The sequence below is a fragment of the Falco biarmicus genome, chromosome 2 (genome assembly GCF_023638135.1).
Source record: "Falco biarmicus isolate bFalBia1 chromosome 2, bFalBia1.pri, whole genome shotgun sequence".
NCBI lineage: Eukaryota > Metazoa > Chordata > Aves > Falconiformes > Falconidae > Falco > Falco biarmicus.
The window spans coordinates 107,489,469-107,633,647 of NC_079289.1; the positions used below are offsets into that span (position 1 = coordinate 107,489,469).

Below are 144,179 nucleotides of genomic sequence, written 5' to 3' on the forward strand. Positions count from 1 at the left end.
AAAATAATTTTGTTCAAAATTAAAATCCCTACCATGTCTGTGCCTTGTTTGAAAGGAAACTAAAAAAGGTGGGGTTTTTAAGAGGAAAAAAAAATCTAACACTGAAACAGTCTGTTCTTGACTTATTTTAGATGTATACTTAAATAAACACCCCCAAAACCAAAAATGGAAATGTTGTTAATATGAAAATAAAATTTCCATTTTCTTTAGTGTCGATTTTAAATTTGGGGAAGGGGCTTATTCTGACTTGAAACCAAGCCAGATTCTGAAAACAGATATAAAATGACATTCCTACTTGTGACGTGACTTTCCATTTGCATTTGTAGACACAAGGTATATTTTTTAGCTCTTATTTGCTACACTAATCCTGTTGACTTCACTTGAAAAGAATGGCATGCTTCCCACTAACTTTATTAGTGACAGGATTGGGCCTTGATGCAATACCTCATGTCACAGCAGCAAAACTTGTTGCCAATAGACTGTCTCAAGGGAGGAGATTTCCAGTAACTGCTCCCTGAGAACTATTCTAAAAATGCATCTTTTTTTCTGTCCAGCCATCGGGATAATGATATACTCGATCCCTAAAGAGAGGGGCACTGCCTGAGCTGCATTGATGGCACCAGAGGTCCCTGCTGGCTTGTTCACTAAACAGAACTGGCAACTGACTCTGAAGATAAAAGTTCTTGACATTTTTCCAAGCTGGTGGAATGGAGCTGAGTGACACTTAGAAATAAATAGAGGAGGGAATAGTATGATATTGCATGGCAGACAAGCTTTCATGAAAGACTTTCATGGGGGAGATGTGGGATGTAGTGTTCCAGGCTTGAGTCTAGGGGATTTGTTGACAGTTGGATAATGTGCGTGTTTGCTACCACTAGTATGAAATGTAGAGGAAAACAAAGGGAAAAATTCCAAATTAATTCTTTGCTCCCATTTAAATGGTTAAAACCAAAATACAATGATGTATCTCTTTCTTCCCTATAATTGACTCTCTACAAATTGCCAATCTCTTTGGAAATCTGTTAGAAGAATGTTCTCTCCTGACAAGGAAATGTACTTCATGCAAAACATTTGTCATTTGTCTGTTATTATAATTCACGATCTTATCCTTCATTCTCTCACTTGTTTAAGCAAACAGTAATAGTACTTTTAACCTGAGTCTTCAAAGGTAAAAATATTGTGAAGAGGTCCCCATTCTTTTTCTTCTTGTCTCTGATCTCAGACAAAGCCTTTGAACATCAAAGTGGCTCAAAATTTGGGGCGAGTTCTTAAGGATCAGGTTACTAGAAAGAAATTCATTGAATGTCCATGTTCATATTCAACATAGACCAGAACAAATATTAATATTCAAGAAGAGTTTAATTTAATCACAACAATTAAAGCAAGTTGCTGCTTAATCTTTTTTGCCCAGTACAACGAAGCTCACTCGTTCCATTGTATTGCCATGAAAAATCCTTGACTTCTGTCAGTCAGAAATTGCTTGAAAAAAATTCTAACCTAGGAACTATAAAGCAATTAGAAATGTAAAATAAATTCCTTAAACAAAGAATGTTGCCATTTTAATTATAGTATCATACTGTCATGTAAAAGGTTAAAACTTAAAAAAATGAATCTTGTACCCTCAATCTATTACCTCTAACCAATTCTTATTTTCACATTAATTTTTGCAGGTTGTCATTTAAATTAAATACTTTTCAACTCTGTCAGTTTATCTCTATGTGTATTCTCACTACAGCAGTCACTAGAGCAGAAGTAGTTTAATCTTTGGTATAATCCCTGTAGGACCATATTCTTAGCTACAACTTTAGGGGTTCTACAGATGATCTTTTTCTTTTAAACAGCGGCACTCCTTTGTGGGGCAACTCTTGCCCTTGTAAGGACTGTCTATAAACAAGATAGTTTTACAGTCTGTTCTGAAATCTCCTTCATTGTCAGTGGCTAGGTAGTCATAAATCCTCCCTTTCTCTGTTACCTTCTAATTTCTGTGTTCTCAGGAAAGGTTCTAATAACATTATTCTGATAGGTTTAATTTCTAGTTGTTTAAAAGCCAGATCCTGGGGACAAAACTCTTATAATTTTTTTTTTTTTTTTTTTTTCCTTTTTCTTGTCACTGATAAGAATGTATCTAACATAAATGATAAAACATGTTGCTCCTAAAGCTAGATCCCTCCTCAGATCATCGCAAGCATGCATGATACATTCTGAGTGTGCAAACAAACCTGAGTGACCACAAGAATCAGTAATAAACTGTCCAGCAGAAACACATGCCATCAGTAAGGCCAGTAAGGTGGGCTAATGACTCTGCCACATGACTACTTCTGACTTAGGTTATGGTTATGTTTGGTTATGGAGAATTTTCACTGACTTCAGTAGTATCAGAGAATTGCAGAATCATTTAGGTTGGAGAAGACCTTTAAGATCATCGACTCCAACCACAGAATCATAGAATTATTTAGGTTGGAAAAGACCTTTAAGATCATCAAGTCCAATGATAGAATCATTAGCACCACTCAAGAAGTAAGGTACTTGTATGAGTAAGGTTGCCTGAAAAAAAACAGGCTGCTGCTGTTTGTTTGCCAGAGTGGTCTTTGGGTTTTTTATTTACTTATTTATTAGCTAATAGTAAAGAGTGCTTAGTCCAAGTTCTTAAAAATGACTACAAGAACCATGATAAAATTAAACAGTTCCTTAATCCATGGAGCTGACAGACAAAACACCTTCACTAGCCAGAACTCCTCAGAAAACAATGCAAATCTGGTGCAGCTTGTGGCATACTCAGACCATGGCCAGGAACAGCAGCCCAGGCTGCCTGGCCAGCCCCAGTCCTCTGACCAACCTGATGGAAGGGTGATCCTGCATGAGGGTTTCCTTCAGAAGAAAATCAGAGCTGGCAAAGAAATAGTGCCTATACCTAGGTTTCATTTCAATACGTAGGATACAACCATAGTGCACAAGCACCTGGATTCAGGAGCTGAAAAGCGCTTCTGAATCTGCCGGTCGAGATACACCAACTCTATCTGAAAAAAAATACAGGGTATGAGCAGAAAGCCATTACCCAGTGTCCACGCAATAGCTTTAAGAACACCAGTAGAGGCTACATGGGTTTACAGCTTATTTTTTTTGAAGTCAGTGATAAAGCCTCCATTAACTTAACTTGGTAGGATCAGCCCCCTGGCAAATATCTCTCAATAATAAGTCAAAGTTCATCAAAAAACTTCGTAGGGCAAGAGCAGCAATAGCTTAAACAGATTTTGTGGTGTATTAGTACCCACTGTGAAAGAACAGCAGGTATGAAACATGCATTAGTCTGTACAATATCTTCCCCTGGAAACAGAACTTGCTATACAAGATGAAATTTGATAATTGGTCTCATTGGCGGATCAACAAGCTGGGCATTAAAATAATCTAGTCTAGGGAACATAAAAGCATGAATGAGCAATAAGCAAAGCACATTTATTTCAGCTAATAATAGGAAGCCTTAATCTTTTGACTGCAATTCTGAAAGAAGAGCTTGCAATCAAAAACCACATAAGGTTTTTAACCAATGAACCTGGGTTGAATTTTAAAGATGGGTTAGAAGTTCAAGTGGGTTTGGGTTGATGGCAAGAGCCATCCATGAACAGCTCCATTTTGTCTGATTTTAACTGAAGAAAATTGATGCTCGTAGAGGCTTTTATAGTCACCAGCTCGTCAATATGGTAATAGCATAGTTTGAAATTGCTGGTTTGGTTGACAAATAGATCTGTGCTTGTCGGCATAGAAATGAAACCCAGCATCATGCCAATGAACAACCCTGTGCACAGGCAGCTACGGACTGCTGAGTAAGAACGGGGCCAAAATGGAACCCTACAGAGCACAAGAAATAAATGCTTAGGAGAAGGACACAAATTACCCTTGAAAATATAATGCAGGTAACTATTGGATAAATACGATTTAAGCCAATTTAGAACTGTGCCAAACAGGAAGATAAAGTTCCTCAGGCGTTCAAGAAGAACATTAAGATCTAGCAAAATGAGAGTAGCTGGGAATGAGAACCTGTCTTTAGGAGAAGGTTATGTCTCATTGCTGTCTTGGTGAAAATTTTAAATAGTAAAAACCCCACTCAAAATACAGAATTTGATTCCATACTCACTGAAGCCAGTGTCAAATTTTTATGTATTTTGGAGATGCTGGATTATGGGGGTGTAAAATAAGACAGTAATTCACAGAGGGGTTTTATGCTTTGTGTTGTGTATCAACATGGCTCTCTTGTCAATATAATAAACAGAATTTATGCATGGTGTTGCACTTCTTGCTTTCTTCTGGATTCCAGCGACTAAATAATGTTTATTGTTACTTTTTTTTATTTAACCCCAGAAGAGACAAGAAAAAGACAATTCATCATAATAATTGGGTGAAACGTTCTGAAAATCTGATTTTTATCCATTTTTAAGAATTTGAGAAAACATCAACAGGTTACTTTTTATCTTCTGGTTTATGGATTTTCTTTCTACCAGAAGCATTCTAGCAGGATCAGAAAATGTTGATGAAAACATTCACTGATATTTCAACTCTCAGTAAAGACACAGGGGAAAGAAGGAATGAAACCCTGTAAGCAAGAGAGCAGCTGTATAATAGGAGGAAAGGTTCAATGTCCTCCTCTTTCGCATGCTCCAGACCATGCAATTTACCCCCCATTTTTTAAAACAAGGAAATTTACTTTTTTTTTTTTTTTATGTGAAGGTGGGAACTGAGAAAAAGCTGATGAGTCATAGAAAGCAGAATTACATGTCTTGATGTCATGATTTACACTGTGTTTTACTCAGAAATCCAAGTACAGCTTATGACTGGAATTGCAGTAGATCTCTGATACTGGGAAAGAGAATTTCAGTAGACAATGGTTATTCATAACACAGTAAATTGTTTCTGCCTTTTTTTTTTTTATTTATAGAAAGGAAATGAACAAAGTCTATTTACAATTAAAGAAATCTCTCTGGAAAACACATGGAACTATTTTTTTCAAAAAGCCAAGAGTTCATCTGAACTGTTGCTTCATTTATTGGCTTTCTTTAAGCATCCATATGAGGAACATCAATCAGATATCATGAGTAGAAAATAACAAGTAACTAGTACATACAGTGGCTTGGGAGAGGTGAAGAAATGTTTATGGATTTAACTAATTTATATTGTGTTGACCTGGGAAATTTAACTGCTTATTAATTATTTGTTAATTAATTGTGAATAGTGATCACCTTTTCAAGAGCTTAAATCTGCTCTAGACAAACACACAGACAATTTTTTTTTCAAATACATTTTTTCAAGTAACATTTTTTGTACATTTCTGTAGGTAGACAATACTCCTGGCCAGTAAAATATTTAAGTTATTAGGGATAGTTGTGTGAGTCCTTACCCTTCTATTAAGAAAGTTGGTAATAGTGAGGAAGAACTGACGTAGCAACAGTTTTAGCATCATTTACATTAAAGAAGGGATTTTAGGGAATGGAACAGTTTTAAATAGAGTTTGTCAGAAAAACATGGATCCATTTATATTTTGTATGAGATGAGAGCATTCTGCTTAACCAAAATAACAAAACTCGACAAAAAAGTAGGCACAGCATCAGGTTAGACACAATTCAATATGAAAACATTTGAAATATTTATTTTCCCTGCTGCTTGACCATCTGATTCCTCAGATGGGGGAGGAAGCGAGAAGCAGGAATCCCTAGGAGTACAAACTTCTCCGCCCTCTGTAAGAGGGGCTTCCAAGTTCAGGCTTCTTGAAGTATTTTATTAATACAACAACATTAAGGTCCTGGCTTTCCAAATGAATTAATACAATGAGCAATAATGATAATAATATTGGAGGGCTTAAAATGTTGCTTCTCAGCCCAAATAAACATGAAACAAAACTTTCAAGCTATTCACAAAATGTAATTATTTTTCTCCACTCAAGCATTTACTTTAAAAAAGTTGTTTCAGGCATTGTAATGCAGAAAAATGGATACTGTTCAAGTGATGTAAGCCAGAGATTCTCCGTGCTAAGTCATCAAAACGCAGAATGAATTTTCTTCTCCACAGAAAACACTTTCATTCTTTTTTTATTATATTAGACAAGAAAAAAAGGACACAATTATTTTAAAGAAACAGATTATACTATCTGCTGTTTGGATATGGAAGTATCTCCACATTCTTAATCCTTGCTTTTCAAAGCAAGAGTAATCTTGGCTAGGCAGTTCTCTAAAATTCATGTAAAAAGTGGCAAGAAATTTCCCAGCTCTACGAGAGGATGTAGCTGATGTGAACTTAACCGTTGCTATCTGGTTTATGGTGAGCTGAATCGCTCCTATGCCTCTGCCAGCTTTATGTCACGGGTAAAATACTGGCATGGTGATCAACAGCATCAGAGCTGGATCTGTTGTATATCTAACATTTAGCGAAGCTAATGTCTCCTAATAAACCCTAGATATTTCTATGCTAATAAAAATATGCAAAGATATATAGGTGGATCCGTTATAAAAGCACAGCTAGTACGATTCTGGTTAACTAAATACAATCAAGCAGAAACTTATCTAAGCTTACATGGCCAAGTGATTTGAGTTGCTTAAGTTTTTTTGATACACAGTTTAAGTGGAATTTGCCATTAGGCATCTGTAGGTAAACAGAAGCAGTAATCACTTGTGACTAGATCTGTGATGTTAGGTAAGTAAGCACCGATTTTTTTTGAGAATATTAAATCCTCAGAACTGGGACCAAGTTTTCCAGTCACCTTTTAGGCACCCAGCCATAGCTGCCAGATTTTTTTTCAGAATTTCTCAGTTGATACTTTTCTGAGGGCTTTCATGAGTGGTGTTAGGGAATGGTGAATAGTAGTTCATGTCCTTTCTCTTTCCATCATGTTTTTGTGCATTTTTGAAAATTGTTAAGTGTAGTATTTTTCAAAATAGTATTTTTTCTTTTCATTATAAAACAAGAAAATCATAAAGATCTTCAGTACTTTTGAATTGCAGTAATCTTCAGAGGTTGACCTCTTTCCTTCACCTCTCCTTTCAACTCTCACAATGAAAAAAATAAAGAAAACAATCAGCAACTTAGACAAAAAAACCCACATTATAGACAAATAGAAAATATGTTACTCTGGCTTTTAAAATACTGATATTGTATTATTTCATCAACAAAACATTCATTCTTCTGAGGCATGAGGTATGAGGACTGAGTTGGCTAAAGTAAGGTACCTCCATGCCATATTAGAGATTTGATATTTACACTCTGGTGTAACTGAAATCAGATAAAATAAATCGGGACTTGTTTTTTTTCCTTTTATTTGTTGTTAAATAAAATATTGTATTATTTATTAATTTTCTTATAAAAGGAGAAAAAGAATAAAGACATGAAAACTTTGACTTAATGTAACTCAAGTAACTGTTCCAAGTTAGTGGATGGATAGAACCATAGCTTAAGTGTATTAAAATAACTTGTATTTTATATTACTGGTTTTCCATCAAAGGTTGTCTTCATAAGCTGATATGTGGGGAGGTAAATATATTTAACAAAAATACGTGAGATACACAGTTCAGCTTAACGCAGCAGTTTCATTTACTTGAGTAAGAGCACTTAAAAGCATTTGTACTGATGAATATTATTGCAATTTTCATATGTAATTAAAGTGTTTGAATATTTTAAAACATTTGCCCAGTACCTCTATTATTTTGAAGGGCAAACACCAGTTGCTTTAGCTTTGTTTTTTTAGCCGCTTCCCATCGGTCCTTTCCAGAACTTAATTCATTTGCAGTTTGGTATGGGCTGCCAGATCACCATATGCATAATTTGTACATACTGTTCATTTTATTTTAGAGCATACCATTTCAACAACATGGCTTGTGTCTTCATGAGATCCACGACAAAGGGTTATCCAGTTTCCATGTTAGCCAGCCAGAAAAACGGGGCTGTGAAACAATAGTTACTGAGAGTAACTTCTGAACTCAAGAGTGTGAGAGAGGGCACAATTCTTCAGTCCTTGTTCAATCTGTTATTGCTTATACAGGAAACATCTTTGTCAAAGAAAAGAGGAAAATACAAAGTCTGAAAGGAATATGCATGTTCTGAACAGTTTCAACTACGTGCGTACAACCTTCTCAAATGCTGTCTTTTCATCGCTGTTGACCCACAAGTGGCAACAGTGTTTTCACAGTGTTTTACCTGCTCTACCAGTACTTTCTCATGTCAATTTGCAAGTAGTGACTCCAGGCTCATTATTTTCTGGACATGCCTTCACACTACCAGGAACGTGACTCATCAGAGCAATGTTTGCAGAAGTACATTTTTCATGTTTGTTTGTGTGAGTGGGATGAAACTGCACAAAATTCACAAGTACAGGATGTGTTCTTGTGACTGAAAACACCAGTATTTTATTCTGGTAAAATAATTAATGTGTTCCTATTGACTTAGCATACACCCCTTTGATTCTTCCATGAAAGGTGTTACAGGGGCTGAAAGTAATGTTCATTTCCTGCCACCAAATGTAAGACTCAAAGTGTTACTTCCTGTCGATGGTCAAAAAATGCGCACCCCCACCCCAGAGATGCATATGGGAAAGTGAGCCTCACCCTAGCTCATGCCTCAGAACAGATACAGTGTGCTAGAGGCATGGGCAAAACTCACCAGATGCTGCAAGCATATGATTCCTCCATGAGAGTTTATATGGTACAGCTGTCTTTAAATGTTTTTGTAATTGAAAAGACTGTAGCATCTGGTCCTTCGCTTATTACTCTTAGATCAAATACTCACAATCTGAAGCCTACTTTTAAATAATGCAGGAAAAAAAAAAAAAAAAAACCAAAACAAAAACTTGAGGCGCTAAGGGTACATTTCTTTCCGATGACCTGCTTCAAAATGCTTGTACAAATATAAGTAAACTGTGTAATACAAAAAAAAAAAAAAAAAAAAAAAAAAAAAAAAGGCAGCAGAAATCAGCTCCGGTGGGGAATGTGTTATGTAAGCATAAAAATACCTTTATCATTTTATATGTAGGTGGATAAAGTAACAAGCGGTATGTACTCTTGATACCTTTCATTTATATAAAAAGTATATTAACCTTCCCTTTACATGTGACTGAGTAATTCAGCTCCACCTCCAACAGTTGCAGACTTGCTACTGTCATGAACAAACCAGGATACGCTCTATGGCACACCCCGCAGAAACGCTTGCCCTGGACCTGTTTTCCCTCTGATAACACTTGCAGTGTTCCCATTGATTTCAGTTAGTCCTAGATGCTGCTCCTGAAGAAAGGCAGACTTTTCCACTTTCCTACTTCAGATTTATGGAAGAACACCGTTACATGATTATCATTTATTTAGGCAAACCTCCTTTGAAGTCAATTATTGAATAAATAATATCGATTCTTTTTTTAATGTTATTATTTATTTTGTGTGCCTACATAAATTTTGGGATACTAGGTGATTTAATCCTCTGTGAGGGCACCTTCGAAATAGTAGGTAATCTGACATATTACATGAATTGAACTAGGCTGAGTCAAGGATGGAATTTCATTAGTTGTCTATGTAAGGCTGACAAACTCTTTTAGCAGAAGATTTAGTCTGGAAATGAATTTCTGTAAAGCTAGCTAGCTTCTTGACCACATCCTAAGCCTTTCATACCATGACTGGATGCCATAAAGCAAGGCCTTAATTATTTTGATTGAAAAAGGTGGTTTCAGAGCTGTTAGTTTTTTGAGAGGCTGAGACAGCCTTAAAGGAAAATCAAAACATGAGCAACTGTTGTTCTCCCAAGCTCTTCAAAGCACTTTATGTGTAGCATTAAAAAGGGGAATCGTGTAATATCATTTTCACTATCTTTTTGAAAATAATACGTGTCTTGTTACCACATGGCACAGACCTACATGTTTTTACTTCAGCAAGACAAAGACAGAGTTTGTCACTGGAACTGTAGCTTTGTTCATAATTTTTAAATGCATTATTGTAATCATCACAGTGGTCAAAGAAAAAGTTGGGCTACATCAACCATTATTTAACCTTTTTTGGAATGGTCACACAGATTAATTCTGTACTTCAAGAATGTCAGAACCACAATTATATTTTGATTTTGATAGAATTCCTACTAGGTCAAACCCATACTTTTCTGTTGAGATTTCCAGTCAGCAGTTTAGAAGAACATGCGCATGTGTATTAATATGTTTTTTTATGAGTACAAAAACAAATGGTTCATCGATATTACCAAAGTACGGTACCAACAGCTCTCCACTAAACGCTTGCAATTCTGGGAATGACTTCTCTACAAATGTGGTTTTTCTCTTCCAAGACTGATCCAAAGGCAGATTATGTTTTCCTGTCATAACTGGCCTTCCATTTACAGGCACCTTATAGCGATGAACTCCCCTTGACGAAAAAAAAATGAAAAAAGCTCCCCTTTTGCAACGTCTATAACGAAGTGCAGGTACGGGTACCACCCACAGCTGGTAGGTTGACAGGTACATTGGTAGAGGCTCATCTTTTATGTTTGGAGAGTGAGAGCATGTTCAGGTTTGGTTGCAGACTGCATGGGAAGAACCAGCAAATACACATCAATACTTTCATGGTTCTTGAGAGACTGATTTCACTGTATGCTGGATTTTTTCCTTTACTTGTACAAAGCATTTTGAATATTGTTTGAATTCTTATAGTTTAAGTACATATGAGCAAAAGGCACAATTCAGTGAGTATTAAGCATTGGAAATGACCTGCTAAATCCATACATTATATTATTTAATACAGTCTCAGTTGATTGTATCATACTGAAACTTGTGTCCTCAGGCAACTATGTGTTACCTAACAACAATCGTTTCAACAAATATTCCAAACATGCATTTCTTCTGTTGCTTGTCCAAGACTCCTCATTTTGTAGGTCTCTCATCTACACAATATACTCCCTAAGGTTAAGCATGAAAGAGGTCTCTACTACAGACACCCTTGATTGAAATAGCAGCTAAATTGCTGCAGTAATGAGAAAATTTCCTTTTCCCTAGATAATTCATCTGCGTGGCATTGAGAAATTTTTGAGATAAAGATTCTTCATGAAATAAAAAATTTAAAGATAATTTCTTTACAATCAGAATTTGCTAATGAGCCTACTAAGGAAATGAAAAGCAAGACTTGCTGTTTTAATGGATATATGATCATGCTATATTATGAGATTTACGCTTTCAAAAGAAGAGACGGTTGCCTAAACACTGTGACACGCAGTAGCTTTAGAGAATGCTGCTGTGTTTCTGGAAGAAAGTGGTTAAAAACACACGATGATGAAGTTAACCTACATCTTTCATTGGCTTAAAAAAATAGGTCAAGTAATACATTACTAGCGCTGCTGTAAGCCTGTACACAATCTGTACATTCCAAAGTGAAAGCGGTTTTGCTTAACATTCCTACATCTACTTTCATTCATGGTATCTCCAGGTTAAAATATCTGGCTTTTCACAAATGTGACTCCCTTTTGGTTTTTTTTAAGTGGAAATGCCTGCATTCTTTAATGCTATTAGTCTTTTACCAAAAAAAGGTGCTTGAATACACCATTCATAATTATTTTACCTGAATTTTAGAACTAAAATGTTGGCCTATATTAATACAGATACTATCACGCCATTTAGAAGGGCCTTGGAAACACATTTGCTTCGCTTTTCTCAGTCTTTTAACTTCTGGAAGTCTCACGAAGCGTTCCGTGTGGCATTTGGCAAACACCAAATGCCGAGATAATTTGTTGGCACAGGGGCACACAGAAGATGTGACCAAGGTCACACAGGGCCCGGGCAGCCTGGCCTGCGCGGCCGCGCTCGGGCCTGGCCGCGGGTGCTCTGCCTCGGCGGGATGAGGGCTGAGCGACGGCTGGGCGCGTCAGGCGGCTCCTGCGAGCAGGGGCGCCACCGACCAAAAATGGAGGGCTGGCTCTTCTTGGGAGCCCTACCCAAGGCTGGGGTTTCTCCCAAATAGGATTTATTACCCCGTGGGCAAGCAGCATGGCTTTGGGGAGCTGTTTTGCCCTCACTCTCGAACTGCTTCCGCGGAAAGGGGGGGGGGCAGATCGTGATCCTGGGGTCTCTCCCCCCCACAAGGGTCCGTCCCCTCCCCGCGCCGCCCGACCGGGGGGCTGAGGCCGCGGGGTGTCGAGATGCCGGCAGCCGTGAGGACAGGGCCGGGGGGGGGGTGTTGGCAGGGGCCGCCCGGCCCCCCGGGAGCAGCCGCAGGTGCCGGGGCGGCCGCTACCCTCCCCCGGCGGCGCCGCCGTACGCTGTCGGCCGCCGCTGCTCGGCTCTTCCAAAAAATACCAACAACAAAAAAAAAGTTTCCAGCGCGTGTTTTGCGGGGAAAAGGCTGAAAATACAAGCTCTGAAGCGACGAGAAATGGTAACCACTGGAGGAGCCCCCCCCCGCTATTCTGAGAGCGAACAGAAGGAAGAAGGGAGAAAAAAAAAAGGTGTTATTTTTAAGCCACCGCTGTTTTCATTAAATACGGGTCCTCCGGTGCTATCGCTCGTAAGTTTGTTTCCCGGGGGCTCTGCGCCTTCAGTTAGATTAATTAGAGAGGGCAGGAGGCGACGCGAGTTGCGTACGTGCGACGCGTTTAGCGGCAGCCCGGCCCGCAGGCTGCTCCCCCGGGCGGGGTGCGGGGGGTGCGGGGCTGCCCTCCCCCCGCCCGCCCCTCCGCCCGCCCGGGGTTAGAAAAGGGTTAAGAAACTTGGCTGGAGAGATGAATGGCGCGGTGCGGGGAGGGGCCGGGCTGCGCCGCGGCGGGCGAGGTGGAAGGCGGGGAGGATCGCGGCTGCGGGTTAGGCTTTGAAAGTCAGCCTCACAGGCATTGCAGCAGAGCCCCGAGCCGCGGAGGGGCGCGGAGAGGAGCGCAGCGGAGCTCGCCGTGTATGTGCGCGGGGACGGGCGGATGGGCGCGGGGATGGGAGGGGGGCGGGGGCGGCGCGTCCTGCCCTCCAGCCGGGGCACCCGCCCGCCCAGCTCGGCGTGAGGAGCCGCCGCTGCCCGGACCTGCGCGTCGGGACCGGCCGCCGGAGCCCTCGCCGCTGGGCCGGGGCGGCACGCGTGGCCGCCCGCTGCCTGCGCGGGGGCCGCCGCCGGAGCCTCTCCCGGAGGCGAGGCCGGCCGGCGGGCACCAGGCAGCCCGCCCGGGAGGAGCCGCCGCCGCGGCGGGGGGGGGGTGCGCGGGCCCGCTGCGGGGTGAGTGCGGCGCTCGCCCGCCGGCGGCCGCGCTGGCTGGCGGGGGAAATGGCCGAGCGGGGCGGGCCGGGGCCGCGCTGCCGGGCGGGGAGGCGGCGGCGGGGAACAATGCCGGGGTGAGCCCGGCGCGAGGGTGGCCGCGGCGGCGGGGGCCGTTTCCGGTGGCGGCCGCCCCTCCGGCACCCCCCGCCCCCGGTGCCAGCCGAAAGTTTGTCTGGCCGGGGTGGGTTTGGGGGAGCTGGAGGGACGGAAAAGTTACTCGTCGCTACCCCCGAGACCCGCCACTGTTCTCCCCAGCGCTGGCCGCGAGCCTCGGAGCCCGTTTCGGAGGGACACCCTCCTCCTCCTCCCGGTGTGTGCGCCCGTGAATTATTTAAAGCGCCGCAAGCTCGGTGCGCAGCGGCTGCGGCGGCCGGGGAGGCGCCGGGGGTGCGGGGAGACCCGGCCCCGCCGGCCGCGGCCTCGCTCGCCTCCCGCCGCCCGGCCGCCTCCACAGCAGCTGCGGGCAAGGCCACGCTTCCCTCGCCTCGCCCCCCCGCCGCCCGCCGCGCCCGCCCCACCTCCACCTGCCCGCCGGCAGCCGCCTGCCTCCCCGTTGCCTCTCGGCGGTAGCGCGCCGCTCGGCTCCCTGCTTCCCCCAAAGATGCCTTCTCATCGCTTCGGGTTCCTCAGGGACGTCGCTGTTGCCTTTCTAGACTAAAGGTTACTTTTCCAGACGTGTTTTTGTGTCCCTGAAGCCCGTTAAAGGTGATCCCCCACCCTTTCTCCCTGCGGAGCGTGCTGATGGTGGCTGTGCTTTGTAAGGGGCAGCTGGCGATGAAGTTGGAAGGCAGCGAGACCCAAAGAAACGGCGTGTGGGCAAAATGAGGGGCAGCCTGGTGTAACATGCGAGCAGCCTTGCGCCACCGCTGCCCCCTTCTCTTCCCTCCGTGTTGTGGATCCTGGCGGTCGGTTAGGTTTTTAATTTCAGGAAGAATTCGGCTGAAATGCTTGACACGTGTTGAAGATGTTGAAAAAAATGGTGGGATTTCTGGCTCTGGGATTCTGGTGGTGTTAGGAAAGCTGAAGTGGAAGTTGTCCCCTTCTGCCTCATCTCTCTGGAATCTGGAGACTGTATTATTCCTTGTTTTATTTTGAGGGGACCTGCCTGCAGTGTCTAACAGCTCACAGGCTGATTAGAATTTAACTGAGTCATGGCACTATAAATGTTCAGAGATACTGTAAAGCTTTATTTAACAAAGAGTGCGAATCCAGCCTACGAAGACCCGTGGGGAAGAAGCAGTCGCTTGTGGAAAGGGGGTGGTGTATCCCTGAGCGAGCGGTAGAAAACATCTTTCTTTCATATCGAAACGCGATTTACTGCTTCTAGGGCTGACTGAACACACTAAAAAGTGACATGGCAAGATGCCGTGTGACAAAAGCTTTCTGAGCTGAGCATATCTTGTGGTTAAAAGTCTGATTTAATGGCATCTGCGTAATTGTCGCTATACGGGCAGCAAAAGTTGACATCTCGGAGGGCAAAAGTTATCGTCTGGAGTGATGTTCAGGCAGTTTTGGGGCTTCTGCTGTCTGGGACAACTGTCCTCACAAACTTGTGGTCGAGAAGTTGGACTTATGTTATCGATGGTCTCTCAAGATAGCGTTGACGTTGACTCCAAAGCAAGACAGTGAGTTTGTCATGAGTGAAATGAGTACGTAAGGGCATGCGTTTCCCGTGGAGTGGGATGGGAGAGGTAAGGAGTAGTGATTGCGTGTTTCAGGTAGGGGTGAAATCTGACCTCCTGTTGGACCTGCCTACGGTTCTGAGCTACCCAGTGAGCAAGAGCTGTCAGTCGTTTTCAGGTTTCCATAGACCATGCATGCACAGAATACAGGATGCTGTGAAATGCCAAACTGTACTGGATGGATTTTTATTTTTTTTCTCCCCTCTGTTAGTCTTGTGGTAGAAAATTGCCAGATGAAAACATGCCCTTCCTCTCTGCTGCCTGTGCTTGTTTCTTTTTCGAAAGTGAAAGACATGCTAACCAAAATTTATTATACCCATAAAAACTATGTTGATGAAGAAGTAAAAGTGAACTAATATTTTTATATTGTAAACTTAAATGGGTGACTTCAGCACTGGCTGTATCACCAGCAGTGTTTGATAGCTGTGTTTGGGGCGAATCTGTTCTGTAAAAGGCGTCAAGGAGAATTTTTTTTCTCTTTTTTTCTTTTTTTCTGAAGTGATTCACTAAAGGTTATAAAACTCAAACATGAATTAACTTTACGGTGATCATATTTGCCTGTAGGTTTTACTTAATGTGGGATTGGTTTAAAAGAATTGACAAAGGTTTGCTTGCTTAAAGCTTATTTTGTCTTTTCAGGGCTAACTTTATTTTTCTGGCTTTGAACATTGGCAGAAGGTTTCTGTAATACCAACTGTATTATTGTTAGCAGTAAGAGCACTGTTAATTTTACCAGTGACAGTGTGGGACATAACTATATTAAAAGATCAACTATGTTTTGCGTTGTGCCGAGCACATGTATAAACTTGCCCAAGGCAAAGCCAGGGAGTTGCATTTCCCACAGTCAGCTGTCTTGCTCAAGGGTTGTGCTTGAAACCTCCTTGCAGGGCTATCGGAGAAGGCACAAGGGCTGTAAAATTTTGTTAATTTTTAGAACAGCTTTTCAGGATTTGCCTGAACCTCAAAACCCAAATGGTTTGCGTTTTTTTTCCTGTATGTGAAGGTATGGGGAGTGGAGGGGGTCCAGAAGGGGGACTGGGGAGAGCGTGGGGTTTCCAGAAGGGGGACTGGGGAGAGCGTGGGGTTTCCAGCTGGGCACCTGGCAGGGGGGGCACAAGCCCCTTTGCTAGTGGGGCTTTGGTGGCCGAGCTGCCACGTGTGGGGGGTCCTTGAGGCAGGGGGGCCTGAGCTCAGCCTGGCTGATCTTCCACCTGCTGGGTGACACGTGCTGAGCGATGGGCTGGGTGACAGAGCAATAGGTGGGATAAATAGGATACCTATCCTACGGATTAAAAAAGGATAAATACCCTTTTGGGACAAGAAGTGCAAATCTTGAAGTATAAATCATTACTGCTCAGCGGGGGTTTAATGACAAGCAAGTGGAAAGATAATGTAGGTAGGGAATGAAGCCTGAGCAGAAGGAAAAGGTATGAAAGAGTATGCGCAAATGTACAAAAAAGATTTAAAAAAAAGCCTGTAAACTTGAAAGTCTGCCTAAGCAGCCTGAAACTAAAGACAAAAAGGTTAATGGTAACAGCACTTGTGGTTTGCTCTTTCTTCCTGCCAGCAGGCCAAAACGATAAGAACAGTCACCGTCTGCGCTGTGCTGGCCGGCCTGTGGCAGGCCTGGGGAAAGTTACGGGGAGAGTATTTAAAAGGCTTTTGGCATTGCTTTTGGATATTGCGGCCTTAGGGATTTACTAGTTGCATTTGAAAATACCGGATCAGTAAATAGCGCGCTGTGGTGGGCAGGCAGGACTTCGGGTGGACAGCTGTGATCGCGTAAAAACTTCCTGGGAGTTCTCCGTTGGGAAGATCTGCCTCAGAAGAAGCAGGCAGAGGGATTCTTTCAGTAAAGATGAATGCCTGTGCTTTAGTGTTTCTGGATTATTTATTTCAAATACTTAGAAGTGTTAACGGACCTATTTAGCACTTGAAAGAATTAATTTGGTAATTTATTTGGCTGTCTGTTGCAGGTCACTTGGCTTGATGGTTGAAGAAGGAGAATAGGAACTAAGACTCATGTAAATAAATATTCATGTGCAGAAAGGGGAAGGAGCAGTTGCTAGCCATCTTACGTTGGGTCAGACCCCTCCTGGCACAGTCTTCTCTTACTGAAATTGTTACTGGAGCTCACTGCTCCTGTTTAATTGCCTGTCTTGAGAGAAACTCTCTTTTCATACCACTTATTTCTAAATAGCAGGTCTTTAGCAGAGGAAAACCGATTTTGCTTATAGACAAAATCAGATTAAAAGCAGACGCTACAGACCTTCTATTAGTCACTGGTTTAAGAGGTTGAATTTAGTGTAGGAAAGAATCTCAGTGTTGGGGAAGACTTCTGATGGACTGCTCTTCCCCCTTGCGAAAAAGTAAGTTGAGGGAGTCATCATGAGAGGTCAGGCACTAGATGTAACATGTTCCAGTCTTGACCTAAACTATTACTTGAAAACAAACAAGGGAGTATTTGATTTGCCCCAAGAAGCACTTTAATGAATTCTGTGTAGAAACGTGCCTAAGCAGTACGTCTCGCTCGCAGAACAGTATTTTTGTTCTTCGTGGTGCTAGGCTGATTATGCTGCTCCAGTGCTGACTTTTTCACAGCAAACTAAAAGTCGTGGCTACGAGTTTTCTCCTTCTCTGTGCCGCACCCCACTATGAAAATGGAGTGGGGAAGGAAATTGGAAAGGCTTTTTCAGTGATACAGAAGGCAGGGCTTACCTCAGAGGTAGAAAGAAATGATCGTTCTTGGCCCAGGAGATTGGTCTGTTGGTATTGTTCATGGCATCACCTATCCCACTTTCAGCAATTTATAATACGAAACAAATCAACATTTAGAAAAAAATCTATAAGGTGTGCAAAACAAGTGATCCAGATCTGATGTTTCTGGGAATAAAGTAGTATTCTGGAAAAGCTTTTAAAAATTCTTCTATTATTTTTGAAACATCATTGAAGAAATATGGCATTTCCCCCAAAAATAACAAATTCTTTTGTTCTCTTTTCTCTGAACTGTTACAAGCCTTTTGTAGTCACTTGGAACAATGCAAAAAAGACTGTTTAATGGTGACCTAAAGGAAATCTTGCCTATACAGTGAACCTTGATAGGAATACAATGTGGGGTGGTGGTGTTTGGTGTGTCCATTCCCTCTCCTTGTGCCCCCCCACCCCCCTGGTAGAAAGTGTTTTGTCTGCATCTATTATATAGAACAGAAATACTGAAATCAATTTTTTCTCAAATTAGGGTGGATTGAAAAGGTGTATATATATATATTTTTTTTTTTTTTTTCCTGAGTGCTACTTCCTTCTGCAGGAAGGGGGGTCCTCTTGTCCCATTTCTCCTTTGGTCACAAAAGATTCCACATCCAGCTTATTTGCCCTTTCAGTGAAACAGGGTTGGGAAGGCTTTGAACTATGTTTATTACCACCTTTGTCACTGTACCCATCATTTCTCATTATTTTGACCGCAGTGGTAGCTTTGGATTTATCCCCAGCCTGGAATCCAAATGTTGAGGATTGGCTACTGTTCTGTGATGCAAACTGATTATTTTTTTTTTTTCTTCCTTCCCCGACGAATGTAGGGGAAGGATTTGAAATTGTATATGCAGGTAGTATTTCAGGGTATTTACTTACTTTTCAACTTAATTGGATACATTACTTTTGTTGGGGTTTTATGCTGGCAGTAGTCCAGCATGATTCTGTTATTTCATGTACCTGACAGCTTTGAATAGGTCTTTTTTTGGATGATGACCTGTCTGTTGACACCTGTATTGGTTTTTTTCTTTTCTTTTTTTTCTTCTTTTTTTCCCCAGGGAGCACACTGCAGAGTTAGATGTTTTCTCTAAGCTGGCTTTAACCCAAGTGGTTTTGCAGAAGGGGGAACTGCTGAGAGCCCCCACTGCCCCTCTCCCCTTTGCATACTCTCTTTGGGGTCCTCTCTGCTAGAGAAATTCTGTGTTTAAAAAGCTTTTGTATGTCGTGGGTTTTGTGAGAACAAGCTTAAAGGTGTGGAAAAGAAAGGAGCTCTTCCTCTGCCAGGTAAGGGGAGGGGAAAGTTCAGCCAGACAGGGGAGAAAGTCTGTGTTGTGAGTGTGTGTTTTGTTTGTTTGTTTTTTAGTATTTTATTGTTATGTTTGACTCTTTATGCGTGATAAACTTGCTGCTTGGGTGGTAACTGACTGACAGAAAATTTAATATAATCTTTAATAATGACGCTAGTCACAAGAACAAGGCTGAAATAATACAAATCATGGTGATCTAGGCTAGCTGTAAGTTTGCATCTTTTAGCAAAAGTTGATTTAGGAATAACAGAGAAGTGCTGAGTAGAATTTTTATGGTGATGCTTGTGGTGGGTAACGTACTCTAACTATAGTATTATATACTATTTAATCCCTAAATATCTTAAGAGCAAATATTATAATTTCTACTGGTTTAGTTTTTTCTAACTAATTTTGTGGTGTTCAGCATTACATTCACCAGTTATACTATGCTCTCTTACTTGTGTGTTTATATATTTAAATTAATAGGGGCTCTTTACAAAATAAGATTTTGACATTCATTAAGTGGAAGTATCAGTAATTTCTAAATAGGAAGGAAGGCTTTTGTATGACAGCTGTTTTTTGAATGATAGGAAGCAAAAGAAGACTATGGCTTTGAATCAGTTGAACATGGATTTTGTTCTTGCAGAAATACTGTCCACTTAGTACAAGTCTAGACAACACAATTTGCTTTCTGCTTGTTTTACTGATGGTTCTGTTCAGAAGCTTTTGATTTCTGAAGTTGAGAGTTAGATCTTTCATCTGAAATAAAAATGTTGTTTGCAGATCTTGCTAGCTAAAACAAAGTCTTGCTTTACAACAGCAATTAAGAGAGTAGGTAGAGAGACAATGGATAGGAAAAATTGGTACGTGGACTTTCATAGGGCGATTTCTGCTGTTCTTTTCAGATCAAACATGGAATTGTTGAGGAAGAAAATTAATGCATCCTTGGACTCCTGAAGGAAGAGCTTTCCTGATGGGACCACTTTCAAGGTAAATAATTTGTTGGGGTTATTTACCTTGTCTGTTTGGTTTGGGGTTTCTTCTTCATATTGCCAAATCTGTCAGACAACTGTCTGCTATGTGTAAGTCTTCTAGGATTGTAATATGGTTTAAGTGATAAATTTTCAAGTTAATCCCTCTATTTTGCTGTAAGACTTTTCTTTATTTATTTAGTGTATGCTGATTAAAGAGAAATAATTATTTCAGTAGCGTTTGAACTTTTTGTATGGAATTCACTGGTAAGTCATGAAGATTTAGCCTACTTGTTTGGGAGGTGGCTGCTAAATAGAGAAGAACTTGATTTACATGTAATTTCAGAGTGAAAGAGAAGATTAAATAAAACTTACTGTTACCATTTCTCTCTCTTTTTTTTTTTTTTTTTTTTTTTTTAAATAAAACAGATCCAAATTGAGCTTCTGTGGCAAGGGACTGTCACAGTGAAATCATTACTAGATATTACATTACAATGGCTTGTAGACATTTAGCACCGCTGTCATTTTGTTTGGATCTGCTCCCTTGGTTCCCATTTCCTAAATCCTATTTTTCTTTGATACTGGGGAATAATTCCCTGAGTGTTGTCCAGTGATTGCTTATGTATATGCACTTTGCTTTGTGAGTAATTTCATTCACTTGAGTAGCCCCACTGTACTCGGTGGGCCTAGATGCATGCCTAAGAACTTGAGAATGCTGATGAGCATAAAGAATACAATTTGGGCGTGTAATGGTTGACAAGCAGTTGTTGTTTTGTTTCTGGTCTCTCTTAGGACTCATTTGCATTGCCTCCAGTGGCAACGTTTGAGCATTAGTAGGGAAGGTCCAGAAGCTGTAAGCAGTCATACCAAATCCCAGCCTGCAAAACTTCTCACATATTAGTTCTAATGACACAGATTGCAGATGCAAGGATGTATTTTTCTTTTTTTTTATTAATCCATGTGTTGCTTGACTGCATGTGGCTGTAGCATTGGTCTGTGTACTGCTGTTTGAGCATCTCTGGTACAGTAGAATATGGCAAAGTAAAATCATTAGGAAATACATGCACTTTTTAAATTGAGGAGCTTTGCATTTATCCAATCAGTGTTTTGGAAGCAAAGGGAAATCAAGATGAGGGATTCATTCCTCGGGTCCCTCCTAATGTTTCCTATTTGAGTCCTCAGAAAAAGATGGCATTGCTGTAGTGCTGCTTAGTTGTCTGAGCAATTGTATTTACAGGAAGATTAATTGTATTACTTGCTGGTCTCAGAATCAGTAAGATATACACTTTGGAATTAAAACATTATTAATTAATCAGCTATTTAAAACTTGAGAATTGTGCTCAGGAGCAGATGGTCACTTATACAGCCTTAACTGAACTTCATAGGCATTTGCTTTTGTGGCAGTCAGGGTTTTTTAAGTCCTTCACATCTTCAAAAATAAAGTGATTCAAAGCTTTGTTTTAAGATTGTCACCTCTGTTTAAAAGCAGTTCTACTTAGAGTTGCGGAAGTGTAAACTGTAAATAAGGGTCTTACACCAGACATTGAGCTGGTCAGTTAGGTGGTTAAGCTAAAGATTTGAGAAAATTTGTTTGTCTATACGTGGTTGGCAACCCTGACACAGTTTGCATAGGTTTTTCCGTTGCTAACCAACATTATAGAGCAGTTACGTGCTATGTCTTGATTTTTTTTGTCGGGGAGGGAACAGATTTGTTTATTGGTTGTAAGAACTAATTGTAAATACCTGTGTTGGTATACACATTTGCTTTGCATACCACTGTGAATAGCTTTAGGGTGAAGTGCAGTAGAGTTCTGTCTTGATCAGAGGTTTGGTTTTGTCACTGGAATTAGATTTCTTGTTTTAAGTCGCACTTCTGGACCATTAAGATGGTCTTTATCTAAAAGAGTACTGCTTTGCAAATAACTGTTGATCTTGATCATACTGTGTAACCTTTGTAAAGTAAGAGACACAAGAGGGGAAGGCAGTCATGCCAAGTTGAGCTTCCATCAAGGGAAAAGTCTGTAGCAGTAAGATAAAATTGATAAATTATGCTCTCTTCACTGTTCAGGTCTGAGAAACTTCAAAAGATGCAACTCATGAGAAGATACACTTACTATTAGTTTTTAATTCTCAGCTGCGATTGTCTTGTCAAAGAACAAGGTTGTGACTCAGCGTGAGCCAGGTTGGCTGAGGCAGCCTTTAATTGAGGAGGAATTGGACACTGTAAACCAATTATGCCTTATTTTTAATGATAGGTTTGAGAGAACAGCAAATGACTGTTGTATGATCTTGGCTGATAATACGTGCTTTTCTTGTTGGATAAAAACCTGAAAGCCTGAGGATATGAAGTTGCAAACTGAAGTTTCACTCCCTTCTCCCCCCTTCCCCATCCCTTCTTTTCTCCTCTGAAGAGGAAAAAGTAGGCTATGCAAGTGGAAGAAACCCCACTTTTTTTTTTTTTTTTTTTTTTTTTCCCTGTGAAACTGCTTGGCTTTTGGATGTATTTTGTCTTTGGGGACCAACTTAGTGCTTCCATTTTGTTAGCCTAAGAAGCTTGGTAAAGAGATTGCAGTGTAGAGAAATGTCCCTCATTCTTTCTGTAGCTTGGCATTTAATATTTTACAGCAAACTTAAGTTTAACATATTTGAACTTGTACTAGATAGGGTTAATAGGCTAGAACAAAAGGTCAAAGCATAAGGCATTAGGCTTAATTAAGGGAGAGCAGGAGTGGCGGGAGTATGTGACAGTTAAATGGGTTTCCCACAGACTAATGTCTGTTACAGTGCAACCATGCCTCAACTTAAGTGGGTTATTTTGTGCAAAGGGCAGCAGTGATTAGCAGTTTGACATGCCAGACATTTCTGGCCAATCCCATCTGTTTTGGAGGTTAAAAAGCATACCTTTATGAGCTGATAGATTGATTTGTGTGCCCGTCTTGTACAGATTAGAAGTCCAAGGCCGATGCTGTAAATGCCAGTTACAGAATATTGTACTTTCTTAGTTGCTCTTTGTTTAAACTGTCAGCTGTGTTGTAATGGGGCTAACAGCTATAAAAGTGACCGTGCAACATGAAGAACGTGGCAGGGCTGCTGCGGCAAGTGTTTTGAACCAGAAAGGTCTGGGAGGAACACTTCCTCCTTCATCAGGTTTGTTTTGAACTTGAGCCTGTAGGCTTTGGTCATTTTGCAGTGCTTTGCTTGGAAAGGGAATCTAGCTTAATGTGCTCCTGCGTAAGGCTCTTGCCTCTTCTTTACAGCAGTTGCTGTTCATGTGCTTGTCTGGAGGTTACCTGCCTTGGCACGAGCAGTTTTCCAGTTTGGGGCATGGTTGGCTAAAGGAGAATGTCAGTATTTCAAAGGTTTCCGTATTTATCTTGACTTCATTACGCTCTCTGCGTTGTTCCCGCTCCGCTGCTGAACTGAGATGATACCTATGCGTTTTGTTGGTTTTTTCCTTGGTAGCTGTTACTCTCTGGATAGTTTTTCTGATTGTATCATGAGGTTGCCTTATAAGTCTAAAATAAAATAGGTAGCACAATTAAGTCTTGACTGTGTTTCTCGTCATCTTTATGACTTTGTAAAGTCAAAGCTACATTACTATTAATATAAGACTATTAATAAATCGTTGATGCAATAAAACTGTTTTTGATAATGTTCAAGGTTCATACATAGTTGAAGGTGATTATCCTATTTTAAAATCAAGTAGAGGTCAGACTGTATTGTAAGATAACTGACTGTGGCCCAAATGATATGTGATAGCTTCAAGACCAATGATGGTCTTCCTTGCTTTTTAAATACATACATGATTTTGAGTTAAATTGTTAACTATAAATGTACTTTGTGGTAACATACAGATTACTTCCTTTTGTATTTCCTGAAAAGCAGTGAGATATGTGCTCACTTAAAAGTAACGCTTAAAGCTCTCATTTTTGAAAGACATTAAGTTTTCCCTGTGTTCCCTCTCTCCTCCATTCAAGCAGTGACACTTGTAGCTAAATATAACTGAGAAATAAAATGGCATGAAATTAACATTCGGCGCCTTGCATTTAACATTCCTACCTTAACTTTTTAAATTACTTATGTCTAAAATTTCTTGGTTTTTCTCCTTGCAAACATGATTATCTTTTCCTTGCTCTGTTTAAAAGAAAATAAAAAAAAACTGAAGATAGTAATGAATTGATATTCATACTATAAAGTCTGTTCCATGTACCTTAGCTGTACTTCTGCTCTAACGGCTGTGGCCTGTTCCTGAAGAGATTTACTAATTTGTGATTTATGAGTAAATTCTCTTCACCTTATCTAGCTCTGTAAGAGCCACCTTAGTTTTTTCTTTTGTTCTTGTGAAAGTCTCTTCCTTTTACTTCTGTTTGAAATGCTTAGAAATATTTTCGGTGTCCTTTAGGATGAGCAAGGCAACATCATTATCTTGCAGTTTATTTAGTAACATGGAGCTGAAATGGGCATATGCAGCATCATGTTCTCTATGGAATAATATCTATTTAAATGATTTGGATCTAATACATATTTACATGAAAAAACATCTTGCCCTTCTCTGTGGGGAGAGAAGGTGAACAAGCATAAATTTTATAATACTCATTGCTTCTGTTGCACTAAATCATACTTAAATTGCAGGAGGCTGTTGGCTTGAGAGTTGTGGAAAAAGTGCTTGGCTAGTAAAGTGAGGGTGCGGGGAGATTTATCTAGTTTAATACTAAGAAAATGTTGTCAGCTGTAGTGCATTGATGTGGGATTGCCTAAGTCCAAAAGCTGTACTTTAGATTTTTGTATATGCATATCTGTAATATTTTTGTGGTTATAATACACAAAATATAATCCTGAAACGATCCATTAGTGCAGTGTGCATGCATGCTTTATTTTGGCTAATTTGATTACTATTGATCATACCTGAGCCATTATCTAATATCTTGGGAATGGGATGGACACTGCGTCTGCTTTTCTGCTGTTTCAGGGCAGAACGTACTTAATGAAGCCTCTTGCAACAGTCATTGTCAACATCTTTGTAATTGCTGCTTGAGTGTAACTAGCATTTCCTGCTCCGAGCATGGCACAGACAATGGCATAATGAAGGTTTTCAGGTAGCATGATGAAGATTGTACTTGGGACTAAACGCAGGATGTTTTCTCCTCTTATCTTAAGGATATAGTCTAGTCTTGTTGATGACAGTGGAAGTCTGGGCAGTGACTTTTTTATTAGGCTTGGGCTTCTCTCCTAGTCTGCGCAATTCATGAAGTACAGCGCTGTAGAGTCAGTATGGTGGTTTCTCTTCTACTGTTCCACTTTCCTCATTGGATAAATCTCAGCAAAACTCTGCAGTTCAGTATTACTGAATGTAACAGCACTGTACCAAATATTCTGTAGTTGTCAGTGTTATCGGCTGCATTTTTAAAACGTATCTCTCCTTTTGTATTGTGCCTTTCAGTCAGAATATAAAATGTTTGCATAGGATATTCATACAGCTTGATTGGCCATTAGGCATTAAAACCCATTCTAAAGTGTCCAATGTTTTCAACTTTGAGTAGCCTTCAGAAAAAGAAAGGATGCAGTTGGTCTTCGGTGTTCCATGTAAATGATGAAAAGGTGAGCAGTGGGCTGGTGTACCTGACCCTTTGTAAACTGGGTAGAAAGGATGCCTCATCATGCTTCTGTGAACGGGCCGACTATGGATTTCTCCTTATTTTAGATTTCCATACTCTCTGACCTTGTAGTTGTTGACTTTGGTCTGGAACAATTTCAAAGTCATGTAAATGAATGTAATTAAGGTATTGCTTATCATCTTGGAGAGTTCACAGAGATGCTTATTGGCTAGAAAGGTTTGTTTACTTAATATGGAAGGTTAATATAAGGTTAAATTTTACTGTGTAAAATGGCTTCATAATGTTTTTATTTAGCAGCTGAAGAAAATAGTGTTTGAAAAGGCAAATAATAGTTTTATTTGACCTCCATGTGTTTCCTGTAGCTTGCATTATTGGGAAACTGTATCTTCATTGCATAGTCTTATTACAGTTTTCCTTTCTCTCCTTTCTAGGAAGGGAACCTCTCAGAACTATTTGTAGGCCTTTGTGAAGGAAAGGAGCTACATTAAGGAAGGAAGTGCAGAAATAATTAACAGTAATTGCTATAAGTAGTCCATCCACTTCCACTTAAGTCTTTTGTTCTCTCTCCCTCTTTTTGCCAGAATGGGATTCATGCTTTGTTCTTTGGTGTTTCTTTTGTCTTTATGCCCACTGCTGCCGAAATAAGGTGAAAAAGCAGCCTGAAACAGGGAAGAGCATCAAGCTACTGGCTTCTGCCTTCATTTCTCAGGCAGTAGAAAGAACAGGGCCAAGCCTACCATTTTCTAGTCTGTAGCCCTCAGCTTTGTTGGAATATAGTTACTTATGGAAAAAATTGCTTGCCTGAGTGTTGGGTTTTTTTCCGTTCACTCTGGAGATTTTGTAGTCATCAAAAAGGTGAGTACATGAGAAGCATCATGCAAAAAATGAAAGCAAACCAACCAACTTATTTCTTACACCTTTTTCATCTCCTGCTTGTGGCCATTTTTCTAGAAATGCAGCTCCCAGCCGGAGAAGCAGACATCCCCGGTGGGTGATGGTGTCCAATTCTGCCAGTCTTGTACTGGGCTGAGTTTGGTGGGGAAGAACAAAGCTATGTGAAAATTGGAAACAACTCCTAATGCACAGCACTTTCTGGAATCATTTGGGCAACAAGAGCTGCTGGCTGTGTTGGCGTTGGTTTGCAGAGTACTTGCTTCTGCCATTTTTCTTCATGTAACAAGTGGTACATGGATGGGCTCCTCACTGTTCGAGGTAGCTAACTTCTTTCTGCTTACTATAATTTTATGTGCTAAATTAAGCAACAATGAGAATATCCTTTAAAGGCTGAGTAATTGAATGAATAGCCTTATCTGAATATTTCTAGCTTGTGGAGATACCCAAGAGCAGGGGTCCTCAAACTTTTTAACCAGGGGGCCGGCGCGCGGGTGAAGTGGCAGGCAGTCATCTGCGGCTGCTTGGTTTCCCCCCCAGCCCCTGGCGGCGGGGGGGCGGGGGGGGGTTCTGTAAATACCGGCGGCTGGATTGAGGACCCTGGGGGGCTGTATCCAGCCCGCGGGGTGTAGTTTGAGGACCCCTGCCCAAGAGCATCATTCCCTCCCATTTTTGGAAGAACTGAAGGCTTCAGGTTCTAGTCTCTGCTTCCTAAATGTGCAGCTAGGGCAATAGCTTGATTTTTTTTTTTTTTTTTTTTTCCTTGAATTCATAACAATCATTACTTGAAGTAATCTAAAGGTGCTTCTAGATGAGAGATAAACAAAATCTCTCATGGATGAGATATGAGAAGGAATGTAAGAAGCTAAACTTCAAAACTAGAATGTAATGATCTAAAAGTGGTGGGGAGGAGGAATGCCACAGCTAAGTGTGAAATCTTTCACCTTTGAAATTGGAAGAAATGGTGCTGTTGACTTCAGTAAAGCCAATAATTTCATCTGAACTCCAAGATGCTATGTTGAAGTCTGTGAAATTCACTCCCTGATAATGGAGATGTTGTGTATGGTTATGGGGTGGAAAGGCAAAACGAGCTGAACAGTGTTCTTTATCTGTTACTTCAGGCTGTAATTATGGGAAAAAAGGGAAGAATCTATGCGCTTCTGCCATTTACTTTTTCTTTGCTAACATACTAAGAGCAAGTCTGCTTCAGACTGCTCAACAGTGGCCCCATAAAAGTGCAAAACTTCTTGAAGAAAAATTTCCTCTTGCTGCTGGAGGTCAAGATGATATCTCAAGAATCAGTCCTGATCCTCTCAACTTACTGGTGTTTAATTCTCTGCTACCTTAAGTTTTATCCCATTTCAAAACAAATGCAAAAGGAACATTTAATAAACCGTGCTGATAGCATTTTGTAACCTCTTTGCACTCCTCCACGTTGGTTTAACTGTCAAGATGAAAAGATAACAAGGTTGTGCAGAACCGCATATACTGTTTACTGAACTCTGGCTTGTCTTTGGAGTGCAGCACCAAACATGAAAGTTTGATCGTTCCTTTTGGATACAGCTCTTCAACAGAGCGGTCTTGAGTGCTTGCTCACAAGTGTGGGTTTTTTTTTTTTTGTTAAAGCTAGTTTTTCATATGCCTATGGCTATCTCAGCACGAATATAGCCAAACTGGTTTTTGATCTGAAATGCATAAAAGGCCGTTTTCCCAAACTTTATCTTTTGGACCTCAAATATTATCATTAGTCATTTTCTAGTATGAATCCCCTAAATGGGAAAAGGGTCTGTTCAGTGTGTCCTTCAGGCTTTCCAGGCAATTTGACTTTTGCATTATCCTGCTTTGGTTTTGTTTTCAAAGTATTCTAATGCGCAGTAGGAGAGATGAACAGTATTTGGACACAACTTTTGGGGTAATGCTGGGTATTTTGGGTTACAGTGCTCTACGGTTCCTCTAGCTCTGGTCTTCAGAGCCTCATCTATGCAAATACCAGTTGTGTTTTGTTTCTGCAAAACTGAACTTTAGCAATAAAGCAAGTCTTAAAATATTTGTGCTGATGATCACGCTATTTCTGTGTCTCTTACCTTCTGACTTTGTTGTTATTTTTTGAGGAAAACTGCACATGCTTCACAAGATACCAGGAGCACAGGAAACAATCAAATTTCCACTCTTGCAGCCTTTTGGGGATAACGTAGGCCATTGCTGTTCTGCTACTTAAGTACATTTGGAGTCTTCAGAGATCAGTTACTCTTTTGGATAACAGATTGTATGAATTTAACATATAAACATGCTCGTCTCCTTTTCCTGTCCTCCTTAAAGGTCACTGTACAGGAGGGAAAGTTGAGTCATGGGCTATAAACACATGTAGATCTGCTATCTCGTCTAATTCTTGTTAGCTTATTGCTTGGTGCTGTGGCAGGTGCACTTTGTCAGGTTTGTCCGTGGTGGTGCTACTGTCTCTCGTGACCTGCTCCGTTCCTCTGCAGAAAGTCCCTTCCCTGTAGCGGGATGGCGTAAGTCAGGGTGCGTTGTCTCCTCACCTGCTGCCCTTCCTTGCTGAGTAAAGAAAGTTGCTTGGAAATGCATCTGTTCCATGTGTATCATACAGCTTATTTCTGTGGAAAACCTACTTTATTTAAACTTGCCCATGTCACGTGGAGATCATCTGCAGGATTCAGAGAACACTGACAAGATGCCCTGGACTGTAGAAATAGCAATGATTGTTTAAATAATTCAGAAAAGTAATATAGTATACTGAAATCCTCCTGAATATTGCAGTTACTGTGCTTCAGTATCAAAACTGTATGTAGGAGAAAGACTATTGGAAAGGTGTGTGACAGCGGGTATATTGGAGCTGGGGATACTGGGAACATCAGATACTCTTAAAACTGGGACGGATCTAATGGAGGTGTCCATTTTTCAGTTCCTGAACACATGTCATGCTGTCCTGGGGATTAAACACGTAATGTGGGGGTGGCTTGTTGGGTGTTGGGGGTTTGGGGGTTGTGGGTTTTTCTGGTTGGTTGTTTTTTTTTTTTTTTTAAATCCTAATTTAGATTATGTATTTTAGACCTCTATCAAAAGACCTCATACATTCTTGTGTGGAAGAATTAGGGCAGAGGGCCACCTTATGACATAATTGAAATTATAGTGATGAAATGCACTTGTAGAAACTAAAAAAAAAAAAAAAGAAGGAAAAAAAAAAAGGAGTAGTGATAGAAGTCCTGGGGAGGGTAGGCTGTGATTATTTGATGTGCTTTCGTATCTTTCAGATGACCGAGGGCCTTACTCCTGGGTAGTACAGGTCTCACTCACATGGATCAAATGTGAAATTTCTAAATGTGTCACTTCTAAAAACCATTTCTGCAAAAATGATGCTTAGAGGCTTCTCATTGAAGAGTACAAATAATGCAATGCTCTTCAGCTATATTAAATAAAAATGAGATGGAGAAACAAACACATGCTTACTTTTCAGCCTGCATAAACAGTCTTGCTAATTAAGATAAGGGCAAATATCCCTATGATTTTCTCTTGATTTAATCAGTAGACTAACTAAAAAAAAAAAAAAGTGTAAATATAAACATAATTCATAAACTCACTTTTCTGAGTTTTTCACTCCCTCATACGTGCACTAGTGACTAATGGTGTGTTCCAGCATTATTTCTGTATTTGTTATTTACAAGTGAGTCGCTTAAGATTGTGGAAATAACTGGTGATTATTAAAATGAGATCACAGAGGAGAAGGAGAAGGTATATTATCTTCTGTATGCTTTTATTAGCTCTCTTTCATTACCTTGAGTGTGCTATTTAAATAGTTTTTGAATATTGTTCATGTGTAATGTGTGCATAAAACATTTCCTTCTGGAAATGCATAAGTTGTTTATGTTTGAGTTGTTTGGTGACCATTGTACAACCAGGAGCCCATGGATTTGACCAGCACTGAATATTTTGATACTCTGTGGGCATAGCTTCCTCTCAGTTTACAAGTACTGTTTGCCATGCCTTGGGACTACATGTGTAAGTGATATAAGTCTGAACTAATGTCAGCTACATTTTTGAAGTTAGTTGAGGACCGTGGTTTAAAATTGACATCTTCTATTTAAATATTTTTGTCTTGGAGGCTCCAAGTATACTGGAAAGCATTTTTTTACTAAAAAACAAGTAATAAAATCAGTATTTCTGTGCCCGAGTGATAATACCCATGCCCCCTGCCCTCCATGTGTGAGATAAATTTGGTAATATATGTTTTAATATATTCCATGGCAATCATTGCATTCAATGGCGTTGTCTGTGGGCATGCTCATGGAACTAACTGGTGAGAAGCAAATCTATGAAGAGAATTTTGGCCTGTAGAGGAGAAGATACCTAAGCTGTCCTAGTCCAAAGGCAGAGCCCAGTATTTTTATCTGAGTGCAAAAGGAGAGTGTGGATGGATACGCTGGAGAATGAATGAGTTTGGTCTAGCAGTGGGCATTCTTTAGAGGTTTGGTTTTTGTTTTTGTGTGTTTGTTGGTTTTTTGTTTGGTTGTTTTTTGTTTTTTGTTTTTTTTTTTTTTAAAGATAGCATCCTTAGTTTCTGGAAAAGCCTGGTAAGGTGATACACGTAAGAATACAATAGAGATGTAAAGACTTACTAGTCCTAAATACTTGGAAATTGGAAGACATTATTACTTGTGTGACTGGAAATACCACTAGTTGAATTGAGGATATTGCCACAATTTGGCAGCTTAAATTCTGTGTGACTTGTTTGATTCTCTGTCTCTGTGGGTGAGAGGGGTAAGTCTTAATGAAAAAAATCTGTTACTTAAGGATGTGCAGATGATGGAAAACTTGAATAATCCCTTTGGGCTAGGTTGAGTATCCTTTAATTTTACTTCTTGTTTAAACAGTGTAGAGGGAAGAGCAACCATGTGGAGGGGAAGAGCGATAGCAGAGGGCAACTTGCTGCATGAAGCACGCTATCAGTGGGAGTGTGTGCAAGGCTTCAGGGGCACCTGGAGGCTGATTCGGGGGGAAGAAGAGGAGCAGGCAGGAGCACTGTAGCTTATGAATCCTGTCAGTGCCCTTCTGAACATGGGGTTTGCTCTGATTCCTGAGACTACAGACTGCTAGAAACCAGTGGGAAAGTGTGCCGCTCTGTGCATCTGAGAGCACCGCTGGAAGAAAGTTGTTTAACTCTGGTGTAGTGGAGAAGGTAAAAAATAGGGTGTTCCAGCTTGCTATATGCACTGACATCATTACGTAGGACTTGCAGAGTCTGTTCTGCACGGACACAACACCCACACTCCCCCGTTCTTGGTACTTTGTTGATATGATCATTGCCTTAATAGCTTTAAAGCATGTTTTTATAAAATATGTTTTATATTGTGTGGGAACTGCTCTGAGCCTGGCAGCGAGTCTAGGGCATGAATTCTCACAAGTGGAAAAGGAGCAAAATGTGATGTCGAACAAAAATTTATATGTAGTAGTTCTAGGCAGCAAAAGGAAGAAATGGTTCCATGCTCTATCTCCCAGCTCTGGGGAAAGGCTTTAATGTCCATCAGTGGCCTCTTAAGTTTTGGTCCACAGATACTGCTGATGTAAAGTAGCTCGCTAAATCCCCACACACCCACCCTTTAATCACGATTACAGGTTTGTTGGTGGTGGGTTGTGTTTTTTTTTTTTCTGTTTGCAAGTGGAATGTGAAGAGCTGGCCTAGTCTAAAGCAACTTACTCCTTAAATACTTCCCAGTGTCACCACTGGCTGGCTGAAGTCTTTCTTTCCTTTAAAAAGACATGTGTGCTATATAGAGACCCTTCTAAACAGAACTATATAAACAGCTTTGGTTAGAATTGGCACATTTGTGGGCTGTATCAAGGGTAGCCAAAGCTATAGAAGTTGAATTTTATCTAGCTAATAAAAAACTGGCAGAAGGTTTAGTTAGGTATTTATACTATAAAGGCTGTGGTGGGTTTATTCTGTTACAGAGATACTGGCTACTTTATGAATGAAGGCAGGTTTGCTTATTTGTATATATTTTTGGTTTTTTTCTGTAGAAGTTTGGGAACAGTGCTGTTTTTCTTCTTTTAAGCCTTGCAGCATTTAATTACATGGCTTTGGCACCTGCTGTAACAGAAGGTACATACACATACAGCATGCATGCTGTAGGAGGTTATGGGTCTTGGCCTGTAAGTGCTGTGCCTTGTTCCTGGGTGACTCCTTCCCGTTCTGTTTTTTCAGCTCTTAGTGGGGAAAGGGTGGGATGCAAAACTGTGGCGGGCTGACTTCCATGTCCTTGCTGCCTCTGGTGGTGGAACAGACAGGCTCAACAGGGATGTCTGGGCAGAGAGAGGGTAAAAAGTGTCCAGGCTCAAGTTTAAAAATTAATCTAGGAAGGACATTCTAAAAATAGATTAGACTGTGTGAACATACACCTGTGCAAAAGAGAAAGTAAAAGGTTTTGGTCCTAAAAGAGGCTTTTTAAAGGGGTAGCTGTAGGCATCTCTTGCAACACATCACATTGCATATTCATGATTCTTAAAAATATTTATTACTGTTACGAGGGAAACCTGTCTCTGCTTTCATTGCTTCTTGCTCTTGTAAGCTTTGAGACTGAGTGTAAGAGCATCAGGCTGAAGTGGAACACACCCAAATTCAGGGTAAATAGCCCTACTGCCAGCGGAAAGTGAGCTCTATATTTAGAGGTAAAGGCTGAATTTTTGACCAAACACTTGTTTTAATATGCTAACTAACATTTATTTTAGTTGTTCCTGTTAATATCTGTATTGCGGTAAATGTGCCTTTTCCAAGGAGGAGAGTCAGTCCCGTAACCATACTGTGCCCCAATTCCCAGGGGAGCTCAGCATGAAAATGGGTGAAACTGTAAGTTCTCCTGCAAGTTGGTGGTTTGGTTATTGTAGTTTCCTTTTGCTGGAATGTGTAGATTATACATATCAAAGGAAAAAGTGTCTTTTTTTTTTTTTTCCCCCCGCCCTGCCCCAGTCTGTGCTTTTTATTTCGTATGCTAATGATTGTTTTGTAATACAGGAACATAGAAATTGTAGGTGGAAGTAGCACTCCACTGTGTTTTGGAGCATAAAAACACGTGCAGGCACTGAAACAGAGTAAGAATGGGACTGCTAAAATTTTACAGGTGTGGGACTAAAATGTAGGGACTTACATGGGACTGAGCATCCAGAAGTGGCATCTGTGGCAAAAGTATACTCCATCCAGAGCCCTGTAGGCTTATGCCAGCGTTCCCGGCTGGATGTTTGGTCTAGTGCTGACAGAACACCTGGTTGTAGTTGCATGGAAGCATTATTTAACAGTAGAATATAATAGAATATAAGAAAAGACACTTGCATAAAACTAGCAAGAACGGCAGCATCTTGATGGCAGTGCACTCAGTTGAGGACAAAACTAAGACCAGGTAAGACAACAGATAACCCTCTCACCAGACATAGTCTTCATTCAGAAACAAATAGAGTAAGTATCCTGATTTTGTTTTTTCTCTTTTTTTCTGTTCTTTTGCTAAACTTGGAGATTAGAAGGCAACAGGAACCTGCCCAGTGCTTTAGTCTGAGGAATTGAAGTACTCCTCTTGCTTGACCTTGTAATGCAGAGGCAAATACTCTGTTACCTATGTGGCTAATGCAGCTGGGATTCAACATTGTTATCAGTGGGGGTTGTCTAGCCTCTGCTAATCAATTTTCATTTTAAACCTGTGTCAAATAATGTGAGATTTTGCTTGCACAGAAGGATGATGTTGTGTATGTGATGGAAAGCTTGGGCATATTCACTTAATTAGCTATGGAAGTGCCAGTGAATCCTTATCTGTAAAGACCAAGTGCTCAGATGGATGTTACAGCTCAGTTTCACTGAGCAGGGAAGTCCTACCCCTGGCCCATCAGTCCTGCCACTTCACTGGAACAGGCATAGACAGCAGTATTACCCTGGTGGGGGCATTTTAAGGAGGTGCACCTATTTGTCCTGTTACGAATACAAATGTCTGAGCTGTCTTCGTTACCTGAGCCAGCTTACTGTGCGATCAGGAAATAGAGTGCTGTCACTAATCAAAGAGTTGGGGCAGGGGGAGGATATGTAGGGAAAGGCTTGCACCAGGGCACAAGTGAAAGTAAAGGAAAGTGGGGTACTGGAAGTGATGATTTCTTTTATTTTTTTCTTTTATTGCTTGCCCCACCTCCCCCGCCCCACCCCACCCCCAGTGGGCTCACCTGAGCCTATAGGCAAACGATGAAGAACAGCAGCAAGAGATAGATAAATAAAATGTGAATTACATATATTAGGTGAATCTCTGAACAAGACAAAAGAGTGTTTCCTTCCAAGAGACTATCAGTGTTGGAAGCGTTCTGTTTTTTTGTCATGTTGTTCCCCGCCCTCACCTTTTATTTTGTCCTTATTTTCCAATTTTATTTATTTTTAACACTTCTCCAAAGTAAAGAAAAAAAAGAGATAAATTCAAGTACAGGTGTTTTTGAGTCAGGCTTATGAGGTGTTAACTTCTAGTTTTGCTAAAGGAAATTTTATTAAATGAGAAGTCTGACTCATATGTGTTAACGTTTTTTCATTACAACATGTAGCTCTGTACTATGGTTAGTAAGTGACTGTTCCAGCCTGGTATTATATGAAATGGCACATATTACCACAGTAACTTTTGAATGCATTGGATAGTCTAAACAACAAGAACAAACCCCACAAAAATTACCAAAAAAAATAAAATTGGATTTATGAAGACCACTCATTTCATGTAAGTTTTGTAACAGCAGGTGAAGAGGCCAGGCCTTAAATTACTTAGACGTTTGTTTACAGGATAAAGTGGAACAAACTTCTGAAATTCCAATTCCAACTAACAAGTCAGTCTGTAATCCAAAAGTACTCTGCAGGCAGAACTAGTAGCCATCCATGAAAACGTTAGTATAAGATAGATAAGATTAGATAAGAAACATCTAATTCCGTAAGCTCGGGTTCATGAGACATTCCTGACTTGGAAACAAGGAAAAACGTTCTTAGCGAGTAAACAAAATGGAAATACACTTTTTAGTTTACCACTTTATAGGTTTTTTCTTTAAAAGACGGTAACTTTTTTCTAATATTAGTGTTAAAGTATTAAAATTTATTTAATAGCTTAGAAAACATACACTGTTTTAACTAATATTCTTGGGGAGGTGGGGCAAAAGCAAGCAGTGTCTGTTTTTCAGTTAATAGTGTTCTATATAGGAATTAATTCTGTACTTGTTACATTTGTCTAGAAATGCTGATGGCACGTTCATTGAAAAGAGCTTTGAAAGACCAGCTTCTCTGCTGCTGAAAAACAAGCATTTTGTTTTTTAATACCCTAACGTTTTATTAACAACTCATTGTAACTCTTCTGAATCAAAATGAGATGAATATCCCTTAAATGCTCTCCTCCTGTTTTGTGTATGTGTACGCTGTAGAATTGTCACTAGCAGCAGTAGGAGAGAGATGAGGGTCGAGGGCTCTAGGGTGCCGTTGCACTGAACTGATAAATCTGTGAGCAGGAATGGGCGCGTCCAGAGAGGTGTGTCGCAAAGGGACGTAGATGTGGGGTTGCGTAGCTGCGGTTTCAGCATCACATTGAAGAGCCCCTTTCCGCCTTTCTCCTTTTTAGCCATCTGAAGGACCCCTGGACAGTCCTGGTGTCAGGGTTCTCTGCTTGATGCAGACGGGCAGTTCCAGGCTGTGCAAAAGCAGAGTGAAACCTTGGCCTGTTCCCCTATAGACGGTTGGAGTGTAGCTGGCAGCAACATGGAACGGGACTGAGCAAAGAACACTGCAAAGATCTGCAGTTCTGCGGGCTTTTTTCCTTTAAGACAGGAATTGGACTTGCTGAGTGGTATTCTTGGTTCCTGCCATCAATCTTTTATCCGTGCAGCTGTTGTCTGCGCTAGGAATTTGTGTACGTGCTACCTGTTCGATATGCAGTGTTCCAGAGCTTTGCTCGGGAGGCTGTAGGAGACCTATCACAAAGTATTGATGTCCTTGTACGAATGAAAGAGCAGAAAAGGCACAATTGCTTATTTCCAAATTAAAAAAAGCCTCTTGAAGAACATTAATAGGTTATCAACACTGTTGACTGCAAATGTGGATGTAAAATCATAGAATATCTTGAGCTGGAAGGGACAAATAAAGCTCATTCAGTCCAACTCTGCTCCTCACAGAACTACCTAAAACTAAACTGTATGACTAACAGTGTTGTCCAGATGCTCCTTGTGACAGGCTCGCTGCTGGGACCGCTTCCCTGGAGAGCCAGTTCCAGTGGCCGACCACCCTCTCAGTGAAGAGCCAAAGTCTGGTGTCAAAGAAAAACCTTTTCTTAATGTCTTGATGGGTAAGGGAAAGATGTGCTCTAGTTCATAAGCCCTGGGGGATTCATCCGGGTTTCTCCCACTGATACAGGCAGATTGTGGTGATTGATTCCTCTTGGCCTATGTTGAGAAATACCATGTACTACTTACTACAAATACTTTCAGGGTTAGTTTTGGCTGTTGCTGTATTTGAACGTTTTATGCCTTACCTGGGTCTGCAACAGTATGCACTGTATAGAACAGAAAAACAAAATTAAGGCATTCTTTTTTAGAGTTTTGTTTGGGCTTTTTTGGATGGATGAGGGGGTCGTGTTTTTGTGGGGTTTGGTTTGGGGTTTTTTTCGGTTTGCGCAGCGTTGGTTTTCGGTGTTTCTGGTTATTTTTTTTGTTTGGGTTTTTTTGTTTGTTTGTTTGGTTTTTTTTTTTTTTTTTTTTAAGGCACTGGCTAGCTTTTTAGAAGATCCTTGACACAATTTTGCATTTGGTCCAGGATTGTTATTCAGAACATTTGGACAAAGTGTTAGGTATCTTTATGGGCTAAAGAGCTTGTGTTTTTTTGGGGGAAAGTCTTTTTGTGTTCTCATTGGGCAAACCAAGCTGTCAGTGGTCCAGAGTACTGCATATGCTGTTAATTGCCAAACAGTTGACCGATAAATTACTTCTTCCAAATATTGTTCCTGCTTTGAAAGTCTATTTGGACACCTGTATTGCTAAATTTTTGAATAAAATAATACAAATATTGTTGGAATTGCTATAGACTTTTGGTTTTCCAGCTGTGTTTGGGTCTACATAGCTATCAGTTTGTATGCTAAATACCAGCTTAGGGTCTGTTGCTTGAGCTATTCTATTGCAGCACTGTAAAGAAGTTTTATAACAGTACGAATGGGCACTTAACTTATATTTGGTTTGCAAGGAACTTAAAAAAGTACAGTCAGACTCTAATATAGCTATCTATAATAAAATTATTTTTTCTGGCACTTGGACATTTAAAAAGCATTAAGATTCAGCAGTGCTTAAATGCAAAGGAAAATATTGATTACAATTTGGAAACCTGCTACGAGTTATGGAGTACAACTATATATTTTCATCTTTTACTCTTTAAAAATTAATCTGTTCCTTTTATGTCAGTTGTATAAAAGGCCATGTTATTTAAGTTCTGTGGATAAGTAAGGTGAGCCACTGGTTGTTTTCAGTTTCAGCTGTAGCTTTGGAAATACATGGATTGCAAGCGCTTGTGGAGTTGCCTCTTCTTTACATGAACTCTATGTACCTTAACATTTTCTTCATCTACTGTAAGATATACTTTGTAAATAATTGGAAAAATATGTAGAAGGAGATACCCTTCAACATGAGCAGTGGTTCCAGAATCTGACCTTTGCATCGGCCATGATGGTAACTCCAGGACTGAAGATGTGTATTTGAATGCTCTCTCTCTCTCGTTTGCATTAGTAAGGTGCATTCTCAAAATTACTACTGATCCTAATCAATCATCTTCCCCTAAAAAAATAAATAAATAAATTGTGGGAGGTTGTTGGTATCAGGTGAATATTTGAGGTTTTGAAATCCTTTAGTCTGGTCTTTGCCTCATCAACAGTGATAGCTTTGACTACTTTGTTACTGTGTGGTGTGTGTCTGTCCATCCCCTCCCAAAAACTCGTAGATGTTTCTTTGTGACTCTTCCTGGAGTGCTGATCCATCTTGCTACCACTTTCGCTGTCTCCAGATTCTTCTTCAGCACCGTTACCTACTTTGCCTTCAAAAAAAAAAAAAAATCACTGTTCAGTCACTTTCATTTCATATGGTAGTCCAACAGAATTTTTTTTTAATTTTCTGTCTTTTGTAAACAGAAAATTCAAAAGTGCCATCCTTTTCTTTGGGAGTGTTTTTCTTGTTTGGTAGTCTGTTTCTTGTTTTTTTGGTGGGTGTTTTTTGTGGTGGTGGTGTGGGTTGGTTTTTTTTTTTTTTTTTTGGTTTGTTTTTTTTAAATTTTAAATTCTGTTTTCAGCCAACACTTTCACACGTGGTGGTGTACAGCACTTGTTGGCTTCTCTGGATAACTGAGAATCACCCCAGTCTTGTGCTCTCGCCAATAAGAAAACAACTCAGTTTTCCAGATCCTCTTTCCTTTCCTGTTGGACATTGCACATGCTTTGCCTTCAGAGTATGTAGACATAAAAGTGGCAGGAAACAGAGGTAAAGCACTAAAGGCAGGTGGCATGAGTTTGCTAGTAATTGAAGTGTTTCATCTGTCCCTTTATATAAGCGTGTTGTAATTTGCTGGTTTTTCTGAGGTGATGTATAGGGAGCAGCCTCCCAGCCTTCTGCACCAGGACGCAGAAGAGCGTACCTAGGGGGGTTCCGTGTCATGCAGGCAGTCGCTGCCATTGCGACCTCCCCGCGAGGCTGCAGGCTAGCCGGCTCTTGAGGCTGCGCTTGGTCGGTGCTGTGAAGCTGCAGTTTGAGAAGTAGGCAGCTCCCTACGCAGAGAGGGCATGGGTGGTAAGAACATGCTTGGGCAGTTCTTCAACAGCTGTGTTGGCTTCCTTTTGGCTTCTGGGTACGATTCAAGGTTTCTGCCTTGATTGCTTTTCAGTCTAATGTGACTTGAGCTCTGGCTGAGAGGTTGCCTCCTTTTTTTGATCCAACATAGCAATTAATGTCAACGGGGATACTTGACCTAGATCATCCTGGGTTTTAATGTCAAGTAGCCATTGGCAGGAAGTTCTTTGAGAAGGACTTTTGACTGTGGAATGCACTCCCAACCTGGTCTGGTGGGGCTGGCTTGCTGAGTGGGCTTAGTGCCAGGCGTATCCCATTTCTTTGCCTGTGGAGATGAGGAATTGTTTGGTGCTTCTGTTCTCCTTCGCCCCTGAAGAAAGACAGGTTAATGTGGGTTTATAATCACTACACTAAGATTTTCCATTTGAGCCGTATGGGAAGGCAAGTGAAGTGTGTTTCAGAGAAAAAACAGCATACATGCCTTTATACATAAAAGGGCTTTTTCCCTGAGAGAATTTAATTGAACATTTTGCATGAAATGAAAGCAAAAGACGTTTCCTCACACAGACCAGTTTGAAAGTACAGCAAGTTAAATTTAGGTAAGTGCTATTTTCTTTCAGCTTTGTGGAAGACTCTGCAGTTCACTGCCAGACACAGAAGGCTTCCTTCTTGCTGGAAAGGAGATCTGTCAAACCATTAAACCCATCACCAAGTTCTTCAAGCTTAAAGTACCCTCCCCAAGCCTCACAGCTGAATAGACTGTGATAAGGCTTGCTCTAACCCTCCAAAAGGTGTTTGATGCTTTTTTCCTAGCCATGCCATTTGTCATGAGGTTGGTCGGTTCCGTGAAGAAAGATGTTCAGGAGCAAAACGAACTTTTGAGAAGGAAGGCTTTTGTCTGGAGTGCTACGTGACAACTGCCCACTGAAGCTGGAGCGAACTGTCGGAATATAAATACAGTCATAGCTTTGGCCTGGAAAAACTCTGTGCTCTAGCAGCTACTGTGAGATGTCTGAACGCTTACTGGCAAATGCCCAACAGCTAACCAAGACAACTGTGGCTGTAGAAGGATACGAAGGAGGAAGAGGGGGGATAAATTTGATCTAAACCCCAAAACTTTAGTTCAGGGAGATGGGACCCATTTCTAACGATACAGCTACATCATGCCTCTTCTTGCTTAGTTGAGAGACTGCCTGGTCCTACAGCTTGCATGTCTGCTTTGGGCAGGGTAGAGAAAGTCTAACCACCTCCCTTTCCTGAACATGTTTTAGCACTTTTCCAGTCAGTCTGGCTTCTGGAGAGCTTTGGGACCACAGTTTAAGAGACGAAAGGAGAGAAATTAAAGAGGCTAGAAAAAAGGAAAAAAAGTTGCTTGTTTCTGGAAAAGGTTAGGGATAAAACAGAAGTAGAATTAGGGAACTTAAGAATATTCATAATTTTAGTTCTTTACTATCTAATAAAAATAGGGACTCTGTAAGGAAAAATAAGAGGTAACATGATAAACCTGATCAGGTGGCTTGATTCAAAGTCAACTGAAGAGTCCCTGGTTTCAGCGGATTTTGGGTCATGCTTTTTTTTTTTTCTTTAAGTGCAGAACAAAAGAAAAAAGGCTTAAGAAATGAAAACTTAAAGGAAATAAACTAGAAGAAAATATATGGGTCACACCTGAAGGGAAGGATCTTTTGGTAAGTGTTTTTTGAAGACTGGTAGCGAAGAGAGGAAGTTTCTATGCTAATGAGAAAAGTTACTACCTGGAGTGAGGCAATTCTTGTGACATCTGAGGGGAAAAGTACTGAAGGAGTAAGTGGAAGCTGCTGAGCTGAGTATGTTGAAGTAAACATGCTAACTGGTGTTTGTAACTAAAAGCAGTGATGTGGAGCACTGGTGTTACCCACTAGCAGGCATCCACTTTGCTGAGTGGGAAACTCTTGAACTTACATGATTGGTATGAACTTACATGGATGGAGGATGAAGATGGTGCTAGGACAGACATAGCATGGGATCTATCTCATCTGAGGTATTGATGTCTACCTTTTGAAAGTGGGGGGGAAGAGCCTGTATATATTCAGCAAAGAGATATAGGAACCCTGTAGAACTCTTAGCAGGCAGGGTATAGACACAAACGCTTTTAGGGTGTGATTCATTTGACCTCCTTTAGACATGTGCTATAGGATGAGTTCAGTAGAGGAGTGTAGTAGTTCTTACGGGCTCTAAAGGGAGACTAACATGACTTGTTCAGATACAGACACCTATACTGTAAAACATCTTTATTTGATCAAGTGAATTCTGGCTTAGCGTCCCCATCTAAGAATGGAAAGATAAGGGCACTCTGTTACTATGGCTTATGGTTAAGTGTTAGATTCCCCCCATCCTAGTTGAGTAAAGACACAACACCTTTTTGAAATGGAAGGTGGCATTCCAGGGCCTCCTGAGATCTGCCCAGACAGGGCTAACAATTCATGCTGAAGCGTTGCAAAGGCATCGCCCTAGTGCCATCTGTTTATGGGCAGCAGAAGCAAACCTGTTGTGACTCCTTGATCCTCTTATGTCAGTGTACATGGATGCCAATGGTGGAATTTTGTACAAGGCTCCTGGATCCTGCAGCATCACTGGCAAGATGTGAGCACGTGTGTGGTTTACCCAGCTCTGAAGCAGGAAGCACCTTCAAAGAGCTGGAAGTAGTAGCCTGTTGAATTGCCTCTGTCGAGCAGTGATTGATTTACAGGTGAGCGTGCATAGATGTGACAAGTGGTCAGATGGTGAGCTCCACAGGGACACTATTACTGGAGAGCAGAGGGTACGTTCTGGTGACAGGCTTGGTGCTTACCTGTAAATCACCTAGCACGTGTTTGGTGGGCCATGGAAAGTAAATGATTTATTGAAGCTGGTTCCTGGGTGAAACTGGAGTGTGGTGCTGTATTATTAAATAGGGCCACATAAACCATAAGAACTTACGTTTTGTTATTACCAAAAGTCAGTAATCTTAATCTGTTGTTTGGACTATAAGTAATGTGCAGAAGTCACGATTCTTTCACTTGTTTCTATCACATCCATACAAATCTGTTTTTATTACTTCAGGGCTTTGAGATTTTTGTTTATGCTGCAGAACTCCTAAATAAATAAATAAGTATGTGTATCTTTATTTTATTTGCAAACTCCATTGAAATTTTTTCCTGCGCTTTATTTGGAATACCAGCATGTTATGTGGTGGCTGCAGTATTCTTTCCTTGGGTATGCAGTATAATTGATATCTCTGGAACTGAAGTTAAAAAAACCCAAACAAACAAAAAAACCAAAACCCGAAGAACTTCAGTATTCTGTTATTGTGAAATGTGTTCAATGTAAATTTTTCAGGAATTTTTGATATGAAAGTCAAAAAAATCCAGTTTTGATTTAAGTTTTATTAAAATTGAAGGCACTGGACTAATCCTTTCTTAAGAAGAGGAGAGGTGACAAATTTAGTGTTATGACTATTACGAAATACTGTATTAAAGGAGTTTTAAAAGGTAGCCTTGTTGAGTGTCTTTATTGCAAAAAAACCCAAAACCCAAGAAACAGATCATTCTCATTATTACACCTATTTTCTTAAAGTACTCATTGTCTCTGTGCAGGCTTATTTTATAATGTATGCATCTGGTAATGAAAATAATAATTAAATTCTTTCACAATGAAACTGTGATTGGGGGGAGGGTGGGGGCGGAGGAAGCTCAAATAATACTAGCAGCTGGATTCATACCCAGTAAAGATAGCTAATTGACTAGTAAGGCTGATTCTTCACGTAACGTATTTTGAAGCGGTGTTCTCTTTTTCTAATTGGCACTCTGTATTTGGAAATGCACCACTTCTTTCTCCCCCAATTATTCTTCCCTTAATTTTCTTTTTCCCCCTTTCCTGCTTTCCCCCCTTGCCCCTGGCCTGTCTTCTCTCCATCCTCATATACGCGCTCTGACCTTCATCCATTGAGGAATTGCTCTTGTACTGGGGCTGTGAGTGACGCAGGCACTCACTTGGAAGTGTTGGAAGAAGATGCTATTGAGGAGGTTGGAGGGGTCTGAGGGAAGGTGCCTTTGTTGGCCCAGAACATGCCTGGAGTGATGAGCCATGCTGTGTGACCAAGCCCAAATAAAGTCTCTCAATCCTGGGAAAGACAAGGATGTAATCTAGAGCTGAGTAGCAAAACCAGACTGATGGACTGATGTGGATTAAAATACAGCTATTTGGGTGTCCGCATGCTGATTGAAATGCAGGCAATGATGCAACAGTTGTGTTGCAACATGGTGACTAAAAGTATTGGGATTAAATCTGATTTACCTTTTTAGTTTTTAATCTCCTTGCTTTTAATTTTGTTATTGCTTATTTTATTTGGGATGTTGTGCTTTCTTCGTGTGTTTTGTCGGATTTTTCTGAAACCTCGTCTTTTCTTTTAAATATTTTTTTTTTTTTGGCCTTCGTTTATACTACTTGGCCCAACAGTGTCCCTAAGCGCTGTCTACGCTCCTGCATATCCTCTGCATCTCGTCCAAGGTATATTCAAACAGGTCTACTCTTGAGTAAGGTCTTGAATATTACAGGAACAGCATCAAATGTTTTGAGAGCTTAGGACAAACTTCTGACAGTGCCCAGGCTCAGCACAGCCCTGGAGATCTCTACTCATGTCGCCTTGCAGGCACAGATTAAAGCTGAAATATTCTCACAGCCTTGGACTGTGTAATGATTCCCTGTGTGCAACAGAGGGAAGGAAGATGAGGTGGGAAAGACATCAGACCTGGCTGGGTACACGGGTTTCAGCTTGGGGCAGCTGTAGCATCTTTTCAGGATGCCTTTCAGTCATATCTGAAGCTTGGGGTTCCCTGAGTCCATATAAAAAGTGATTTTCGGGAAGGCTGGTCCAATTCATACATGAGTGCTGCACATTTGGTATGGTGTCAGTTTTCCCTTTTTGAGATTAATCATTGTAGCATTTTAATAAAATGGATGTACAGCCTACTTTTTTAATGAAGGCAAATGGCGTACAATATTAAAGACCTAAAAGATGCACTAAAATGATGGCATGTAATATTACAAGACTTACCTTGCATGAACAAAAGGCAAAGTGACTGTTTTTGAAGTTGCTGTTCCATCATTAACTTGGAAAGTAATTTTGGGCTTTCTGGAACTCATTTAAACTTTCTGCTTCAGTCACCACCTGTAGTAGTTTATGCCACCACCCTTAGCATTAAGTACTTGCTGCAGGACCTATCTATTTACTTGTATTTTCAATCGGTTGCTTTATGTAATGTTGAAAACCTCTGAGTCACCCCAAAATATTTTCTTTCCTGATGAGAAATCAACCTGATCCTTTAACCTCTTCATTACAAATGTCTGAGGCCATTTATCACTTTCTTCTTTTGTAGTCGACATCTCTATCCTTATTTGGATCAAAAATGAGAATCAACAATTTTTCTTTTCTTTGCCTGCAACAGCTGTATCCTTCACATTTTTATTACTTTTTTTTTTTAGTGTAGATTATTTAAAATATACTCCCTCTCATACCTTCTCCCAGAGCAAACTTTTCCAGAAACTGGGGGGGCGACAGGGATGGAGCAGGAGACATGGAACTTGGTGATGAAAAGCCAAGTGTGGTGTGGCAAAATTGGAGTTTCATCAGAGGATTTGCAACTATGTATGCCCATTGCAAAAGCTTTGTTGGGCAAGATAGAATGTGATGGAAAACAAACTCTGGAGTTTGGTTTCTGCTTTTCTCTTTGGCTGTTCCAGGAGAAGAGGGTTACAAAAGCAGAAACCAGGTGCTCAGCTGTGCTGGTAGCTGCTCTGGAGGGGTGGACCAGCAGACCTCATGTCTGACCTCTTGCCTGCCAGCCTCTGTGGGAAGCAGCTTCCATCATCTGGCGTAGCTTCCCTCGCCAGGGAACAACCCCTCCCTTCTCCAGGGAACAGCGGTGTTCAGCCTCCTGCCCTCCCTGGCTCTGTCACAGACATCACACAGGGCAACAGGAGTGCTCTGGCTGAAGGACGTCACTGTTAGAAATAACTAAAAACTTCTGCATCTTTCTCCATGTAAAGCCATCATACATGCATCAAGCTTTGCACTGCTGAGAACTTTTTTTCTTAAAATGAGTCTTATTTTGAGAGTGTGCAGTAGGAGACTGCCTGCTTAGTGGTTTTCTGTACATGCACGAAACTAACGGTTATGATGTGTTACATCTGACTAAAGGAAAAAAATCTCTTATGGGGACATGATCAAGTTCAGTATTACTTGTTAAAACTTCTGAACTGTGTTTAAAGAGAGCATGGGGATGCTTTGTCCTATCTACTTTTTTTTTTGGCAACAAATAGGAGAGCGTAAATGCCATGGGCAGCTTGTAAAAGAGCTCACCCATTTCTGCCATGTGGTGATAGACCCAGAAACCAGAGCTCAAACCCATGTCCAGGTTTGTATTGTGCTTTTAGTGAACTTCTGAAAACTACTACTTAGAAACTGAAGCCTTAACTGCTATAGTGGAGAAGCTCAACCCTAAGTACAGAAGGAAACTAGTCAGAGGTTTTGGCCCTTTCCTGCCATTTTTCTTGTATGTGGTCTATATAACGTGTGTAACATAACTGGTGTTTCTGTGTTGGTAAATGACAGTGTGACATGTATAAGTCATGTTAGTGGTTGTAAGAAAGTGTGACTTTAGAAGCCATTTAAATTGAAAGCATTTTATTAGATTTAGTTCCTGTTTCAAACAGCTCAGAAGTGGAAAGTTGTTTTTGGATTAAACAATTTTGTATGTGTTGTTTACCATTATGAAAGACTAGTAAATCCTGTTTCCATGTGGGATGGTAAATTTTTGAGTAATCATTCAAGTTAATTTTAAGTATACCTTTTGGTTGGGTGTTTAGGGGGTTTGTTTTTTTTTTTTTTTTTGTTTTGTTTTGTTTCCCCTACGCCACTGATACTCAGCTTTCTAGAATGAATTATGTTCTTGTGGGACATCTCATACAGTTCATCCCAAAAAAACCCTATTGGAAAGGGGTTGTTTTATTTTTTTAAAATAACAGAATACATTCTAGTAGCTTTGTTGCAAAACCATATACCAGTGTGCCTTCATGGTTCTTGAAACAATGCTTTTTCTCATTCATTTGCATTCCTTGATTTTACTATCTACCTAAGAAATGGGAAGTTCTTTGTATTTCTGAGGATGGTTGGCTGGTGTCTGTGAAATGTATTTTTTTTTTTTTTCACTTTTGTTAGGCGTCATCATTCATCTGCTCTTGAGTTTGTGGACTCAGTTTTGCAAGTTTTGTGTTTGTACTGTCATCCATCTGTCATACACACACATCTCATGACTAATAGTCCTGTGATTAGATTTCTTCTGCTTAGGTTCAATCACTATTGTCCTTGTACTTACCAATCTACGTGCTTGTTTATAAGGTTCAGTAAAATAGAGAGTATGATTCCATAGGCAAAATGATTTTCCTTATATTTATTTTTGGAACCTCCTGCTGATAAATGGAAAAAGCTGTGCCTAGAAGCTTACCTGATTGTTACTAGAAATTCTAACCCTTACATTTCAGAAAAGTTTGTTAATAAGGCACAGAATAACTCAGTCCTGTTACTCGTATTTGATGACAAAGAAACATCTGCTTGAAGAGCTTACAGTGACCCAGTTTAAATAGTCTGGACTGTCTAAAACCAGTTCTATGGTATCAGGGTGGATTTTTTTTTCCTTTCTCGTTTTGAAAGAATCAAAGATAAATGTCTCTCACATTAAGGAGATGAGCTATAATAAAACATGTATGGATAATGTGGCAGCAGTCCAAGAGCATTAGTATGCATGCCCTGATCGAGTTGTGGTGGCAGCTAGCAATCACTCTCAATTTACAGTTAAATGTTACTCGGTGAGCATGGAGAACCTTCCTCAGTGAACTGTGCATGTTTTGGAAGGAAGAAACTCATCCCGGTTTCAAGGCATTTGTTGCCTGGATTGGTGTGAAACCTGTTGATTTGGAGAACTAGTGCCCAACCTCTCCAGGAGAGGGTCTGGGCTGCAGAAGACTGGGGATGCAGCATGTATGTGTTGTAACAGGAACATATGGGTAATATGCAGTCTTGCTGACACAGGACTAGTCATACTACAGACACGGAGCAAAATTTCTGTCTGTTAACACGCGTATGACAGTTATGTGAGCACCATCACTCCTGGATAATTTTGGTTTTTTGATAGAGAGGAGGCTGCAGGTTTTTATGAAACATAGCGATGGGAAATCAGGTGTGAGAGAATTCCCCTGGCCCTTGCCAGCTTCCTTCCTATATCTAATTAGTTATTGGGGAGGACAGCAAGGAGTGGGGGGCTGGGCAGGTAAATCATTACAGTGGATTGGATATGGCCAGCAAGTTGCAGCTGGGGCATTATGGTTTGGATTGCCAAAAAAAAAAAAAAAAAAAAAAAAGAAGAAAAGTTTTATATGAGTTCCTGACTCTGCTTGCCTTGAAAGACACGTAAATGAGGCGTTGGTGGTTATGTTTAAAGACCAGGTTCTTTTTCTGTTCTTGAGTAGAGGCTTTTGGAGGATCTTAGTAGTTTCTTTTCCATTATTATCTATTTATTCCCTTTGCTTAGGGCGGGAGTAATCTTTACTGCTTCTCTGCATTATTACATGCTGCTTGCAAGTGTTCAGGCTTTTACTTTATTATCCTTCGGAGACTCTTTCACGGAGAAATGAACCTTGATGTTGGGTGGTAGTGAGCATGAATATTCCAGAGCCAAACTGCGCCTGCTGTGGAAAACCTCATACATAAGAAGAGAATTAAGGGAAGGAAATTTTCCACAAGGTTCTTTGCACAGGTATTTCTCATCTGTTCTTTACATTCTGATGGTGAATGCAACAGAGCAGAGAAGGCTGCTTCATGGGCATGGGAGATCCTTTCGATAATGTTGGGATACACGACGTGGAACCATCTGTGTAGGTCAACTCTCCGTACAGTTGTGTGATCTGTCAGTTATCTTACGCTTTTGGGTGGGTGCTATAATGTTAATTTTGCTCTTGTGACCAAATAAATTGGGTCCTTTTATTTTTTTCAGTGGTCAATGCTTTGTTGATTGGTGATGCTTTAATTGATGCTTGTTAATGATCATATGCAGAACACTGGGAGGAGGAAGGGTTTAAGGTTTTATGTCATTTCTCTCCCTAATATGGCGGATACATTATGCACTGAAAGTTGAAACACCTGTAGAAGGACATCTGATATTTATGTATACAACTTTTATAAAGGATGTAAATTATATTTAGAGTAGCAACCAAAACATTCCACCTCCTTTATCTTTTTGAAATTGCTACTCGGTTTGCTTTTTCCCAATATTGCATTTCTGCTTATCTGCGCTTTCTCAGTAGTCGTTCACTTGTACAGCAGGGAAGGTGAAATAATGGAATAATGTTATTTTTCATGATTATGGATGTTATATACATTTCTAGTAGCTGAAATCATTTTTTGTGATGTTAATGTAAGTTTGGAAAGCTGAAGAAGTTAATTGTAAGTTGCTTTTTGGTTTTGTTTGAGGAAAATAATGGTTCTCAAGGTATTTTAATTTAGCAAATCTGTGGTTTTATGTAGATTTATGCCTTCTGAAGAATGCATTTCATGTCTGTGTTTGGCGCACACACACATGCTGTTAGTCATCCATAAATGAAAGTAAGTGAAAAGTGCAAAGGTTTTGTAAATGTTTTGAAATCTTAGGATGCATTTATAAAACTTGTGAAAGCTTCATATTTCTGATTCTCTAAATCAATCAACCTGAAGAGTGGTGGTGGGGATATTTGTACTACTGCTAAATCATCAAGAATTAGACAAACTTGAACGGACCGTTTCACACTTTGAGAAACTGGAGTTATGTTTTGTGGTGTGCACTAATTACAAACTTAATGTGTCTTCTGAAAAAGCAGAACAATTTTAGTGTGCTCCATATTTTCCTAACCCAGGAGTTTGGCAAGATCTGCTGTAGCTTAAAAAATGGTTATGGGTATGGAGGTGTTGTACATTCATTTTATAAAAGCAGTGTGTTTGGGCTGAGAGTTTGTTTACTACAAGAGAAATGAGAGGCTTTGTTTCTAAAAGGGTCTATCTAACCTTTCATAGAAAGGGAAGAGAATGGTTCAGGATAATTGCTTAAGAACTTTTATTTCCCTTGGTTTTTGGTTTTTTTTTTTTTTTTTTTTTTTTTTTTTTTTAAATTTAAAAGCATTGCTTCTTCTGATGACTTGGCCCATACCTAGGCTTACAGCCCTGGCTTTGACTAGGAACAGGATAAATCTCATTTGCTCTTACTAAAGTTTCTGTTGACTTTAATGGAGATGTAATACCGCTTCCGAGTTACATGGTAGGAGATATGAGGTCTAAAACTTCCAAAGGTACTAGAGATTCATAAACATTTGGATTTCTAAGGTTGAAAAAAGAAAGGGGAGCCTAATATGTTGCAAACTAGGATATACAGCAGTAAAGTGGAAATCCCTGGCTTGAGTATAAGGCAAAGCACCTGCAATCCTAAAGAATGCTGTGAAGTGAAATAACAAAACAGTAAGAGAATGCATGTGGTAGGTGGGTTTCTGACACTCTTGCTGGCTGAAGAACAGGAGGGGTTTGAGTCACTGTATGATCTAGCAATTAGTATCACTGAAGATAAACCAAAGCGTGTTTGGGAGGAGGAAATGCAGTTGGCAACTGAGGACCCAAACAGCCTTGATAACCGGGAATCACTGCTGACTACTGTTGGCTGCAGCTATTTTGTTGGACACATGGCAAGGCTATTACAGTGTGATCATTGCTGGAACCGTGCAAATGTAATTCATGCTTCTCTTGGGCATATCTGGTTGTCAGCTTCTTACTCTCTTCTCAAAATGGCCTGGGGTACCAGGATAAGGTATGCATGTCTAACACAAGTGCACACGTGGAAATAAAGTGCATGTATACAAAAGATGCTTGCCTGCTAGACACTTCCAGTTTTTCACTTTCCATAACTAGCTATATTTTCTGTAATCAGTATTGCTGTGTAATGATACCTGAGATTTCCAAAGACAATAGAAAGTACTCTTTTAAGTACTCTAAACAAGAGTATTTGAAGGTGAATATTGGCAAAGTAATATTTCTGTGATGATACAGAGACCAATGTATTTGTTTAAAAAAAACCAAAAAAGTGTTGATTTTTTGTTTTGCCCAGGCTTGTGATATTTCTTCAGCAATCAAATGCTGACAAAATATTATTAATAATTAATACAGCACAATAAAAGGTGTAAAATCAGTGCTTACTTTTGCCTCCTCAATCCCACATCCTTAATTATAAGGATTAAGTGATACAGAAGCCTAAGGAGGTTGGTTGGGGTAATAAAAGAGAGGAATACGGAATCTTCTTTAACTTTACAAAACATAATATAAACCAACCTGTGGATTTTTTTTTAATATTGCAAATTATTGTTGAATGTAATTAGCTCCCCACCACACCCCCCTTTTAAGTACAAATGTGGAAGAGATTGTGTCTGGCAGAGCAGGGGAAGGAGCTCAAGGACCTGACTATGCTGGATGTCTTCAAAGGCTAAGAGTGCGAGCTGTGGCTTAGACTTGGAGATTGCTGGAGTTGAAACTGATTTTTATTTTTGTTACATCATGTTTATACCTTCCAGATATGGGTAGCTGCAGAGATTGAAGGCTAAATTAGAGCCATGGTAATAAAGGTAACCATGTAGAATTATTAAGAGACAACTGATTAAGGCAGCTTTAAAGGATGTTTTTCACCATGTAAAGATGTTTCCAGACATTACTTCGCTCTGAAATGCACTTTAAAAAATTCTCTCTTCTGCAGACAGCCAAAAAGCTGTGCTTGTGAATGTTAAAAATGACCTTGAGCAGAAGAACTCAAAGGTTGTTGGTGGCTTTGTACTGAATAAAATAAACTGGCACAGCAATGAGAAAAACCTGCAGTAAGGTTCAGGGCCCTGATTCAGCAAAACACACTTAATCTTAAACCTGGATACAGCCCTTTTTCTTCTGCGAATGCTCATGTAATTTGTGATCAGGACACAAGTTAAATAGTAGAATAAACTGTACTCATGAGTGTATGTAATATGAAGTGTTGATAATGTCCTTAGATGGGTATCTTAGATGCCTGAAGCAGGAAATGACCCCCTCTCCCCCCCAAAAAAAAGAAGAGTGCTGCTATCTGTGCAAGTAGTCAGCCTTGCTTTTTGGAGGTGCATCTTGTGGAGAGGTGTCCCCAGCTTTGGAAGTTACCCCTTTCGACAAAATATTTGCAGAGGATTGTTGCTGTGAGTGTTCAAGAGTTGTTGGGAGACCTAAATTAAACATCTGGTTTTACTAGCGAAGTGTAGAAGATGCCTGGGTATTAACTGAGATCTCGGTAGAATAAGGTTATTTCCTTTCTAACTGTAAAAACACTGATAATCTATTAAGCCTTCTTCTTGCCCCTCTCCCCCATGGAGAAGAAACACTGTATTTGATCGTTTACCTACATTATTCACTACTTCTTGCCCTTTAACTGTTACTATTAAGCAGCAATTATAATACACTACTTATATTAGTATAAGAAACCAGTATTTCATACTAGTATAAGTAGTATATTACATGCTAGTATAAGACCGCTAGCTATATTAAGTATACTTGAAACTACTACGCTAATAATAAGGCCTCTCTGCCTTTTCTTTACTTCTAATTTCTGTGACTTTAGTTTAGATGGGTAGAATTCGTACAGACAATTAAGCAGATGCACCTAATGTTTCATAATAGTATTTTCATTTTGGTGTGGTTTTCTGTATAACCATTCTAAGATTTATCTGTGCTAATGCTTTAGCTGTTATTTCAGTACTTAGTTTGTATCTGGTGATGCTTTCTTTTTCATGAAAACACGCTTTTACTATATTAGTGCTAATACATTCGTCTATTAGCACTATGAAGAGCAATTTATCAAATTTTCTCTTTAGTCAAGTACCCCCCTTACCTAATTTGCACTTAAAAAAATTGTCGTTGCTTTACGCTATAGCTAGCTCATAAATAGTGTAACAGAACTTAATAATAATGAGAAGCATAATTTACAGCTCATCTCTGTAGGAAAGTCCCATGTGTGGTTCTAGACCAAGGGCTGCTTTGGATGCTGCTGGGAAGTAAGGTCAGCAACATTGGGTGATGTGGGCACAGGACAGTTTTTCAGCTGTTCCTCGTTAGTACCAGTACTGATGGGAGTATCCATGTTTACTCCCAAGAGAATGTTTAGTCAATAGTGTTTTTGCTTTAACAGGTACGGTTTTATTTAATAATGGGGTCTAGGTGGGAAGAGAATACATTAAATTCCACCATCTCGCTCCTCTTTTTTTTTTTTTTTTATTTCCCTGTGCAGAAGTGCGCTGTGTATGAAATAACTGCTTTATGCTTAAAGAACATTAACATTGTATGGTCAGAATCAGCAGTAAGAAAATGGCAGAAATAAGGTTGTGCAGACAGACAGTCTGTGCTTGTGTTGTAAAATGCTGGTCCTGTCTTACAGGGCTCACACGTGCTTGCGTGAGCACGTCTGTGCAGGGAGCCAAGTGGGAGCGCTGCTTCTGTGCGCTTGCTGGCCATGAGAAATGGTAGCTGCAAAGACCGTTTCTATCAGATGGTTAGAAATGAATGACTGGCTGACGTAACAGATGTGACACAGTGGCTGTATTTTGAGCGTATGGGACGCAGGTTGCTGCTCTAGGTTCCAAGTCATGGCTAGGTGCTGCAGAACTGCCCTCCCTGCTTCTGCCTGACATTCTTAGGACAGCCTGATTTGGAAAGTTTTCGCTGGACTGTTGTGACTCTGGAAGAAAGCTGCTAATTTGTGTTTTTGGCTTTTGGCTTCTACTTTTGGCAGGCCCACGCGATGTGTCCCATACTTGGCAGCAATGACTACCTGGCTTGAAAGCTTTTGTTGTGTCTTTAAATCTCCCTGCTCAGCTGCAACATTGCAATATGAGTTCTTTGTTTTTGTTTTTGGAGTTTTCACAACACTTGATGTTTGGAAAACCCACAGTATATTTTTGTCACATTAGATGTTGGATAAACTTAAGAAACCGCGGATGTGGCATCATGGTCAGCTGTGCATACTGTGAAAATACTTCTCAGTATTTTCTGCTAGGCTAACATGTTACAATGTGAACTTCTTAAACTGGTCTCTCCTAATCCCTCTTCCTGGTAACTCTGGGGTGAACTCAAGAGTGTTTTCTAGGAAACACAGTGTAGGACCCAGTACTGCAAAATTGTGTAATAGGCTAAATGACCAAACTTTTTTTTATTTAAACCACAGTTGGCGGCCTATGTGGTGTCCTGTCATTCAAAGGCCACAAAAAGGCCACATTTATGCAGAGATCAATGAACTCACATGTGTGGATCTGCTCAATCTCCATTTGCCAGAGGCCCTGAGGTGGTGGTGATGGCACACGAGGTTGTGCCACCTCCAGCCTCCCACTGCCCTACAGCTGCAGAGCAGAGGCCAGCCAGGTCCCTAGGGCAGAGCAAGCCTTGAGACCTCTCTGAGTAACCCCAGGGATTGTTCTGACATCCCGGTGCTGCAGGAATGCTGTGGCCCTCTGTCCAAGCATAACAAATATTTTGTAAACCTTGGTGAGTCTTTGGAAAAGCAGCTCTGTGGTGTGAGTTCCTCCTCTGCTAATACAGAAGGCACCATCAGTATTACTGAAAACTTAACAAAATTTTTAAAGCCTCCTAAGAAGGAGGGTATTTTGGGAGAAGAGCCATGGTTCTTGGGAGTGAGGAGTGAATCTGTTGTAGTCGGAGGTGAAGGGTAGTGTTATAGCAATTGTGACATAACTGCCAAAGCCGTGTCCTTCTCCAGTAAACTTAAATGTGTGCTGTTCGTGTCTAATAGACTATAGTACTTAAAAAAATGACTGCACAAAACCAGACTAAACAAGCCCTCAGTGCTCAACCAGAGAAGAATCACAACACCCTCTGCTGGTATGAGTGGCTGCTTCTTCCCCTTCTCCTCAAGGACTTGCCTGGCGGATATCCTAGAAATAGTAAAGACAGTTCCGAAGTGCAATGCTGGCTGCTGTTGATTAAGCTAAGGTTATTTTAACCCATTTGGTGGTATTTTTTTTTTTTTCTGGAATTCTGGTAGTTTAATCGGACCAGTAACATGACCACTAAAACCGATAAGGAGATGGTGGCGATGGTTTTTCTCCACTCTCACGCGTGGGAATCCATGATACTTTCTAACTGAGTGTACCGAAGGCTGCTCCTGGCTGGCAAACTTAGTGGAGCTGGAGGTTCTGTGCACAAATAAGTTTCTGAAGAAAGTGGCCGTCCCTTTGATGCACTGATAGTTGCATTCTATTAATGCTGCCAAATCCATTGGGTAAACTTGTGGTTTCATAGAGTAACCATGTGTTCTAGGGCCTTTCCTAGAGGTTGTCTCTACGTGCTTGCTCAAGTTTTTAGAAAGCCTCTGTGCCACTTGTCAGATGATGAGCAGTCAAAAGCAGCCAGGCTGGGCGATGAATTTATTTATTTGTTTTTCGCCAGTGCGTACAGTCATGCTCTCAAACTCTTTGGTAGGCCTGTTGCATATTAATATCCCTTCCTCTACTTCCTTCTTGGCTCAGGATGACTGAGAAGGAAATCACAGGTTAAGACGAGGAGTGGACACTTTTTAATTTCTTCTCATAAAACGTGCCCGATGCCTGCCAGAGCAGCCCTGTGCATGTTCCTGACCTTCCTCCTCCTCTTACCTGTCTTGGCTTCACACACAACATGCCGTGGTAGGTGCTACCGCTTTCACTCGGAAAAATGATCTTCACCCGGGGTATCTGTGGAGGGTTTGGGAGCATGGGGCGCCGCCAGGCACCCCTCTGTCCCACCGCAGCCCTGCGGGCGCAGGGGTGTCACTGCAGTGCTCACAGCCAGCCGGACACCACCTGGGTGCAGGACAGGGATGGGGATGGCGGCGTGGAGAGCTGGCTGAGTGTTCGGTATTAATAACAGCACCGTTCCTGGTAGATGATCGCTTACATAATTGCGTTATGAAAGAATGAACCGTGCTCCTCTCTGTGGCTTATTAAAGTATCCCCTGAGCGCTGCGATGCACTGCCTCCTGCATGGGAAGGGTTAAGAGGAGACAACATCCTGTCAAAGACCTTGTTTTTAATTTTGCCTCTCACACTGGCACAGATCCGGCTAAGAGCAGCCCAGATTAGTTCGGAAAACCTTTGAAGAGATTTAAGATGTCCTTCAGCCAGTTTGAAGGTTTTTGTCTTGCAAATCCAGTACAAGGGCGCCTGCAGGCATCTCGACCCTTGCTGTGCTGCTGATGCAGCTCAAGGTCACGCTAACCCGCCCTGTGACATTCAACAACACACACACACAAAAATTATGCGGTGAAACTGCTTCAGCATTCAGCCAACCAACAACTTCCTCAGCTCCTCACTAAAGGAAGAAGTGTATTTTTTTCTTTTCGTCGTGGGTTTTTTTTTTTTTTTTTTTTTTTTTGGCTTCGTAGATTTTTGCTGCAGGAAATAATCCAGGATTTCTGGTGTGTGTGATGACAAGGTCATTTCTTAATTAGAACACATGTAAAGAACAAAGCTAAATGGCTTCAAAACAGCTTTGTAGTTGATGGAGAGGATTTAAATTATTTAAAGAGATAGTCACCCAAGTATGATGGAAACTGAATTCTAAACACATTAACTCTTTCAGTACTCTACGGTTTCCATATGCTACTCCAAAGAAAATATCAAACTTGATGAGCATTATTGCAACTGCTGTTAAATGAACATTTTAATGTCTGTTTATAGTTAGGGTTGTATTATGCTTTCCCTTATCAGAGTTGTGAAACCAAGAGTATTACTATTTCTTTTTTTTTGAACAGTGAAATATTCTGCGCTGGCTAGAGATCAAGACATAGCCACAGGAAATTGCTTCTTGGAGATCAGTGACTGAATTTCCACCACATTTCATATTTTGGTGACTGTATTAGCATAAATATGTGTGTATGTGTGAGTACATGTATGAATTACGGTGCAAGTATAGAGGTACTATTTCAGAACTGCTGCTGGGAGAAATCTGGACAACTGTCCTCAGTACTCAATGTGGTTGCAAGGCATAAATAAGAATATAAAGAAGGTGGATTTCAGATTAGGGAATGGGGAACAAAAGGAGAGAATTGACAAGATAAATGGCAACTTTGCTTAGTTTGAAATGATTGCGAGCTGGCTGGAAAGAGGAGATGGTGTCTTGGAATGTGAATTTATTCCTCAGATTTGTTTGTTTCTTAGACTCAGAGCACCTAAATATTAAAGGCATTGGTGCATCTCTTACCCGTGGTCTGAGGTGGTTGTATGTTAATTATCCATCCTTTTAATCTTATCCTTTTTTTTGGTGTTTGTTTTGGCTTTTTTTTCCTCCTTACTTGGTTTTCTAGACTCCTTGGTCTGTAAATGCCTGGGGGCTGGTGAGGTGCCTCACCCTTGGGCTTTGGTCACTCCTGCTGTGGGGTCCAGCCTGGCCTGCTGGAGAAGCCAGATTTACCGGGATCTGTGGGATGTGCCCTGTGATTCCAGCACACAGTAACTTTCCAGGTTGGATGCTTAAGAAAATAGTGAGGAGCAAAAAAATATTTGGAAATTGTTTACCAAGGGGAAAAAAGGCCAAAAATAGCGCACTGAACAGAAACTTTACTGGCAAACTTAGGGCTCTGTATGCCCGGAGATAGTACTGCATGATGCATCAGAGAACTGAAATGCGGAGAATTAAGTCTTCCCCCTCTAATCAAAAGTCTAGCACTTACATGGGATTTAAGTTTTCAAGTGTAAATGACGTAAAATTTACTGAGAGTTTATCACATTGTTGTTTTTGCTCTTGTTTTGTTCGTTGGTTTTTTGTTGGGTTTTTTTTTTTCCTGGGGTAAATCTTGTTCAGCTGGAACATGAGGCCAGCAAATGCCAAATGTCAGGCTGAAATGGAGTATGCTAACTAAGAGGGAGATTGTGCTGGCCCGGAGGACTCCTTCTAAGAAGGAAACTGCATTTGCCAGCATAAAGAGGGAAGATCATGCGCTACAACTTCTTTCTTCTTTGGGTTGCTGCTTTTCCTTTCCCTGCACTATCTGGCTTGGATGAGGCTTGTGAGAAGAAAACGGTGGAGTGAAACAGGCTCCATGCAAGAAAGATGGATAGGATGAAACTGATGTGCTCTGTGAAATCTGTATGTTCCTGCCCTTGCCTGGGGTGTGCTGTGCCCTTAATATTATGGGAGACCTAAGCTCACCTGCTAGTAATTTCTAATTTACTGTCCTAATTCATCGATTTGTTATCACTAATTGTACTTCATTTACTTCTGTGTAGTTTCCAGTACCTAAAGGGTTGAAAGGTTGCTGTAATTGGCACCCGCAGCTGCTCTTTCTTTTGACAGGGGATAATTTTGCAGCCTATGCTTTGTGTGACAGCTGCCTAATTGGGCATTCTCCCCTTGTAGCAAGCCTGCCTCCTCCAGCCTCCCTGCTGACAAATGGTGGTGGATTATAGATGAGGACACGCTGACCCGTTCGACCTTGCTGAGACAGCGGGGAGGGGCCTCCTGCTACTTGAGGGAAGCTTTGGGTCATTTAAAGGACAAGGTCATGAGCCAGGTGGGGAAATGACATGATATCACATGACAATAGCCCGATGACACGGTCAGTATGTCAAGGACAAACTCATCAGTATTGATTAATGCTGCTTTTTCCTGGTGTCTGTGCAAAGCCACTGGTATTTCAAAAATATTTTGCTAATTTATTCTAAGTAAAGTGCCAAACGTTATTTTTGGGGTTATTTTGGGGAGAATTTGTACAGTGTTTTCTTCTCGGTACAGATCACGTGCAAAAGCGGTGGTGTTAAAACCCCACCGATGATAATTTATAGGGTTCATCTCGATGTTTTTGGAAAATGTACATCTGCATGTACTGTAAGGAAAATGCCATGAAGGTGCATGACAGAGCAGAACTTAAGGAGGAGGAAAAATCCCTGCTTTTCAAATTCAGAATTTCACAATTCATTCCTACTTGAAATGCACGTGTGTGAACCCTTATGAAAACACATGTATCCACATGTGTGCGGCTGCCTGGAATGTGGGAAAAGTGCTTAAATAAAGACAACTGAGAAGAAAAGTTGAATCTAAATTGAATGTTTAAAGAAAAAGTCTTGTATTAGCTCAAGGGCAATACAGTTAAGATAATGCCATGCCTATTTCAAGAACTAATACAGTATCCAGCGATGCCAGGCAATAAAAACCTGCTAAGTGGGTTTTTGAAAATGTTTTGAATACAAGTGACAATATTTTGAGAGCATCTTCATGTTGCATTTCTATGCTAATAAACTTCAAGGTAAATGAACAGCTTGTTTGACATTTGCTATGTTAGACAATAATAAAATGCTTTCTTCTGTAATTAGACTTGATAGATTGATTATGTTAAGAGGTAAAGATAAATGTAATCAAAAAGAAAACTCTTTCAAAGGGAGTTATTGCCTGTTTTTGAACTTTAATGCTGTCGTTCCTGTTTAGTCGATGCCTAATGGTGCATCTTGCACGCGTGCATGTGTGCGTATGTGTGCAGGTACACACATGTGTGTACAGACACATGCACACCCCTACAGACACACGCCGAGTTTCTGAAACAGCCTGTGAAGCCGGGAGAGGAGTGTTCACCTAGGAGCACGGTTCCCATTTCTGTGAGATCTGATTTGTTGTTGGAAGCTGTTGTGTCTGAACATCGTCAGTTCACCAGGATATAATTTTACTCCCCTGAGGTAAAAAACCGTCAGTGGGAAAGTGTGATAAATTAGTTCACTCAAGTAGATGCGCGTGCGTGTGTACGTGTTTAATTCTGACCTTGCTGTGCATGTGTTTAGCTGCTCTCAGTGCCCGAGTCAAGCCTGGTGGAGGTTTAATCCTGTGCCCTTGTACACATATACTTGATTAGTAGTTGTGGTTATCTCAGCAGAAGACATTCTGCCCTCCTCCTTGTATTGGTCGGGACCTGGGCATTGGGGAGTCAAGTCGAAGGAGAAAGAAAAGAGATTTTGCATTAGTATTCTATGAAAGCCTTACTGTCTGCAGAACAAATTGATTGCTACAGTGTACCTGTGCTTGGCACCACTGCTGTGAAAGAAAGGTATGGTTGTAATCTGTTTTATTGTATTACATATTGTGACACTCCAAGAATGTTTTAACATTCGGCTCTTCTATGGCACATGCTAGAAGTCTATAAAGAAAAATGTGTGAATGAATGAAAAGTATGCGAGGCTGCCGTATCGGCAGCTTTGTTTACTACAACGAACTAAGTAGCCCCTGCTAATGAGACAAATTTATGTGCCAATGGCAACGTAAGGAGATGGATAACTGAATTCTCTGTATTGTATTCACTTGCTCCCATCTGTGTCAGTAGTTGTTAAGTACCTACACAGATAAAATTCTAATTAACGTTTTAAAGGGGGGTTTGTTTAGCTTTTAGCAAGATGATAAATGTGAAATATACTTGAACATGGATGTGTTTGCCTTTTTAAATGGAAGTGTGGTTTTTTCCCCTAAATCTGCTGCACTGGGTTCTGCATGAATGGGGAGGGGGGAGGGGGGGGATGTATGAAAATATGAAAATCTTACATGTGGTGCTATGGTAAACAGAACAAGAACAAAGCTGAGGAAAAAGCCTTACAGGATTTGAGCCTTCATCTTTCCCCCCAAATAATGTGTAAATATGCACCCGTATTTTCATGAGGAAGCTGGTGCTCTTCATTTCCTTAACTCAGTTGCAGACTTTACACAGTTGATTCTCTGGTTTTATAGGTGCTCCGCTAATGCGAGCTGTGTGTTTGGGAAGTATGAAGCACTCCATTAATAAAACTCGGGCTGTTTCACAGAGAGCTGTGCATAGTGCTTCGTTCTTGGCATCACTGAAGTTGTGTTGGTGATTATTTGGATGTTTGCTTGTGGTCAGTCTAAAACATCTGAAGTATCTGCTCTTGTCATGCAGACATTCCTGACTAATTAAGTTTAGGACAGGTGGCAGACTCCTCCTGGGCATTTAAACCTGCATGTAAACCTAATCTAATAACTTGATGAGAAAATGAAAATCCATCTTTCCTGGTGTGTTATCACCATGCGCAAGCCACAGAGGTATTTGTGAAATCCTCTCTCTACTCTTTGTCGTGGCAGGTGACAAGGGAGTGAGTTGCTTTAAGGAAATGGGGGACTCGGAAAATGCTGAGGAGCAGTCATGCACTATAATAGTTACTTCTGTCATATGGCCTTGCCGACTTAAGATTAACACTTTATAGATGTGCAGTATATTTATATGAGTGTACCCTTGAGCTTACATTTTACACCTTGCAAAGAGTGTGAATGCAGCCTTATGCATGCAAGTCGCTGATCTTCGAGATCCTGTGACAGTTAAGAAAATTTCAAAGAACCTTGGATAGGGAAGCTCTGTGATGTGACTACTCAAATATTGATTAATTACAACTAAGGAGTCAAAACTTAATTATTCAAAGGAATTATTTTGTGAGTGAGCTATTCTTACCCTGGATATATATATTTATTTTTTTTTAAATAGAAACAAGTGTTGTAATGATAAGAGTCGGTAAAAACAGTTGTACAGTTTACACAGCAGATCACAAGATGAAGGGAATTCACAGTGTTTAACAAGATTTTGGAAGTTAACTGCAGTAATATGGCAGAAATGGTTAAATGTTATCTTAGATTCTGTACTGACTTCTTGTAGATTTTAACCGGTTAGTGGCAGGCAGTTAGAGTTCTGAAGAAGGTGCTAGGTAAATACAGGGCAATACTGCATTTCAATGCAATTAACTTTTGTTCATAAATAATTCAACCTATGACTTTAAATAAATGCTTAGAGGAAAAGAAAATGACATGATTAAATCCAAGTCCTTGAAAACATTTTACCAGTCAAGATTGCTGTGACTGCTTTGAGACTTTCTATAATTCCTCTTTTGAGTAGAGCAAGTTCTGGGAGTTGTGGGGGGGTTCGTTTGTTTGTTTGTTTGTTTGTTTTGTCAATTATTAGTGTCTCAGTACAGAAACGAGGTAGACTCTTTAGAGTGTAGTTAAAAGAGGAGTGATGAGTATGTTTTCTTTGATATCTCCATTTTCCTAGTGCCATGGAATATATCAGCTTGGGTAGCATGTGATTTTTCTCTTTGGTTTTGTTTTGTTTTTTAATGAGCAATAGAAGAATGTTTTGCAGAATTGAAACTTTTACTGCCACCTTATTGAATGAGCATGCCTGATAACACTAAAATCTTGATGAGAATTTTGGAATATAACTTGGCCTGAAGTGGACTGATATATTGGAGTGGTGGGTGGGGTGGGGAGGGGAACAAAACCAAAAGCCCAACGAAATCAAATTGATCAGGTTTTAAAAAACATTTTGACTTCACGCTGAAGGTATGCAGTTGATTCCAGCATTGGTTAACTGTATAACATTGCCTTTTCTCTGGAAATAATTAAGTTTTAAGTAAGCATTGGTGCTTGAGCGTATCATAAGTTTGGGCAGATTTTAGAGGCAAATTCCAGCTTAGGTCCGTTTTTGAAAGATAGCTGTGCCCTGCTTGAGACTGTGAAATGCCTGTTCGCCATCGCCACCCCCATTCCTGCTGTTCCCATGCTTTACCATAGTAAAGAAAAGAGGAAGCTGAGGTGTTGCGTAATTTCTTCTAAGTAAATAGATTTTCCGTGCAGATACTGAAGGTAGCCTTAACTCTGCCAGTGCTGTAGCTACCAGATTCCCGCTAATGCTAACGGCACTTTTGTAATTAATGGCCTTGTGTACTGAACTGAGACTGCTTCGAAACCTCTGGAGGGAATTATTTGGCTATTGTGTTGGTAAACTTTCCCTGGAAATTAGAAGTGTTGCTGATAACTCTGTTGGGGTGATGGGGGAGGATTTTACAAGGCCTTGATGAAATAATACTTGGCATCTTTTTCTTGATCACTGGACAAAGCATCTGCAGCAGCAGTGTGGGATTGAATGATTGAAATGAAGCTGTTAGTAAAAATGTGATCAATCTTACTTGAGGGGGTGAGCGTGGTAGGATAAGAAAGTGGAAATCTGCATCTAAGGTTTTGTGTGTTTTTAAGATGTAAAACTGTAGAAAGAATTGGGACCTGGTCTTGGTTCTAGCGTGATTGCCTATTGCCATTGTGGTAAATGACCTAGAGTAGACAAGATGAATACATCTTTGTCTAATCTTTTCTCTGGAAGCCATTTGAAAAACCTGGGGCATGTTAAAAGTTCCAAACACCTTTTTTTCCTTTACTTGGATCTTCGCTTCTGGAACTTCAACAAGAAGTGTCACTGACTATTAGCAGTTGGAAAGTTTGTGATACTTCCCCTCCTCGCAGACTTAGATGTTTTGTAAAGCCAGTGGCAGCCACTTTGATCTGTTTTCTCTCACTTTGACAAAGGGCATGTGTGGCAGGTATCTGCAGGTGCTACAAGTGGACAAGTATAGGGAGTAGATTATTTATTGAGGTTGGTCAATTTGGAAACTTGCAGTTTCTGAAGTTGGAATTTGAGTTTGTGGGAACTGAACAGGGAAAATGCTAATGCTGGTTATTAAGGGATGAATATTCTTCCTATGCTTTTTGGCTCTGTTTAAATGGGAGGCAACCTTGTTTCTGTAGTCTTTAGTTCTAGTTACTGGTGCAACTTGCAGAGGATGCTCAGTCAGGCTTGCTGTAATTTGGCATTCCAGAGCCTGGGCATCATGGAGCAGTTCAGCACATGCAGACGAAGCTGCCCGTCTGAATTCACTTGCTGCTGAAGCTTCAGCCACCTTTCCTTCATCACTCTGCTTCTGGGATGGACCTCTGGAGTGTTTATACATTGGTGTGCGTATGGATGAACACAGCCCCTGTTCTAGCCCACCCGAGTGATCCAGTGCTGTGAATGTATTGCAGCTGAATCGGACTAGTAAAAAGCAGATTTTGACAGCTTTCTAAAGCAAGGAAATAAAAATGGACCTGTTTGAGAAGGAAGTGCTTAGACATGTATACACGCTTATGTGTACTTCACTATGAAAGATCCTTGCTTCAGGATAAAAAGGACTTTATTGTTCTTGGTTAGGAAAGGTGCTGAAAGTGGTCAGTGGATTGGAAGACCTGCTGCTACAAAACTACCTGCTAATGATGTGCAATGGTCCTTCCAGTCACCTACATAGGGCTTGCCTGGCTCGTGAGGACTGTTTTAGCATGTCAGATCTCTGAGAAATAGGAAAAGTTGGTGGAATTACGGTTTTGATCATTCATCTTTTCAGCTCAGTACTGATACGGTGATTTTCTTGGAGAGAAAGTTGTTTGAGCAGGTGTAGGGGAAAACCTACATTGACTGTACTTGACTGACACACATTTCCTCTTAAGCGTGATGGCAGTGCTGGTAATTTTTCTTATTTTGGAAAATAAAGGCATTTACTGTGGTGTCCTATTCCTTCAGTAAGTCCCATTGTTTCCTCAAGTTTGGTGTACTCAACTGTTGCTCTGCTTCACTAGTAGAAACAAACAAACAAGCCACCAAACAACAACAGAACCCCCCCACCCCCAAACTGTAGAGACAGAATGTCTTGTAATTAAAGGGCCAAAATGAGATTCAGAAAATCTTTCTTCCTTGGCTGTGAAAATGGACTTTATGTGACTGTGGGCAACTTGCTTAATCTTCCCCTGTGCTTGCTGTTCTTCATGTGTAAAGTGGGAGTATTCCAAAGGACTGCTGTGATAACGTTCACTGATGTTTGTAAAGCATTCTGTTTTGTTCAGAGGTGGAATAACTTTTTTTTTTTTGTGGTGCCTGGTAGCCTCCAATGTGGTTTAGATCCGCACAGCGCATGTAATGAGAGGTCCTGGTGAACAACAAAGGAGTGAAATTACTGTGATCAGTCTGTAAAGAGCAGCAACCATCTAACACCAGATATTTAGATGTCAGATTGAAATAGGTCTTTGGTAACTGAAATGCCTTTTACTTGTCATTAGTTTGTGAGTGGGGGCTTTTATGGTATTGAATTCTCTAGTTCACTCAAATCCAAAATAGTTTGGGATTTTCTTTTCTAGATTCCTGTAGAAGATGGATAGTCTATGAAAATCCCTTCTATAGTTAGTAGTGTTGCCTACTGTCTGCCGCTTGGTTGTGGAGTATATCACTTTTTTTTTTAATTACGGAGTTTTTAAATGATGGTTGTATATTGCATTGAAAAAAAATTGGATGCTTGGTCAACATCAGACAATTTCATCTTCTCAGCTTCTCTATCTGTGACTATCACTTTAACAAAGAAAATAATTTCATGGAAGGGTAGTTCAGATACATGTTTGGTGTAATTTGCAAGTGTGGACTCTTGCACATAGTTACAGCTGACAGAGTACAGTCAACGGAGGAAAAAGTCTCTTATCAACAGTTCTCTGCTCCTGAGAGCATTTCTTCTGTTCTCCATGATTTATGAGGTCACAATGTCAAGGGTTTTTTGTAGCATTTAGCTGGTCATGATGGAGTGCAAACCAATCTGAAATTAAAAATGGCTGGATGAGCTTTACTATGCAAAAATTAAACTAGTAATCAAATTTGCCAATCGAACAAAGAGGCTGTTTAACAAGAGGGGTTTTAGTGATAGTACCTAGAGTGGCAAAGGTTTTTGCTTACATATCCCTATCAAATAGTTTGGGGTTTTTGGATGTGCATTAGGAAAACTGTCATAAATACTATCACCTTTCTCATGATTGATATCTGTGAGGAGCGTGGATCATGCTTGCTCTGGGAAAATACCCATTTGCTTTAAAATAAAGTAATTAAAGGTGAATACAAGAATTTATGGAAAACACGAGAAAGGTGCTTTCAGTAATATGTTATGTTCAGATGTATTAGCAAAAAGGAGGCTGTTACTCCATGTGCTTTAGTCAGTCATGTCTTACTGGGTAGCTGACAAAAATAATTTACATTCAGTGCACACTTTGCTTCTTATATGTAGAAGTGAATTACAGGAATAGTTTCATCTACTAATTTTCATTTTGGAATCTTACTCCCATCCCCGATAGAAGTGGAGCTTTTAGTCTGAATGGTGCATAGGGAGTAAGTTAGGATTTTCCTCCCTCCCTCCCTCCCTTCCTCCCTCCCTCCCACCCCTTTCTCAACAACAGATTACAGAGTCAAGATGTTTTAGATCTTCCAGTCCTCCCTCTTGTTTCGTTGGTCAAGATCACAGTAAAAGTAATGTAACCCTCTGAAGATTCTGACTTGCCATCCATATGCATTGTAACATGATGTTTATTGCAGTTCAGTGGAAATACTTCCTACAGTGGTAGAGAAACACAGCTGATGTTTTAGGAACCATGCTGCCTAGAATTTCATCTCTGGCTTTGTATGTGAATGAAGCAAATTGCTTTTGTATCCTTCTACAGTGTGCAGTATCCTACATCACCTTGTTTGTGCCCTTCTTTTTCTTACTCTTTGGGACTTCACACTTGTGAGACAGTGTCCCAGGCAGCTTGTATAGCTTCACTGTCTTCACCTGCCATTGATGCTTTTCTTCCTTACGCTGACTTTTATCCTACAGCCCTTCCTTTCTGCTTAGTTATCCCTGTATCTTTATTGTAGTTTGTAAGCACTTTGGGGTTGTAGTCTGAATTTACGGGAATATAAAATATTTTACAATACTAATTATGCCATGCAGTGTTTCCCTGCAAATGTCAAGCTCAGACAGACTTTCTGTCATAAACCTGGCAGCATATAAAGAAGACAAGTGGAATTTGCATCCCAGTAGGTTATTCTTGGTAAGCCAAACTGTTCACCTTCAGAAGTGCTACAAGCAAGCTCTGGGTTGCATGATTTACTAGAGAGGTACCAAAGGGGCTGTGGGAGGAAGGGTTAAGTTTGACTTGCAATAAAACTGAAATCAGAGGTAGACACAGTAAATCAAATCCCTCTGATTTGAGGAGTAGGAGGAGAAATTATGTTCAAAAAAAAGTGAAGAACTTGCAGAATTAAGCCTGCTGTTTGGACGCAGAAGGTTATTTTGTTGTGGCAGCTGAGGCACAGAAAGCTTCCTTTGTTCCGTTGAAGGAGGTTTGGGTTTATGTTTAACCAGTCCCTCAGACAGGTACTTTCTCTGCCTTCACCTTCCTTCTCAAAAGCTTCCTTGTTCGTGTCATCTTTGGCACTGTTTGCTGTCATGATTATAAATAAATAAATAAATACAATGTTGTCACTGAAAAGAAGTTTCCCTAGGAGCAGTATTTCCTTTCCTTCTCTGGTCTTTCTTCCATCTGTGCCTTCTGAAGTGAAAATGGATTGCATTGGGGTAGGGATGTTGTTATTGTTCCAGCCAGGGAAGGGAAAGAGCCATCACTAGATTTTTAATTGCAGCAGCTCAGGATTCGGGGAGTCCTTTGATGCAGTATTTTAGCCCTTCTACATTATATTTTGGCCCTTCCTGTACCCTTTTTTCCATATAATTAGTCTTTGTGTTCTGCTAATCTTTTAGTCTGTATCACTCTTTCCTTCCCCTCCAGTCATATGTACTAAAAGAAAGGTGTCAGGTGAAAACTATTGTTACAGCAACATGTATCATTACATTGCAAAAACAATAAATGCCTTTTTTTTTTTTTTTTTTTTCTTTTGTAAGAGAGGAAAACATACATATTCTGGAGGCCAGTGTTGCTTTGGGGCTTCATTTAATTGTTGTCCAGTTGAACTTGTATTACGTATGTACTCAGCATCTCACAGGTGCTTTATATAGTTCATATAGACCGTGATGAGGGAAAGGGAACAAACAGTACAGTGTGAATCGGGGAGGAAAGGCAGGCAGCATACATCACTTGTGTTTTGGCTTGTGGTTTTGCAGGAGGTATTTTGGTGGATTTGGATTAATTTTTGCTATGGTGATTTACTGTTGGTGGAGAGGAAGAAATAGCCTCCAGAGTGTAGATGATCTTCGCCTGGGGAGCCGTGCAGGAGCATAATGGAATTTCCTGTGTGTGAGGTGCCCGAGTATTACAATAAAAATGAGTGTTTGTGGAAACAAAAGGGTAAGGAAGAAGGACACAATAAGTGGTTAGGCTATGTGGGTAGAAATGAAAGAGTTATTAATGACTGTAGAACTCAGATGAGAAATTTTAAACTTAATCTAGAGCAAGCAAAAAACAATTGAAAACTTGAAGTAAAGGGTTATGTGGTTAGAGTGTCTTGAGGGGAAGGATTACAGCTGTGTTTTGTGTAGTGTGGAAGGGTCGTTGGATGTTGGTAATGTTACAGAAGTGTGGGTTGTAGGCAGGGAACTGAAAGTCTAAGTGAGAGTAACTTAAGGATAAGAGTGGGAAAAGATGAATACGGTTTTAGAAAAGCAGGATGCAGTGTCAAGTGTTTGTTGTTCATTTTGTTTTGCTTAGTTTTTTGAAGTTATCATGGGTAAATGGGTAGCAGGGGTGTCAGAATAAAGATAATCCCCTGATGACAACTTTATCTTTTTTTGTTTGTTTTTTTGTTTGACAAAGCTGATAGTATTAACTGGGCAAGGAGAACTATACCCTTTGCCAGCTTGCATAGCTTGGTTTCACTGTAACAAGCTGACCCACAAGTATAACCAATTGAGGGAAAACTCTTCTAGTCTGTTGATACCTTGTTAAAAAGCAAGACGGGCTCCCTTTCATGAGCTATTACTTAATTAACAATGACTTTCCTGTTACAGTAGGAATAAAATTGTTTTCCACCGTAAGTTTCTGCATCCTGATTATAATGTATTTATTTTTGACAGGGTGAAGTGAAAATCAGATTCACAAAGATCCAGCACTGACACTTGAAAGGTACGAGTTTCTGCCCCTGAATTTGGGAAGAAGTTTATTAACCTGTATTTTTTCTAACCCCAGGCATGGAGTGGTAACTTTATCTAATTTACACTAACTTTGGTCCTTATCCTTAAGAATTCTGAGTTGGAGGGTGGCTTGTTTTACATCCCCAGATAGTTTTTGATCTCTTTCTCCTGAGATGGGTAACTAGGGTGCCAAGCTAACAATCTGCTAAAAGTTTCCTGGGAAGCTGGAGACGTGATCACCTGCCCACCAGAGCTTCTGGCCTTTTCTCAACAAATGGATTTTAAACTGTGCTTTAGAGCATAAAGTCGTTTTGAGAGGACTGGATTTTGGTGGTGGGGTTTTTTTTTAGTTTGTTTGTTTGCTTGGTTTTTGTTTTGGTTTGGTTTGGTTTTTTCCCTGCCTGGTGTTTCTTTGCTGCCCTTTTTTAGCTTGTACCTCCCTATCAAGTATGATTGGCTTCTGCATTAATTTGGTATTTGTGAGTCATCTTGTGGTTTTGTAAGATTCTACAGGTACGTATGAGCCTGAATTGCTGTTGAATGAAACCACATTAATGTAGTATTCAGTGAACTTCTTTTGGTATCACTCACTGATGAAATTTAGCAACAGGGGTTGAACAAAACCCACCTTCTTCAGCTTTATGACAGGATTCTTACGAAGACATTAAAAAACAAACAAAAATTTATTTTTTTAAAATAGAATACAGGCAGTTGATGAAACTTATCTTCAGGTCGTTGACAATGCCTTACTATATAATGATTCAGAAAATGCTGGAGTAAGTTATTGATGGCATATTGAGCTGGGAAATGACTCTTCCAGATATATCAAGGAAAGAAGGCTTTATATAACACAAAGGACATGAGTTGTGACCTGTCAGCCATGCTGAGATCTCTACCATGGCAGATAGGCTAGGTATTACTTCCAGCTTAATCAGCTGAGTTGATAGAGTTGTGGTTATGGATAAGACCTATTAAATAATAACTTTATAATATGTGATACATGGCTTAAGCTACCTTCATGAAGTTTCATGTGTTTATTTACTGGATTCATAACTTTTAGGTCTTTTGTTTTATGGCAGTTACCCAACTCTCTCTATATATATACTTTATCAGTAGACATGAAGTGAACAGATTAAAACTGTTATTACAACTTTGAGATATATCCAGGGAGTTTTCACCTCCCTTAAAGCTGAGGCAAGATACACAAAGGCAAATTCACCACCTACCTCCCACTGCCTTTCATTGTTACCACCATCTGATTTTGTTCACTGATGAATTGGTGTCAGACTTCCAGCGCATGAGAAACCAGATCGCCTGCTATGGTTGGTGTGTGTCGGAACAACTTGAGGAATGGGAAAGCTGGAATGACTGATCTTGCACATCTTGTTTGGGAAAGGGAATCCTGTGCTGTGTCCTGAATAGTAGAAAAATATTCAAATTGTAATGTGAACCAGTTTTCATAGTTATGATGCTTAAACTGGTGATGTATTACTGGTTTTCAGTATGGTAGATGCCCATCTATCATGTGCATAATTCTGCAGCCTTAATACATGTTGCATCAATTAGACACCTGTCATGCACGAATTTGCACGTATGCATAATCTTGCCATTATTTTGTTGTCCTGTTGTTGATCCATAGATCTACTTACGTTAGGAAAAATAAGTTAAAGTATAAAGTTAAAGGACTTACTATTAAACTATTTATGCATGTGATATTTTAACACCTTTAAAAACTTTGTTTGCCATTTCACACATGTAAATACAACCACAAAACTATATTTTTTTCCTTTAAAATAAATAAATAGTACCTTTACAGAATTGGGCATTGGCAGCCATCCAGTGCTTCAGGATAATCCATCGTTGTGTGCTACTTGACTACTAAATTGACCAGAAGTGCTCTCTTCTTTGTGTTAGCTGTCATATTCATTTTTGTTGCTACATTGGCAGTTTGTCACTGCTTCCTTTTAAAAGACAGTGCACTTGAAGTGGTGTACGTTAGGGTCTCTGTGAGGAAAGCTTCGGCTCAGCCTGTTTGAGCTCTCCGAAGAGGAACAGAGTACGGTTGGGTTTCAGACATTTCCTCCATGGTGTCACAGTAAGAAAGAGATCAAAACTGCCACTGGCTGCTGATAGCAGCCTGTCATATCCCTGCCACTTGAAAAATGGGGAATTCATTCCAAAATGTAGAACTAACAGAACCCCCTTGCTTCTGCAGGTTATGTGTGTAAAGAGTGTGAACTTGTATTTAACCAGGAAAAAACAAAAAACAGCCCAGACAAAAAATAAAAAAAAACACTGCTGCTGACTTTTTATTAAAGGTTTGATTGTGATGATTAAATAAAGTTGGGATGTTCTTGGGGTTTTTTTAGCGTAAGCGTGAGAGAAGACCTAACATCACAGTGAATGAACAGTTATTCACTCTAGTATAGCTCAATTAAAGTAAAAGCTGTTTCACACATTTGAATTTTCATATGTTAGTAAACTTAAATAAGCTATATGACTCCAAATACACTTGCTTTAGAGTTTGAAGTGTTGGATAGCTATACTGCTAATAAACTAATGTGTTTCCTAGAATGTTGTTTGTTGTGAAATGTCTTATATACACATTTTAATGTGTTCTTGGCTCTCAAAGCAGATTGCTGATTTGTTTGTGGATGTTGAATGAACCTCTTTGGTTTTTTTCTTTTTTTTTTTTTTTCCTATTTTGAATCACAGTCATTGTCGCTTTTTTTTAAAAAAATTTTATTTTTATTTTATTCCTTCCTAATACTTCAGTGTAGTGAGAAGCTTTGTCACAAAGTAGGGAAGATGGAAATTCCATTGGGGGGTGGGAGAGCAGGGCTACAACATCAGGAAAACACCAAACCTCCCGTTTTCTCCTGTTTTTCTGAAAGGGTTTAGGAAAGGAGGCACTGAGGAAGGGCAGAATTGTATTGCCCTGAGGTCTACAACTTAACTCAATTTGATCTTAAACCAGTGACTGTTTTAAGATCTGATGAATCACTGTCAGGGCTAAAAACACCTATACCTGTTGTGCTAGAAGCTCGCATCACAGGCTTCCAGAGTGATTTGTATCTGGCTGTAGTACCTCAGGCAATCCTATAGCTTAAAAGGGTGACAATCTAATTCTTGTGAAGGATGCTTTCAAAAAGGAGACAACTTTCTAAAACCTCCCTTTGTTGTTTTTTTGGGTTTTTGGTTTTGGTTTTTGTTTTTTTTTTTTTTCATTTAAGGCCTTTTCATTAGTAGCTGAGCCAACTCAGTCGCACAGGTAGAGTGCTGGAAATGTAATACCTATTAAAAATTAAGTGGGAAACAGTAAACAAATGTTGAAGTGCAGCTGAAACAAGATGCAGGAGGGTGTGTGATGGCATGAAGGTTTTACTGGCAAAGTCTGAGGTGCCCAGCATACAAGTGGGTTACGCAGGTCACCCCAAATGAGCACCAATAAAAGCTTGCATACTAGCGCTAACGGTCCTATTTATAGACATAACTCTCTATCTAAATATAAACAGCTCCCAGTCATGTCTAGTCTCACATCAGAACTGTGCTGATGTTGAAAGTGGGGATTCAGAAGTAAAAGTACAAAGCACACTATTCATTAAATTACTACTTACTACAATGAGCATCTAAACTTTGTGGCAGTGGTACACCTTTGAACATCATATGACGTTGTATCACCCAAAACACCTTTTCTTCCTCTTATTTAAGTGTCAAAAGGTATGTCTGGTGACCTGTAAGCTAAATATTCCTTAGCATGTGTTTAAAGCTTAGAAAATATATCGGTGGGTGGGTGGGTGGATGGATGGGTAGATCAGTAAATGACTTTCATTGCTAACTATTTTCAGCAGCTGAGTTTTAATGAGACTTTCAACTGTTGCTACTGTGTTTAATCTGCTCACTTACTCAGCATTCAGCATTAAAGAAGCTTTATAGGAGGTAAATTTTGTCCTCATTACAGAAGAGGCTAGTTTGATTGTGTTCTGTACAGACCTTGTGTTGAGGGGTTTTTTTTGGTTGTGTTTTTGTTTTGTTTTTTTTTTTTTTAATTGAGAAATATATGCTGTGTGCACAGATAATTAGGATAGATAAGTGAGTGTTGTGCTTGGAAGTGCACATCCAAATATACAATTGCTATATTAAGATAAGTAACTTGGACTGCATGAAGTTAAAAACTGAAGTCCTGATTCTTTAGCAGTGGTCTTACTGTCATGTCCTGTAGTGAGTGGGTTCTGCTTTCGGGTTTGTGATTTAATAGGTATCAGCACACAGCTGAATAAAGAGAAAAGGATGGTGAAAGTGTTTTCCATTTCCGTTTAATGTAAGGCCTCTTCCTTAGTTTACTTGATATGCTGCCTGACATCTCTTGTCAAATTAAGTACAGGGCAGCTGTTCGTAAAGGTAGGGGATACTTAAAACATGTAAAGTACCAACGTGAAGAAAATGTAGTGTAGTGGTATTTCTGGTAAGTGTACTAAAAAAAAAATAATATCCAGGAGCTTTGATCAAATGCCAGCTCTTACATCAGTCCCCTTTGTAATCTTTCTTGCTGATCTGTGACCTTGACCTTGTGTTTCTGTTTGTATGTCAGATCTATTTTAGGGATGGACAAACTACATTCAGTTTAATAGGATTTATACTGCAGCTTCACAGGATGCTTCAGTAAAATATAAAAATAAAAATACTTGTATCTGTTACTTCCAGTCATCTTTTCAGATTTCAGAGGGCTTGAATACATTGACAGTTTTTCGGTTTTATTTTTAAATTCTGTTTAGGAGATGTTTCTTAAAAAGGCATCTTTATCTCACCGATGAACTCTTCTAAATTCAGCACAGGCGTTCTGCCTGGAGGTGGGGTTCCCTCTTTGAGAATCTCACTGGTGGCACTGCTTTCATTTGGCGTAAGTGTAGTTCGGCACTGAAAGGAGTAGGAGTAGTCCTAGGTCTTTGTCCTTCCTCATTCCACGCCTGTAGTCACATGTTCCCACCTGGAGAACTGAAACAACCACTGGACAGTATCTTTAGGATTTCTTTTGAGGGCAATGAGGTCCTTAGTCTGACTTGCCTTGTAGGAGCTTTCTGAAGGAGTGCTTGTGTCAGTGCCAGGAAGGTGTTTGTGTATGTGTTTGCATGTATGTGCATGTGAGCACCTAGTTTAAAGCTAGTTTTCTGTGTTACGCTTCACCCTCTTTGGCAAAATCAAGAATAGCATAAATGTTAAGGTTTATGTATTTGAAGTGGTCGTACAAGCACAGGCAACTGCATATTCATAGACCAAGACAAGGCTACACATTTTGGCAGCAGATTCACACTTAAATCAGACAAAAAATCGTGTGGAACCATGTTTTCGTATACATTTAAATGTGCAGCTTCTGAACTAGTTTATTTATTACAAGCATCGTTCTTCACGGCAACTGAGATGGGCTTTTTTTTTTTTGTTTTTTTTTTTCTTCTAGAAATATAGATGGAGCTCACTAGCAGCCCGTTGGGCTCTGATGCGCGGGTGCTGCGGGTGTTCAGCAAGACTCTTCAGCACAGGCTTAATTTTAGACATATGCTAACATGGCAGTGAAGTCGGTCAGTGTAACTGACACTTTGGGCATATGGCTTTATAAAGCCAGCTTAGTGAGGTTGTTGGTTTGACGGGAAAGATGGTCCCAAATTAGCTAATAGTTACGTGTGAGTATGGAGTAATAGATTTATTTTTAATAGCCTTTTTTTGGAGGGGGTAATTTGTTATAGGTATAAAATCACCCGCTTTCTTCAGAAATCAGTCGTACATCTGTTGTTCTGCTTTAGACAGTTTTTAAATGGGTATGAACACCTGTTGCAACTTTCTTGACATTAATGGAACAAGCAGTAACATGTCTTTTTTTGCTGTTTTGCCATTAATTCCTTCATGCAGCATTCATGAAGGACAGATATAAAACATATTAGTAAGAGCTCTTTTCCACAGCTTTGTGATGGGGTATTATCTTTCTTCTTAAAATGCTTGTTATGTTTATCAATATAAAATTTGAGAAATTACTTCAAAGTGTATGCCCTTATATTGAGGGGTAGTTAAACACTTCCCCTTGCCATCCATCCGCTGTTCTGGATACAGTTTTCATTGGTTTTGAGCTACGTCAGTATTTTAATTGTTCAGATTTGACTTATGGCAGAGGTTGAGTTGCAGCCTGGTTCCTAATGTTTGAAAGTATTATTAACCAACCGATCATCTTGGTATACCTCTGTGTGACTTGAAAGGCTTTTAGTATTTTACTTAGGAATTTGTTATGAATGTTTTCAGGCTAGGTCTGGCATAGTGGTAAGATGAGGACATGGTGACATTCTTTCCACGATGTTGTTAGCTTCTTCTCCCCAGGTTTTGCTGAAGTTTGTTCTTATGTTGATGTTGTACCTTTAATTTCACTTGGGTTTATTGCTGCTTTTGGGAAGCAAAAAAAATATCATTTTTTTTTATTATTATTATCGTAAATGAGCTAGTAGAGACCTTGTTGCTAATGCAGATTTTTACTTTCTCACTTAACTGAAATTATATGGGCCTTTCCTTTGCCCGTAACCTTTAGAAACATCATCTACAATAAGCTGAAATATCCCATCAGAACAGAAACAACATTGTCCTTCCACTCACTTAAAAAACACCACCAAATCATCTGGGCCTTTAACATGGATTTAGGGGTTTTACATATGATTGAATACTGTGCAACTGTGATCTTATACTTCACTTTGCTGTGGAAAAACTGTGTATTTATGTTTGGTTAGCTGAAACCTATTCCGTTAAAAAGTCTAGAAAGTGGCTCTCATTCATAACTAACCATGAGACGCTCGGTCCCAAGCGGAACACAACTACTGCTGTCAGTAAAAGCTGTGCATTACTTTTTAGTGCTAGCAGTTTGGCCTCTGTGAAACCAGTTCTTGGTTAAAATAACGTAAAGTGATTTATTGTCTTGACAAATCACCTAACATGTACAGTTATTCCAACAAATCCTAGAAATACACAATTGTATTTAGTGCTGTAGATACAGGCATTTATCTTTAGATCCCTCCAACAAGCAGAAGGTCAGAGTTGTGTGGAAAAGCATTATCTGCATGCATTGATCATAACTCAAAAGCATGATTGTCCAGAAGGGGACATTGATTTCTTCACTGTATATTAATCAGGTTTCATTCTTGGGGAGTTGATGTAGAGCTAAAATGCACAATCAGTGATTTGGTTTTGTAGGTGTTGGAGGGAATGGGAATGTTTTGTTTTTAATTGCTTATTTATAGGCAGGTGGCTTACAAAGATTGAAAAGATGCATCCTCTGTTCTGTTGTACCTACAGTATATATCTGCTTCTTTATCCTGGAAACAGCTCTTGGTATACATTTTTGAGCCTGTTTGCTCTTGGTGTTTTTGAATAAGAAGACTCAACTACCAAAAGCCTTTCTGCTCACTGTACTTCTGAGCTTTGAACCACACACTACCCAAGTTAGTGGAGATTTAGTGATATGTGCTATTTCTGAATCCCTGTCCTTACTGGAATAGGATAGGACTTTTCTGCTTTATCATTTAGTTTCTGCTCTTTTTTGTTTTCAGTTTTAGATGTCAAATACTCCATTCCTTCACAGGTGGCACTTGTAGGTTGAATGTCTATTCCTCTTCATGCTGCAGCTAGCAAAGGGTTGGAGGAGAGCGTCTTCAGAGTTCACATCTGAGTGTTAGCAGATCCCGATCAAGAAATTAACTTGGAGATGCCCTTTACATGCCTATTACAGAACAAAATAGAAATACTCCTCCAGTAGTATTTCTAAGAATAAATGTATGTGACAGACATTTTAGTCAATTCCTTAGCAATCACTCAGTTACAGGGGTAAATTGTTAGTTACATGAACAGGGTGGGGTTTTCCGTATCTAAGAGTGCTTACTTTTGTGATGTTCAATTCTTTTACTTGTTAGATGAAAAAATATTAATTTAAGGTAAGCTGGCATTAGCTATTGTTTGAAGAGTGCCAAAAGCATGAAAAATGGCCATGTGTGATTAGTCTCTGAACTTAGTAGAACTTTGTAGCGGTGTATTTTGACATGCAGGCCAGATTTGGATTAAGCGGTGTACAGTGCTTCAGTGTACTTGTAAACCTTGAGAGCTGCTACTAAGGCTTTCATAAACTCAGTGTTCATGGCCCTTGTGTCTATCCCTCATTCCCCCCCCCCCCCCTTCAGCTGTTTTGGAGGTTTGGTTGGGTTTGGGGTGGTGTTGGGTGAGTGGTTTTTTTGTTTTGTTGTTTGATTGTGGCTTTTTTCCCAGTTTTTCCCCTCCTTCCCGGTAGGTTTGTGAAGTAAGCTTAGAAAACGTGAGTCACGTGTAACTTCAGCAGAAATGTCTGCCTGCAGCCTTGCCTAAGCTGTGCGCTGCCTTCTGGAAGAGGTAGCTGAGGTGGACTGAGCACCAGTGTTGGGCGAGTCATGGCAGACAGCGCTGTTTTGAAATACCCTGCTTCTCAGGGCAGGCTGACCTCCGTGGGCTCCCTTGCTGCTGGGCTGGGCTTACCCTGGCACCCGCGGGCTCTTGGCTCTCACCAATACACGTCAGCCTGCAATGCAGACATAAATCTTTCTGCGAGCATCGCAGCTCTCGGGTTGCTGTCGTTCACGCTCGTGCTGTCCCCTCTCAGGACAGAGGTGTGTGTCAGAGCTAGATGGGTGTTTCTTTGCAGTGTGCTTCCCCAGGGCTGGGTAAAAGCTGTGATGTAGCCAGTCCTGCTCAGGCTTTTGGTCTTTCACGGGAAAATGCTTTGCCACCTAGTTTTAAGGCGTTCAGACTCTCTCCTCGCATGGGCACAAGCGTGCACAGCCTGCCTCGCCGCCTCCCCAGAAGGCTCTCCGCAGAAATATGAAAATCTCTCTGACATTTCCACACCTCATCTAAGCAGACGGTGGAAATACTATATTCCCCGTTGATATATATTACTTATCGCAAAGCTCCTCATTGCTGTGAGGTGGTATTGCATGGTCTGGGTGAGTCACAGATTCCCGGACTGTGGAGAATCCCATGTGAAATCTGAGGAGCAGAGGGACACTGAGATGAGGTGTCTGAATCCCCCTTTCCGCACCCCAGTGGGAATATATAGGAACAGCCTCCCCTTCCTTATGTGCCTCTGGGACCACGATTAACAGTAATTAGCATTTACATTTTAGCAGTCTTTTTAAAAGCCAGAGCAAATCTAGTTGCTACCACCAGAACATTTGGGTTTTTTCTTCCCCGCTCAGTTGTTGGTTCGCTAACATTTCAGTGCAGTGGTCTGTCAGATCTTTTTTCTCACAGGGAAAACCATTTCTGATGTCTGCTGTGTTGCTGGTTCTGTGTTCGTGACAGTTTTATGTGACTTGGGACTTCTGCATTACTCAGGGTTTGTGTGCTTTCGTAAAATGGGAGATCTTGCATCTCGTTGAGCTGTCGCATCAACTTAAGGAATCTGTTTTCTGCAGCATTTTTCAAAATCCTACCATTTAAGCTGGCAAGATCATCGGAAGGTTTTGGTTGGTCTGGGTTGGGTCTGTTCCCTTCCCACTCACCCCTTTTTCCTCCTGTAATACTAAAAAAACCCAAACCCAAACATCCCTTTCTGTTGTCAAAAACTTCCCTTAAGAAAAGAAAGTAGGGTCAGGATGGTGTTCGGCAGTACACAGCTTAACAAAACACCAGGGGAAAGGCGTTTCCATTTCATATACTTGTGCAGGATTTAGCCATGATGCCGTGGCTGTTGCTAACCCTGCCGTTCTCCAAAGAGGATATTTTGTAGAGTGAGCGATGCTGCCGGGTGCTGCAGGAGGTGCAGCAGGACTGCGCCAGCCCAGAGGGAACACCCCTGCCCGGGATGGGGGATGCCATCTGGGTGGCTGGTGGGCTCGGGACCCCCTCCAGAGATCCTGGCAGCAGCAGGGGTGTCCTGCTGCTGCTGCAACATGATTCCCCGTGTGCCCTCTCCTGACCGAGCTGTTTAAAAGTGATAGGCTATCCTTTCCATGTTTAAAATGTCTTTTGGAGTCAGTCAGTAGGCCTAACGAAGGAGTGAGTAACATGCCAAGCTCCTGGGAAGAAGCCCATTTTTGCTTTCTCAAAGTTATATCCCACGATTGTAGGAAAGGAGCCTGATTTTTTTTAATTATTTAACTTTTTTTTTATTATTATTTTAATAAGGCCATTGTAAAAAAGGCTTATGGATTCCCAACTTCTTTTGAGTGCAGCCGTGGAAGAATTCACCATGTATTGCTGAATTTTGCTTCACCATCTGATCACATTTGCTTTTTTGGGGGTCTTTTTCTAAATTACATTTGCAAAGGGAGCCTTCGAAATGTCTTGACAGCCTGAATCAAAACTGTGAAGAGATCTCAGCTGCTCCATTCATCTCAATAGATTTCTGACATAAAATGGGGATTTAGCAAAGCACTTAAATACTTGAGTCTCTTAAAGCGGATGCTTAAGTGCGGCTGAAGTACCTGCATGTTTGTGCAGCTCCGTGGATTTGATACCATGGGTTGTTGAATCAGGCCTGTTTCACTGCTTATAACCTTAGCAAAGAGAGTCAACTGAAGTGCTTACACTACCACTCTGAATACATCCTTCCTGCCTGCTAAAATCCAAGTAGCACAAATTGAGCTTAATAACAAAGTAATTCTGGGACAGCTAGTCTTATTTTCCCCACTCACGTTTAGTTCACTGCAAGATTCTGCTGGCAGTTTCCAGTGCATCTAGGAATTTTTCTGGATGCCTTAATTTCATTGCGCTCCGCAGCACTTCACTGTAGGCAGCTAGAACACTGAGGAATCACTTAAACTCCTACGTTTTAAGGTACTTAGTGGTATTCCTGGAGCTGTTGAGCAACACGCAGCCTTCAATACCTTTATCCTCAATTATCTTTCTGAAGTTTGCATCTATTATTACTCCATCTGGGAAAACAGGGTACAAAAAAGCAAAAGCAGAAGTCAGACAGGCTGTCTGCAGCACAGTGAATAATTGGAGCCCCGGATCCCAAGCTGCTGCTGTAATCGCTGTACTGCATTCTTCACATCTGAAATAATTAAAATGACTGTGTGAGCCATTGGTTGATGTGGTGGGCTGTAGCCTTTACACTTGGGCATGTGAGAATGGGAAGTCAGTGAGCTGATGAGAGAACGACTTCTGGCTTTTCCCGGTAGTTTCTAACCGTTACAACACTACATTTATTAATAACTAAAGATTTTAATGTCAGAGGCTAGTTTGATTTCAGCTCTATGAATTCATGTTTCTAACTCACCTCAGCTTAAAAGTGGAACATAAAATTACTACAGGAATTCATTAAAGAACTCCAAAGCGCAGTTAATAAAAATATTTTCTCTCTGTGTGTATATATATACATGCACACCCCTCTCGTCTTCTGTTATTCATTCTAACAACGTGCATGAGTTTGGATAATCTCTCTTTTATTAAGTATTCATGTGGGCCATCTGCTAGCCATTGCCGATTTCCTAAATGAATACTTTAGTTGTTTCTATAAGATTTTTTTATAAGATCTTTAATTAAGACTACAGAAGGCGGCACCTTGACAATACCAAGTTTTATGAGTTATCTCCATTAGATTTGTGTAGCCCTTCTTATCAAGTAATACTAGTCTAGTGGCGTTAATTTACTTTGGCACTCTTCATTTAGCAAAGGGGTTTAACTATAAGTACTAGGCTGCAATAGTGGAAAAATGCCTTTTGGATGTTGTTTTGCTAGTTTAGTGAACTGTTCTTTATTTTTTAAATGGCAGCAGCTGGATAACTTGGGTTAACTAGGAGGCTGCTGTTTGTTTAGAGTCTCCAATTAGGTTTTACACTTGAGGTGTTTGTTAACTCAAAGAGTTCTTCAAAAATAAATAAGTATTATTCAGGAGTAAAAAGTCATTGGCTCAGATGTTGTGGTTTAACCTATTAGAAGATGTGTTCTGAAATTTCATTATTTTCTGCAACAGTAATACTTTAGGGTGAGTGAAGGCTCTTGAAGTTTATTATTATCATTCTTTTTAAATCTTTGCGATGGCTATGTATATCTGTAGTTTGCAGACAAAGAACAACTCCCAACTGCAAAAAGTAAAATTAATATTCTGCACATATACAGTTCGGTGTACATTTTAATATTCTCTTACCTTCCCTGTTCTGCCCAGAGTTTCTCCCTGGGCCCGTTTATCAAGGCTGTAGGACTGGTTTCCCATGGTATGCTCCGCTTGGGAAGCGTCTCTCCAGGATACAGCATTTGTCTGTGAACCCTGCTGCTGCTTTAGGCCTGTCTAGGTAAACATGGCTTAATCAGCAGTGATTGGTGTGTGCTCTCAGAGGTTCTGAAAATAGTCGCTGGGAAACAAGTGTTTTATTTGTTTGTTAGCATACAGGAGTCTAAGACAAGGTAGTTGAAGCAACGGAGAAGAGCGTATATACAGTAGTTACATGGTCAAGAAAGCACATCAGCTTTATCAAATTATTTTGTCTCATTAGTTAAATATAATTTTTAGGTCTAGAGATTCATAGATACTAAAGGTCGATGTTAAAGGCTAACTGCGATAATTTTACTTCAGCCTTTACTAGGAAATACAAGATCTATTGCTGTTTGGCTTTTCCTTTCGCCTTATTTCTTCATGTTCTTTTTTTTTTTTTTTTCTTTCCTCAGTTCTGGTAATATCTGGAAGAGTGTTTTAACAGTGATAAAAATTGCTAACGTTTCAGTGGGTCCAGGAAATTCTTTGGTACAGTCTAATATGTTTTTTAAAAGGTCGCTGAATGGTTGCCTCAGTGTCCAGCTAAACATTAATTTCTGAAGCTGGTTTGGTTGCCACTTGACCACACTTGATTCAGTGGAAGGAAAGCATACTCTGTTCAAAACTCAGTGGAAATGCTTAGTTACGAGATTGCCTTCAAACCTTCAAAGTTACTACCTGGTTTTCCATCACAAATAAGGCGTAGGTTTAGAGACTTTTTTTTTTTAATGTAATTTCAGTTCTTGACAGATGACTTCATCACATTGTGTCTTGTACATTAGGTCATGTAAGGTTTTATAACACTGATACCTGTTGCAGCACTAGGTCAGAACAGGCTCATTACAAGGATTGCTGATGTCCCATTCCTTATGTGTTAAGTACTTTTCAGATTTCATTCTCTTTAATGAAGGTTTCTTTGTATCAACCTGATTGCTATAAAATTATCAATATTTCCTTAGTATTGCCTAATTTAAAAAAAAGGGGGGGGGGGAGCAAAATACTTCTTTAGAGTAGTTATTGTATGTAAACTGTACTGGCTACAAGTGTCATTTTCTGCAACGGGCATTTTCAGTACCCAAGGGATTTGCATAAAAGCATTGTCTTTTTTAATTACCCAGAGCTGGAATGAGTAAAGTTCTACTGAAGGTTGGCTTCATGGTACATTTGTTTGGGACTTTATCTTAAAGGTGACCTGCAAGGCTAGTTTTTATCAGATAGTAAGAAATTTTGAGAAAATATCAATTTTATTCTCTTAAACACAAAACATGGGGTATCACATGCTGTTCAGTCTTTTTAAGAACAGCATGCTGTCAGCTTAATTCCCTTATGAACTATGAAGACATGGCTGCAGATAAACAGTTTATTTTTGGAAGCTGGAAAACTGCATTTTCCGGATAAAGTCCATTCCCAAATATTTGAGGAAGTAAGGCTAGCTGTATTGATGTTGCAGTTGCTGGGTACTTGATATTCATTGGAAACCTTGGGTTTTTTCATGGATTTGTTATTTCTGGGTTTAGTCTGTTTTGGATTAAACTCCGTGAAAGCCCACCCGGCAGTTTCACAGCTTTTTGAAGGAACAGTAAGGTGCTCAGTATGTTTTAATTGTATGAAGCCACATTTAAGTTGTAGTTATATATTTGAACAAACACTGTATCTTCTACAGGTTATCATGTAAATGCTGATAATGTAGACATGTATTTGAGAGAAGTACTGAGGCCCCAGTAATAGCTAGCAACTTTTCATTTGATATTTGGATACAAATTTACACTACAGTACGTTGCTGGTATTGGAATTCTGGTTTGGTGGAATTTTTGGGTTAGCTCAGAGTTTCTCTACAAGGCTTAAATCTAGTAAGGGAGTATTTGCACAGAGGGATATATGGCTGTTAACATTATGGCTATTTAGTTGTTCTTACGATTCTCTGCTCTTTTATGATCAGATATTTTTTTGACTTCTAGTTGCCTGTAGCTTTTGAATTAAAAAATAGCCTCTGGGAAATATAAAATATTCATTTCCTTTAAGGAGGCAGGGATTTCATCTCCGTACAGCTTTTTAAACTTGTAAATACAAGTTTTCAATGGGTCTTTATTCTGTGAAAACAGCTTACAGAGTTAGATGGGTGGAAAGACACTTAGCTTTGCTCACGTTGAATATTTATGCCAGTTTAGAAATGAATGGGTGATGGTATAGCCATGTGAGTTGTAATGATCTCGGTATTGAACTGTGGTGACTGCGCTGTTCATGCTATTCTTGACCAGTAATACAACTAAAACTGAAGGATGCATCTAGCATAAACACCATTGTTGCGCTTTTTAAAGTGGCTTTTTACAGAATAATAACCTCATCCAAGAAAGTACTGAGTAGAAATGTTCTAAACTTTTTGGAAATAAGAAGACTTCCAGGAAGACTAGGGCATTTGTGGGGTTTTTACTGTTACACGTTTAATACATGGGAAGAATGTGAAGGTAAAAATCCTCCAGCGGGGGGAGGATTTTGACATCAGGATTTATGTTGTATGAGGAACATAAGCACCCTTTTCACGACTCCTATCACATGATTCTTCTAATGATTTGTGGTATTTGGGAGTTGTGAGAACAACAGATTTCTGCCCTGTTGAGCGGAAATCTGATTTGCATACTAGATTTTGCATTGCTGGATAGTCCTGGGCAGCAATGACTACTTGGTTTCTACTTCTAATGATATAATCTACCTCCCAAATATATACTCATATATATAATATTACCTGTTCTGTTACTTGAAAACAGATTCAACATGAACCAAAACATTTAATTTAGGTATGCGTGCCTTTTTTCCCCATTAATTCTTTTAGAGTGATAGTCTGCATGTTGTGTGTATTTACATAATAAGAAGAAAGGTTGATGCAACTCTGAAGTAAAATCCAATGTAATTCTTTTAAAAAAATATAGAGTGATTTAAGATTTTCCTTTCATGTTTGCTATTCCTTATTTTGAGCTGTATGATAGAGAAATTAGATGGTAGCTGTGCTTACGATAGTTAAGGTTAATTTTTGTATAAAATTTTCTGCCTCAATTGGTTTCACAAAGTTCTTTAAACTAGTTAACATGGACATTGATTTTTAATTTCTTTTGGAATGTGGTTATTGCTTATATATCCTGAATCTCTAAGACAAATGTGTTTTGGTTTTGTTCTGTTTTTTGTTTTGGTTTTTTTTGTTGGTTATTTTTTTAAACGAAAGAAGTCTTTTGCAATTAGATCTTATTCTAAATCTTGTCTTTTCTGTTTTTTGTTTTGTTTGGTTTTTTTCACTTAGGAATTTTATGTTTGCTGGAGATGGAAAAAGATGAAAAACAAGCTGGCTTCCTGGAGAAAGAAGGTGGCAGATACTTAATGGAACTTTCTTACTGTGGAACCATGTTTTGAGTACTCCTCTTAGATGTCTTTCATAAATGTTCTAGATATCAGCAGATTGATATGATTGGAAACCTGGCTCATCGAACAGTATACGCTGGAAGAAGCCTGCTTGGAATATGACATTTTGTATTGTTTCTGAAAGTCTGTGAGAAAACACTACAGACATCTTCCTATTATTTCTTAACTCTGCATCTTGATTCAGCTACAGCAAAACTAGTCTTTGAAGTGAATAGAACCAGAGCCCTTTTGGAAACTTCTATTGAACATGACTCATGGAGAAGAGCTTGGCTCTGAGATGCACCAGGATTCTGTTGTTCTAACTTACCTAGAGGGATTACTAATGCATCAAGCAGCAGGAGGCTCAGGTACTGCAGTTGACAAAAAGTCTACAGGGCATAGTGGAGGGGATCAAAACTTTAAGATTTCTGGAAATATATTTCCTAGCTGTCAAAGTAATGGTCCAGTTCTTAACACAAATACATATCAGGGATCTGGCATGCTGCACCTCAAAAAAGCAAGACTGTTGCAGTCTTCTGAAGACTGGAATGCAGCAAAGAGAAGGCGGTTGTCTGATTCCATTGTGGATTTAGATGGAAAAAAGGAAGCTTTGTTAGCTGGCATGGTTGAAAATGTGCCTAAAGGCAAACAGGATAGCACATTACTTGCCTCTCTGCTTCAGTCATTCAGCTCTAGGCTGCAGAGTGTTGCTCTGTCACAGCAGATTAGGCAGAGCCTTAAGGAGCAAGGGTATTCCCTTAGCCATGATTCTTTACAAGTGGAGAAGGACTTGAGGTGCTATGGCGTTGCATCCAGTCACCTGAAGACTCTGCTGAAGAAGAGCAAAGCAAAAGATCAGAAGCTGGACAACAGCCTGCCTGATATAACGAAGAACCTGCCCAAAGAGAGGTTTATAGAATCTCCTCATGCGGTGCAGAGTGGACCTAAAGTGATAAATGAGCCACTGTCATGCGCTGCAAGATTACAAGCTGTTGCAAGCATGGTAGAGAAACGATCTAGTCCTGCTGCTTCACCGAAGCCCAGCGTAGCATGCAGCCAGCTAGCTTTACTCCTTTCAAGTGAAGCTCACTTGCAGCAGTACTCCAGGGAACATGCTTTAAAAGCACAAAATGCAAATCAAATAGCAAGTGAGAGACTTGCAGCTATGGCCAGATTACAAGAAAGTGCTCAGAAAGATATTGGCCAGTTCGGTTTAGCAAAAGGAATGACAAGCCATCTTAATGGTCAGACAGGATCATCAACCAAAACAGCGTCTAGCAAAAGCAATATGGCACCGTTTCAGAGTTCAGTAGGAATCATGCATTCACCTCCCAAAACTGTGGGATACAAAAGTACTTCAGAAAGGAGTAACCTGAAAACCTCTCCCAGCAACAGTTTGCTCTTGCATCTACTGAAAAGCCAGAATACCACCAAACATGTAAAAGGGCGTGAACAGAGTGAGAGAGCCAGCATTTTTGAAGACAGCAGCACACCGACAACTATTGATGAGTATTCAGACAACAATCCTAGTTTTACAGAAGACAGCAGTGATGATGAAAGCTCCCATTCTAACTGTCTTCCTATAGACCTATCCTTTAAACAGAGGACAGATAAATCAGATGCGGGTCCACCTGCATCATTGGATAACCTGACTCAGTCCTTGCTTCATAACTGGGATCCAAAGGTTTCCTGTCCAGAAAACAAGGAAGACAAAGACACTCCGAAAGCTTCTAAACTGAATCCTCATCAGAAAGTAACGCTACTTCAGCTGTTACTTGGGCATAAGAGTGAAGAAAAGGTAGACAAGAGTAATGACCCTCAGGGACCACACAGTGCGGCTGATGTGGCAAAATTCACTGTACAGACTGGTAAAAGGACTCCTGTTACCAACAGTCCCAGTGCAAATCGAATGACTCCGTTAAGCACTCCACCTTTGCTGGCTTCTACAAAAGCAGACTCTCCTATAAATCTCTCGCACCAGTCGCTAGCCATCAAGCATGGCTCGCCACCGTATGCCTGCAGCATCCAGCCAGACAGACTGGTGAATCCCGCATCTAAACATTTGATAGACCTTTCTAAAAGCAAAGAAGTTCAAGGAGGCAAGCTGAGCAGGAACGATAGTCCCCAGAACTCTTCGGCATTCAGTGCCAGCAAGCTGCTGCAGAACCTCGCTCAGTGCGGCATGCAGACTTCCGTGTCAAGTGAAGAACAAAGGGCTAGCAAACAGCTGCTAGCAGGGAACGCAGATAAACCTGTTGGCTTGATTGATAGATTGAACAGCCCTCTGCTCACGAATAAATTGAGTACGCATGAAGAAAATAACAAAATATTCAGTTGTCAGCCTGCACCCGCTGAACAAGGACTTCCAGGTTCGGAAATAGAAAATCTCCTTGAAAGGCGCACTGTCCTTCAGCTGCTTCTGGGAACTCCGAATAAATGTAAAAGTGAAAAGAAAGAAAGGATGCTTTTAAGAGATGAAAGTTCTCAAGAACAGACAGATAAGGCTTTGAATGAGCAAATATTGACGGTGAAAATAAAAACTGAACCATGTGAAGAATCAAATGTTCCTTATAATTCAAATGCACAACAAGTTAGAGAGTGCAAGGGTAACAAATTTCAAGGATTTGTTCATTCACTGCAGAGAAACACAGCTGCTTCTCCAGCATCCGAGGAGTTGAAATCTGAGCCTCTTTCACCTCAAGATTTCTCTTTTTCCAAAAACGGCCTGCTAAGTAGGTTGCTGAGACAGAATCAGGATGGTTACCCTGCAGATGAGCTGGAGAGAAGTCACCGAAACAATGAGCTGACACACCTTGAATCAAAGAGTCTTTGCACAGTGCCGAAGAAGAGGAAGCTTCATGCTGAGCCTTTGGAAAGTCCATTAAAAAAGATGAAAAGTAATGTGTCTGATGCTGCAAACAATCACACTTCTCCTACTGTGGCGCTGTATGGGCCTTTGCTTAACCAGCAAGAACTGAAATTCAGCAGAAGTGATGCTGAATTTAAATATGCTGCGAGTCATGGTTCAAATAATGAAAGTGAAAATAGGAGTTGGTCTAGAGATAGTAAAGGCTTCAATGTGTTGAAACAGCTGCTTCTCTCAGAAAACTGTGAGAGAGATCTGTCACAACATAGGAGTAACATACTAACAGAGGGCAAGAAAAAAGGAAACAAAACCAGTGCAACAATTAATAAACCTGAATTTAGCATTTCTTCAGTAAATGCATTAATGGGAAGCCCTGCGCAACAGAACAATTGTGCAGATCATAGAACATTTCAGTATCCTGTAGCAGTAAAAAGTCCTGCCAGTTCCCCCTTCCCTGAACACTTGGGGAGCACAGTGTCTAGGCTTGAGTCTGACCAGTTTAGCATGTGTCCCATGCCCAGTGAAAAAGGGCCCATCAGATGGGTGATCACAGGTATGGACAAGAATGATTATGAGAAAGACTCTCCGAGACTGACCAAAACCAATCCAATATTGTACTACATGTTACAGAAAGGTGGCAACTCTGTTAGTAGCCAAGAAGCACATGACAAAGAAATTTGGAATGAACCTTCATTTACTGATAATTCAACTCCAGTTACAATCAAAGAGGAGTTGACATCTGATGCAGAGCTTAAAACTCCTTTTAGTAACTTAAGAAGCCCTTACAACAGCCATATGGGGAGTGAGACCTCTCATCAACATGGTATGAATGGAGAAGTGCATGGACTTCTGGAAAAAGTGCGAACAATCAAAAAAGAGCCAGAATAAACTACAGCCTCCTCAGTGAGTTTACAATCAGTGGTTTTGAATCTTTGTTTAAAAAAAAAAAAAAAAAAAAAGGAAAATAAAAATGAGTACGAACTTGACTACTGTATAAATTGAGCATGATTTTAGAAAAGCATGGTCTAATTGAAACATGTTTTCATTTGATAAACTTTTTATTTTTCTGGTGATGTTATTTAAAATACATGTAGATAAAATTTGCTTTACAATAGATTGTCACAAGGAAACTAGAAAGGTTGTAATTTGTACAAGACATTTCTGTATGTGTCAGATTAAGTTATGAGTACTCTTTGATCAGAGTCTTACTTGGATCTGCAAGTTTTTGGTATAACATAAAGTGTAAGCGTACAGCCTAGGTGGTGGTAATGCTGCGTTTCCTCCCTCCCTGTAAAATAATCCTTATTTTTTGGAAGCCTGAGCCTAGAGAGAGTGTACTTTTCTTTTCTTTTCTTTTTTTTTTTTTTTTTTTTAATGTTTAGTATGTTTTGTGAAATTTTAAGATTAACTTTTAAGAAATGGAGCAGTTTGTCCAAGGTATTAGCTTGTCATATTGGAAAACCTGTGTCAGTGTTAATAATTGAAATGCACTGAAATGTATTTTTTAGTGCTTCCAAAATTTTTATTGTTATTTTTAAATCTTGTTTGTGGTCCTGCCAGAATAGTGGTGTAAAAATCTATTTTTCTTCCTTGCCCTGCTCTTGACAAATGCCTTCCTCAGAATCCTTAGCCATAGTTACGAGTTACTAATTGCGATTAAGGGTTTTTTCTAGGTTTTTATACAAAAGGCAGATTTTCATAGGCCATGCAAGTACTGCATGAGTTCTTTCATCGGCACATTCCTGTCACTTTCCTGCTTAAAAGGGGAAAGCCAAAATGCCTCTTGGAGTAGGGAGATTAAGAAAGTGTAGTTACATGCATTTGGTGAGGAAAATGGTGCAAAGTTTGTGAAGCAGATGAGCGCTACTGGCTGTGTAGCCAACATCCTGCTTCCCCTGCAGACGAATACCAACTGTGCAAAAGCAGCACATCACACTTCCACTCAAAGATGGAATAGGATTTTAATGAAAAATATGTTGGCCTCTTCCTACAACCAGGGAAAAGAATCCATATTCTGCCAATATTTATTACTCTCTGAACAGCTGATGCATGGTTTAATGCACTACCCTTTCACTGCAGAAAACTTGGTTTTAGAATAATTTTTCAGGTTGCACTGAGGATAAAATTGTGGTTTCGTCGTGTTCTGTAATGGATAGTGGGACGTGTCTGAGAAATCCTCCTCTGCCCTTTTCCTCAATCCCCACCTGTGCTGTGATTTGTAACATCTGGCAAGATCAGCCTGAAATGGGAGTAACTGAAAATTGCGGTCAAAGCCGAGACACCTTAAAAGAATTGCTGGCTGGGGAAGAGCCGTGCGGTTCTGCTTTCCTGTTAACACTGTCAGTGTTAACTCCATTTGCAGCTTTTATTTCTCATGTGGGAGGAGGAGGACAAAATCCAGTTCCTCTAAATGATATGCATTATTGGCAACCATAAGTTTTGCTGAACTTTTTACTCCCCTGAAAAAAAATGTTCTCCATAGCTTCTAATTTCACTGATGATCCCCTGTGCTATCAGCAGACAGCTCTGGTTGGCTTGCACAGACAATGAAAGCTACGCTCTGTTTTAATTTTGACTGTTCTCACCACTGAGAGCCAGTGACATGACAAAACTGCTGTTCTGTCTGTCTCACGCTTGCATAGCAGAGGTGAGTGATGGGGCATTTTGCTCTTTTCCTTTCTGGTTTGGTTTCAAAGATCTTTTTCCAAAACTGCTGGCTTACTAAGACAGAGCAAGATGTTGTCCCCCTCTCATCCCCTGCTCCCTGCTTGGGATCAGTTTCCCCTCTTTCCAGTGCAGTCCCTACTGAAAGGGACTTTTCTTGTCTGCCAGCTGGAAAATACACCACTATTCTGTTTTGCTCCCCTCCCCCCACCCCCACCCCCCCGGGGATACCTTCTTTTAGGGAACACAAATATTTGGCAGTATCTGATATAAAACATTCCCCCTGGTTTATATGAGAAATAACAGAGTGATTTAAAGATATATTTTTATGTTATTTGGGTGAAGCGTAATATATTAATGGGCTGTACAAAGAAGATTTATATTTTAAAACCTTCACACAAATCTAATATCATTTTAAATGTCATTGTCTGAAGTATAATATAAAAATAAAATTTTGTTTGTCTTTAATATTGCATTTATAAGTGGCCCAGTGACAATTCAGATGTCTCATAGAATATTCATTAACAAGATAAAAGTATATTTTGGATTGACAGTGGAACTGAATTCTTTTTATATAAGTCAACCCAGCAGAAATATTAAAAAGATGGTATTTGTTCCATCCATTAAATGTCTCTTAAAGTCTTAATTGATTATTTTTCTTGAAACAACATGTATATAGCTAGGAAATATATACAATATAGAATAATAGATGGTCCCCGGAGTAAATACAGGGCTATAATTTACTTGAAGGGCTCCACAGAAAAATGCAGCTTCAATGGATGTGAAATAATCTGGCAGGAAATACTTCATCAAAACAAAGTTGAGGTGAAAAGTAGGGAGGAGAGTTTAACCCTAACAAAGTAATATTGGAGTCTAGGAGTGTGCTTACCTATGTATTTATTCTATGGTAGTCTATTGTTATAATATATACTTTTGAACATTTAGTTTTTAAAGTTTTATAAAACATTTAAGTTAAAATGTTAACAGTTTGACCAGTTAATGATTTAGCTTTCTTTTTAGGTGATGTTAATGAAAGGATATTACCATTCTCACAGACGTCAGTAAACTATAATACACAAGCATTTAAGTTTAGGACACGCTGTTCATGGAAGAATCTTACCTCTTGTAGACTTTGCAATCTTAAGCAGCACGTAACGTAACAATGAGGCCCTTGAGAGAGGGTAGGGCATGCCAACTGGATGCTCTTCAGTCAGCTGCTAAGAGAGCAAGAGTCTCCTGTATGAAATTCTCCAGTACCACTGATGTTACCCCTCCCTAGGGAAGAGAGTCTTCTTTAAAATCTACCCCATCCACATTTACAACCTTTTAAACCTGAGGACCAAAGACTCTTTTCATCATTTATCTTGTAGCGTGGGTCAGTAAAAAGGAGTCACCATAATTTTCCTTGGGGACTTTTCCATCAGAAAAGGGAGGTGCAGAAGCCCGAGATTGCTGTACCAGCAGAAGGACGGGTAGAGCTGGCCATGTTTTCCCAAGAAAGTCAAAGATCCTTGATTTCCACCAGTCCCTGTAGATGAGTGACAAACCAAGGTCATCTGTTGAGTAACACTTTGCTGACTCCTGGCTCCTTGGTTCAGTAGATGTTTACGGCTAGGGCATGCGTTTCCGCTGTCCCCAGTATGCTTCCTCGGTCTGTGGGAGTGGAAGCTTCAAAGATAGCTCTGCAAAGTCAGGAGGCTGAACTTCCAGCTACGCCTTTACATTATAGACCTGAAGAACAACGGGGCCTTGTCAGGTACTGGTGGCAGTAGCTCTGTAGGCAAAGAGGTGTAGGATTGATGGGTGCTGCTGTGTGCCCTCACCATCAAAGGAGCAGGGAGGGAAGAGGGAACACAGCCCAGCTGCAGCTGGGTGACACTGCTGCGGGAAAGCTGCCACCACCTCCTGAAGCAGTGAAGAAGTGAGCTGGGGATGTGGCAGTGCCACACTTGGAAGTTGTAATTGCAACCTGTTGGGACTTAATGCCTGAATTAACTTTAACCTTGCTTAACTGGGAGTAGTTGCAGCAGCAGCAGCAGTTGGGTTGCCAAGTGCCTGCCTGGCGCCTTGCTCGAGGGGGCAGCTACAGGCCCCTCGGCGGTGGCGTAGCACTCGGGCTAGCTAGATTCGGGGATTGGCTTGTAACTGCCACGCAGATATGCCTTTTCTTTCCAGAGGAAAGCATACGGGACTGAGATAAACACATTTCTCGTGTCTCCTCTGCTAAAGTTTGAGGAAACGATGGGGGGTAACACATGACCGCAGAATCAAAGGTGTTTTGCTGGAGGGCTTCTCTGCTGGTGCCGCGTAACCGGGCGGCTCGGTTCGAGAAGTTTATAAACGTTATGAGATCAAAAGGGAATTCAGCCATAACTTTCACTTTTCTTAGCCATTTGCTCTTAGTAATGTTTTTAAATTTTTAATTTACCAATGTTTTTAAAAGAAAGAAATGAATGGTTTAAATTTTCCCTGTTAAATGTTGGTGAAAGTATTACAGCTCTCATTGACGTCAGTGACATGATATTACCAGTTTGTTCTCTGCCACATCTTACAGAGGAGTAAACTGGTAAGTATATATTATATATATATTTATATATAATGTAAATATATTGACTTGTTACACCTATAATATGTTGAAATTGGTTTTTAAAAGGTGATGTAAATAGTGGTTTCCTTAATGAAAAATACATATTTTGTATTGTTCTAATGCAAAGGAAAAAACAAAAACCCTTTTAATCTTTTTTGTTATGTATATTCCATGTATAAGTGTAAATATGATCACATAGGTTTAAAAACTTTTGCATGTATGTATACAGTTGCAAGTCTGGAAGAATGTATAGAAAAATACTTTTATTTAAAGTTGTGATTACCTGCTGCATGAAAAGTGCATGGGGGACCCTGTGCATCTGTGCGTTGGCAAAAAAAAAAAAAAAAAAAAAAAAAAAGTCTTAAGTCAGGTCAGTTCAAAACACAACAGTATTCCACTTCTGGACATGACTTCTGCTGTGGTATTTTAGCTTTGTGAAAGAATGTGCTTCAAATCAAAAGGGTCTGGGGGGGAAAAAAAAAAAAAGCAAAACTGCTTTTAAAACATGAAGTGCTCATACAACTATAACCAGTCGTGTAAGTTCAGGACTCCATTTTGCATAATTGAAATATTGTACCAGGACTATTCCGTCCCTGTAAAACAAAAGAATATTGATTTTCATTGCCATACATAAGAATTCGGGATTTTACCACAACTGGTTTTATTGTGATGTGTCTTCAGTAATTTATCTAACTGGTCTCATTTTTTTATTAGAAATTAATTTCCTCATGTGATGTCACAAAACTGTACATACTGCAGTGTGAAGTTTTTTTAAATCTTTCAGTGTTTACTTCCTGCAGAAGATTTGAATAAATGAGAAAAATGCATTGTCTTGATGGTTTTTAAATCTGCTTTATTTCATGTGTACTTTCTGTTATTGGAGTGTTAGTGGGCTCTTTGCATCAGTACTGTTAACGTAAATTTCTGAAAACAAAAATATCTCAAGTAACTTTGAGACACATAGCCTTCAACAAGGCTACTGACTGGAAATGGAGAGTCGTGGAGCTGGAAATCAAATTATCTAAATCAGATTAGCAGCTTTACTTTACAAAGCACTGTATTATGTTTTGTTCAAATATCCTTCTGCTTGTTAACTTGAAATCAGTGACCATAAACTGGAAACCTCTAAATGGGAATTCTAATGTGAAATTCATTTTAAGCAGATGTTGAAACATGTTTCGGGTCCCCTGTGGAGGGCAGGAAAGTTGTGTTTTCCCACTAAAAACTGCTTTCGTCCATATCACGAAGAGGACTTTTTAGTTGTATTCAGTTAAGTTCTTCAGCAAATGTGTTCAGGTTTCTACACATTTACCTATGAGGACTATACAAATACAAAGATTTAGCAATGCGCTTGCATCATTCTGCAGCTTTCAAGTTAGCTTATGATTAGTGCAAATGGTGGATTGCAACACTGGAGAAACAGCACTTGCACTAGAGAATTTTTCTTCCAGGATACATAGGCACACTATATCTGGAGTCATACAGTTGCAAGCAAGCACTTGGGTCATGACTGTCTCGGGTAACCATAACAGCTATTTTCATGAATCATCCTATATTTTCTGATCTCTTTGCAATAAATATGCATGCATAAGATTCTTTGGAAGCTTTCTGGAAAGCATAAACTGTAATACATAAAGTTAATTTTAAAACGATAAATCCAGCTCCCTAGATCTCATCTTCAGCTATGGCTTCATGAAGTATGTAGCTGAGCATTGTGTTGTTCGGTATCCTAAGTGGAACAGGATTGGGATACTGTCTGTCTTTGGATATGTCATCTTAAAGTACTTACGTAATGCCACCAGTGATACTGAAGCTGTGCTTCAGAGGGAGAAGACCTTTCACCCAGCTTCTGGGTAGACTCTCAAGGTAGGCTTGCCCCTGATTTGCAGGATGAATGGCTAAGCCAAAAGACAGGCACGTGAAAAAGCAACGTACCTGAGCAGCCAATCTACTCCTCTGGTAGCAGTGCAGCTTGGAAATAATGTCTGAAATACATGCTTCCCCACTGACTTGGTGGGTAGAATCAAAACCAAAGGAACCAAGCAAAACCAACGATACGCCTGTGTTTCTCAAGTGATGGTGCCTTAGCGCAGTGCCTTGGAGCACATGAATATCACTGATTTTTGTTTTATTACTCAGAGGAGCTTCAGGCTCTTGTAACGTCACTATATTTATTCAATTTATTGTGCTATAGCACCAAGTAAAACTTGCTTTGTGTCTACCAGAACAAACAGGCCTGCAGAGCTGAGCGTATGGTATGCTAAACAGCCTGTGGAGCGACAAGGATGTCAAACGGGTGTAAATATTCTAAGAAACGTTTCACTCTGAGTGAACGTTAACAGCATTTGCTTAGTGATTCATAACGAACTCACTCAGAAATGCCTCAAACCCCCAGCGAACTCCTTACACAGACCTGTGGTCATGTGGAATCTTCTTGATCTTCAGTTTGTTCCTCGCAAAATGAAAGATGCCTGTGATGTTGATGATTTTTCACAAAACAGCCGCTGGATAAAGAAATGAATTTCTGCTTCGGAGATTTCAAAATGTGGGGGGAAAAAATTAGCAATTGTCTTCATGGGACTTGGCAGCCCAATCTGATGCTCCTCAGTGAAATTAACTTGAACATTGTGGGCATCAAGGACAGATGTGGACTCTGATAGGTCATGTGCAGGCCCGTGCATTGCAGAAGCCTGTGTCAGAGTGAAAAAACTTGTTGCAGTAATGCAAACATGCCTACACGTAAGAAAAGTAAAGCAAATTATTCTTCATTGACTGTAAACTTTGTCAAGAAGAATGTCATTTTGAAACTGAAGAATATAATGACAATATTTTTCTGTATGACACAGTGTGGCACGTTAGGGATGTGTAATGCACCCATGGGAATGTCTGTAGGGACTTGATAGGAGCCTTGAGCAGTAGCTGGGACACGCAGGTAATAATTGTTGATAATATTTTTGTTTCCTTTTGATTGTCAGAGTGACTCAAAGGGAGCATGGCACAAACTCAGGGCATGAAAACCCTGTCTGCTGGTAAATGTCGCTGCCGCTAATAAAAGCATATGATGATCTGAGCTCACAGCAACCCACTTTGATTTGGCTTTTTAAGGACTGCTTGTCCTTAATGAATAAAGAGATTTGTCATTATTTCCAGATTATTTTTCTGATTAAACTACTCAGAATTTAACTGAATGCAAAATGAATATTACTGACTTGTGACTGTGCCAGTTAGATAAGCATGATGCCTGCCTCCACGATTAAACTCAGCATGTGCCTTCAGTGCATCTTGGTGTGTTGGGGAGAGATGGAGAAATGACCGTGTCCCCCTTCACAGCATTAGATGATTTTAATTCTCTTTGCCCAGTCTAGTTTGGGGAGTTGGGGATATTTTCTCATTATATGGGAGGCAAGCTGAGCTATCCTGTAAGTTAGTGGGGGCTCTCTGGCCTCAGTCTTTACTGAAGCTGGCGTTGACTTTTAAGGTCACCACCCTTGGCATGCTCAGAAATTCTTTCAAACGTTTCATTACGGACCTCAAAGGTGGCTTCTGCAAATGTTTGTGCGTAGCCACTGGGACATAGATACATCCAATCTGTTGCTGTTAACCTCTTTGTATTTGCCTGTCTGCACCTTTGCAACTCTAGCAAAATGTCATTGTTTTGCCTGATTAGCACCGATGCCCAAATCTCATCACTGGTACTGAGGGAGAAGAGATGAAATGCAAGCGTGTTTTGGAGTTGGATGCCCTGACACTCAGTCTCTTCTATGCCGTGACTTGGTAAAAGCTTTACTAGGGGTTCTGTGGAAGGCAGAAGGAAGTTCCTCTAATACCTCTGTTAGCTGCTAAATTGTGCAATTTTTTTTCAGATGTGTTGTTCACATTTGACTCTGAATGAAACCCTTGGGTGACTCACATGCTGTACGAAGGGCTCAGCATGTGATTCTCCTTTGGTCGTGCTGGAAGCATGTTGTGTTCCTTCTGTTCCTACACGCTGTCCCCGTGCTCGTATGTATCTGTATCCCTGTCCTTTGTTTTTGCTGTGGCAAACCAGTGACTTGGGGATGTTACCTCCTGGGCCACAATTAATTTAAGGGGAAGAGGAAGAAAGAGAGGGAAGGAGAATCTCGGGGTAGCAAGCTACAAAGATGTTCTTCTTTTACTTTCTAATCTCACCTCATTTTCCTCTTTTGAGCATGGTCATGGGGAGAAAGTCTTCAATAATATTTGCAGCAACAGTTAGATACATCCAGGAAATAAATAAAAAAACCCTCATGCAACTATTCCTCTCACAGATACTGAACTATATTTTGTTAGTATATTACCACTGCTTAAATCTCAAAGAGTGCTACTGATGCAAGTTTACTTGCTTCCTTACCCAAAATCAAAAGAAGCCTTACATTTCACTATGCAGAAGTATACCAGTAGCTGGTTGGTCAGCCTGTAAATATGCTTGGAAATCTGAAGGGAATTATTTAGCTAATCCTTGCATGTAGTGATGTGTCCATCCTCTCATGTGAGCAGCTGTCCACTCTCATGCCATTTTGCTGTTTCCTCTTCCCTATTATTTTGAATCGTTTCATTTCATTTTTTAAACTACACAGGAGCCCAGTCATCACCCCTGAAGGGCAGAGGAGGCAAAAAAGAAGTATATATATTTTTAGACAAAAAAGCCTGCTTTGAAATTAGTATTTGCCTAAGGTACCGAGTTAGAACATTTCAATAAGTCAATGCATATTTGTCTCACCTACTTGAAAGTATTCACCGAAGGTATTGCGTAGTGCTTGCGTATGAGAAGAAAGGTGATCACATCTAACAGCACCTACCGCCACGATATCTTTACTTTACTTTAGCATGCTGCTTACTATGGCAGAAATTAGTATGTCACAAAGCCTTTCCCTGCGCCCCGCCCCCCCCCCCCCCCCCCCAAAAAAAAAACAATGCTATTTTAAGAGGTTTTTAAGCAACACAGAACAGAAGGTGCAAGTCCAAGGACAGAAAAGGAAAATTAGAGGGAAAAATTTTGTATTTTTTAAGCATCCTCAGCATGGTCCAGCTGGCAGCCTGTTGCCTGCTCCCATTCTGTTCCACCACCCATTTCCCAGAGGGAATACGCAGCAGTGGTGCAGGCAGTGGTTTCTTCCCAGGGGGGCAAATGCTGCCGTTTCCATGAGATCTGACACAGAGAGCTGGGAGCTGGTGGTGGCTGATCTCACTGCTAACAAAACAGTGGCAGCTGCTGATAGAGGAAGAGAAGGCACTGAAATCCCCCGCTGAAAATGTTAACAGCCCAAAGAATCATCCTGTGTTTTTGAATAGCATAGATTTGCAGTTAATAATTTAGAAGCGGAAGGAATAGTTGTCTAGAAACAGACAGCAGCTATTGTATTGAATACATCCCACTCTTTAAAACTTGCATAGAAGGTCCAAGGATAATAGTTACACAAAAAAGTGACTCTCATATCCAGATTTTTTTCAGTCTTCCCACATCTGCTTAGCACTTGAAAACTTGGTTCACTTTGGAACTTCGCTATTCCAGTTTTCTTGTCATCTTTGTCTTTCTTTTTACATAAACTTTTATGTTGTGCTTACACTAGAACAATACGGCTTACTATCCCTTTTTTGATTTGATTGTAACACGGTTCAGTTCTGCCTGCAATACATTTCTTGACAGTCCCAGGAACCTCCTGCAGGAACAGAAGTCTCCTCTGACCCAGGCTAACCGTTATGCCTCACTGCTAGGATGCCCGTGGCGGTAAGTGGTAACGTTGGTGATATGAGATACCGAGCACTGAATAAATTCCTGTGTAGCTCAGTTTTTGTATCTCCCAGTTTGGATCAAGGGGGATACAGAAATTTTTGGCAGTACATAGAGCATAGGCTGCAGAAGTAGCAGCCAGTTTCCAGGCATCTACTATATATTCGTGTTACCCTGCATTAATGGCACAGCTGAGCCAGTGTCACCCTTTGAGCATGTGCCCAGTTGGCCGAAAGCAAATGTGGTTACACAGGAGCTGAGGTGGTGCTGTCCGTTTTGATGTGGAACGTGGCTGCCTGTGGCGTGGGGTCCTGTGCTTTGTAGGAAAGTAGAGTTCAGCATATGACACCAAACTCCTGACAACTGTAGAAACAGCTGTAGGGAAGGGTGGTAGAGCTCCTTTTTATTGAGGAGCCATACTGGATGCTTGGAGTTTGCTCTTATTCTCTGCTTGATGCACTGTTTTGCGTGTATTTTTCTGTAGTGTGAACCAGAAAGGGAAGATGCAGATGAATGAGAATAGCACTCACTGGGTTAAATCCAGTCCCTGGAGTGAGGAACCAGATCAGAAGGCAGTGAGGCTCAGAGACCTCCGTCCAGAAAGGTATCAAGGCCAAGAGACAGTTACAGTAGCAGGTTGATGGAAGGAGTGCTTAGAAAGAGCTCTGTGTCTTTTTTTCTATCTAGTTTGCAAATTCCTGGTGTTACCCGAGACCTGGCAGGAGTTAAAAGAGGTACCAGGAAGAGGTGATATAGCCAGGAGCCTGCTGGCTGCTACTGCTGCGCAGTGGGGTGCTGGTAACATAGTGGCCAGCTGAGTAGATGGTAGCATTCTGAGCCTGGAGGGAATGGTGACTGGATTGGGCTTGCTGAAAGAGTCCAGGATAAGAAGGAGATGCAGAAAACGACCTCAGAAGTATTGTGGTGCCAGGGTGCCTTGCTTTAGCATCTGAGCAAACATGGTCAGGTTGCAGAGCCAAAATGATAAGGCTCCTGTAAAGGCAGAGGTTCCTGTTTACTGTGTTTTCTTTTTCTGTAGCAGAAGTTACAGCTGCTACATCATCACTGTCCGCTCAAGTTCAGCAACAATCACTGCAGTCTTCCTGCCATGAGCAAGGGTGGCTTTTGCACACAGCATAGCTTCTAAATGCAGCATAGATGAGAGCTGATGCCTGCAGCCTGTCATCACTGGTTGTATTTCCTACCGCCATCCTCACGAAGGGAAGAGGGATGGTCCCCTAATTACGACTGAGGAACCCCAGGTTTGCATTGTGGTTGACTGTGGGGTTTCATGGGATTTTAGGTAGGGCATATGTCAATACTGTGTGTCAGAAATTCTCTGTTAAATAGGCAAAAAAAGGTTTCTCCTTGTTTTAGGGAGACTTCAATGCTAGTGGAATATCAACTGCACATGTACCTGAGATAGACAAGAGAGTGTAATTTCTCCTATATCGAGTTTGGGTATATTAAAATACATGGCATGTGGTTTGACCTTCCCATGTGGAGCACCTAAACGGGAAGATTTCCATCAGATGGGAACATCCCTGGAGATGATGGAACTGCTGTGATCTGGTAACCTGTCTGCCAGAAGTGGCTTTGCAAGTGTTGGATCACAAAGTAGAAGGTAAACTCCACAACTCTGGTCTCTTACTTCCTGTCTGCATCAGTTATTTAAATCACACTCTAACCCTGCCCCTGCTTTGGTCATCTTGTGTGGGACCTTTGAGTAAAACTAGGTTAAAATGTACTTGCAAGAGAAACATTTTGGAAATACAACTCATTTACAGCATATTAAATGGGCAAGTTTACAAGCCAAGGAGAAGGAACAAAATGAAAGAAAGGTTTCTGAAGCCGGAGAGTAACTGAAGCAGAAGCAGGGCACCGGCTGTGATTTGTACCTGCAGCCTGTGAAAGCTGACCCCAGGCTTGCGGGTATAGCAGGTCTGACCCCTAATAGGCTTGGACAAGTAAGTAAGACCTTGCAGCAGTGAAAGTGCCTTATTCAGACTGCTTGTGGGAGCCTGATGACAGTGTTTTTTCTCAGCTGGGCTACACCTTACTGTGTTTTCCTCAACTTAAAAGATCTTTCACTTAGGCTTAGTTCCAGTTTTCAAGATATGAGTGTATTTTTAGCATGTTGTTTGTTTATCATCTGCCGTATATTTCTTATATCAACAGCAGGGCAAGTGAAACTTGGGGTCTTGTGTCTAAAATAGCTTTTCTTGAAGAGCACAAACAGTGTTTTTATGCTCACTGATTGGGTTTTTGGGATGGAAGGGGAACTTTACTAGGAAGAACAAAAAAAAAAGTGGAAAATCTTTAAAGCTGACCGTGTCTCCAGTTAATCCAAAATGTTTGGATTTATGTGCAAAATAAGGAATTTAGGTGCAGGGGATTATTTTAGCATTTCTTTCTGCAGAGAGAAATGTGAATGAGCACGTGTGTGTACCTAAACACAGGCAGAAGATTGGTACAATGACTCACGCAGACAAAAGAAAAATTAAGAAAGCTGACAATGCAAGGGCTGATATTTAAAACAGTAGGCGTGTATAGTGAGCATTCTTGTAAAGCAGCCATTATTTATTAAGTAGAGACAGAGTGAGCGGAGCTATACAAAAATATAATGAGACATGCTTCAAGGAATTTGCAGCCTATTACAAACTCAGAAAAAAACACTGCAGGCACATAAAGTACATTAAGTGCTGGTACAAGTTAGCAGTAGTGAAGGAATCTGGCTGAGGACACTGTTGAAAAGTATTGCGAAAGGAATAAGTCTGGAGGAGGAGCGGGGGGGGGGTGGGGTGGGGGAAGTCATCTGAGGTAAAATTCTTTGGAAGACTTAAGTGGACCTGGCACTGGTTCCTCTGCGTGGGGTGAATTTTATCCTTGATGCTGGGGAAAGATGACTTCCCATTTGAAGAGGCTGCTGGGCGGAGAGGAGGAAAGTGAAGCAGGTTGAACTGGAGGGAAAGGTTTCATGGTAGGACTTGAAGGCAACTTTGAAGACAAGGAAGGGAAGGTGAGAGCAGGAAGGGAAAGAAGAATTTGAATATATGGAGCTATAAGATAGCAATGAGCTCGATTTGGAGCTAGTCAAGAAACACAAGTTACAGATGGTACTGAGCTGATTTTCAGGAGTTGAGTCATCCCAGAGTATTCAATATGTTATGATATTTAGAAAAGTGATAAATAAAACAGGAGTAGAAGAGAAAGATTTAATTAATAAATTCCATACATAGGCATTAGTATTCCTTATTTTGGGAGGTAGTGTGTTGTTTCTTAACTTGAAACAATAACGATTAACTATGGCCTGTATAATGGAGGTGATCAAAATAAAGAAGGGGCCTGTTGCTGTGGAGTCCCCCAGTGATCCCTTAAAAATGACCCCAAGAATAAGTGTGAGGTAAGAAAAGGAAGACCAAAAGCGGGGTGAAAAAGAGGTCACTTATTAATTGCCCAGAGAGGAAAAAAAGAAAAAAAAAGGTGCAAAAATATCTTGTTTAATACATTAAGAAATCTAAAATATGCACTGAGGTGTTTGGCTAGATGCTCTGATGGTCTTGGAAATGCTGCTGATGCCCACACTGACGGGTTTACAGCTGCTGTGGGTATGTCTGCACAGCCGCAGCAGCAGAGCCGTACCAGACTATGCAGACATGCTCTCGGGGCTTTGCAGGAGACTGGCCTTGAGATTTTAGCAGAGAAGTGAAGTGTCACCTAGGTCTGAAAAATGAGCAGTAGTGAGGTAAAAACAGGAAAAACTATATGGAGAGAGCTGACTCCAAGCCTCTGGGTGCTCACTTCGTTTATACTTAGTTGCTTTTGACTGTCACAGAGGTATAGACTGGTGTGTGGGTGGTCCCGGCGCTGCAACCCAAGGCTAGTCTTTGCTTAGTTAAAGGTTAGTGCTGACAAGACCATCTTATCACTGCAAGCTGACAAAAAAAAGTGCAACGAGACTTCCTAGTAGTGAATTTTAAGGAATTTTCCTGATTTCTGGTTGCAAGGGACAGGAAAATAACAAATTACGGCTAGTATAGCATAGCTTTTGGGAGGGTTTCAAACCAGCCATGGTATTATACAGAGTTTGATGGAGTAGATCACCTTACTTGCACTATAAATTGTAAAAGAACCTACCCACACCTTCTCTTGTTCCTTAATATTAGTGTGTGTTCATAGGGGCTGCACATATACAGGGGAGCCAAGCAGCTACAGGTAGCAGATGAACCCAGCTGGTTTTACAGCAGACCATGGAGAGAAGGGGCAGATGGTCTTTCTTGCAACTCTACAGACCATAAATTTCAGGAAGGAATTCTTCGTCCCCTTTTAAAATGACCCAAGAACATCTACTGGCCTTCAGTTAGTTAAGCTATTAATGCCTAGCCTTTGCTTTTCCACTGTGAAAGCAAAGCAGGCTTGTTTCTTCTGGGTGTGATCTTTGGCTCTCCTTTGATGTAATTTAATGAGCGTCAGTAACACCTCACCTCTGCAGACTGACCTTGCTTACCTTTCTCATGGACAACTTTGAGACTTAGACTGAATAACAGTGCATTTAGGTGTGAATCTAGGTAAACTGCATGTTGTTCCCCAGGTACCTGACTATGCATTTGGGGGGGATTTGCCATTATCTTCAGTTTCTGCGTTCCTCAGCTCCTCCATTTGGAGCAGGGGTTCTGGAATTTATGGCCTCCTGCATTTATTTCATAACAGGGCAGACACTTTTAAGTCAGTGAATTCAACCATCCTGACAAAAAAATTTGCTTTTCCCAGCTGTCTTTTCCAGGGATGCTCAAGAGTTCCTTACGGCCCTAGTAGAAACATGTCTGCTGTGGAGACACAGTCTCTAAAGATTATTCATGTAAAAGATGTAGGAATACCTGATGAAATGAAAGAAATAATTTGACACAATGTAGATTTAATTGCATACCAGATGACTTTTCACCTATTTAGCACGTTAGTTAGTGTGAATACACCTTCTGTGTGTCTCTGCAACAAAATCTGTTTAGAACAATCTGCACAGATTTGGAAACAGAAACTTGCACTTTGGGAAAAAGAAATGCATTTGTGGACTGCTGCCCCTGCCAGATTACAGGAGTTTATTACTCATAGGGGAAAGCTTAATAGTCTGTTAATTGAGAAGACAGAAGATCTTTTACACTTGGCTGCACACTATGATTAGGAACATAGCAATAAAGGGAGCAAACCTTAGCCTACATATTCAAGTAAAATTTTGCAAAATAAGTTTAACAAGATAGTGATGGATTATCCATGCTACAATGTGCATGGTTCTCCGTAGAGCACAAAAGGGCTAATAGTGGTAAAAGCACTGATAACAGACAGGGATTCTGCTGATTTTTGTTACTGCAGACAAGGTGCAGTTGCCTAAGCAAGCCACATGTTTCCCGAACACTGTGTGAGGGCCAACACTGTGAGAAGAGCTGGGGCGTTTCTGGTGCTTCTGACCTAATCCACAGGTTGCAGAGCTACAAAACTCCGTAATATCCTGGTGGTGGGTCGGGCCTAGCTTGCAGAAAATTACCGATTTTTTAAAAATCTCACCACTTTTTGAGCTCGGGAATCAGACTAGTAGATCAGAGTGAACATTGAGTTCCTTGAAGGTACAGAACAGTTTGTTCCAAGGTTTTGCTTGCTTTGTATGCAGGCACAACTGCTGCTTTTCAGAGTGTGATCTGATGGTACTGTGATTCACACATAGTAGCATTGGTACCATGACAACTCCAAACTCAGCCTCGCTTGTGAATTTCAATCTCGGCTCCTAGTGCCAGCCCCATCTTTTATAATCCCCTTGTTTGGTTTGGTTTGGTTTGGTTTGGTTTTTTAAATAGTAGTTTCACTAGGAATTGCTTCTAAGATTTTAGTGCAAGTCGTTACTGCCCCAACTCAGGCAGAGAAAAGCATGCTTAATACTAAACTTGCAAACACCTCTGGGTCTTACATTTTTATACCTAAGTAAATTATGACTCTGTAAACAAGAAATTATTTCATAAATTCTATTGTCATAGATTCTTACCGACTTAAAGGAAGTCAGGTGTGTGACCGTGCTGCCAGTATGAAGTCTATGAAATTTAGATCTCAACCACACTTGTGAGTAGCTCCTGGTGTTTGCAGGTGGCTTTACCCGGGCAGCTGGCTGAGCTCATGTCTCCATTCCAGGGAGATGCAGCGGTCTCTTGCAGATGGAACTGTGGGTGTTTTAATCTGCATATCTAAATCCGATACATTTTCAATGGATCTGCATCATATACCATTTGGGAGAAGGTTATTTTAAAGCAATGTTTAGAACATCTGCACTAGGGAATGTAGAGAGTGTGCAAGTATTGTGAAGCAGGGTTAATATTTATGTTTGTATGCCTCTTGTCACTGTGGTTTAGAGATGCTGCCGCAGGTTTTTTAAAAAGGTGTTGGTTTTTTTTAAATCCATACCCAGTGGAGTATGTTGATTTCAGTATAGATGCTTTTGTCTTGTCCTTTGGGTATCTGCTATGGGAAGAAGCTCACCCTCCAGGGGTTACACTAACACATGGGACATACACCAGTCTTTCCCCCCAAATCTGAACACAACCTGTGTTTTAGTCAGACCGTCATCTGGTTTTATAGACAGGCAACTGGTTCCAGTGCAGAAGACAGATAGCTGGAGGAAGGCACGGCACTGGGGTCTGTCTCTCTCTTCGGGGGAGAGCCCACAGCCAGCCCGCCACCCCATGCAGCCCTTTCAGGCAACCAGGGGTCTGAGGGAGCGGTGGACACATATTCATAACATACATATTTTTAAAATTTGCAGTTTACAGAAGAAGCTTCTGTTTATGCTCCTATTAAAGAAACAAAGACAAACAAACAAAAAACCCACCAAAACCCCAAAAAGCAGGGCTGTTGTGCAGGAAGAGCTTGCATCTGGCATGATGCGATAACTATGCTGTAAGGAGCTTTTGGTGGCTGACATGCCGGAGCTGACAAGGGTTTTACCAGGAGGGGGATTTTAAGTAAAGAAAACATATTACCTCCTACTTCTGCAAGCACGCGGGTGTAGCTTGCAGCCCAGGAGCCGGCTCTGTTTCTGTACTGTATTCACCTCAACCACCAGGTCACGCACCTGGGTGAGCCCTCGATAAATTTCTGGTATTTTCTTCTGTGAAGTTGCTTGTTTAGAAATAGCTATAACTGGAGCTGTTGGTGCAGCACTCACCCTGCCCAGCCCACCGCACCAGCCCCGCTGGTGCTGACACCGTGGCGGGGCTGTCGCTGCCGCTGCCTGCCATGTGCAGCCAGGCCGCCGTCGCTCCCTGCGCAGGCAGTGGGACGGGCCCGGCTGGTGAGGCCCTGCCGTGCCCTGCCGGGGTGGGTGGCCCAGGCCATGTCCCCCGCATCCCTGTGCCGTGGCATGGGCAGGGGAAAATGACGTCTGTCGAGCTCTCAGATGAGGCACTTGTCCTCGTTCGGGAGGAGCAGAGGGTGGGGGCCCAGGCAGTGTGTTTGGTGTTGGTACCTGAGGGTGCTGGAAGATCTGGAAGATGTGTGGAATTTGCATGCAAGATGTGCAGCAGTCACTGACATAGTTTTGTAAATCCCAAAGGGGGGGAGGGGGGGACCCACAAAAAAACCCACAACAACAACAACCCCAAGATGGAGAAGGATCTTTTCAAGCCTTTCTTCCAAATGCATTTTTTTAAAATGCAGCAAATCTATTGCGTCTCATGACGAGTACTGACTAGCCTGATGTCTCCCACTTACAAATTCTGTCTGCTCTGACAAAAGGTGAGATCGTTTTGGGCTCATCTGGATCATGTCAAACCCATACACACCCTGTTATCCTGGCACCAAATGTACCAGTGTACTACTCTGGTTGGGTCGTGCTGCTGCTCTGACCAGGGCAGGTATGATGCAGACATAAAAACCAAACGGGTGCCCAGCATGGCAGCATGCTGCAGCCGGCGTTGCCTCCCAAGTCCTCCCGTTGTGGAAGCAAGAGAAGGTCTCACTGTGCCACCCCACAGGAGAGGGCTTGTGGGTGCTGGAGCTCACAGGGGCACTTGGGGACTGTTTGGAAAGGAGGTGGTAGGGCTTGAGGAGAGCAGTTCTGCTGGTGGCAACGCTTGTCCACCAACGCCTCAAAATCTCACAGCCAGCTGAATCACCACCGACACTGTGTCTTTAGCTCTTGCTAGGACTAATCAAATACTGCACCTAGTATGGTGTCTCTGCTGTGCCAGGTCTGTGAGCTACTTAAGAGTAAAAGTAGTCTAAGGAAATGTGATGACTGCTAGAGCTGCCACAGAGAAATTTGGAGTAAGACACTAGTGAAATACAGGAGACAGTGCACGAGCTAATACTGGCTTCCTGGCCAAGGGTTTCACAGCCCCTGTCTCTCCAAGGGAAAGATCTCCTGGGTGTAGAGAAATGGCGATACAGTCAGTCATCAGTGTCACCAGCTAGGGAGGATTCTCAGCCACTCTAACAAACCAAACAAGTGACAGAGACTGAAATGTGCCCAACAAAGGGAGGGGAAGTTTCTGTGTCTGAAACTGCTGTTCTTTTTTTACATTGGTGAAACTTAAGTCTGCACAACTACGTCTGCAAAGCATGAAAATTCCTCACAAGAAAAACTGGTGATAACAGTTGGTGTGCTTCACAGACCAGAGATGCCGACAGACAGTTCTCAGGAAGTGAATGGGAGCACCACACGAGAACATGAACATCTGCTCACCAGGAATGAAGCTCTGGGGGCCACATTTTCCAACAACTGAAAGGAACAGAGTTTGGGCAGCTGTCTTTGAATGCAGAGTGTTCAGATTTGCATCTCTCTTCTGCAATTTGACGGTCTAGTTGTGTAATACTCCTGGTGGCTAATACCATACACTTGGTTTCCGTCGCTGCAAACTGACAGGGTGCTCCGGTAGCCTGCCAACTGTTGGGATTTTAAGGCAACAAATGCTTTGCAATTATTCCGCTTTGCAATTATTCTGTTTTGCACATGCTTGTTTTAATATGTTCAGATGTGGAAGTACTTAACTGCATAATGCCCCAGATGTCTGAAGGCCTCTCGGGGATGAGAGTATGCATTGGTGATATTGTAGCCTGGGACAGTGCTTTTTGTGTGCAATAGGAATGACTACAATTAGTAGTGGAAATTTAGGACAGGAAACCACCGACCTAGAGAAGAGATTAACTACAGACAGAACCATACACAATAATTCTGAAAACCAAGCAATATTTAACATTCAGATAAAATAAAGTCTGAAACTCAGCAAACTCAAAAGGCAAGTTAAAGTAGGTCAGTGAGTTTAGACCCAGCACTGCAGTTTGAACAACTCACAGAAAATATCTGCATATTTTTCAAAACATAGGCACTGCCTAAAGCCATGGCTTTGCAGCAGATCCAGAAGTCGACTGAACATCCAAAAGTCTGATCTGAGACCTTCCAATGCTGCAGTAACATAGAAAATGAGACTAAATCATCATCCTTTTTTAAGAAGTGTTCAGTCAGGGAAAAAATTTAAAAGGGTTAAGCTTCAGCTGACACGTGCCCTACTTCTCATATGATCTTACTTAGGAACAGCAGTGGGAATGCATCTCTGTGAGAGCAAGCCAGGCATGAAGCTTGGTTTTGGCCTTTGAGTCGTACCGTTTTGCCCCACCACAGGGTTTGTGTGGTGCCACAGTACTTCTCTCCAGCGCAGTCCTGCCCACCACCAGCTGCTTCGTGCACAGGCAGAACCTGCAGGCAGGGCTATCAAAAACCTCCCTGCACGTGACACGGTTGATTCAGTGTTAAGAGCGTGGAAAAGAAAAGGTAGCAAGTATCCAGCTTCCCCTGGGCAGCGTAGGTTAGTGCCATGGAGGTAATGCCTGAGTTCCCGGCAGGCCACCCAGAAATGCAGCAGGCCGGGGAAGTCCTGTCAGAAACAGCTGTACTGGTTGCTGTTAGGAAAGCATGCAGCAGGATCACTGTTTCCTCATATGGGTCCAATGCTAGTAATAGAAATAAAGTTATTGTTAACTTGTTACTGGGGAAGAGCAGCAGCCTTGGCCGATTACTGAGGCTGGCAGGTGACTTCTCCCTTTACGTGTTGGAAGTTTTTCTCCCCTGAGAACACAGAAACTTCTGGTTCTGGCATGCTGTTTCTCTGCAGGTTTTCAGCCCAAAACAAGAAGGTTGGTTTAAAAAAAAAATGTAAAAAAAAGAAAGTGGAAAAAAGAAACAACAACAAAAAAAAAAAGGCAAAGAAAAAATGCAACCCAGAATAAAGTGACACCATGTAGCTGGCTAGAATCCTTAATCTTTCTTGATAGCACAGGAAAGCTTGTACAGACTTTCACAGTGAATGACTCAGGTCGGTATTTAAATTTATTTGAGAAGAAATCAACCTAAAAATATAAGTGAAGACTGATGCAGTTTTCTAGGTTAGGTCTGCCTTATTTAGTGAGCCTCATTACATGTTCAATGACATAAAACCAGGTGGCAGTTGACACACTAAACCAGTCTAAACAGGTCACAGTCTGCTCCAATGTCAATCATTTGCCTGGGGTCAGGAAGTAAAAGTAGGCCATGACTTCATTTCTAAAAACATCAGATTCGTTTTTGTTCCTTGTTAGTTTTGTTCAACTCTCATGTTGAAATACAGTGGTCGTATGCATCCCGTGTAAGCAGCTAAACCTGAGACTGTATCTTCATTAGGAAGCCACCGCACAGGTTTGCTGCTGCTCCTCACTTTGCAGTGTCCACCCCTCCCTGTTTTGGCCGCTGAAAGGGTGGTTGTTTATTAGACCTCATGCCTCAAGCAAAAATCATTTCAAATTTCACAGAACAGCTCTCTTAAACAGCTCATTCGATGTAAGCCAAAGGTATACGCAGTCATGGAACGCGCTTACAGGGATAAAAGTCTTAGCTGATAGACTGGCATCATGAGCTTTCCTTTGGTGCAGCTCTGCTGGTTGACATCAGCTGATTGATACCTCTGGTGCCTCTCTTTTCAGTTAGCAGGGTAATTATAGTAACATACCTTTTTGCTAAACTAGAGTTTTCTGAAAATGTAGTGTATACAGCAGCCAGCCAAAAGCTGATGCTGTGTGAAAAGAAAGCTTTTGTAAAACTGCAGTTTTTATGAAGCAAAGGCACATACTTATTTCACTGAACAGCACTTCATTGTACAATCTTACCGGATTCTTTCCTTGCTTTTCTATGTCCTTACTACGGAGTAATCCACAGGAAAAAAATAATACTTCTTGAAGTATCAAAACCCCAAAAACAGCATTTTATTTTCTTTTCACTCCAATCCAGCTGTAAGGCCAGGAATTAAAGAGCCGTGTTCTCCTTTTCAGTCCCATGCTAAAGTGTAGTGAAAGCAGCGGTAGGTCAGTTGAGAACTGGCCTGAGATTTTTCCACTGGGGGCATACCCCAGTCTGGGTTTCTTTAATATGCAGCACCGCTTTTGTTGTGTGATATTTCATCGTGTCAGAGATGCTTTCACCATGTATTTTGGAGGCTTTAGTAATAAAACCGTAGGCAACTGCTGAATCAAGTGAAAATTCATCACAATCCTTTTAGATAAGATGCTGCAGAACCCTTGACACAAGTCTTTGGGTGATAAATTTCTATTGTGTGTTAAATAAAATTACTTAGAATCATATTCCAATTTTTAATTCCAGGCAGCTGTGTGGATCATCAACATTCGTAAAGGATCTGAGGTAAATTTAATTACTGAGAAATGTTTCACCTGATATAGAAAAGTTGAGTGGTGTGCATTACATTATTAGATGTTTGTTTATTGATTTCTGAGGACTTATCCTATTACAGTTTTTTAATCCTGCTAAAGACTGCCTCAGGTTTTTGAAAAACACTTTGGGGCTGAACAGCCATATTGAAGGAGTGATTTATCTGGTCTTAGTGTGAGGGGGAAAAAAAAATCAGCATTTTTAAATTTGTCACTAGTTGGAAACTAAGATTTAAATTTGACAAGGGTCAAATCTGGATTAAGTATTTTAGAGGTACTTCTCAGCAGAAAATAATGAAAAAGCAGAAAAATTCTGAGACAGTTCACAGATGGAAAAAATATTGCTGTGCAAATGTTAAGAGAGAAAATTTACTGGAGACTGAGGTGGTAGCTTTCCAAACTGATAGGTATTGTAGCATAAACTGGATTGTAATGGTATCTTCCAGTAACTGTTATATATATCACAATTCTGCATGGATCAGTAAATTCAGTATAATGTAATAGGAGTTGAGCACATATATACATATACATATATATATATATATGGTACATTGGTGAGTACTGTGTGATTTGAGAGCCCCAACGGAAATGCCACAGACTCTATACTCTTGCTGTTATTAGGCAGGCATGCCTGGGTTGACTTCAGCAGGTTTGCAGCTTCTATTAGACGTGGAGATACTAACATCTTTCCCAAAATTACCACTGTTCAGGGATGTGTGAGCTGTATCATGTATCTTGTGTCAGTGCCCAGTTGGAGCCAGCTGCTTGCTGGGGTGGGCAGCCAGAGAGAAAGGGCTCTTCAGGTCATAGGCTTCAACTACGGCTGACGGAAAGTGGCTGAGTAAGGCCTTTGAGTTACGACTGTGAGTCTGGATGAGTCCTGTGCTGCTTAGTCCTGATGCAGTTTTCATCCAAAATCACTATACACGGGCTTTCCACGGAGGATATGAGTTACTACAAGACCTCTTTTAAATAATTGCTTGTCACCTGCTGCAGAATGGGATACAAGAGTGCCATCTCCTCTTCTTCCCTGTTTCCAGCAAAAGAAGTTCATCAAACCCAATGCAACTTATTTTAGCCACCAATGTGTTCTCTTGTGGCTGGTTCCAAGTACACCTTTACACACTAGAGACCAAACAAAAATGAATTCTCCAATTCCACATGTCTGAATACAAACTTGAGACTGAGCCATAAGCAGTTAAAAACAAAACCCAAATCCTGGGACCAAAGAACTTCATGGTTCTATAAAAACATTTGGATGTTGCAAAGCAACATAGTGCTTGTCATTACCTGGTAAAATAGACAGACATGATATGTTAAAAAAAAATATGAAAAGTACTACTTACACTTTCTTGTACATGAATCTCCAAAGCATGCTAAAGCTGGTTGTGGGACTATTTGTTGGGGACTGCAAACTAAATTGAGATCATTTTCCTAGTGGAATTGTTGATTACTCATGTTGATTACTCATTTTTCTTGTTTTCCTTCATAGGAGCGCACTCCAAGGTTATGTATTTTAGGACAATAAGTTTAATTGTATCCTCAGAGCATATCAGTTCAGTTTATGCAGAGAGCATCATGGCATGTGTCATATGAATTCACTGGTCAAATGCCATCTAGTGCTGGTCTGCTTTAGTTCAGATTATCCGTTGTTTGTAAGTGTAAGACCATGATCTTTGTTGTCAGTCGGTAGATATCTAAAGCAGAGATCATCGAACCTTTTTCTCAAAGTTATCCTGCTGTTGATGAGATAGGCTCCTTAGTGATAGAAATGAAAAGTGCTTTATTTTCTTGAGTTTGTTGACGGTCTGCAGAAATTAGTAGTGCTCTGCTTTAAGTTTCAGAATTGGAAAATAACCAGTCATCTATTTACAGAAGCACATTTTACAGAATAAAACTGAGAACTCTGCATTGTAAGCACAGCATAGCATCCAGCACTGAGAAATCAGTGGAACTTTTAATAAGGTCTTTAATGAAATTGAAAGTTTGTGTTAACAGAATGCCACAGCTTCTCAAAGTATCACAGCTGTATATATTTTCAATGTAAAGTATTATTGGCTTGAATATAATGAAAGTATAAGAAGGAAAGATGTTCTGCTGAAAAATCTATTTCTGACTTCAAAGAAACTTAAACAGAAGAGGTAGAAAGCATTAGGTCACCGATCACTTTCTCCAGAGCCCTTAGAAGTCAATGGGAATTGCTGGATGCGATCAACCACAGCAAATGTGAAAGCTTGGTATGAAAATACCCTCATAAGCAAAGAGATATTATGTCTGATGGTTGTGGATGCCAGAAAATTGCTTTCTGTGGGGATTCTTAAAAACATTACTTTTTCAACAAATAGATATAAAAAGTATTTCATGCTGTGTTTTATAACTATTTTCTAGGGTCTGTGCTTCTAATTGCAGCCCACTGATTCAACTAAGAGAGAGGAATTCTAATGTGTTCACACATTTCTCTCAAAACTGTTAAGTCTTCACATAACTAAGAAAGTTATTAAGTTTAAGTTACTTTTATATATTCAGATAGTCTCCTGAAACTCAATATGACTGTGGGCAAGCTACTCTAACTGCTGCTGTACTGAGCCAGGTTGCTGTTTATTTCAGTTCACGTTGTGTTAGACTTTCATTTCTAGAACTGGTTCAAGTCTACATATTTTGATATAACTAGTAGTGAAATCTCCAAGTAAGGAAAGGGGCTGGAATAACGCAAGATTTACATTGATAGAGGAGTGTAGGAAAGTTTCCTGTAATACTTGGCTGTAGTGAGTTTTATTATTATTTTATTTCCTTGTTGTAGCCAGGCGGTACTGGTTATCCGCTGCACAATATAAATTCAACAGCAGCTGGTTGGCTCCCACGTTATTCTGTAGATGTCTTCAGTATAGGTATTTCAAAATTCAGTCTGGTATATTGCTTTCCATATGTTTCACACTAAATTCTCAGGAGAGGAACGTGTCTTAGTCTAGATACTTTCAGTCACACCTTCCTGGTATGGAAAGTCCTGCTTTCATACTTTAATCACAAATGTACTTTTTTTAGATCTCCACAAGCATTGGCTTCTGCTGCTGTTCTTCTAGCTGCCTGCCTTTTGTTCATGCATTATCAATATAGGTGAAAATAAAAAAATCTTTAGAGGAAAAAAAAAAAAGAAGATAAGGATTTGCCGCTAATTGAAAGATTCTAAGGTCATGGCAAAGTACCTTAAGTGAGCCTGACGGTAGCAGCATACAATATCCAGTAAGTATCCTGTATACTACAGGAAAATACTATCTGATTATTTTCCTAAAAACAAAGGGCGGGGGGGAATGACACAGATGGGCAGGATGGGGGACGTGGATGGGAAGAGAGATTGTTGGTGTTTACAGGTTATTCTTTTCCTGATTAGCCATAGATCTTACTAAACACATTGAAGGCACCCAGTTAAGATCTCATTTATCAGGATTACAGGTGAAAACTCAGAAAATGGAGGATTATAATTACATCAGCAGCAAAAGATCAGAAGTACCTTCATGCTTCCCAGTCAGTGGGGTAGTGAGCCATGCTGTACAGGTGGTAGGGGCAAATCCTTATGTTCCATTTGCTGTGCAGTGTCATCACACTGGTATGTGCTGCTAAGCCTACAGGTTAAGGTTTCCTGTTCAGCAGAATAGGTAGTATAGCTGTGTCCAGTATTTTCTCATGCTGTCTCATGGGGTTTTTTGTGCTTTGAAGACTTCACCCTGAAAGAGAAAGCAAATTTGTATTTGTCTATTAGGGCTTTAGCTTTCCTAACCTGATCCCTAGCTGCATGGACAATTTCTCTGTATTCCTCCTGGTCTACCTGTCCTTGCTTCCACCCTCTGTAGGCTTCCTTTTTGTGTTTGAGTTTCTCCAGGAGTTCCTTGTTCATCCATGCAGGCCTCCTGGCGGTTTTGCCTGACTACTTCTTTGTCGGGATGCATGGCTTCTGAGCTTGGAAGAGGTGATCCTTGAGTATTAACCAGCTTTCTTGGACCCCTCTTCCCTCCAGGGCTTTATCCCATGGTACTCTGCCAAGCAGATCCTTGAAGAGGCCAAAGTCTTCTCTCCTGAAGTCCAGGGTAGCAAGCCTACTTGTGTGCCCTCCTTGCTGCCCTAAGATTCACGTTCCCCACCAGCCCCTCCTTGTTGGTGAGAACAAGGTCCAACACAGCACCCCTCCTCATTGGCTCCTCTATCACTTGGAGAAGGAAGTTATCAACAGATTTCAGGAGCTGTTTGGATTGCTTGTGCCCTGTTGTATTGTCCCTCCAACAGATATGGGGGTAGTTGAAGTCCCCCATGAGTACCAGTGCTTGTGAACGTGAAGCTTCCCTTATCTGTCTACAGAGGTCCTCATCTGCTTGGTTTTCCTGGTCAGGTAGCCTGTAGCCAACCCCCAATATAATGTCACCTGTCCCTGCCCTCCCTTTAATCCTGACTGATAAGGTCTCGGTTGGCTCCTCATCCACCCCCAGGTAGAGTTCCATGCGCTCCAGCTGGTCATTGATGTAGAGGACAACACCCTCTCCTTGTCTCCCCTGCCTGTCCTTCCTAAAGAGCCTGTATCCTTCCATTGCAACACTCCAGTCATAGGAGCCATTCCACCGCATGTCCATGATGCCAGTAAGATCATAGCCCAGCAGGTGTGCTCCCATCTGTAACTCCTCTTGTTTATTCCCCATGCTACTTGTGTTTGCACAGAGGCATTCAAGTTTGGCCATGATGAAGCTGACTTACTGGCTGGAGTGTCTGACATTCCTTTGTGCTGCTCTTCAGGTGCTCTCCTGCTGACCTGTGATCCCTCTCCAGGCTCTGGGAATCTATTGCTGGCACTGGCATCAAACTGGTAGGAGTGGGATGGATTGAAGCTCACCTCCCCTGGCAACTTGAGTTTAAAGCCCTCTTCACCAGCTTAGCTGGCTATGACCCAAGATGATTTGCCCCTTCCCTGAAGATGGACCCCATCTGCCCAGTAGACCAGGTGGACCTGCTTACTCTGGCAGCCTTTCATGACTCAGCAGCCTTCTTTAGGGATCTCACCGCTACCTACAGTGGGGAATAGAAAAATGCATACCATACATTGCATATTTTACCTTGTATGTATGGGAATCCAAAGCTGTGGTTGTACTCATGAAAATGAGTACAAACCTGCTACTCCAGCCTTCCTTGAAGAAACCCCAAGAACACAAAGAGGCCTTAAGTGTCCTTACATGGGACCTTCACCCATTCCGCATGGGCTTGGGAGCCCCATTCCACCTGTGGGCACCTGTACCTCTTTCCAGTCCCATTCCCAGTCCAGTCTCTGTTTGCTCCCAGCAGGACCCCCAGCTGGGTCCTGGCCCCAGCCCAGCCCCTTGCTGCTTCTGGAATAACCGGTCAGTCCTGCTGCTGCTCCTGGTTCTGCTCGCTGCATCCGGAGGCTGGAGGATGGGAGCTGATGGCATCCTGGGCTGCATTAGGAAGAGCCTTTTCAGCAGGTGGAGGGAGGTGACCTGTCCCCTCTGCTCAGCACTGGTGAGGCCACAGGTGGAGTCCTGGGTCCAGTTCTGGGCTCCCCAGTATGACAGGTGGATACACTGAAAAGAGTCCAGCAAAGGACTGCTAAGAGGATTTAGGGACTGGAGCACCTCTTCTATGAGGAAAGGCTGAGAGGGCTGGGACTCTTCAGCCTGGGGAAGAGAGGCTCAGGGGAACCTTATCCATTTATTTAAATATCTGAAGGGAGCATAAAGAGGATGAAACCAGGCTCTTTTCAGTGGTGCTCCACTGCAGGACAGTAGGCAATGGGCACAAACTGAAACACAAGAGGTTCCACCTGAACATGAGGAGAAGCTTTTTTACTGTGAGGGTGATGTAGCGCTGGCACAGGTTGCCCATAGAAGTTGTGGAATCTCCATCCTTGGAGATATTGAAAAGTCTTCTGGGCATGGCCCTGGACAGTTGGCTCTAGATGGCCTTAATATTTACAGCCCCTTTATTGTTAAACTTTAGAAGTTTGGTGTTGTTTTCATAAAACAGGTCCCTTAAAATAAAATAAAATAAATAAATACTGGCAACAAATAATTTTCCATTTCCAGAGTGGACTTTTCTGATTTTCACTTTTCTCAGTTATTAAATTAGAAGTATTATAGTTCATCTGTCTCTCAGTCTATGAAATTTCAGAAATGAAGCTTATTCAGTTGCAGAACTGTTACATCAGCAGAGACAACGGCAGCACAATAGTTCCTCTTCTTTGGCTGTAACGTGATTCCTGGGCTTGATCTGTTGCTCGCTGGAGATAAATGGAGAATGCCCACTGAGTTTATTCAGACCTGAACAGGGATATGAATTAAATGTAATGCTCAGAAAAAGATAAGATTTCATTTCTTTTATCTGCAGAACTTAAAATTCTTCTAGCAGCTTTGCCCACTGAGTCAAAGTAACTTTTCATTTAGCAGCTTTTAGATGCATAGCCTTAATAAGAATATAATTTATTTTATCATCACGGGTTTTAATTACTTAGATTATGATGCTCCTGAGTGTGAATAGGGAAAGTGTAGTTACAAACTTTCTCACAATATTTCACAGAAACTTAGCATGCATTTCAGATGTTAGAGACAACTAGGCTGAATATAAGTTTTTCCTACCTGAGTAAGTTCTGAGTAATTGGTAAGAAGAGATAAAACACTGAAGTTAGAATCTGTAAAATACCAAACCCCCAAGCTTCTCATCACAAAGAAGTTCAGCCTTCTATTTCTGATGCATGTCTAAATTCTATAATTTCTGTCTACAGATTTGGAAATGCCTAGAAGACTGTATCAGCACCTTATCAGTTTCAGTGCATCCAATATTTTGCTTAAATACATCTGCCTCAGTTAGTATACTGCCTACAGGCCAACTGAGTTTTTTACATTTGGAACAAGTTCTAAAATTTAAATCAGGAAAAGACCTCTGCTGCATTTTCTGTGAACTTTGGAAAAAATCTACAGAAGAAGTGGTATAACCTAGATTCACAGTTACAAAAGGAATAATAGTAATATTTTGTATTCAAGGGGACAAGAGAGATTGGTGTTATGTAATATTTCAAAGCTGCTGAACAAAGCAACTTGATAATGGAGGTAATACGAAGTGAAATATCCAAGGTCTAAAGAAACTCTGATGGAATGATGCTGTTAAAGTCACCAGGAAGGCTGCATCTCTGGAGATAGCCTTAGCAAGGAACTAGGCCAACGAACTGAAGCTCTCAGCTTCATCTTTAATAGATAAGAAGCTCATTTTGAAAAGATCAGTGTAGCACAGTTAAATTGAGGCTCTGGTAATTATAGTAGCTAAAGTTCTTCTATTAGATATCTCTTCCATGCTTTCTTCTATTTATGCTTATGCTACCCTGCTATCCTGCCCCTCTACCATTTTCTTTCCAGCCTCCAAAACACCTGAGTTGACTGGTTAGACGTGGCATTCAAGAAAAAACAACTGATCAGCAGTCAAGCAGTAAGTGGCATTATGGCAGTATTTCAACAATAAAAGCTAACATGTACAGATAAACTACCAAGAGCAGTCTCAGAGCACAGCAGGGTTGATGCACCTCTGCAAGAGAGAAGCAATAGAACATGGAAGTATGGAAGGGCAAAAGGTCAAATAGATTTTGGTAACAGATTTACATGTAGCTTATGGTCTGGATTTTTGTGTAGTGCAGTCAAGAAGCAATAATGAAGTTTTGGAATCCACCTAAAGTATTAAAAACACTGCAGGTCCTGAAAAAAGACTGGGTGTCATAACACTTGCTGAGCCCAGAAGAACACAAAGCAGGGAATGTAGCAGAATTACAAGGAAAGATTGGTGCAAAAGCCAAAGACTGAAAATCAAAGATAGAAAATATGTGGGAAAATCCCCAGGGAAGAAATAGGCATGCTGCTGCTGTTGCTGCCGTTTCCAATAAAAAAAGGATAATAACCATTTTTTAGTTGATTTCCACCTCATGAGATGACAAAAGAGCACTTGGAATGACTATGACAAGAGCCTATATGCCCCAAACCCTTACTGATTCATATATTGATTTTTTTTTTTAGAAAAAATTTCTAGTCTTTCTTATGTCTGGTAAATGTAAATCAGTGATTTGAATTATCTGCTACTTACTTTTATATGCATACAGTGATATGAAAGTCTTAACTGGAGGGATTTGCAACCTTATTACTTTTTATCTCATTTGGAAAAGTATAAATTGGGTGTTGGAACTGCACTGAACCTTATTAAATACCTTCCCTATCCCCGCTGGTTGCCTTAAGTGCACGGTAGTTCTTTCTTGTTGCTGTAAGAGGGATGAAAGATTTAGAAGCTCAAATCTACCCAAAAGGCAGCACACATATGCAGATCTGAAGAGGGTTGTTTCTCATTTGTAACAATGCCAAAATTTTATTGTGATGCCTTGGAAGAATCTCTAGGTATTGATTCTGCAGAATGATGGCACAAGGTCAGCCCTAGTGAAAGCTAGGCTTATCCAGCTTGCTTTTGAGGACTTCAGCCATCTATCAAGTGAACACAGCAGTTTTTGCAGATCCGAATGAATCATTCCTCTACAGCAAACTGTACAGGAGCGTACAGGAATGCTTAGCTTAATCTCAGAGCTACTATTCTAATAATAATTTGACAATTAGCACTTTTTTTTTTCCCCCCTCAAAATGAATGTTCAGTGACTCTTTGCTTTGAGATTCAGTTACTGGGATTTCAAATTTAAACAACTGATCTTTATTGTCAGAGAGGCTGCTAGCCTTTCATTATTAGTCACGGGGATCGTCACGTGCTCCTTCCATTGTGCCTGTAGATCTCTTCCCTTCTCTGGCTCATGCTGTGTAACCTCCTTTCTCTCCTACGTCACAAGTGCTGCAATCCTTTTCCTTTTCTGTTACATGCACAGCAATAATCTCCTGCTAACGCACCAGCTCTGACTGAGAGAATAAGCCCTGTCACTCCCAAGCTCAAGCAGCTTCCCGAATAATACCACATGATGGGAGATTACATGCTTAAAATGTATTTCAGTCTTAGAGTTTCCTTGCTTGTTGTAATTCAAGCCCTTCCTTGCAGGTTGTGATGTTGCTCAAATCCCTCCCCAGGCCTATAACCCCGTGGTCTGGTGTCTAGTATGACCTTACTCGCTATTTGGCCTTCTAACGAGTCTCCAGGTTGCTGGTGAGGCACATGCCTTCTGATGTGCCTTTAGCTCCCACAGATGGCACTTAACTCTGCCCCTTAGCTAAGACCTCGTAACAATAATGCTGTGCCCTGGCGCAGCGCTTAAGGCCCCTCAAAATTGCAAAGTCCTATGGAAAACAGGTTGCATTTTGCAATCCTGCTGTCTTAGATCTGTAGCTGATCTAATAATGCCTTCTGATTTACTTCTGTATTGTTGTAGGTATGTATGTGTTTGTACTTATCTAGCTGGGATTTTCACTAAGTTGTTAATAAACGTGGTAAATATAAAGCTTTACACAAGATTTTTGGAAAGAAAGCAAGCAGGTCAATATATCTGAATATCCTCATATACATTAAGAATGGGGTCCCTGAATAGCTCTTTTACATAAAGTCTAGGTTCATGTGCAAGTACTGGGTGCATAGGTGCTGGTTTATAAAATTTTAGTATTGAAACAACTTTAGAAATCAATTAAATGTTTCTTATCTCTTGTAATTTTTTTAGCTGTTTTTTCTTTTGGCTGGACTCTGAAGACTGGCAAACAAGTACTCCAGGTTGCAGAATTCTGTAGTAAGGCTTTGGTGCATCATGCAGTCAGAGATCTGTAAAATACTATTGTCTTCTACACAGAATCTCATATGATTATTATTATTTTTTTTTACTGAAACAGAGTGATGTAGTAAAAGCAGAATTTTTCCAGGATGCCTGAACTCATTATGTGCTCCACTACACAACTCTGAGAGTGGTATTCTTGCTCTGTGGTATGCTAGCTGTAAAATGAGCATATTAGTCCTTGACTTCTTTAGTAAGCCTATTTGAGGTGAGATAAGTGTGAAGGAATAATTATACATTATTACTATGATAACACTTTTTTTTTAAATGTATGGTTTCATGCAATATTTCCTAACATTCTTATTGATACACTGTTGAAGCATTAATTAGCCTTTTCCCCGTTAAACTATGATTTTTTAATTTTTTTTATATTTTATTTTTATTTGCAAGACAGCATGATTCTTCTGCTGTAACTGTCTTTCTGGTTGGGGACTTTCAGCCAGTGTTGAACTTAAGGAAAGAGAATAGGCTTCTCTTTCAGCATGCTTTTCTTGGTAGGCATATGAAATGGATACAATCTGGAATTATATAGAAGAGTTTTAGGTTGGAATTAATTTTCTTTTTATTTGGTTATCTTAAAGTTTACTATCCATTTGAGGTTAATTGTGTAACTAAATATTTTCTGGTAGGTGCCTAAGTCAGCTGTCAGTCTTTCTCACAGTCTAGTTATTCTTTTTGAGTCTGCTGTAGAAACACTTTTGTTGATCCAATGTAATGCATATTTTCACACATGGAAAGAAATTTTTGTTTCTATTGCAGAGTTGTGATATTTTTAACTTGTGTGTACAATTTTCTGCATTTAAAAAGTGTAAGTGTATTTGGAGGTAGTAGAAATAATTTCTCACAAGCAGTAATGTCAGGGAGGTCAAGAGCATAGAATTCTTTCTTCTCATGGTTTCAATTTGTTGCTACCAAGAATATGGCTAGCCAAGAGACAATTATTCCTGCCCTATTGCATAGCTATAAATAACTGAAAATTCAGTTGCATTTATTCACAGAGCCGGAGAGATTGCTAGGCACAGCTTGGTTTAGATGTATTTTTACCTGAGTTTTGCTCTGGGTTAGATGCGTAATTTGTAAGGGTATCAGACAGCAGAAGGTCAAAAGGGGAGTTCTGTCCTGTTTGTCAGTGTCTCTAGACTACAACATGGCACAGTTCAGGACACCAGAGTTAAGTTGTAAAGTTACAAGGTGGAAGCTGGACTGTGGTCTCTATGCAGCTCAGAGTTTTGTTATCCTGAGCAGGACCGTATGTGAAATACCATGGTTTATTTAAGCTTGGGTGACTTCTTTGAAACATTAGTAAAGCATAGACAGAACATGCTTCTTTCAAGGTACCACCTAAGCTTGCACTTGAATTTTATGGACTCTGTTAGGTGCAGAAGCTTGATCATCTGCTCTGAAAGATGTATGGAAACTCCACAAGTCCAACATATTTTCTGCTTCATTTTAGATGGCAAAATCTGTGACACAGGAAAGGGCTGTATGGTTGAATGAATCATAGCATACAAGAAGTCTGTAACTGAGATCTATTTTTCCTGACTCCTACTCCGCAGATATGTCTTCCCTTACTCCACTTCCATGCTGTCATAACGTGCCATCTAGGCTTTGTTACTGATACAATGGCCTTATGAAAGAAACGTAATTAGAAAATTGAAATCTCCTCTAGCCCTGTTAGAAACTCATATGAAAGGTATTGAGAGACACTGTAACACCAAGAGCGTAAGTTTTTAAAAATACATTTTATTACTGGATTTATTCAGAAATGGCATTAGTAGATTTGGAGCATCAAATGAACAACTGCATAATGCAAGGCATAAGAACCTGTCAGCAAACAACATATCAGAGACAGCTAAAGCAGAGTGTTAATTGTGGTTCAGGTTTAATGTTTGGAGGGGCAAACTATAAAAGGCAGAAAAGGTAAGAAATTATAAATACTGTTTTCAGCCAGTCAGTACTTAAGATCTTGATTTGCTGGGAGAAATCTGGAATGTTACTTGAAGTTTTAAAATTAAATTGAGTACTTAGGAGCCTAAGGCCGTGGTCAGCCAATGACTGCAAACACAGCCATGCATGCTTAGGGGGCTACTGCTCGCCACACCGCCGCCCCCCAAGCTGAGTCAGAAGAGCAGATCTACCTCGGAACGGGTATGAATTCTCCTGAATTGCCTCCGTACAAAGTTAGTTGGATTTGCTTAAACTGTTGTTCAAAGCAGTTCAAGTATTAGATAATTGACAGCTGTTGTACTTATGATACTATGAGGCAAGTATGGTAAACATTTTAGTGTTTGTTTGTGAGACAGCTGAAATACATTTTAAGCACATAATTTAATAAAAGCAACAACAATAGTCATTAAACTTCTTACCAAGCATGCAGAGTGTACCAAAGACTTCAACAATTCTCAGAATTATTTTTGTGCTGTACAGCTTAAATTCTCAATCAGAATTGGCAGGAACAGTAAACTAATTGATGCTGGATTGCAATGGAATTCCTACAAACGTGTGTCTGACATCTAGACTTATAGCAAATGAGGTCTCCATGATTAATGTTACCATGATGAACACCAAAGGTATTAATAAAGATTAGACCAGTTGTTAGACAGTGCCAACCAAAAGAAGATACTTCAGTGCAAAAAGATGATGTTCAATATGAAAAAAATCAATGTCACCCCTTAAAATTCATGTTAACAAAATGATAAGGATCTGACTAAAATGGAAAAGCCCAGACTGTTCTTTTAAAAGTGCTGCAGCCTGTTCCTTTCTGGTGAGGCAGGGATACGTGTTTCTGCTGCTTGAGGCACTCCACATGGTTCGACAGAGGTGTGTGCCGCACGCCGTATTCAGCACGGCCGAATCTGGATCCACCCAAGGACTACCAGCAGCAGCATTATATACAGAGAAGAAAGCATTTCCAAAGTCTGCCAAATATGGTTTTCTTACAACTAAATTAACAGAATAAAAAAGCCCAGACCCTGATTCAATAGCCATGCAGATGGCAGGTATTGTTAATACATGAGAAAGTTTTTCTTACTAGTTTCTTTGGATATCATCTGCCTGTAGACTTTCTGCAGTTTATTTAAAAGATTAACTGAAGTAACAGATTATCTGAGAATTTATTTTAAACTATAACTTACTCTAACCTAGTTAAGTTTTTATGTATGAAAATGTGTTTTTGAAATATGCTGACATATTTAAATTGCTGACAAACGTTATTAGATTTCAGTGGCAGATAACTGCTCAGTTCCTGCTGATGAACCACTGGGTCTCATATGGTGCTGTGAGAGGAAAGACAATGTTGGGAGGTTGTTTGCAAGGGGAGAAGTGCAAGTGTACAAGAGAGTTTGATTCAATACACTGAAGGGATTGTTACAGACCATAGAATTATTTAGGCTGGATAAGACCTTTAAGATTATCAAGTCCAACTGTTAACCTAGGACTGCCAAGTCCATCACTAAACCATGTCCCTAAGCACCTACGCATTTTATGAACACTTCCAGGGATGGTGATCCCACCACCTCCCTGGGCAGCCTGTTCCAACGCTCGACCACCCTTTCGGTGAAGACATTTTTCCTAATATCCGATCTAAACCTCTCCTGGCACAACTTAAAGCCGTTTCCTCTTGTCTTGTTGCTTGTTATCTGGGAGAAGAGATCGACCCCCCCCTGCCTACAGCCTCCTTTCAGGTAGTGGTAGGGAGATCCCCTGAGCATCCTCCTCTCCAGACTAAGCAACCCCATTTGCATCAGCTGCTCCTCGTAAGACTTGCTCTCTAGACCCTTCACCTTTGTTGCCCTTCTCTGGGCATGTTGCAGCACCTCAATGTCTTTCTTGTAGTGAGGGACCCAAACCCAAACACAATGTTCAAGGTGCAGCCTCACCAGTGCTGAGTACAGGGGGACAATCCCTTCCCCAGTCCTGCTGGCCACACTGTTTTGGATACCAGCCAGGCTGCTGTTGGCCTCCTTGGCCCCCTGGGCACACTGCTGGCCCATGCCCAGCCGGCTGTCAACCCGCACCCCCAGGCCCTTTCCCACCAGGCAGCTTCCCAGCCACTCTGCCCCCAGCCTGTAGCGCTGCGTGGGGTGGTTGTGACCCCAGTGCAGGACCCGGCACTGAGCCTTGATGAACCTCATACAACTGGCCTCAGCCCATCAGTGCAGCCTGTCCAGATCCCTCTGCAGAGCCTCCTGCCCTCCGGCAGATCAACACTCCCCAACAGCTTGGTGTCATTTGCAAAATTACTGAGGGTGCACTCAATCCCCTTGTCCAGATCATCAATAAATATATTAAACAGAATGAACAGGACTGACCCCAGCACTGAGCCCTGAGGAACACCACTTGTGACTGGGTGCCAGTTGGATGTAACTCCATTCACCACCACTCTTCAAGCTTGGCCCTCCAGCCAGCTTTTTACCCAGCACAGAGTACACCCGTTCAAGCCATGATCAGCCAGTTTCTCCAGGAGAATGCTGTGGGAGATGGTCACAAAGACTTTACTAAGGTCCAGGCAGACAACATCCACACCCTTTCCCTCATCCACCAGGCAGGTCAGTTTGTCATAGACAGAGACCAGGTTTGTCAAGCAGGACCTGCCTTTCATAAACCCATGCTGGCTGGGCCTGATCCCCCAATTGTCCTGCACATGCTGTGTGATGGCACTCAGGATGATCTGCTCCATAACCTTCCCTGGCACCCAGGTCAGGCTGACAGGCCAGTAGTTCCCCACATGCTCCTTCCTGCCCTTCTTGTAGACAGGCATCACACTGGCTACCTCCAGTCTTCTGGGACCTTCCCAGTTAGCTGGAACTGTTGGTAAATGATAGAGAGTGGCTTGGTGAGCTCCTCTGCCAGCTCCCTCTGTACCCTCGGGTGGATCCCATCCAGCACCATAGACCTGGGCATATCCAAGTGGAGCAGCAGGTCACTGACTGTTTCTTCGTGGACTGTGGGGACTTCATTCTGCTCCTCATCCCTGTCTTCCAGTTTGGGAGCTGAGTACCCTGAGGGTAGCTGGTCTTACCATTAAAGACTGAGGCAAAGAAAGAATTAATACCTCATCCTTTGTGGCAATGTTCCCCCCTGCATCCAGTGAAGGACGGAGATTATCCTTGGCCCTCCTGGGTTTTTTTCTAATGGATTTGTAAAAACATTTTTTGTTACCTTCTACAGCAGTGGCCAGCTTGAGTTCTAGCTGGGCTTCCACCTTTTTAACTTTTTCCTTTTTATTATATATATATATATATGCAACAGGTCACAGAATTTCACTCACTCTACCCTGCATCTGAAAACATAGCCTCCACGATGGCAACCAGTGCAGGGGGATGGCTCAAAAGGTTGGCGAGGAGTCATGGACATGGCTTGGCATGTGCTATCTTGTCCAAGTTCATGAAGTGAACATCCTGCCACCACTGATGATCATCACATCATGGGGACTCTTGCCTCTGTTTATTTCAATGGTGTATTGCTTATTGTGTAACCACATGGGCATGATATGTGTCATCTGCTGTTAAAAAGTAATAAAAATGTAAACTGAGGCAGGGAATCCCTGAGTTGAGCCATTCTCCACTTTTCCCCTGAAGGCCTCTACATGGTTATTGGGACTGCTCATACTGATTGGAGTGTGAGTATATGATCAATAAACTAATAGCTATCTAGCCCATTGTGGTCCCACATTTCACCTGACAGTATCAAACTGCACAACTGTTTCTGAGAATCTTTTCGCCTACACCCTCAGTATTTTCAGAATATAATATTCTTGACAGTTTTTTCCCCATTTCTCTGATCACCAGCGAAAATACAGTAACTTCCATGAATGTGAGTGAACGCTGAGCTAAGCCTTTCCACAAAGGGAGCTGCCAGGCTGGAAAAGCATAAGGGCCAACTAGATGAGCTACAGTAAAATAAAAATCATGATCCAATTACAGTACTATATTTGGAATATGTATTTCAACATTTTATAACTATGTTACTGAAAAATAAAAGTGATAAAGAAAAATCTTCCTGCTGCGATATCCAGAGAGGTTAGAATTACTTACATGCAATTACTATTTTATTTGATGAATGTAACTGTTCTCTGTTCATGGAATAGCTCTGTGAAGTCTGTGATGTCCTTTAAGTGCATTTGTTGTTCAGAATTACCTGACAAAGCATTACTTCAGTGTTTCTCATTTAAATCAACTTTTCTGTGAGATTTTGATTTTAGTACTTGTTTCTGAAGTATGCTTACCTGTGAAAGGTAACTTATGCTGTATTGCATTATCCTCTGATCGGACAGCTGCTGCAAGAGACTCCCTGTTGTGGTTTAACCCTGGCTGGAACCAAGCCCCACGCAGTCACTCACTCACTCCTCCGCTCCATTGCGATAGGGAGAGAATCGGAACAGCAAAAGGTAAAACTTGTGGGTTGAGATAAAGACAGTTTTAATAGGTAAAGCAAAAGCCACGCACATAAGCAAAGCAAAACAAGGAATTAACTCACCGCCTCCCATGGGCAGGCAGGTGCTCAGCCAGCCCCAGGAGAGCAGGGTTCCACCACGCATAACGGTTACTTTGGAAGACAAACACCATAGCCCCAAATGTGTGTGCCCCCCCCCCCCCCCTTCTTTCTCTTTCCCTCAGCTTTATATGCTGAACATGATGTCATATGATATGGAATATCCCTTTGGCCTGTTGGGATCAGCTGACCTGGCTGTGCCCCCTCCCAGCTTCTTGTGCACCCCCAGCCTGCTTGGTGGTGGGGTGGGGTGAGAATCAGAAAAGGCCCCGACTCTGTGTAAGCCCTGCTCAGCAGTAATGAAATCATCCCTGCCTTATCAACACTGTTCCCAGCACAAATCCAAAACACAGCCCCATACTAGCTGCTATGAAGAAAACTCACTCTACCACAGCCAAAACTAACACACTCCCCCATGCTTGTAAATTTTATTTTCTTTTTCTGTAAATCCCCTCCTTTTCAGGCAATTTAAATGTGATTGCATAAGTGTCTGTAGAGTTTATACTGTATAGAAATTGAATTGGAATAAATTTTAAAACATTTTAAAATAGCAGCAGGTTTAAACCCCACCCAATGAATCTCCTGAACTTCTCTCTGTGTAATAGGAAAGAGAATCTGGGACACAGAGGAGAAGGAAGGTATGAGACAGATCATCATCATCTCCTATAAACAGCTCACCACATAGCTCCTGTGCTCGATTGCTGCAGTTCAGCCAAAGGGACAACGTTAGTACAGTGAAGTTATTTCTGAACCAGGAATCAACTTTTCAGGAAAATCTAAATTTTCCCCATATATGCTTCTGGTTTCTGCAGAAAGTTCCCTTTTTTTTGGGGGGGGGGGGGGGGGAAACTGGCAGCATGACACAAATACACACTTTTGTCAAAGGTCACACCTTGCCGTGGAGGGAAAATGGCTGCATATACATGTTGGCAAGGCAAGGCAGAAGTAGACACCTCAGAACCTTCCTTATGTAGACTACAGGAAAGAAGTGCTAACTGAGCTTGCAAAGCAGCTGTATAAACCCTCTTCGTTTCAAACTGGTGTTGAGACCAAATCACCTAATTGTCCAAAGCTAAGTTCACAGCTGAGAGACATTTGCTGATGCAGCTCTGCTACAAAGTCCTGCTGGTGGTAGTGTCCTTAGGATCTGAAAAGATTTGCTTTGCTACCACAGCTGGTTCTGACTCCCTGGATGAAATGTACCAACAGAATGAAATCTTTAAAGAAAACCACTCATGTTATTTGCACCAGAGATTCTACTGCAAAATATTACCGAAATGAAAATTTCCTCTCTAAATTAGTGTTGTAACAGTGAAAGATTTTTTTGTTAGACTATGGCCTTCGGAAGTTTTATAAAACTGAATGGTGAAGCCTCTTTAAAGCATATGTGTCAGTCCAGAAAGGAGCTTTCCAAGAGTTTGCCTTTTTGAACAACGTACTTGCCAACAGAATAATATGGTACCAAGCCCAGGATGGTAAACCCTGCAGAGAGGTAAGATGTATTGGATCAGGTCTGTAGTTGTTCCAGTGTGGTTGCACTCCTCTTAATTCACTTCTATCATGGAGAAAGCAAACTCACATTTGCCTAGAAAGCGGTATGTGGACATATGGAAAGATGCAGCTGCAACAATACATTTTTGTAAAAAGAAACATAATAGCAGTAGAAACATTCCCAGAGAAATACTGGGGTAGAAGGCACGTCTGAAAACAACAGCAGATGGGATGATAATGTGACCACTTTAGAACTGTTATAATTTTTAGTGATCTACAGTGAAGTAACTTTACTTTAAAAAAAATCAAATGTCAGTGGAATTTCTTTCAGTTCGCCACATTCAATGACCTTTACATTGACTGTTTCTGTAAGCCTTTGAGATGGAGCACATGCAGCATGTGAAGTCCCATGTCATGTCGGTCATCATTCTCTGCTTGACATTTCTTGTGTTCCTAAGTCGATATGTTCCAGATTAATGAGGCATTTGTTCTCAATCAAGAAGCTATTTAAGAATACACTTTTAATTGTAATGGGTTGTATATGATTAATTATTTCTACATGGCTTGCTTATATTTTTGGATAGTTCAAAGTAGATTTTTTTTTTCTCTTTTTCCACTGGGTACTGCCCAAATCTTTTCAATGTTCATACTAGTTATCACCCAATAATTTATGGAAGTGAATTGTCTTCATGAAGGGTTGTGAACTTCTTTGAGAAATTTGCCTGGAGCTCTTTGCTGTAATGACCTCTAACGTTCTTTGTCTGTAAAAGGAGTAAGAGGGCTAACATTCAGTTATTGCAAAAGTTGTGTGTTTAAGTTAATTTGTGGGCTTTTTTTGAAAGACTCCATTGTTTTAGGACTACTCATCTCACAGCTGGTTCTGATGAGAGTATGTAGCCATTTTAGTATTGTTCTGTGCTCATCCTTCTGAGTTTTAACTCAGCTATGTCTTTAGAAGAAACTGTTTCAATGGCCAGTACATTCTAAACTGGACCAAGTTGTTCCCTACATGTGGGCTCCCTGCATGGGGAAAAAGACGTGCCATGTGTTTCCATTTGCAAAGCTTGCTTCAGAGTTTTTTCACACCCTGAAGAATTTCCATTTGTTGCGGTTTGTGAAAGGACAAAAGGCTCAGTACTTCAGGGCTCTGGGTCTCGAGGGATTATTTGAAAACTTGGTTTATTTGGTTGCATGGGACATAATGCTGGCAAGTAACTATGGGCCTGATGGTGGTCAGCACACCAGACTGAGCTCAGAAGAGAGTTTGTACTCGTAAGGGAAGAAGAGATTTTTTTCTCCTCTGAATTAGTAAATAATAAAATCATCATTATTCCTGCCCTTCCCACAAATCTGTCGTTTGTGGCTACAGAGACTGCAAATGAATCACCTGTAGGGGGATTTGGGTACAGAGGGAGGTTCTTTCCCTTTCACATCACCTTTGTCTGCGGCTATCAGGTAGATAATCTGATCTACACTTACAAGATACATTATCCTTTTATTAAGTGCATCCACTCTAGTAAAATAATAGCCATGAAAATGCTACAATAAAAGAATAATAAGAACCCAAAGTGCCTGTTAGAGCTGTCTGTAGATAGCTGTCAGCTATTCACTGCCTTGTGACTGATTTTTATAAGTTTCATGTGAAATGTACTGTGGGCAGCTGGCATCCAGCTATTTTTCTTGGCTGTTGCCATTTTAGATGGGCAGGGGTAACATTATGAGGAAAGATCCATTTGTTCAAAGGGACCCATTAGGTCTAAACTTAGGGGCTATAGCATCAGATTATGTGCTATCTGTGGGTGGCTTTTTGTAGCATATGGTGATTGAATCTATGTTCTCTCCTCTTCTCATATAGAATATGTCATGAGGAGTGGCTCCTCCAGAAGAGTTTCTCTGTAGGAAAGACATTCAAATTACTTTGATTTTCCCTAGTATCTATCATGGCAGTATGTTCCTGCAGGGCAAGGGACAGAGAGCTTTGTCAGTTAGGTTTACAGTAAAAGAGCACAAGTGGTGCAGAATGACTTAACAGAGAGTTAAAAGGAGGAATTGCTAATGAAACAAACCATGGTCGTGACAAAGTGCAGAGATGATGAAAACCTCCAATAACCACCCCTCACCCCCACCCCCCAGAGTGCTGTGTCATTCAGGGCTCTTCTCACAAGTGCCACTGATTCATTTCAAAGGTTAGCATCCTTCCCCATTCCTTAGTGGGAGGTCATTGCCCTTGATGCAGAGGCAACAGATCTGAATGTGTGATTGCGTATAAGCTACCATAGCTCGTAGCTGATTTGCTTTCATTTAAACTGCTGCATAATATATTAATACACAGAGTAGTACAATGAGGCAGCTGGAGAGTAGAAACATTTGACAGTTTTGCCAGCCAGGAAGGCAGGTGGGGAGCATAATCCTCTATTCTACCCAGTGCAGCCTGATGGTGTTCGTGTGTCAGAGCTCTTGTTCTAGAAAGCACTTCTCCTACCCTGGTTGTCAGAGGCTGAGTTTTGCACTCAGAAGTGCTTTTGTATAGATGCCTGCTTGTGAAGAGGGTGAGATGATGGCAGAGATGAGTAAGGAAACTCTGAAGTACTGGTTTTTAACACTGTGACTACAATTGTACTCTCAACACACACCCCCCACCCAGCAACTCAGCTTCAAGAGAGTGCAGCATGCGTTAGCAATTTTGCCCACAAAGTTTGTTTCACTGTAAAGAAAAAGAACAGCTTAATTTTTTAGCCTGAAGGTTAAGACACAGCAAAAGCCTGTTTTGAGTTACCCTGTAGAAAGGCAGAGCTGGGACATGGAACAGCTATTGTTAAAGGCAGAAGGACATATGTGGAGACTGATAGAGAAGCAAAAGTGAACTAGAATAGTTTGTGTCTCACTGAAGCTGAAAATATATGCTCCGTTTAAAATGATAATTTATGGAGGTCTGATTGCCAGGTATTCAATTTGGTCCTGGAATCACTTGAACTCAGATTATATTTGTGAAACAGTCATGCTTTGCACAAATATTGTCGATGTCAGCTGTACTGAACAGTCTGGGTTGTTGGTTTTTTTTTGTATTAAGCATAATTATAATTAGTTGAGTAAAATGACAATTATGTCCAAAAGGGACCTCTTCCAATAAAACATTGTGCTATGCTACCTATTGCAAGTCTCATAAAAGGTTTCATAATCAGATTCGGTCATCCTTTCCTCTATCTGGATGGCCTGTAACCTACAGAATCTGCTGTTAATTTGTGAGTTTGGGGTTTGAACAGAGCTTGCTGAGAAGAACTCATGCAGAGTTAGTGCCAAGAACCCTCTTCGGAGATACTGATGTAAATATGGCTGGGCTGGCCCAACTAGACCCTCTTCGTCATTAGCCGAACTTTGAGACTGCTGGACCTAGTAAACTAGTTCTGCCAAAAGAGTAAACCTTTCCTACTGGACTGAACTTGAAACAGGTCATATGTTGAAGTCAATTGCTGATCACATAAAGGAGAGACAAAATGTTTCTCATAAAATTCAAGAAAAACATATCTTTGCTGTAGTCTTCATCTGATGATGTAAACAAGTGACCAAAATGATGAAGAAGGAATGCTTTTAGAAATCCTTGATGAATTATAGGTTAAATAAAGTAACAGGTCATGCAAGGTTTGTAGAACTGAAAATCAAAAGGGTAGTTTAGGACAAGCTCCCTAATAGTGAAGATCTGCAGGTCTTCTGCAAAGTGCACGTTATTTTATAGACACAGTAGTGAAGATTATTCTATGAGAAAGGCCTGGAAATGCAAAGTATGGGTTACATCCTAGTGAAATAAATTCTAGAGCTGAGTTACGTTTAAAGCTTCATTTCTCATGAATCGTCCTCCAAAGCATGGGTCGGGTGGAGCAGGATGAGAAAAAAAATCCTCAGTTGTGTTCTGAGAATGAGATGGTCAAATCTAAAGCATGCTGAAGTGAGAGCTTGTATTGATTTTGCTGAGATTTTTATCAAAGAGCAGAATCACAGGTATCGGTCAGAGCAACACTTTCAGGCACACAGTGGAAGATTTTTGCTTGCAGATACAGCAAGACTGAAATGCTGAGTTATACTCAGTTATAAAGAAGTTCAACTTCTTTATAAATGAAGGACTGAACTGTTCTGGGAATATTTGAACTTTAATAAGATGATCTTTATTAAAAAGACCACTCACACCATGGTAATCCAAAACTTACATTATGAGAAATTCCTTAAGGACAGCCCAAATTAGAATTTGTTTGGGTTTTTTTCCAAGACTGCAGTTATCCCAAATTAATGCATAGAAATCTAGTATCTTCCAAGCCAAGGGCATTTCCTGTTTCAGTTCCTTAAATGCTTATCCTGCCTGTTAGACATGGGACAAATACTAAAAGCAAAAGTAACATTTTTGTTGGCTTTTCCTCTTTTTGGAAGCCTTTTGACCCACACCAATTAGTATCAGTCTCTTTGCACCTATTGAATACCCCTCAGGGAACTCCCATAGCACAAATCTGAACTGTGCTCTATAAAAACAGTCATGTTTTAGATTAACTATTTTGTATATTTTCCAGCAGCATAGTTGCTAAAAGGGCAGCATGGGGATCTTATCCTTTAGAGAATGAAGATAATGAAAACACCTATACTTGACACATTCACCATTGACAGAACTGTGAACCTGAGCTTGTGTGAAATAAACTGTGCAAAAAGTCCTAGTGGAGAAACATCTGCTGTAAATGTTTCAGTAGGGAAAAGGTATTGTCCGGCTGAAAAATGTAGGACAAATTCACAAATGCAGCATGTTGCTATTTAACAGATATACGTGGCCTTAGGGACCCATGTGGCTCCATTACTCGTCCAAAGTTCAAAATAAAGAGAAAAATAAGTTTTGACAGTCACTTCTGAGGGAAGTGATGACAGATCAAAGGACTTTCTTTTATTGCGATATTTTCATCATTACGGAAAAGAATCACTTTGGACTTCAGCTGCTGTTTGAAATCTTTACCTTTTAATAAGTGAACTCTGTAAATGTAGCTGAGAGAACAAAGGTTCCTCTTTTACAGTTAAACTTTTAACCCTTGAGGTTGAATTGGTGGAGACCAGAGGGAAAATCCGCTGTGTTTTCACTGAACTTTTTACCCTTTGAAAAAAGCTGAACAAGTTTAAAGTTCATACACTGAGCAAGAGGTCTCTACTGGGGATTTCTGGTATTATTAACTTCCTGACCTCAGATAATTAAAAGGGAAGAGCGGAGGCAGTGCAGACTTTGACTCAACTTTGAACTTTTAACCTCTTCAGGAACATTTTTAGTGTGCAAGTGGTACACACAGTAAACTCTCTTATTAACTTTCTTTAACCCATGGACACAAAAAATGTCAGCGGGCCAAAATTATCCTTTGTCCTTTATGTCATATTTCTATTTGTGTAGCAGTTAAAACTCAAGGAGTATATTGTTTGGATACAAAAAGTGACAGAGACAACTATTTTCCAGGAACTGGCAAGTACAGTAGGCATGCAAAAAGGAGAAGCAGCCATGAATCTGTCAGACACTGCTGCAGAGTTTGTAATTCAGACTATATTGGATTTTAACTTTAGGACGTACACCAATATTTTAGTATTGCCCCTCAGCAAAATTTTCTTTACAGAGTGGAGGTATTTTATCTTTTTATTCAACTGGGCTTTACTTCCTCCAGCATTAACCACAGCGATACTCATCAGCCTAGGAGATTATAGATTTATTGATTAGGAAATAATCGAACAAGAAACATTGTGAATTCTGTATTTGAGCACATAAATTGTACTTTTTTATGGCTGTAACGTAAACGAAAGAAAAATAGCTTTGCTTCTTCTCTCAGCAAGCTGAAGATTATATGTGGTCAGTTGTTTGTCAGGGTTACTATTTACTATGAAATAATCTGAGGAACAATGTGGGAAGCAGTAAAAGCTTCATTTAAACCTCCTAGTATTAGTGTTATTGGGATATAAAATAGAATTGTCATGAATCCCTGTTGTCAGAGATAAAATAATTTATCTGGGAAAAAGAAAAACAACAAAGAATGTTGAATGAAAATATTTCCCATAAGAGAAAGACGTAAGCTTCTGGGGCAAAATGTCAGTAATTGGTATCTTCTCAATTTTTTCGCTATAAGGAAGAATAAAAGTGAGGTTATGTCTTATGTTTCCCTAAATTTTTATTGCATGTCATGGTGTTTCCAATCATAGCAATCGTTTGTCTCATCCACTAGGAACTCAACAGTGTTCAATGTAAATTGTACCATTCATTTCAGTTTTCTTTAGATGCAGAAACACAATCAGAAAAAAATGCAAAATGTCTTTTGGAAGCAGATGTGCTAAAGCATGAAATTGCTGCATTAGGATTATTAGAAGATTAGTAGGAAAATCTTGAGGCTGGCTAGATGGTATGGTAAGTATGGATGCATGCATCTTGAAAGTTCTGAATTTGGGAGATTTCGTCAAACCTCTTGATTAAGCCAGCTGAACACTGGGGGGAAAAAACAACCAAAACCAGCCCTTCGTTTGGGAAGGCACCAGATTAGCCTGCTTTCCTGTTTTTCTATTGGTTTTCATTTTACCCCCCTAGTTTTTAAAAATGTTGGCTACATTACCAGATAGCGCTATGCAATTCAAATAGATCTGTAGAGTGAAACAGTAGGACCCAGTATTCATGCTGTATGCCTATACAGGGTACATTTCGGTCTAGCTCTGGTCTGATCCCATGAGCCAAGCACATATAGCAGTGGGAGCAAAGCATGAGTACTCCTGAGGTTTGTTTTCTGCTTAATTTTTAACCTGGAAGAATCTATTTTGTGTGTTCTGTGACCACCTGACAGTGCGAACCAGAGGGCAAGAAGTGAAGGTGATGAAGGGATGCACTTTCAAAGCACCCTCCTGTTCTGGACTGAAATGTCTATGCAGATGTACCGTGCGCCATTGAAACAGGGAGCAGGAGTTGGCCCCTGTGACCAGGTCGCATACCACACTGAAAGCATCCTTGTGATTTGTATCTGGTGAGGCAGGTACAGGCTCACCCCTGAAACTGGGTGGGTGCAGGCATGCGTGTTCTGGGCTGTGCCGGTAGCAGGGCACCCTGTAGAGGCGGCATCATTGGGAAACCCACACTAGGATATGGTGGCTAGGAAAGAGCCATCCCATAGCCCTCCTTCCCAAGGTACATCTGTAAGGGTCGATGTGCAAACGGAATAATAAAAGGCCATTTAGTATTAATCTCTCACCACCAGCAGCTGAGTACATCAGCCATGCCCCTTAGTATCAACGGTGACCCACACTGGGCTGTGTGGGGGCCAAGACACACATGAGGGACACACATGTAGAGAGAGGGATGCGGAATGACTGTGTGGGCCCAGTGGCCAGAAGCATTTGCCGTTAAGCCCCCACAAAGGTCTCTGGTATTTCTTGCTTAAGGCAGGACCATCACAGCAAGTCTGAATTAAGTATCCTGCACTGAATCTGAAAGAAGTGTTGCCCTGTGTCTATGAAGTCCTGGCTCAGGAAAGCAATAAGGCTCTTGTTTATGTGTTGGAAAAGTGGAGTTATGAGTAGACTACTATTAGTTAAAAACCCCGGGGTGGGAACACCTGAGTTGGTACAGATAAGAAAATCCATAAATTTTCTTAAATGTAAATTTGAACATGGATTTTCAGGGCTGCAGCTGAGCAATGGGTCTTGCTGAGCCTTGGCCAACAAGGTGCCTTCCTCCTGGATGGGAACGTGGCCTCCTCTTCAGGGCACAGTGAAAGAGGGGAAGGGATACACTTATGAATGCCAGCTTCCTTCTGCTCCACCTGCAGAGCAGGTGAATCCTTTCATTGTGCCCTGACCTCGGAGGAGAGCATGAAATCCACGGCAAAGTCTCATGCTTGGGCTGAGCTGGTTCTTCCCCTGCTGCACCAGCGGCACCAAGCAACCTGGAGGCTGGGCAGGATTTCTCCTGCTCCCTGAGCAGCTTTTGGCTCTGAAGATTTTCCAGATTTTCAGCTGCAAGGTAGGAGGCTTTGAGGTCTGGTCGCTAGGCCAAAGCAGGTGATTTTTCATGTGGATGGCAAAAAGCACTCTTGGAATAAAGGCCCAAGTCCTCCAGAGACGCTGAAATTCCTGCTGCAAAGTATGGGGTTAGTAAGAACGTCTCTACTAGCAGGTTACCCAGATTTTATTTTTTTTTTTGGCACAGACAAAACAGTGCATTTTTCCCTGATCCAGATCACTGAACTGTCTGAACTGTTTTAGTGCAGAGGTTTTCCAGAAAGCATTCGGCTTGGGGTATGTAGTTGGCACAGAAAATTTCAGCTGGAGCTAGACAGGAGAAGTTTGGCAAAGTTACAGGCAATTGATAGCAGGGTGTTTATCATAACAAGTGTTGGGAAACCTCACTACCAGCCCCTCCTGCCATCTCACAGTTCATACAAAGAGACAGAAGATGTAAAATCAGCGTGAGTGTGTATGCATGTGAGCGTGTGGTTGTGTGGAAAGTGTCAATGTGCGCACGAGTTTGTGCACTGCGGAGCTACTCGCGTGAGAAGGTAAGTACCAGGGTCTGTCCCTAGGCATGGATTAAGGAAGGCAACTAGATACATGCTTAGACACTGGGGGTGCCTTCCTCTGCTGGAGCTTTGCAAATTCATCTGCCCTTGTACACGAGTGTGCCTGTGGAAACACTGAACTTCACCTTCCCATTAGATTTCACCATTGTTGAACCGGCACCAGCTGTTGTCTGTGGCAAGAGCCTCGTCTCTGCTGATGTACATTTGCTGTCCCTCAGAGCAAAATGGCGTCTCATCTTTTTTTGTGGACTTGCCTCCTGAACATGGAGAATATGTTCAGCTTTTAGTGGAGATGGAGATGCAAGCAGGAAAAACTTAGTAATAGAGATACCTAACACTCACATGGAGCTCTTCAGGAAATAAGTATATGATATAGGAAAATATTGGTGGGACAAAACTGCACTGTATTTTTTCCTGGATGGAGCATACAGGTATTATGGAAATGGATAGAATACAAACCAAATAATTATTTTCACCTGTATATAGCTGGAGAGCAGAAGTTAAATGGTTTACTTGGAATTTAGGATGAAACCATGTCGGGATAAGGTTTAGAAAGTCAAAGCCTTGTTCTCAGTCCTGCACCCAGCCCATATGTCATTACTTTTCTCTCATGCTGAATGTAGGTAGCTTTTCTTTCCCCTGCTTTTTGCGTGGGCATGTGATGGACAGAGTTCATAAAAATTTGAAAGCAGAATTCTCACCTGGCCCTGCACATTGAAACAAGAGCAAAAGAGGAATCCTGGTAAATGTCACAACCCACACACTCTGTCCTTGAGTTCTTCAAAGCCACATGATCAAGGCTGAAATGTATTGCATGGAAGGAAGGAAGAGGAATTAAAAACCTGCTCCACCTTGCAAAGGGATACTTACAGCTTAAATTCTGGTCAAGATGAGGGACAGAAAAAAGATACAACTGAATTACAAACCCCGCTTGGCCATTTAGGAGGCATAGCACCCTACTTACTAAAGATAAATGGAAAGGTCAAACCCAGCTCTAAGCATGTGCAGTTAGTCAGGGTAAAAGTAGCAGTGGCAAAACCCGACAGTGAACGCATCTGTCCTTTCACCATGCGGCTCTGCCCTGCCGGCAGCTGCGCTTGGCTGCCCCAGGCATGGCTGCGAGTGTCTGACTGGCAAGCTGAGAGCCAAGCACCGCGTCTCTAGGTGGAATTGGATCATATTAAGACTTTCCCTCACAGCATTTTTTTGCTGATGGGCTGTTTCACCTGCTTCACCCCTCATACCAAGTGGATCATGCAGCCTTGGGAAGACCCTGATTGAAAGTGCCAGGCAGGAGGAGTGGTTGCAAGGAGGAGCACAAGGACAAAAATTTGCCAACAGAAAGGAGCCATACCGGAGATTCAGGAAATGATTTGTTCACAGCCTGAAACTGGGCTCCTCTGAAGGTATATGTTCAAGCCCTCGTGTTTTTTCAAATGCAAGCTTGAAAAATCTCATCTTGAATTCATTTTTGTTCCTCAGCTGTTGCTCTCTTATTTTATACATTAGTCTAATAACACACAAAAATTTGTCTGTAGTGACTACTATGTATGCCAGGTTAACTGATGGATGTGCGTGTCTGCTTTTCATTGTTACCATATGACTCTGCAGAGAAGACATCTGAGTGTCCACAGGGATGAAGACAACATGATCCCTGCTTGCAATCAAATCTGACACTTGATATTAAAAGATGGCAAGACAAAACGGTGAATAGATGTAGGCTGAGCAGTTTTATTAGCAAAACAGACTGCATGCTCATGAAAGTCTTCTCTCTTTATGGTGAGTTGGAAAAAGGTTTGGGTTTGGTTTGGTTTTTTTCTATGTAAGTAAGCCTGTGGGGTTGACCCATTGCTACAGGTGTTGAGAATGATGTGTCTGAAGTTAGTGAAGTGGCCAAGCAGATACTGGTGTACAAATCAAAGTTTAAATTTAAGATTGAAGCTGATCCTATAAAGCTGAACATCTCATAAACCAGAAATATGGTAGACCACTTCTCTCCTGCTTGCTTCTTTGTGCCATGGCTGTATCTCCAACCTATCTAATATATATATATATATATTTAAAAATGTATATCATATATATAACCTATAAATATATATATATAAACAACCAAAACAGTTTAACAGAAGGCCATCCCAATCAGGTTAATGATTACATTTCAGACCTTGTTGGCTAAGCTGGCTACTGGCAGAGAAATCTTCCTCCCTTGGATGGTATTTTCTGGCCAGGAAGGGAAAGCATACTACTCTCCACTGGATAAATTATAGAATTATAAAAAAGGAGGGACACATTAATAGTCTTTCTCATCTTCATGTCCAAATTGCTTATTATTTGCTTTTTTTTCCACTCTCAGCAATGGGACTTCTTACACAGAATAAAGATCAAAGTGTGTACTTGTCTCATGCCTTGTGCCTAATCAAAGCCAGATAATAAAATATATAATTCCTTATGTTCCTTGGTGAAGAGCCAAGATACTTTATTTTAGAGGAATATACTAGTTTACATCAGAGGTGCTAGTGAACAGGAACACAAATACCAAAATAAGTGTTCAGACTTCAAATTAAGACATATTACATAGAAAATGAATGAACCACGACTGATCAGATTTTTTTTTTGTTTGTTTTATTTCAGTCTCATCAATACAAAAAAATACATTAAAGTGCGTAGACTCATTCATCTGATAAAATGCTTTTCCTCTAACGTATTTCCGTCTGTTCACTGAGACAGCAGAGTATTTTTCTCTGATGGGTAAGTGATACTTTACATGTTATTTTATTATAATTTATCCTTAAAACCTTTTCAGTGTGGCTTATACAATATTGCATACAGTAAATAGGATGCCTTCACTCTTCCTAGTGTCTAGTATTAGAATGAGGAATTAAAAATAGTCTATGAATAGTAACATTAATAAGTAGCTGATCTTTTTAAGGGGTTGGTTTGGTATGAGGAGTACAGGATGGCATTTTGGAAGGAGTTCAGGAACTTCTGTTGATCTCAAATCTCAACCTCAAATCCTACTTTACTGGCCACAGGACCACCAGGACCACTGGAGTACTTGTTTGTGTGGCGTTTTGAATGTTTGTTACTCATCCCCAAGGCTTCATTTTTTGGCATGCCACAAAAGTAAAATCTAAGCACATAGATTTTGACCACGGTGAAGGTACCATAACATCAGCAGTTAACAGGTACCACAGAAAAGATGATACTGATTCTATACTATTGAAAAATTGCTGCTAGTAGCTCAGAAATTTATGCTTTGCTTCCTCTTATAAAGGACCCTTAGTATGTTCTGGAAATATATCATTATAATGAATTAATATTTGTCCACTATCACATATTTTTCAGGAGGAAGTCAGAGAAGCAGCAAGTAAAAGGATTGGAGAGTTTAACTTCTCATTATTTAAGGAAATCAAAGTAAATTGTAGTAAGTGAAAGTTCAACAAAATCAGAAAGTGAAGATTAGAGTCCAACTCAGTGAAAGAACATCAGGAGTCATCATCTGGATTGAATTCTGGCTGTAACCCAGCTTCCCCTCCCAAGAAATGCAGATTCACTCTCCTTTTCAAGCACATTGCCACCTAAGCAAAAAAATCCCCATGTCTTTGCTAGTCACAGTTGTAAATTTGACATGCTTGCTTTATTAGCTGATACACACTACATTTAACAAAATGGATTTGTGTTGTGCCATAAGATGTTTTTGTTTACAAGTACCCTGTTCCCTGAAGAAAGGTAATTTTAATGTCATGAGAAACTTAACATTTTGTTTCTAACTCTGATGTACATAAAGAAAACATCCTTCCCATAGGAAGAAAGGGGAGAAGGAAGAATGCAGAAAGCACTGTATGAAAAATTTGTTAGGACCACACGAGCCTGTCTTTTCTCCCTGGTGGCGATGGGCGCAGCACTGTGCTCTCCTCAAGAGTATTGCCATTTTCTCCTTTCAGGGTAGCAAATCCTGATCTGTAAAGTTCACAGTGGCACGGGAGCCACAGCCAGTTCCAGGAATCTGCTGCCGCTCCCCAGGTCAGCTCAATGTTGCTTTCATCGGAAGTGTCACTGCAATGGGGAGAAGTTGTTATAACGAGTTTCAGGAGACATTGACATAATCAGGTCAGCTGGAGATGCATAAACAAGGCGGTGGAGGGGGTACACACAAAACCCATAGAGAAATGTATATCTTTCTATGCTGCCCCTGGAACGTATGAAGTAAAAAGCCTTTGCTCTCACCTGCTGGTGTGGCATCCTTCCTCCCCCCTTTTCTCTTTTGGGCTGTAAGGTGTTTTCTTCACTGCAGCCTGACAGACCCGAGGACGTTTTCATCCATCGCATGGATCTTAGGCAAATTTCCCCTTTATTCCTGTTGTTATCATGGCAGGCAGATCTTTTTAACAGGCTGCTTAATGGCTAGGTACTCCCCACTGTGGGGATGTCCATCAGTGAGACAGAGAAGACAGGGTCTCTCCAGGGGCTTTGGGGCTGCTGAGGAGGGGAGAAGAGGGAACTTAAAGGAATATTTTACATTGCAGGAATATCTAGGGAGTTTGTGCCTCTGATGATGAAAACATTACTCGGCTTTTGTATTTTCTTCTCTTGCAAGCCTATTGAAAGTTTTTCATGACAACTGTGATCTGAAGAGAGCCAGGAAAAATGTCATGTTATGTAATTTGCCCCTGAAGGTGGCACATGCTAATGCAAAATTTAGTCAATCCTAGAGCAGTCTGCTATTACGACTGAGGTTGAAAAATATTTCAGTTTAAGAAAATAAAATTAAAAGTGTTGAAGTTACTGGAGAGTCGTCTTTTCTGATGTGACACTGGTGATATCAGAAGTACAGCCTGCAGTCCTGGCTGAAAGATCAGGCACTGTGTATTTATTGGGCATTTAAAGCACATACATGCTAACATGCATGACAATATTTAATGCAATCTCTAGCTTTAAGGTAACTGATTTAATGAGGAAGAAAAATCACAGATTCTCACCTTTATGCTGTCACACTTGCTGAGCAATTAATTTTTCTTTGGAGGTAGAGGGCTTGGGGAATATGAAAATGAGTCTCCATCAGTCCCTTCTCCATTAAGCATCCAAATTAACCAACAAAGGAAGAGACTGGTGTTAAGAGGGTGATGGGAAACACATTTTGTTCATAAGAACCTGAATTTTTGTGATCTGCTGCAGCACTGAGTTGTGAGAACTCACAGATTAAGGGGACCAGTTTTAGGAGGATCTCTTGGGAAAAGTTTGAGGTGCTCTACAAAGAAGGTGCGGTTGGCAGGTTAGATACTGTGACCTTCTCTTTACAGCAGCACAGAGCTGAAGACTGTCTCTGACATCAGTGGGCGAAGATCTGCAGGGCTTTTGGATAACACTGATGTCCTTATAAGTACAATCTCCTGCTTCTGGTAAGACAGTGGCAGTGTATTACTCTCTGTATTTGGATTATTACCATGCTTTCTACCTACTTACACTTCACTTGCAATTATGGATAAGTAGAGTCATCATCGTCATTTTATGCCCCAAGCTTTTGTCTGGTACAGCTGTGTAGTGTTAACAGCTGCTGGGTTTTGTTACAGAAGTGGCTGCATTTTAGAAATAAGCAATGAGATTTCTGCTTTACAGTTTGCTCAACCAGTTTGTGAAACACTTTGTAGATCCAGGTGTATAAAAAGTACTTAATAATACTGATCTTACACTGATAATAATTTGGGTTTGATGTGCAATTTACTACTGATTTGTTATACAATATGCAGAAAATCTGGACTCATATTACTGAGCCTCATTGAACAGAACCTCAGGTCTAGAAATTAGATTACTGTTCTGCAGTTCAGTGATTAAAATAAAAAATACTCTATCACTTGTATTTACATTCTTACTGCAAATCAGGTCACCCTGCCCTTTGAGTTCTGTTTTCCACAGAACGGGCCAAATCCATTCCCAGTGTGACTCCTGTGACTCCAGCACGGTTGCACAGGAGATGACTGTAGCTCATTAAGTCTGCAGAGTAACTTCACTTTGATTAGGGATAAAAAAATTAGTATTTGGGTGGAGTCTGACTTTTACTGGCGTGCTAGGCGGTTTTTTTCATTGACATTAACTAAAACCAGAATAGATATTGTTTACAAAAAAAAAAAAAAAAAAAAAAAAAAAAGAAAGGAAAGAATAAGTATATATTTTATCTGCTTTCTAGTCATGGTACAAAAATAACCAAATGACAACAAAATCAGAAGAGAAAATAAATATCATGTCTTTGCTGAGTCTTCCTCTGTAATACCATTCTCTACTGAAAATACAGATACAGTTCTGCTGCAAACACAGGAAAGGAACTGGGTCCATTTGGCTTACAGTTTCCTTCAGAGCTGGGAGCGCTGGGTATGGATTAGCAATGAGAGGGGATCTGATCACGCAAGCACCCCACAGAGGAGCTGCAAAGAGAGCTCCAAGTGTGGCTACTAGCACCAGGAGCCTGCCAGGAGAGGTGGGAAGAGCCAAGGGGGCTGGAACGTCCTGTCTGCCATGCACAGGTGGGACATGGAGAGCTGCTGACCTTCACTGTGGGAGGGTATGGAAAGGCATGGGGGAGAGGGATAGAGCTAGCTGGGAAGGTACATATGAGAAATTAAAGGCTCTCTGGAGAGTATGGAATTGAAAGAAAGGTCAGATGAGCTGCCTGGGGAAGAGGTGGTGGGACATTTTTGGTACAGAGAACAGAAGAGACGACTGCAGTCACCTGCACCGTTTGGCAGGAAAGCTTTCAGTGGACAACAGATTTAATCTTTCTGCCCCTATACAAGAGAAACTGGCCAAGACAGTCATCTTTCCGTTGTCTCATCTCCAATTACTTTGCCATAGACAGGGACCTGCAGTGCCCCAGACTGTGTCTGGTGGCAAATAAATAAATCTGATTGACTAGCACTGTGAACATTAATTCTCTGGGAGTAGCAACAGAGTGGCATTGCCCTTTGTACATGCAAGGGCCTGGAAAATATATACTATAGCACTTTTCTTCCTGACGTTTAGCTGAAAGTAACATTAAAGACCTCAGCTCCTCCCAGCAGGTCATTAAGCCCCAGGAAATACCCTGTTCCTCTATCGTTATTGCTTAATTATTTTCAGCTCTGTAATCTAATTTGCCATTTGACTGTATGTTGATTCTAGCTGCTGTATCGTAACCTTTGCAGTACAGGGAATGTGACGCAGGGTTGGCTGTACTGACATCTAAATCTTTTGGTGAGAAGGTCTTTTTTCTATGCCTGCAGCTTCAGGAAACAACTCATTTTCTAGAAAGCCTGAATCCTTTAACATTCCTGAGATTTCACTTTCTCCTGCTTTCTTTTAAAACCGTTTTACAGGGTTTACAATGCAAAACTGAGTAATGAAAAATCTTTTATTGAGTATGTGCCATTACTTTTTAGTTTTAAAGCAGGATGTTAGAGAAATATGTCACACAGAGGAGCTGTTAACATATCCCTTTTATTTTAATTAAATATAACAGATGCTTCAGGTGTTCTAAAAAACCAAGGAAATAAACTCATAGCTATGCAGGGAAGCTGTCTGAATATAGCAATTACAAAAGAGATAAATCAACAATCAAAACAATATGAAGCTTGAAATATTATTAAATATGTGCTGTCTAAGGCAGATGATTTTATTTCAAACAGAAATAACTAAATAGCTGAGTCTATGCAATACCTACTACCTACCTGGTTTGTCTAGAAATCTCCAAAAAGTAACAGGATATTAGAGCTGTAGGCAGCCATCTGCTTTGAGATATGTCTCATCAAGACTCTTGTTCTTATGTCTGGAATTGTTTGACAAAATACAGGGGCAATACATACAGTTCATAGTACATGATATATGGGATGCTTTTGAGCTCAAAGGTTCTTATGGTAGTGTATTAGTCATGTGGGCCTGTGGGAGGGCACTTAATCTAAATAAAGCAAAAAGGGAAAGAATGTGAAGGGGCCTCTGAAGTGTAAGTCTCCAGGAAAAGCTGTCGAAAAAGGCACAGAAGGAAATAATCTAGACTAAGAGATGAGGAGAATGGGGGAAGCATATGGAAATTAGTGATCAGAAGTCCAAGGACTACATTTTGGGTGAATATCCTTAATGAGTAGGAAGTATTGCAAGCACGATTGTATTTTGTTTTTCCTGTAGCCTTTTTGTTTCCAACCCTTGCATGAATAGCCCTGAACCTTGGCTTCAAACCAGGTTAAATAAACCTTCCCATTGTTTTGCTACAAGTCTGTCTTGCGTCAGGGTGCACCAGGATGAAACAGAGGGCCTGAGCCTGCGGCCTGAGGGGCGCATGGTATCAGAGGTGCCGAGGAGGGGTGGGAGTGCCTGTGCTGTGTGTACTGAGGGACCTTGGGTGGTTCATGCAGATGCTCTGAGGCTTGTGTTGCCACATATTGGGTTTTCAGATGTTCCCCATGGCTGGTGCAGGAAAAGCTCCTTCTCTGCAGTGTATGGGGGTACATTGGCCCTGTCTCAGCCTATGGG

The 144,179-nt window shown here is 40.8% G+C and overlaps 1 protein-coding gene across 9 annotated transcripts; it reads left to right on the forward strand.

Annotated features, from left to right (window-relative positions):
• Positions 1-12,204: 12,204 nt before the first annotated feature.
• On the forward strand, positions 12,205-92,708 carry NRIP1 (nuclear receptor interacting protein 1). Of its 9 annotated transcripts, XM_056327609.1 has the most exons (5): positions 12,718-12,878; positions 19,854-19,938; positions 57,750-59,424; positions 68,060-68,108; positions 83,662-92,708. In XM_056327609.1, exon 5 carries the CDS (start codon positions 84,028-84,030, stop codon positions 87,511-87,513), a length of 3,486 nt encoding a protein of 1,161 aa, XP_056183584.1. In that variant the 5' UTR covers positions 12,718-12,878; positions 19,854-19,938; positions 57,750-59,424; positions 68,060-68,108; positions 83,662-84,027; the 3' UTR covers positions 87,514-92,708. The 9 variants fall into 9 exon arrangements, 5 of the variants coding, with proteins under 5 accessions (XP_056183584.1, XP_056183582.1, XP_056183585.1 ...); XR_008820068.1 differs by lacking the exons at positions 57,750-59,424; positions 68,060-68,108; positions 83,662-92,708 and adding exons at positions 54,884-55,039; positions 56,146-56,593 and having other exon boundaries at positions 12,205-12,878; XM_056327607.1 differs by lacking the exon at positions 57,750-59,424.
• Positions 92,709-144,179: the final 51,471 nt, after the last annotated feature.

Bases quoted from the DNA above. Each gene is read 5' to 3' on its own strand.
- NRIP1 (XM_056327609.1), top strand. From the start codon at position 84,028: ATGACTCATGGAGAAGAGCTTGGCTCTGAGATGCACCAGGATTCTGTT.